The sequence below is a fragment of the Erpetoichthys calabaricus genome, chromosome 3, assembly GCF_900747795.2.
Source record: "Erpetoichthys calabaricus chromosome 3, fErpCal1.3, whole genome shotgun sequence".
Lineage (NCBI taxonomy): Eukaryota > Metazoa > Chordata > Cladistia > Polypteriformes > Polypteridae > Erpetoichthys > Erpetoichthys calabaricus.
The window spans coordinates 71812346-71956524 of record NC_041396.2 but is presented as its reverse complement, the minus strand read 5'-3'; the positions used below and the strand labels follow the sequence as shown (position 1 = coordinate 71956524).

The window sequence follows — 144179 nt, the reverse complement described above, 5'->3', positions numbered from 1 at the left end:
TTCTGGCTTGTCACTGATAGTAGCCACAAAAAAATCAGCTGGCTTGTCTTGACTGCATTTCAAAGGGGTCTTGAACTTGGATGTAGTCGCGAAGAGGACCTGAAGGCTGCCTTATGTCTGCAACACCTGGAAATGTAAGAAACACTGTGAAAATAAAAGTGGGTGTATTAAACACTCCCATAATTAATCACTTGCACTGTGATTGCAAGTGTCCTTGCAGCTCAGTTTCACTGTGCTACAAGAGTTGTTTGTTCAAAGATGGAGAGAGTGACATACCAGTACAAGAATAAAAGCAAGGTGAAAAGGTTTTAGAACTGGTATGCAATCCATTATAATAGGCAATATTTAATTGCTGTCAAATAAGATGCATGAACTTCCCCCTCTCATAGTGCATTATGGAGCATACAGGTACTGTGGCATTTTATGTTTTAGAGAGGACTGGCTTAAACTTGATATACCTGATGCTGTTTTAGTGCTGGAGGGATTTCTTCTTATTTTCCAGACAGAGGCCCAGTGTGGTGTGGGAAAAAATTCAGGAGTTTAATTGGTCATCTATGTGAATGAGGAATAGTGTAAAAGGGAGCATATTACAGTTAAAACTACAGTTTGTAATTCAGCCATTGAAATTCTGGCTGTTGGAATTTGTCCACATTATTTGCCCAGAGACAAAAATTACATCATTCTTATTAATGTTTATATTCCTTCCTCTGCAAATGGGAACTCATCAACGAAAATGATTAATTCTGTCATCAACACTTTAATGATGACTCATTCAAACCCTGCAGCAATAATATGCAGTTTTCCATCAGTTTGTGTTTTTTTTGCACTCAAGGAAATAACAAGATGGGCCTGCTCTATTCAAATTTTAAAGATGCCTTTATATGCACACGAATGATACCTTTGGGCAGATCTGACCATAAACTGGTTCAGCTCATTCCAAGTTAAAATCCTGTTTTTAGAAAGCAACCTGTTACCACCAGGTTAGTGAGGAAGTTGAGCCTGGAGGCTAAAATTGCTCTAGATGATTGCTCCCAAATGACAGACTGGCAAGTGATGTGCAAGTCACATGGGGGTGATATTGAGGGACCGCATCACAGACTATATTAATTTTTGTGTTGACGCTGTGGTACCCTCAAAGGCAGTGTGTTCCTTTCCAAACATCAAGCCCTCGATTACTATGAAGCTGAAAGGTCTCCTGAATGAGAAAAAGAGAACATTCAAATCTGGTGACAAGGAGGCTTTGAAGGGCGCGTAGTGCGTATTAAGACAACAATTGAGTGAAGGAAAGACAGCTTACAAAGCTAAAATAGAAAGCAAACTGACTCAGAATAACATTAAAGATGTCTGATAAGGATAGAGCATAATTTCTGGACTCAGTCAATCCAAGGCTCAGATGCTAGAAGTGATGTGGACAAAGCCAATGCCCTGGACCAAGTTTTTAATAGATATTCCCCACCACTGCCGCCGTCTTCCAATGACCAGTCTCCTCACACCATACCTACTACATCAACAACTCTTACCATGTTAACTGGAATGGCCAGTGATGAGTCCACCTCTGACCATTAGTGTGGGCTGTCCATAACTGAAAACCAGGTAAGGAGACAAATGAGGATACTACACACAGGAAAAACCACAGGACCAAATGGAGTCAGTCCTTGAGTTCTTAAGACCCGTGCTGAACAACTTTGTGGTGTTCTCTGCCACCTGTTCAGTCTGTCCCTAAGGCTCCAGAAAGTGCTGCTGCTGTAGAAAACATCCTGCATTGTTTCTGCTCCGCCTAATGACTACAGACGAGTAACACTTACATCTCACATCATGACTACCTTTGAGAGGCTGGTCCTAGACCAGGGGTGTCGAACTCCAGTCCTGGAGGGCCGCAGTGGCTGCATGTTTTCATTCTAACCATCTTCTTAATTAGTGACCAGTTTTTTGCTGCTAATTATTTCTTTTAATTAGCTTGACTCAGGCCCCTTAGTTGTTTCTTTTTCCTTAATTAGCGGCCAAACAATAATGAGACATGAAACAAGTGGCCACATGACCAGCTCACCTGTGCCCATCACACAGAATCTGAAAATAGAGAAAGGTGGAGGTCTCAGTAAGGCTGATCTCTCAGGTCATCAAAACATCTTGATGGTGTTCTTAGAAAAGAACATAAAATCATCAGTTTTGGAAATGTCTGCTGTGGCAGAATGAATAATTAAATAACGGGTTTAACTAACAGCAACCATTGGCTTCTCATTAAGAAACTGGTTGGAGTATGAAGCCCCAGGTTAAGCTGGTCATCTGTTGGCTCGTTTCACATCTCATTTCTGTTTGGCTGTCATCTAATGAGGAAACAAATCAATTTAGAGGACTGAATCCTTCTAGCAGGGCTATAAATGAAGGGAAAAAAGTGAAGTAGCAGTGAAAACTGGTCTTTGATTAGGAAAAGGGTTAGAATTAAAACCTGTAGCCACTGCAGCCCTCCAGACCTGGAGTTCGACACCCGTGTCCTAGACTATATGAGTCCTCTTCTGGTAGACCATCTGGACCCACTACAGTTTGCCTATTGGACAAGGATTAAAGGATGCAATTATCTATTTGCTGTATAAAAGTTATTCCTGAACAAAGATGGCAGCACTGTAAAAATTATATTTGGATTTCTCCAGTGCCTTCAATAATATTCAACCATAAGAGGTAAGCTTCGAGATATGTTGGGCAGACCACAGTTTGAAGTCTGAACAAACAGTACTGTCTCCTTTTCTCTTCAATCTGTATACCTCTGACTGTAAATATCACACCAGGTCATGTCACTTGCAGAAATTCTCTAAACTTATGGGGTGTATCGATACAATACAATACAATACAGTTTATTTTTGTATAGCCCAAAATCACACAGGAAGTGCCGAAATGGGCTTTAACAGGCCCTGCCTCTTGACAGCCCCCCAGCCTTGACTCTCTAAGAAGACAAGGAAAAACTCCCAAAAAAAAACCTAGTAGGGAAAAATGGAAGAAACCTTGGGAAAGGTAGTTCAAAGATAGACCCCTTTCTAGGTAGGTTGGGCGTGCAGTGGGTGTCAAAAGAAGGGGGTCAATATAATACAATACACAGAACAGAACAAATCCTCAATAAAAAATTAAAAATTTTTAGAAGTACGGAGCAGAATTTAACAGTAGATGATATCACATAATAAGATTTGGATAATTTTAGACTCCTGGAGACCTCATCCATCAAGCTGCCTCCCCCATTTGGCCATTCCACGGTTGAAACAGTGTTGGGCCAGCCAATCCGATGAAAGGACCCCTCTTTCTCACGATTCCTGCGATCCTCCATCAGGGATGACTTTACCTTAGGCAGGCAAAACAACTTGGCAGGTGGGCCGTGGCACCAAGTGCCACATTTGAGTACCGAGAAGAGAAACAGAATAGGTGAGGGTTAGTATCCAATTATAACTATCATGTTACTTATGTTTTAGTGCTAATGACTAACAACAGAGATGCAGTATGTACAGTTAATCAGCAGCTCTAGTCAGGATATGCTAAACTGAAGTAGTGAGTCTTCAGCCGGGATTTAAAAGCTGAGACTGAAGGGGCATCTCTTATAGTAGCAGGCAGACCATTCCACAGCTTAGGGGCCCTGTAACTAAAAGCTCGACCTCCCATTGTTATTTTATTAATCCTTGGAACCATAAGCAGACCAGCATCTTGAGATCTTAATGTGCGCTCTGGTTTGTAAGTCATGGTAAGTTCAGACAAGTAAGCCGGACCTCGGCCATTTAATGCTTTATATGTTAAAAGAAGGATTTTGAAATCTGCCCTAAATTTAACCGGGAGCCAGTGTAAGGATTTAAGAACTGGAGTTATGTGTTCATATTTTCTTGTTCTTGTAATAATTCTTGCAGCCGCATTTTGTATTAACTGGAGGCTGTATAAAGAACAGTTTGAACATTCAGTGAACACTGCATTGCAGTAGTCAATCCTACTAGAGATAAATGCATGAATTCATTTCTCAGAATCCTGTTTATTTAGAAAGCGTCTTAATTTCCTAACATTTTTAAGATGGAAGAAACATGTTTTGGACAACTTTGTAATATGTGCTTTAAATGACATGCTGGAGATAAGTCCTAGATTGCGGGCTGATTCAGTAAAATTAATTGGGATTCCAACTGAGTTAAATGATGACAAAATATTGTTATGATCAGCAACAATTAACATCTCTGTTTTATCTGTATTTAAAGACAAGTAGTTCTCATTCATCTACTCCTTTAATTCGCTAACACAACTAATTAAATACAACATCGGAGAAACTTCATCTGATTTAAATGAAAGGTATAACTGGGTGTCATCTGCATACGAGTGAAAATTAACATTATGTTTCCTAATGATAGATCCCAGTGGAAGCATGTAAAGTGAAAACAGTAAAGGTCCCAGTACTGAGCCCTGCAGGACAATAAAGGGGATGAGACAGAGTACACTAGTCAGGTGGAGAACTTTGTTTCTTGGTGCAAATTGAATTATCTGCAACTTAACAAGAGCAAAACCAAAGAATTGTTTATTGACTTTCACAGCACCAAAAAGCCTCTATGTCCAGTTCCTATTCAAGGAGTGGATGTAGAAGTGGTGCGTTCCTACAAGTACTTTAGGGTCCACATCAGTATCTACAATTTAAGAATGAGCAGACATTGCAGAGTTAAAACACTAACAAGTCATGATATTAAATAAGACCTGGTATTGGAAAGGATTGTATTCAAATTAAGCAACTGTGTTGAAGCAATAACCTGCAGCCGCAGTGGCCCTCTAGGACTGCCGCTGATCACCCTTGGCTTAAGTCATGGACAAACCCTATTGACTACCATTACAAAACTGCCTTACAATGTGACTTATGCCAGAATGAGTTTCAAAAGGGGAAGGAAAACCATCAAAAACCATAATCACAAAATTAAACTTAGTATTTTTTAACATATTAAGCAAATAAAGAAAAAAAAAATCAAAATTAAGAGTCAAAATATTAAAAACCTAGAAAAAAAAAGTACAAAAAGTATACATCAAAAATAGTGGAATAAAGCTGTAATTTATACCCAAAATTCAAATACAAAGCCAAAGACTTAAAAAAGAAAAGAAATACAAAAATTAATGAAATGATGAGCAGGATCACAAAACTCACAAAAACCAAAACAAGAGAACTAAAGGGAGCAGAAGAACATAGTTAATGCTAACTAATGCCACTGCAGGAGTTTAACCTTTTTCAGTTTTCTCATAGATTTCATATGTGTTGGTAGGGATATATTAGAGTTTAGCACCATTATTTGCAGCTCTTCTTAAAGGTATACTCCACCCAAAGAAAAGATATTTTAATATGTTACTTACCCCATGTGCTTTGCAGTGGTGGTTGAGAAAAAATCGTTAATCTCATGTTTTTATACAGCATGGGGAGAAAGAAGTTTATCACATTACAGAACTCAATTGTGGCCAGTGCAGCACAACAGCAAACAATTTAAAAAATACCCATGGAAAAATGTTTCAAACTCATGTTACTTATGTTTAATAGCCCAAATGTCTGTTATCCAGTCACTGGCTCAAAACATGCAAAACGAATACTTTTTTTCATAAACTATTGTTAATAAATTCTTCCGGAATTATCAGCGGGCACATAAACAGTAAACCCAAAGACTTATTAGAACATTAGAACACTCTAGACAAGAACAGACCATTCAGCCCAACAAAGCTCGCCAGTCCTATCCACTTATTTCTTCCAAAAAAACATCAAGTCGAGTTTTGAAAGTCCCTAAAGTCTTACTGTCTACCACACTACTTGGTAGCTTATTCCAAGTGTCTATCGTTCTTTGTGTAAAGAAAAACTTCCTAATGTTTGTGTGAAATTTACCCTTAACAAGTTTCCAACTGTGTCCCCTTATTCTTGATGAACTCATTTTAAAATAACAGTCTCGATCCACTGTACTAATTTCCTTCATAATTTTAAACACTTCAATCATGTCACCTCTTAATCTTCTTTTGCTTAAACTGTATAGGGTCAGCTCTTTTAATCTTTCCTCATAATTCATCCCCTGTAGCCCTGGAATCAGTCTAACCGCTCTTCTGTGGACCTTTTCTAGTGCTGCTATGTCCTTTTTATAGCTTGGAGACCAAAACTACACACAGTACTCAAAATGAGGCCTCACCAGTGCATTATAAAGCTTGAGCATAAACTCCTTGGACTTGTACTCCACACACTGTGCTATATAACCTAACATTCTGTTAGCCTTGTTAATGGCTTCTGAACACTGTTGGGCATGTTAGCTTCGAGTCGAAGTCGATAGCTTAGAGTCCACTATGACTCCTAAATCCTTCTCATAAGGTGTACTCTCGTTTTTCCGACCACCCATTGTGTATTCAAACCTAACATTTTTACTTCCTATGTGTAATACTTTACATTTACTGACATTAAATTTCATCTGCCACAAATCTGCCCAAGCCTGTATGCTATCCAAGTCCTTCTATAATGATATAATGGATTCCAACTTATCTGCTAATCCACCTATCTTGGTATCATCTGCAAACTTAACCAGCTTGTTACTTATATTCCTATCTAAATCATTTATATATATTAAAAATAGCAGTGGCCCTAGCACTGACCCCTGTGGCATACCACTCTTAACATCGGCCAGTTCTGATGAGATTCCTCGCACCATCACCCTCTGCTTTCTGTGTCCGAGCCATTTCTGCACCCATCTAAAAACATCACCCTGAACTCCCACTTCTTTTAATTTGATGCCCAACCTCTCATGTGGCACCTTATTAAATGCTTTCTGAAAGTCCAGATAAATAATATCATAAGCTCCACTTTGATCATATCTTTTTGTTGCCTCCTCATAGAATTCCAGCATGTTAGTAAAACACGACCTCCCTCTTCTGAACCCATGCTGACTGTTCAGAATAACTCCTGTCCTTGCCAGGTGTTGCTCAATCTTATCCTTAATAATTCCTTCCATTAATTTGCCTGTGATGCATGTTAAGCTTACTGGCCTATAGTTGTTTGGATCTGCCCTGTCACCCTTTATATATAATGGGATGATATTTGCCATTTTCCAGTCCTTCGGAATCTCTCCAGTGCGCAGTGACTTCCTAAAAATATCTGTCAAGGGTTTATATAAGTACTCACTAGCCTCCTTAACAACTCGAGGGTAAATGGGATTGATGTTTTGACTTCAAGATCTGCCCCTCCCTGTCATTAATCAGTCAGGAGTCCCGTCTTCAATTCAAAAAGTCCTTATGTATTTATGGCATTGTGGGTATTACTTGATGTTGTGGGCATTATGTGACTGATGCCTTAAGTATTGTGGGGTGCAGTTACAATCTGTTGAGACCTCTTGTGCCCTGTTTTAATACCCCAGGTCTGAAGGTTCCAGCTCCTGAACAGCCATCCCTAGAAAGCTCTGGAACAAATGGGGTGCTTCTAGAGAGTATGCTGTCAATCACATGGCCGGCTCCACTTTGTGTCTAAGCGCTATACCCCTGTAGTAATATTGCAGGTATTAGGCCCCAATGCGATTAATAAATACTTCTGTCTGCTGGCTGCTTCAATAATTTGCATATTTTATTATTTTAAAGCTAATTTTTTCATTTTTTCCAAAAAATATACAGTATATTATTTATTTTATTCGCTGTTACAAGGATACAATGTGTCACTGGTGTAATGTGTTGTGAAGTCTGTATCATAATATGTATTATATGTGAATTTAGTGTATTTAGTGAAGCATGTCTGCTTCAGGATGCAGGCAGAAAAACACGGTTTGCCTCAGCCAGCATTATTTCGCACACCAGCCCTGGATGTAGGAACACCAGAAGAATAGTCATGTCTGTCTGTAATGATGATATAGAATTTAGTGATCTAATGAAAAAAGAATTAAAGAAGAAGGATTAAATAATTCACAATTGTATTTGCTAGAATAGAAAAGCATTTAAAACACTAATCTGCATTATTTAGCACTATTCTGACAATAATTATAATTAGATTAGGGTTAAATATAACTTAGACAAGCCCTAAAAAAGGACAGTTGGGGACAAAATAGGTGGGAGGCTAAAATGTAAGTGTTTTATAATTACTTTAAAATTAACATAATTTAAGTGAGATATCAGTGAAACATTTTCTAGGATCTAACTGGTTTTCCAAAGTGTGTAAAACTCTCAAATGATTGTAGGTTCATGCACCCCCATGCCCTAATCATAGACTTTGGCTTACTAGTGTCATAAATGGTCGTGCCATTCTAATTTTCCTCGAATGTGTGTCAGAAAAGAACAAGAGTGTTTTTGTTGAATTTATCAGGACAAGAGAAAGCTAAAAACAAATCAAGTTGTTTTTCTCACATGGCAGCACAGCATGCTTGATCATTAATGATCAAGAGGATACAGTAAGTATTCCTGCAAGGAACAACGTTTCAAAGAGAGAAAATGGCCACAGAGATGAGCCTGTTAGTTCTTCATCGCTGTGGTGCATAGGAGAGCAGACGGCTATTAGGCTCTGTTCAGCTGTAACCCTAAATTGAGCCCCTTGGTCAGGATCATATGATAAAATATTTATATTCAGTACGCATGAACACAAGGATTATTAATTATTTGGGAGTTTAACTTTGCTTACAATAAATATTTAATCCCTCCCAACTTCAACTGCTCTGCAAATATAACTTTTTAAATAGTTGCCGTAAAAAATATTGAAAGTTATTTTTGGTTTGGTTTTGTTACATTTTTGTGATAAATCATGTTCACAGGGGCTGTTAATTCATTGATAAGCAGAATTTCGGTGGATCATAAAGCCAGGAAAGCTTTGAGTGGAGTCAGCACCCTTCAGACACACAAATGGAGGGTTTGACACTTTTCAAAGCCAAAGGTTTGGAGCTAATATAAGGCAAAAAATAGGGTTTCATTCCTGGCTGAAATATTTTTTCTTTTAATTTAAACTTTCTTTTATTTTTTTAAATATTATTTTGGGAATTTTGCTATTGATTACATTTTTGTTTTATTATAGTTCTTAATCAATATTTAGTATAAATTAGTGTTAATATTATTTGTCAGTTATAGTGCTTATAAAAAGTATCTCTTTGGAAGTTTTCATATTGTATCATTATACAACATTGAATCTCATTGGAATTAATTTGTCTTTTTTAACAAATATTAACAGAAAAAACTATTATGTCAAAGTACAAACAGATTAATACAAAGTGGTCTCAATTAATTACAAATATCCATCCATCCATCCATTTTCCAACCCGCTGAATCCGAACACAGGGTCACGGGGGTCTGCTGGAGCCAATCCCAGCCAACACAGGGCACAAGGCAGGAACCAATCCCGGGCAGGGTGCCAACCCACCGCAGAATTACAAATACAAAACACAAAATAATTGGTCACATATGTATTTGCTCCCTTCAAGTAAAACCTTTAGCAGGTATGACTGCCTTGGGTCTATGTGCACAGGTTTATGTTTGCTTTACACATCTGGACACTGCCATTTTCCCAATTCCTCTTTGCAAAACTACTCAATCTCTGACATGTTGTATGGGGATCTTGAGTGAACAGCCTTTTTCAAGTCCAGCCACAAATTCTCGATTGGGATGTGATATATACTCTGACTTGGCCACTCCAGGACATTAACATTGTTGTTTTTGTGCCATTCCTGTTTAGCTTTGGTTTATACTTGAGGTCATTGTCTTGCTGGAAAACAAATCTCCCAAGATGCAAGTTTCTTGCTGACTACATTTTTATTTCTGTAGCACATTTTCATACAAGGAATACAGTTCAAAGGGCTTTACACAATATAAAAGAAGAGTTACATGAGAAATTTTGCACATGAATTTGCACCAGTTTGCACATGAACTTGATGTTAGCACATTGTTCGAACTGCGACATTGCACTGAATGACTATGCACACATCTAACTCAAACGGTAATTAAAACACAAATCCAATCCAAATCTATTGTAACTTGTCTATAGACGGGCTGCACTCCCCTCCACAACAATGTGTGCATAATCTGATCACGCACTATATTACAATTCCAGGAAGTTTTTGACTGCCTCTTGTCAATAGTTAAATATAACTAAATAAATAATATAGTATATAAAAAATAGTTTATGAAGATATGTTTTTTAGAGCCGTTAAGATAAGTCCGATCATATGGTCAGATGGCCAGGAAGGAAAAAAAAACAAAAAACTCCAGGGGGTTCCTGCCTAAAAGACCGCCTAGACCCCACTGGGCATTCTACCTAACATAATGGTGCTAAAGTCAGTCTTACTATTTTTAATCTTCATTTTAGATATTTAGATGCAGTGGGTCTTGCAGACAGTTAAGAGTATCTGCTTTCATTCCATCATCACAAGCAGCTGGACAGTACTTTGATAAGGTGGTGATGGCATACGTGGTGGCAGCAACTCCACCATAGAGAGGCCGGAAAAGAAAACAGAACATCCATGAAGTACCTAATATTACAATGCATATATAATTTATTAGAAGTAGAGCAGAAATGCAATTAAGAAAAAGCCAAATTGAAAAAGTGGGTTTTTAATAGTTTTTTAAATTGATAAAGTGTATTACCTGGGATATCTCTATTAGTCAAGTATTTGCAATTTTTGGTACATAACAGCAAAAGGACATATCACCACTTCTTTTATGTTTAGCTCTTGGTATAATAACTAAACTAAACTAGCTAAACTAAAGTGTCAGACAATCTGAGGTCACTACTGGGAATGCAAGAGGACAGGCACTCCAAAGTATATGAGGGAGGAAGATTATTGAGAGCTTTAAATACCATTGGCAGTATTTTAAAATCAATTCTAAAGGACGTGGGTAACCAATGTAACAATGCTAAAACTGGTGAGATTTTCTTTTGCTGGTTATGATTCTTGCTGCTACATTTTGAACTGACTGCAACCAGTTAATGTCTTTCTTAGGGAGTCCTGTTAGGAGAGCATTACAGTAATCTAGTCAACTAAAAACAAAAGCATGAATTAATTTTGGCCTAATTTTTGCAATATTTCTAAAGTGAAAAAATGCAGTCCTAGTAATATAGTTAATGTGTGATTTAAAGTTTACACCAATGTCCATTATCACACTGAAGTTCTTAACTTCTGCCTTGATTTTGACTGCCAAGGGGTCAAATTTATTTCTAGGATCTTCACTATTTCCATGTTTTCCAACAACTAAAATTTCATTTTTTTCCTTATTTAGCATGAGAAAATTACTATTGAACTATTTAGAAATACAAAACAGACATTGGATCAGAGGGCACAGACAGTCAGGGTTATCGGGTGCTATAGATAAGTAAATCTGTGTGTCATCTACATAACTGTGGTAGCTCACCTTGTGTTTTGAGATAATATGGCCTAACGGGAGCATGTAAATTAAAAATAATAGTGGGCCCTGAGTAGATCTTTGTGGTATCCCATATAATTTGCATATTTGAGCTACCACTGCCATAACTAACAAAAACATTTCATGTGTGCTAAATAAGACTGAAACCAATTGAGGACATTACCAGAGAGACCCACCCATTGGATAAGACAATTAATAAGAATGCTGTGGTCTATGGTGTTCAATGCTGCAGGTCATTAACTACTTTAAATATTACAATTTGTGTACTGTGATTTGGTCTAAAACCATTCTCAAATTTATCAAGAATGGCATGTTTTATTCAAGCAATTATTTAACTGATTATAAACTGCTTTTTCTAGGTTTGTACTTAAAAAAGGCAGGTTAGAAATAGGTCAAAAGTAGTTAAAGACAGAGGCATCAAGATTATTTTTCTTCAGCTTCTGTCTTTAGAGAATTTGGGAAGACCCCGGTATCTAATGCGGAGGTAACTATATAAATTACACTCTCAATGAACACATCAGAAACATCTTTAAAAAAGCATTTTGGCACTGGGTCAAGGGTACAAATGGAAGGTTTTGAGTAATTATCTATGAAGTTTAGGTAAACCCATTTTAGAGAAGGAATTTAGTTCAGTATGGTGAGCTTGATAAGGGTCAACAGTATTGGCCTTTGAGGGATGTAGTATATTATACAGTATCTAATATTGTTTATTTTATGATTAAAGAATGCTGTAAAAGCTTTGAATGTTTCACTTGGGGGTTTCAGGACGCAATCCGCTGATTGAGTTGGGTTTAGGAGATGATAGATGGAAGAAAATAAAACTCTTGGATTTCCTGTATCTTCATTTAAAATTTTAGAAACATAGGACTGCCTCTCTAGTCGGACTACTTTGTTGTATTCAGTAATATGCACCTTCAATATTTCATAGTGAACCATTTAGTTTTCTTGGGCAACAGTTGTCATTTACAGTCATATGAAAACGTTTGGGAACCCCTCTCAACCTGCATAATCATTTACTTTCAACAAAAAAGATAACAGTGGTACAGTATGTCTTTCATTTCCTAGGAACATCTGAGTATTGAAGTGTTTTCCGAACAAAGATTTTTAGTGAAGCAGTATTTAGTTGTATGAAATTAAATCAAATGTGAAAAACTGGCTGTGTAAAAATTTGGGTCCCCTTGTAATTTTGCTGATTTGAATACATGTCACTGCTCAATACTGATTACTTGCAACACCAAATTGGTTGGATTAGCTCATTAAGCCTTGAACGTCATAGACAGGTGTGTCCAATCATGAGAAAAGGTATTTAGGGTGGTCAATTGCAAGCTGTGCTTCCCATTGACTCTCCTCTGAAAAGTGAAAGCAACTCTCAAAAGATTTGAAAACAATAATTGTTCAGTATGGTGGTTTAGGGGAAGGCTACAAAAAGCTATCTCAGAGGTTTAAACTGTTGGTTTCAACTGTAAGGAATGTAATGGAAGGCCACAGGCACAGTTGCTGTTAAACCCAGGTCTGGCAGGCCAAGAAAAATACAGGAGCAGCATATGCGCAGGATTGTGAGAATGGTTACAGACAACCCACAGATCACCTCCAAAGACCTGCAAGAACATCTTGCTGCAGATGGTGTATCTGTACATCATTCTACAATTCAGCGCAATTTGCACAAAGAACATCTGTATGGCAGGGTGATGAGAAAGAAGCCCTTTCTGCACTCACGCCACAAACAGAGTCGCTTGTTGTATGCAAATGCTCATTTAGACAAGCCAGATTCATTATGGAACAAAGTGCTTTGGACTGATGAGACAAAAATTGAGTTATTTGGTCATAACAAAACGCGCTTTGCATGGCGGAAGAAGAACACCGCATTCCAAGAAAAACACCTGCTACCTACTGTCAAATATGGTGGAGGTTCCATCATGCTGTGGGACTGTGTGGCTAGTTCAGGGACTTGAATATCATCGAAAATCTATGGGATGATTTGAAGCAGGTTGTCCATGCTCAGCAGCCATCAAATTTAACTGAACTGGAGAGATTTTGTATGGAAGAATGGTCAAAAATACCTCAATCCAGAATCCAGACACTCATCAAAGGCTATAGGAGGTGTCTAGAGGTGGTTATATTTGCAAAAGGAGGCACAACTAAGTATTGATGTAATATCTCTGTTGGGGTGCCCAAATTTATGCACCTGTCTAATTTTGTTATGATGCATATTGCATATTTTCTGTTAATCCAATAAACGTAATGTCACTGCTGAAATACTACTGTTTCCATAAGGCATGACATGTATTAAAAGGAAGTTGCTGCTTTGAAAGCTCAGCCAATGATAAACAAAAATCCAAAGAATTAAGAGGGGTTCCCAAACTTTTTCATATGACTGTACACAGCCTGTCCAACTTCAGCCACTGCAGCTTAGAACTCCTTCAGGCTCATCATACGTTTATTGTGTCATTACGACCTCCCTCACTAGTCTTTTTCTTCCATGATAACTCAGTTTTTGTGGATGGCGTACTCTAGGCAGATATACAGCTGTGCCATACTCTTTCCACCACTTAATGATTAAGTTAACTTGACACCAAGGGATATTCAATGACTTGGATATTTTCTTGTCTCCATCCCCTGACTTGCGTTTTTCAGTCATCTTTTCAAAGAGTTGCTTTGAGTTTTCTTTTATCTTCATTGTGTAGGTTTTGCCATCATACTGACTAGTCACAAGTTGGCCCTTCCAGATAAGGTGTATTTATACTGCACCCAACTGAAACCACTTGACTACGGACCGGTGGTCTCCATTGAACTAATTATGTGATTTGGAAAACCAACTGACTGAACCAGTGGTGACTCAAGTGTGTCATATTAATGAATGCTTATGCAAACAATTATTTTGTGTTTTTTTTTTAACTAATTTAGACCACTTTGCAGAGATCCGTTTTCACCTTGACATTAAAAGGTCTTTTTCTGTTGGTGTGTGTCAAAAAGGCCAAATGAAATCCATTATGATAAATAAAATGTGAAAATCCCAGGAAGAGAATGAAACCTGTTTAGTCTCAAGCAGAGGAGGCTGCATGGGGGCCTAATCCAGGTATTTAAAATCCTCAAAGGCATTTATAAAGTAGATCCAGCAACATTCTTTCAGCTTAAGAGTGAATTACGCACTCGAGGACATCAGTGGAAGTTAAGGAATGTGCATTTAAAACTAAAGCCAGGAAGTACTTCTTTACGCAAAGAATTGTGGGACTCTGAAAGAAACTACCGAGACATGCAGTTGAAACAGAAACCTTGACAACCTTTAATAAGAATCTGGTGAGATAGTGGGACAGCTTAGCTATTAGCTAAACAAACAGGCTTGATGGACTGAATGGTCGCCTCTTGTTTTTCAAATTTCTTATGTTCTTGTGTTCTTTTGAGCACAACCCCCTTTTTTGATAGTGTTTTGCTTTTACTTGTTTATTGATTGTCCGTTTCCTAAAAAATAAGCACCTTAAAACTGTTTTGACTTTAGGACCAGGGGTTTTGTATGGTTCCTCTACTCTTATTTTGTAAGTTTATAAGTAAAGCCAGTTCAGAGTCCCCACAGAACTTAACCTGCAAATTTTTTGAAAGATGGGAGGAAGATCAGAGTAGGAAAACTCATACAGGCGGCGGAATTAAAATACTGTACAAACATCACACAGACAGTAACCAGGCTAGAATTTGAAATCATTCTTCTAGCCTTGTGAGACTGCAATGTTAACCACAGTGTCCTTGTCCTTGCCCCAATGCTTAAACAGATTTTCCATGCTGTAGGTCATGATGGGAAGGAGAGAAGTTTAACTGAAAATGAAACAGTCAGATAGTTGGTCATTTTCAATGCTGTTGATAGGAGCACTTCAGACAGCCAATGTTAGCTTCTCAGTTATTATCCCAGAGACTTTAAAGGTTCCACATGCATCAACATTTCTCAAAGACACCCTTACACTTGATGAAGCATAAGGGCTCATTCACACTTGTCTTAGGCAGCATGTTACATTTTTCAGTGTGTTCTTACATGGCGTTGTGAATGGTGACCATAGAATGCGATTAACTTTACTGGTGTGTTACGGATTACCTGCAGTATGTGTCTATGGAAAGAAAATACAAGAAACCACCTAGGTGTGAATGGTCACTGATATAACAGCATGAAGGCAGATGTTAGCATGAGTATAAGAGAAGTATCATTTCCACTTGAGCATGACTTTTGAATCTGACTATTGTGCTTGACAAATGAGGTCAGTATAGATAGATAGATAGATAGATAGATAGATAGATAGATAGATAGATAGATAGATAGATAGATAGATACTTTATTAATCCCAATGGGAAATTCACATTCTTCAGCAGCAGCATACTGATACAATAAATAATATTAAAGAATGATAATAATGCAGGTGAAAAACAGACAATAACTATGTATAATTAAATGTTAACGTTTACCCCCCCGGATGGAATTAAACAGTCGCATAGTTTGGGGGAGGAACGATCTCCTCAATCTGTCAGTGGAGCAGGACAGTGACAGCAGTCTGTCACTGAAGCTGCTCTTCTGTCTGGAGATGATACTATTAAGTGGATGCAGTGGATTCTCCATAATTGATAGGAGCCTGCTGAGCGCCCTTCGCTCTGCCACAGATGTTAAACTGTCCAGCTCCATGCCAACAATAGAGCTTGCCTTCCTCACCAGTTTGTCCAGACGTGAGGCGTCTTTCCTCTTAATGCTGCCTCCCCAGCACACCACTGCGTAGAAGAGGGCGCTCGCCACAACTGTTTGATAGAACATCTGCAGCATCTTATTGCAGATGTTGAAGGACGCCAGCCTTCTAAGGTAGTATAACCGGCTCTGTCCTTTCTTGCACAGCGCATCAGTATTGGCAGTCCAGTCTAATTTATCATCCAGCTGCACTCCCAGATATTTATAGGTCTGCACCATTTGCACACAGTCACCTTTGATGATCACTGGGTCTATGAGGGGTCTGGGCCTCCTAAAATCCACCACCAGCTCTTTGGTTTTGCTGGTGTTCAGGTGTAGGTGGTTTGAGTTGCACCATTTAACAAAGTCATTGATTAGGTCCCTATACTCCTCCTCCAGCCCATTCCTGGTGCAGACTTATATATATATATATATATATATATATATATATATATATATATATATATATATATATATGTATAGATAGCAGACTTCCTGCTGTACCACAGATGTGAACTCAAAGTCTGTGACCCTGTGGAATATATGTAGAAACCAAATGTTTTAGGCAACTGAGGTAAAAGGTTAACAATTTAGGTAAAACGTCTGTTCACTTTTGGCTCAGGTTGGGAACTGGATTTCTTTTACAGTTCATTTACTGCTAGATCTCTCATATTGTGGGGCTCTGCGTCATGGCTCACGCACGTCATAGCTCACGCACAAACCTAAAGCTGGCATTCAATATAATGGTATGGTAATTCACACCGTGACATGTGTCAACTATTTATAGTGAATTCAGATTTTTGTTAGCATTACTTTCTTTCTGGACGTCAAGGTTACATTCGTCATACTGATATACAAAGCAGCTAAATGAGATCTACCCTCAATTCAGAGTTTCTTGAAGTTGTTTTTTCTGAATTACATTTTCCCATGAAATTATTTTAATCACAGAGATTCAAACACCAGAGCACCAAGGGCAGACTGCATCGTGTAGAGAAACTGAAAGCTTTTGTTGGGGATCACCTTTTTGATTTCAACCTTTCATTCCTTTCAATTACTCTGCCTAACCATTCCAAGCAGGCAGTCATTATTTTTCGACAGGACGCTTGCTGTATATGTTTTGCTGAACTCATTTCACAAGCTTGAAGCATGAAACTTGTGACCTTGCATTTTCAATTTTGAAAGCAGGCTGTCATAGCAGGGGCTTAAGGATGTCCTCATGCAAGGCACGGCGTGACACTCACAATCACTCACAAATGGCTTATAGTGAAGCTCTCTCGAGTTGTCATTATGAAAAATTCTCATGACTTGCAAACAGGTACGGCAGATGTGTTTGGGGCTTTACACTTTTGAAGCATGGAGCAGCGGTACACATGTCTGAATGAAGCTGTGAGTTTTTCAAAGATGAAAAGCAGGTGCTGTTTCAGATATGACACAGTGGAGATCATAAAAGGAAGCTGATTGTCAAGCTAGTGGGTAGGTGATAGACTCTAAGCTGTTAACTTTGGAGGAGTGAAAATAAAGTTAGTTTATGGTAAAAAATAAACCTAGTGAAGAAAAGTATAAGTTAATTTTGCAAATTACTTAAGCAAATTACTTATAGGCACACAGATGTGTAGTGGTAAACAATGAACCATGAAAAAGTTTAGAAACATAATTCCACCAGGGTTTTATGTGAAGATGTGTTCCTGCTTTCAGTCTTCATTGGCCTTTCAATAATGTTAGACATTAAGCGCATGAATTCTGCTGGGTCATCTTTATCAATGACCTTAAGATAAGTATTGCAGACTAATTTAAGGGTATTTGCATACACATTTCAGGGAACCATAATGTTTGGGACAATTGGCGTCACAGGTGTTTGTGATTACATGGCTTCATTAGTACAGGCTTAAGATACCTACGATTACTTCTAGTCTTTGGAGTCTGTAGTTGCCATTGTTCAACATGAGGGCAAGATTTGTGCCAATTAAAGTCAAAGAAGCTGTTATGAGGCTGAATAACACAAATACAAATATTTGAGACATCAGTAAAACATTAGGGTTACCTAAATCAACTGTCTGGAATAATATTAAGAAGAAGGAAAGCACTGGTGATCTCAGTAAAGGCCAAGGAAGACCTCCACTATTGATAACAGAAGTATCCTCACTATGGTAAAGAAAAAGGCCCAAATACCTGCCTGGCAGATTACAAAAAGTCTTCAGGAGGCAGATATGTACGTGTCAGAGACAACTATCTGCAGAAGACTTCATGAACAAAAATACAGAAGCCACGCTGCAAGATGCAAACCACTAGTTAGCCAAAAAAAAAAAACAGGATGGCCAGATTACAGTTTGCGAAAAAGTACTTTAAAAAGCCTGCAGAATTCTGCAAAAAGGTCTTGTGGACAGTTGAGACAAAGATGAACCTGTACCAGAGTGAGGGCAAGAGCTACGTATGGAGACAAGAAGGAACTGCCCAAGATGCAAAGTATATCACATACAGTATAACATGGTGGTGGGGGTGATATGGCTTGTGCATGTATGGCACATTTATCTTCATTGATGACATAACTGCTGACAGCAGCTGCAGAATGAATTCTGAGGTGTACAGAAACATCTTATCTACTCAAGATCCAGTAAATGCCTCCAAACCCATTGAATGGTGCTTCATCTTACAAAAATATAATGACCTGAAACATACTGCTAAGGCAAAACAGGAGTTTATCAAAGCTAAGAAATTGAAAATTGTTGAATGGCCAAGCCAGTCACTCACTTTAAACCTAATTTATATGCAGAAGAGAAAACTTAAGGGGACAAGCCCCCGAAACAACCAGGAGCTGAAGATGGCTAAATTAGAGGCTTAGCAGAACAACACCAGAGAAAATACTCAGCACCTGGTGATGTCTATGCATTCCAGATTTCAAACAGTCATTGCACGCAAGGGATATATGCAATAAAGTATTAAATATGACTGCTTTAATATACCTGCCATTGCTATGTTCCAAACATCATGGTATCTTTAAATGGGAGGACCATGTACAAAAAGTGTTGTCATTTCCACACGGTGTGACTGAAATGTATGTAAATACCCTTAAATGAAAGTCTGCAATTTGCACTTTAATCATGTTGGAATTGTTTGATGTGTAATTTCAAACTGTGGAACAGAGGGGTAAAAAATGTGTCTTTGTCTCAAACACTATGGAGGAAACTGTACATTAGACTAAAAGACAACTCCAAGTTGAACCAGTGTGTCTAAGTGTGCTCTATGATGAACCGGTGGGTTCCCACATTGCACCCAGTGCTTCCCATGACACTGAACTGTTAAGATGTTTAGAAAATGGATTGATCTTTCCTAGCTACATGTCCAGGGTTCGTTTTTGCCTTTTGCCCAATAGATAGATAGATAGATAGATACTTTACTAATCCCCAAGGGGAAATTCACATTCTCCAGCAGCAGCATACTGATAAAAAAATAAATTAAGTTGAAGAGTGATAAAAAATGCAGGTATAACAGACAGCAACTTTGTATAATGGTAACATTTGAACCCCCAAAGCCCCCCCCCCCCCCCAATTGGGTGGAATTGAAGAGTCGCACAATGCATAGTGTGGGGGAGGAACGATCTCCTCAGTCTGTCAGTGGAGCAGGACAGTGATATTCCTGGGAGAAGCTGCGGCTCCTGTGCAACTCTGAACTGGATTAAGCAAGTTTAGTAATCACATTAAACACAATGTAGAAAATAACAGTGACTGAAACACAATACCAAAAGAATGGAAACACTGAACTATTGATTCATAGTGCACAGTATATAATCAAACAATGACATGTTGTTATATTATATAATACATATTTATATATATATATTTATAGTACATTTTACTGACAGATGTTGCACACAAGAAGATGGCAAAGCAGTTCCTAGCATTTATGGAAAAGGCAGACATACATTGTTTTAAACACTGAGCACCTGTCTACGAATGTCATGCTGATCTTTTTAAAGATTTTATATCTGAGGTGCACAATCAACAAATATTCTTTAATTAATGCTGAATTACTTAAGCCCTATGTGAAATCTGATGTGCCATGTAACTGCTTTAATTGTTACGTTTTTCCATTAATTCCCAAAAGACTGCTATTATCCCACTTTAATATTGCCCAAACTGCATGAGACTGGCTAGCTCAGAAGAAAGGCAGTTGGATGATAAAGTAAAGAATGCTGCCATCTACCAGACACTGAAGGAATTACAAAAACGTTTTAGTATCCTTTCTTTGTCTTTGCATATTCCAATTAATGTATTGCTATTGCAAATTCCTCAGAAATGGTACTGTAATTTCCTTAGCATTTCAGTTAGGTTTCTTAATTTTCTTTCAATTAAGGCATCTATCTGCCGATATATTATCTTTCAGTTTGCAATTCAAAACAAGTCATTTAACCTGAATATACTCTCATTAAAAAAAGATGTTTACATTGCCTGAATACATTCATATTAAGGGTACCAGTGGGGTATGTGCGCTTTCCACTCTGTTACCTCTTCTTTTTTTTTCCCCAGTTAGTGTTGTCATACTGGATGTTTTGTATTTGTGATGACAGTCTTGTGAATGGCATTATATAAAATGTAGGTCATGTGGTCTACTTTATAAAGATCTGAACTTTAAAGCACGAATAGAAATGTAATCATCAGAAGAACATTTAATTTATGACCTGAAGACGGCCATTTAAACTATGAGAGATCCAACTGCATAAACAAGGATGTGTTTGGAAGGGTTTTTGAGCAGCGTGCAAAATACCCTGCAGGAAAATGCTATCAGTTAGGAAATGCGTATCTTAAGTGGATGGATCACATCATACAGGGAAACACACAAAAGCCAACAATCAAAAGCGACACCACCTTGAAAGTCTGACCAGCATTCCACAAGACTGAGTCCAGTGTACAGAGAAGCTGTGGGTGTTTAATTGTTACTTCTACTTAAGATAACAGCATGCTGTGAACCCCCCCCCCCCCCCAATACAGACCAGCATTACATCTTTGTTTATTTAAAGCCATGGTAGTCAGAATCAAGTCATTTAAACGGTAAAGCACCATTCCCCTGTAACATGAACATAATTTCAGTATTATAATATTGACAGTCTCCACCCAACTCTTCAGCATCACGGAGGCCAAGGCAAGTTCTAACAGCTGTGTGGGGCTCCTTTTTATATTTTTCTCTGAAACTGCTTGCCTTCTTTCTTGAATCCTGCCAAGGCTTTTCAAAGGATAGATCTCCTTAATTTCCAGAAAGGCAGGCTGCTGTCATTCAACCATCTAGCTATGTATAGCCTGCTAGCAGCTCACAGATGACAGCTGCCTTCCCACCCAGACTGTGCAGGGCTTTCTGCTTGCAGCTATAATATTTTCCTGCACATCTAATAATTGGGCATTGAGTGACTTATAATACCTTTACATTTCCTGGGGTTCTAAGGGATAATCAGAGGGCCAAGACCACTGGGGACCCATACTTCATTCCTTGGTTTTGAGTAATGGAGACCACTTCTTTCTTCATGCTTCAGTGGTGGTTTCAAACAAAAATATACAGTATATAAATAATATAGCAATTGCAGATTATTTAGTATCTTAACACGGCCACTGGGGATGCACAAACCAGTGTGTTTCTTCGTGCCAGTCTCAAGCCCAGATAAATGGGGAGGGTGACGTCAGGAAGGCCAAAAATTCTGTAAAATTCTGCCAGATCAATATGCGGACAACAATACAGATTTCCATACCAGATCAGTCAAGGCCCGGGTTAACAACGGCCGCCACCAGTACTGTTAGCCAACAGGGTGCTGGTGGAATTTTGGCTACTGTTGGCTGAAGAAGATGGGGGAGACGTGTCTGGAGGAAGGTAGAGGGTGGAACTGAGGGTAGGAACTTTGAAGGTTGGCAGAATGACTGGTAAGGGAAGAGAGTTAGCTGATGTGATGGGGAGAAGGAAGGTTGATATATTGTATGTGCAAGAGACTAAATGGAAGGGGAGTAAAGTCAGGTGGAGCGAAGGTGGATTCTAATTGTTCTATCATTGTGTGGATGGGAGGAGAAATGGAGTAGGGGTTTATAATGAAGGAACAGTAATGTCAAGAGTGTTTTGGAGGTGAAAAGAGTGTCAACAGTGATGATTATGAAGCAGGAAACTAAAGGTGTGATGATGAATGTGATTAGTGCATATGCCCCGCAAGTTGGGTGTGCGATGGATGAGAAAGAAGATTTCTGGAGTGAGTTGGATGAAGTGATGGACAATGTACCCAAGGGACAGAAAGTGGTGATTGGAATGGATTTCAATGGACATGTTGGTGAAGGGAACACAGAGGGGATGAGGAGGTGATGGGGTTGCCACAGCAGATTATCTTCTTCCATATCTTTCTGTCCCCTGCATCTTGTTCTGTTACACCCATCACCTGCTGTCCTCTCTCACCACATCCATAAACCTTCGCTTAGGCCTTCCTCTTTTCCTCTTCCCTGGCAGCTCTATCCTTAGCATCCTCCTCCCAATATACCCAGCATCTCTCCTCTGCACATGTCCAAACCAACACAATCTTGCCTCTCTGACTTTGTCTCCCAACCGTCCAACTTGAGCTGACCCTCTAATGTCCTCATTTCTAATCCTGTCCATCCTCATCACACCAAATGCAAATCTTAGCATCTTTAACTCTGCTACCTCCACCTCTGTCTCCTGCTTTCTGGTCAGTGCCACAGTCTCCAACCCATATAACATAGCTGGTCTCACTACAGTCCTGTAGACCTTCCCTTTCACTCTTGCTGATACTAACTTCTAAGTTTCGAAAAAAAAAAATTCTTCTTTGAATATGTCATCAGAAAAAAACTGAATTACATCTTTATATATATTTACATTATCCATTTTACTGATTGCAGTTTTATTTTTTCAATATTTTATAATAGCAACAGGCAAACAATTTTAAACGTACAGCTCACCAATAGTAAACATTTTGTTTTTCACCTGCTAATTACATGGCAACTGTAAAGGATTTACAACTGGAAAGTCATGTTGAGTCATATTGAGGCTACAGCAGGATGTGTCTTGTTGATGTACTCAATATACTGCTTCCGACAGTCAAAGTCATCAGCTGGACGATTATATGCTGTCCAGACAGGTTCTCCGGCAAACAGCCTCATGGCTTTTGTATAGTTCTGAAGACATTGGGAAAAGAGAAACAAAAACTATCAGTGAGTTCAAGTATATACATTAAAAAGAAACAATTAAAAAAAAAAAAAAAAACAACAACAAAAAAATCATCAAATTCACAAGAGGATAGAACCTCTCTTATGCTGTACAGTATAGGATATCTCAGGTCACTGCATAGCATCCATGTCTTGCGACCATATATCAAGACCGGAAGCACCAGGACTCTAAAGACTTTGTCCTTTTGCATAGATACTGGAAGCACCACACAACTCTTTCCAGTGACCTCATGCCCCTCCATGCTCTCCCAATCCTACTGACTTCATAGGAAGAGTTGCCAGAGACATGAACGTCACTGCCAAAGTAACTAAACCTCTTGACGAGGTCGACACGCTTGCCGCAGACAGACACGCTGCTGATTGCTGTGCCCAAGAAGTCATTAAACTGCATCTGGCCCTCTAAGCGGTCCTCCAACTTGAAGGTAAATCATTGGGGGATGGTGGCAGAATCGGCACTCCAGCCTCCGTAAAAAACTTCACACAGCTCTGAGACAACATACAGGACTCCTTTCTGCTGTCCGTGGGAGTAGCTCTGCTGCAAATGCTCATAGGAATGCTGCTCACATTATGAAAGGGATAGGGGAAGGCTCTCAGGAGCCCCATCCCTGGGAGAGTCAAAACTGTCAGAGAGTCATTGGGGTCAGGCCTGTTGGAGATCAGAACTGGTGTGATGCGGAGGTGTTGCCCGATTCACGGCAGCATTTGGATCCCAATTTGAGGCGGCCCATCCAGTTAGGCACGTGTAATATCTTGTGAGATATTATTATTATTATCATCATCATGAGCTATATAACTCATCGAATGGCTATAGTTTCAAGAAATGTTATCAATATATAACACTTTGTTACATTTTAATTGAAGTGCAAGTTAGTAAGTGTAAAGATCAACTAAATCAACACTGATCAATAAATTCCCAGTTTTATTATATATATATACACACACACACAGTACTATGCAAAAGTTTTAGGAAGGTGTGGAAAAAATGCTGTAAACAAAGAATGCATTCAAAAATGGAAGTGTTAATCATTTATTTTCATCAATCAACAAAATGCAGTGAATGAACAAAAGAGAAATCTAAATCAAATCAATATTTGGTGTGACCACCCTTTGCCTTCAAAACAGCATCAATTCTTCTAGGTACACTTGCACACAGTTTTTGAAGGAACTCGGCTGGTAGATTGTTCCAAACATCTTGGAGAACTAACCACAGATCATCTGTGGATGTAGGCTTCCTCACATCCTTCTGTCTCTTCATGTAATCCCAGACACACTCTATGATGTTGAGATCAGGGCTCTGTGGGGGCCATACTATCACTTCCAGGACTTCTTGTTCTTCTTTACGCTGAAGATAGTTCTTAATGACTTTGGCTATATGTTTGGGGTCGTTGTCCTGCTGCAGAATAAATTTGGGGCCAATCATACGCCTCCCTGATGGTATTGCATGATGGTAAGTATCTGCCTGTATTTCTCAGCATTGAGACCACCATTAATCCTGACCAAATCTCCAACTCCATATGCAGAAATGCAGCCCCAAACGTTCAAGGAACCTCCACCATGCTTCACTGTTGCCTGCAGACACTCATTATTGTACCGCTCTCCAGCCCTTCAACGAACAAACTGCCTTCTGCTACAGCCAAATATTTCAAATTTTGACTCATCAGTCCAGAGCACCTGCTGCCATTTTTCTGCACTCCAATTCCTATGTTTTCGTGCATACTTGAGTCGCTTGGCCTTGTTTCCACGTCGGAGGTATGGCTTTTTGGCTGCAACACTTCCATGAAGACCACTTCTGGCCAGACTTCTCCGGGCAGTAGATGGGTGTACCTGGGTCCCACTGGTTTCTGTCAGTTCTGAGCTGATGGCACTGATGGACATCTTCCGATTTCGAAGGGTAATAAGCTTGATGTGTCTTTCATCTGCTGCACTAAGTTTCCTTGGCCGACCACTGCGTCTACGATCCTCAACGTTGCCTGTTTCTTTGTGCTTCTTCAAAAGAGCTTGAACAGCACATCTTGAAACCCCAGTCTGCTTTGAAATCTTTGTCTGGGAGAGACTTTGCTGATGCAGTATAACTACCTTGTGTCTTGTTGCTGTGCTCAATCTTGCCATGACATGAAACTGTCTTCCACAACCTCACCTTGGTAGCAGAGTTTGGCTGTTCCTCACCCAGTTTTAATCCTCCTACACAGCTGTTTCTGTTTCAGTTAATGACTGTGTTTCAACTTACATGTGACATTGATGACCATTAGCACCTGTTTGGTAGAATTGGTTGATCATACACCAGACTATAATCCTACAAAATCCCTGCCTTTGTGCAAGTGTACCTATAAGAATTAATAATGGTTTGAAGGCAAAAGGTAGTAACACCAAATATTGATTTGATTTAGATTTTTCTTTTGTTCGGTCACTTTGTTTATTGTTATCAATTTACAAAATGCAATCATTATTTATATTTCTGAAAACATTCTTTGTTTACAGCATTTTTTCACACCTGCCTAAAACTTTTGCACAGTACTGTATATATTGCCTTGCATGGAATTCACGCTAAAACATGGCATTTACACAAAAACATTCAGATGCATAAAAGTACATTAGCAAAGTTCTACGCACTTTCCCTTTATACACCCAATCAACATGAATTTTAATGCACATGCACAAGCCTCCATTCCAACTCCTACTCCTCCCAGAATTTTGCCTATTTGAATATGCAAATCAATATAAATAGGAGTAGGTAGAGGACAATACCTTAAAGTCTGCCTTTGTAAAGCCAGACCCAGATCAGCACACAGCTCCAATAGGATAGCTCTTGGAAATATAAATCAATGTAGAAGCCAGTCATCATCATGGAACAAGAAATCAGTCCGATCTCTAAATATGCACTCTCTTCTAATTCCTCCATTTGCGATGTGTTCTAACAACGTTAAAGCAGCCATTGAAGTTGGAATAGTTTTGGCCATTCTGTGCACCATTATATTTGTTAGAGTGATTACAATCAGGGGTTTTAAATTTGTAAATGATACGCATTTAATTTCAGTGGGTTTCATAAAGCCCACACCATGGATGAAAATCTAAAAAAAGAAAGGGAAACCATACAGAAACAGTAGCACTGGTTTGATGCTGGGTGCCACCTCTTTACAAAACCAAGCAGAGACATACATACGCATGGTCTGATGCTACAGTGAACATGTGAGTGGCATTATGCAAAGTTTAGTTTTATACATCTGAATGTGAGATTGGAAATGGGCGTAAACAACATTTTTGTGCATAGGCACAATTTATGCATGAGGCCCCAGGTGTTTTATTCTTGTTGTTAGCATATTTGTTAAGCATCACATAATCCAATATGTATGTTTAACTGAGGGCGGCACGGTGGCGCAGTGGGTAGCGCTGCTGCCTCGCAGTTGGGAGACCTGGGGACCTGGGTTCGCTTCCCGGGTCCTCCCTGCATGGAGTTTGCATGTTCTCCCCGTGTCTGCGTGGGTTTCCTCCAGGCGCTCCGGTTTCCTCCCACAGTCCAAAGACATGCAGGTTAGGTGGATTGGCGATTCTAAATTGGCCCTAGTGTGTGCTTGGTGTGTGGGTGTGTTTGTGTGTGTCCTGCGGTGGGTTGGCACCCTGCCCGGGATTGGTTCCTGCCTTGTGCCCTGTGTTGGCTGGGATTGGCTCCAGCAGACCCCCCGTGACCCTGTGTTTGGATTCAGCGGGTTGGAAAATGGATGGATGGATGTTTAAATGAGAATGTTGTTTTAATTGACCAAATTATACAAGAAATCCGTAAGTACTTTTAATTGGTAGTGAACACTAGCAATGTTTAATGAAGCACCCAGAACATCATTCTTAATATGTAATCATATGTCAGTACACTACACACTAGGACCAATTTAGTACCACCAAGTCACCAAAAGTGCATGTCTCTGGAGTGTGGGAGGACCCGGGACACAAACCCTGGTCTTCTTATTGTGAGGCAGCAGTGCTACCACTGCTCCACCATGCTGTCCTAAGTGACAAAGTCACACACTTTATTTGGATGCAAAGAAATGAACTATTAATACTACTGATGGATTTTTTTACTACGTGTCCTTACCTTCTGATCTACTGTGAAGCGATGATAAATACCAGCAGGCAATGTAATCATGTCCCCCTTTTCCATGGCAATGCGAATCCATCGCTCATCTTTGTCCCTAACATCAAAGTAGCCACTGCCATCCACAATATACCTAATTTCATCATCCAAATGAAGGTGTTCAGTAAAAAATATCTTTAGCTGTAGGTGAGAAAATGAAAAATTCTCAACAGAAAAATGTACTAAATATTGAGATTACATAGTTATTATTTGACAAAATGAAACTACTGCACTTTTTCTCCCTAAACTAGACCATAACAGAAAATAAGTACCTTTTCTTCATAATTTGGAAGTGTGTCCTTTCTAATTGTTATGATGTCACTGAAAGAATATCCTTTTTCATCACGAAGTTTTGCCAGCTTTGGGTCAGTCTCATAAATATCAGCATTTAACTAGAATAAGAGACAAACACTATGAGAATGCAAACACTCAGTGCTAAAATACTTCTGAAATCAATAGCTCACCTCAGACCTGTATTTTGTAGAACAGTAACAATTGAGGAGTGTGATAAACAATAGGTAAAAATGCAGTATAAAAAGTATTGCATGATACTGTACAAAAGTAAAACTTTAAAAAACAATTGAAATATTGAACAATTTTGTTAAAATACCAAGAGTGTCCAAATGTGACGATGCGGGTTCCACTCCATGCTCCCATCTTGCTTCTGGGAGCTCTGGAACCCAACACCGTCGGTAATGTCACCGATGAGCCAGGCAGTGAGGCACAAACAATGAAACAAGGGGATAATGCAAAAAGTGCAAAGTGCTTTTATTTAAAAAAAATAAATAAATAGTGCAGTGCATCACAGATCCGTCTTTAAATAAATAAATAAATAATCCATGTAATAGTTGAAAAGTGGAGGTTAAAAATCCAATAGTCAAAAATCTTTTAAAAACAACAACGAGGTTAAAACAATGGCTGGAAGCTGTCCTTCTAAAATCAGCCGAGTGCCTTTCTACTGGTGACTCCCCTGCTTCTCCTTGTCCAGGCTATGCACCAAGGGAGCCACCCTACCTGCAGCTGACCTTCTCTCTACCTTCTGATCTGGAGGCTTCCCAATCCCTGGCTTCGGTTCAGCGCTCTCCAGACCGAGACTTGGGTTCCCCCAACGGCCAGGATGCTCACGCTGGGGAATCCACCTCCCAAGCCTCCCGCGGCGAGCCATCCTTCTTCCCGTCACTCCTGCTCTTCAAAATGCTCAGCGGGAGCGACCACAATCAACTGCCCTAGGTGTCTGCCAAAAACCCCGCTAGCGCTCACTGTCCAGCTGCCTGCGAGCCTGCGCTCGCTCACTCTCTCTCTTGCAACGGCTATCCTCTCCCTGCCTTCTTCTCCTGCAACCTCAGTTTGTCTTTCTTTCTCTCTTTCTTCATTTTCCCCCCATGCCGCCTCACGCTTCTATTTATCATGGGGACGTGGATCAGCTGTGGCAATTAGCAGCTCCCGGGAACAATTACGGATGCGGACGACTCCTCACCTGTGCACTTAAGTGAGGACCGCCCGCATCACAAATTCCCCTGGGTACTGCTCGGCCACACACACCACGGCCCCATGTTAAGCTGCGAGTGCAGCGATTATTTATTTAAAAAGTGGCCCTGTTAACTTGAGCTGTGGACCCACTACACCACAGGGACATTAACAGGGAAGCTGTACTAACTGAATATAACAAATAATACACATTTTAAAAAAAAAAATGCAACTTTTTGAATAGCCATTATTCTTGTACCCTTTAAAAATACAATACACTGACTTGCAAGTCAAACTGCAAGCAACTACAAAGACGCAGTCACAACAGTCACATTTTGAAATCAGACAGTGAGTCAAGTACATTCTGTTCATAATTAAATGCTAGTAGATGGTTCTGCCAACACAATTCAATTGGTCTTGTCTGTTTCTGGAGATGGACATCTGAGGTAGAACTCCATTAGCAGCAGTGTTATTTTACCTTTTTTATACTATTATCCTGAGGTGTCCTGTATTTACTGAACCCGAGAGACTTTAATTAACGTAAACACAAGTATATACAAGCATGAGTACCAGAAAAAGGGCTCAGAAATAAACAGAAGAGACAGCTGAAGCTTCATCCAAGTCTAAACAGGCCTCAAGTTCAAGTTCAAAATATGGCTAGCCAGGCACTGACCTGGAACAGATAGGAGAAAAAATAGATCTCTGAGGACTTGACGCTGGAGCATCGTCTCTAGCCGAGAGCGAAAGTGGAGGTGAAACTGCAAGTGAGTCAGACAACTAACCCCGCGAGGCAGTGGCACCAACTCCAACCGGGTTTGCTGCCCTGACCGCGGAGCAGACCAAAACAAACAGTCCAAACTGAAGGTAACAATTGCCGCAATAACTACTACTGTTGTGGGGGAATAAAGGATATAAGGAAATATATAAAGGACATAATCAAGACAAATGAGACGCTGGTTCAGGATATTAAAGACAATGTGAAAAGTTTAAGTAATCGCTTTGAGGCAACCTTTAAAGGCATGCTAGGAAAAAATTGAGGAAAAAATACAGGAAAGAGTAGGTTTGAGAATAAATTTAGAGCACTTGGTGCTCAGCTTGAAGACGTTAAGCAATCATTCACAATAATAACAACATTTATTTATAGAGAATGTTTTCATAGAAATGATGTAGCTCAAAATGCTTTACATGATGAAGAAAGAAAAGTTTTTAAAAAAAAATATAAAAATAAGATTAGATAATACAAAGTAACAAAGAATAAAGTAAGGTCTGATGGCCAGGAGGACAGAAAAAACAAAACAAAAAAACTTCGGAGGGCTGGAGAAAAAAAAAAAAAAAAAAATCTGCAGGGGTTCCAGGACACGAGGCTGCCCAGCCCCCACTGGGCATTCTACCCAACATCAATGATCCTAATCAGTCCTCATGGTTTTCAGACTTCACATGAAAGAATTAGATGATGATGTTCATGTGGACATCTGGCCTTCAATCCATCAGTGAATCAGACTGAATGGTGCCTTGATCAGGTGGTGGTGACACAGATCGCTGCCACAGAAAACCGGTAAAATAACAGCAGAGAAAGTAGGGGTTAGTATGGAATTCGGAGCCATGATAAAAACAATAGTTAAATGCATATACAGAATATCAGGTTTACATTAAAATGAAGCTATGAGAAAGCCATATTAAAATAATGGGTTTTTAGCAGTTTTTTTAAAGTGCTCCATCATATTAGCCTGGCGAACTTTTATTGGTAAGCTATTCCAGACTTTAGGTGCATAACAGCAGAAGGATGCCTCACCACTTCTTTTAAGCTTAGCTATTGGTATTGTAAGCAGGCACTCATTTAAAGCTCTAAGGTTACAATTTGGAGTGTAAGGTGAAAGGCATTCCAAAATATAGGATTAAGCAAGATTATTTATGGCTTTGCAATCCATAAACAGTATTTTAAAGTCAATTCCAAATGGCATAGGTAACCAATGTAGTGACATCATATCGATATATCATATATCACAGCTCATATTGAAAAAGTTCTGAGCCTTTTTTCTTGCCAGTCATGCTTATATATACTTAAATATACTGTAATTGAAGCCCCTCGGGTTTAGTAAATACAGGATACCTCAGGAGGACAAAAAAAAAAAAAGAACAACATAACAACACTGCTAATGGAGTTTCGTCTCAAGACATCCATCTCCTAAAACAGACGAGACCAAAAAACAAACAAACAGTCTTTAGGTAAATTATTATAGTTTTATTTGATATTTGTCTCCTTCCAGAAAATATATACAAATGTAAACCACCAGAGTAGTTAAAATCTGCTTATAATGAAATACAACGTATCATTTTTCAGATCAGTTTTATATCATACTCCCTGAGTGAATCATTGTTTAAGAAAAATGCCACATTATGTTTTTCACCAAATTGTATTTTTTTTATTCAGTTTGTTTTTATTATATGCAACACACACATTAAAATGAATATACATGTAAAAAACAATTTTTAAGAATTCATTTTGGGGGAGGCAAATGTGTCAGAAGGGGAGATAGGGGTTGGTTCCTGAAGACCCCCCATGGTGCCAGATGTGGATCATTATTGTATTACAATGAATATAAAAAACAAACTGATGAGTGGAGCGCATCTACAGGAAATTGGCTTTCTTCTGATAGTGAAGTTATTGAACATGCATTAAACATTTTAAAAAGACAATGTAACTTTCAATATACTAGTAGCTTTAGAGGGTGAAAAAGCCAAAAACTATGAACCTCAATGCTATGGAAGTAAAGTCAAGTTTAGTTTTTTATTTGCTATAGTTCAAAATAACCATTTTTCTCCGATTTTTGAAGGACTGAAATGATGTTTTTATTAATTTCATTGAATTTATTAAAAGCAAGTAACATTCCATACAAACAAGTCAAACCTAACAAAACTAAATTCAGTTCAACCCCCACCTGAGAGAAAGAGAGGAAGGCCAACAGCCAGAGAATCCTTTTCCCCAATATAAAACCTTATTCTAAAATGTTATTGATTAGATCCTGTCAGATTTTTAAAATGTTTTGAACAGATCTACTAAGTGAGAATTTGATTTTTCAAATTTCAAATAGTATATAACATCAGTTATCCACTGATGTAAAAAAGGTGGTCTGGGATTCTTCCAGTTGAGCAAGATAAGTCCAAGTACTAGTAGTGTAATAAGGGAAATTACAGTTAGTTTGTCCTTCTCCACTTTAAGCCCATCTGGCAGTGCACCAAACACAGCTGTTAATGGATTAGGAGGGATTGTGACACCAAGGCTGTCTGACAGGCATTTAAAAAATTTGGTTCAGAATGATGTTAATTTGGTGCATGCCCAAAACATATGGCCCAGTGAGGCTGGAACTTAATTGCAGCATTTGCAGGATGGATCTTGCCCTGGAAACATTTGGACAATTTTAAATGAGATATGTGGATGTGCTCAATAAAATATTTTAACTTGAATAATTATATGCTTTGTGCATATGGAGATAGAGTGAATTATGTGCATGGATGCCTTCCACTCCTTTTCTGAAATGTTGAGTAAAAGATCCTTTTCCCATTGTATTCTGGGATCTTTGAAAGAAAGGGACGTTAAAATGTTTTTATATATTACAGAAAGACTGAAGACTGATCAGTATTTCTTCTGGAATAGAAGTAGGTGGGAGGTGAGGAAAATTGGTTAGATCTTGTTCAGTAAAGTTTCTTTTGGAGATAGCTTCCCATCAACACAATTTTTCCACTAAGTTTGGAGTGTACTTGTTCAAAGGATGCAAAGACATTATCTATGTACAAATCTAAGTGATTTAATACTATACGTTTACCAAACATTAAAAACTCTAAGTTTCAGAGGTTTGAAAAAGGGGTTCTCATATGGAGGTGCCACAGCAAAAAGCTAATCTATCTCGAAGTGCTTCCTACATTTGATTCCATATTCTGAGTGAATGAAGGACAACTAGTTTGTTAGTATATTGCCGATAACTTGTATTTACTGGGGTACAAATAAAGGTATGTAAAGAAGTGCATCAGGATTTCATTTCTATTGCGGACCAAGCCTTGTGTGTTCATCTATTTGTGTCAATGTCCAGGTCTTTATAGTTTTTATATTTGCTGCTCAATAATAAAATTGAAAGTTAAGTGGAACCATGCTTTATCATTGTAGGGTTGCCCTTTGGATATGTGGAGGTTTTGAATTCCAAATAAATGAGGTTATAATTTAATCTAATTTCTTAAAAAAATATGTTAATGTATATGGGGATGCTTTGAAATAGAAAATGCTTAGGAAGGATGTTCATCTTGACAGTGTTAATTCTTCATCCTAAAGTGAGATGGAGAGTAGACCATCTATGCATGTCTTGCTTAAGTTTTTCTCCATGCAGACAGAAACATTTTATTGAAAAAAAGAGCTTTAGGTTTACTCGTGATATTTACCTCTAGGTATTTAAAGTGATCTTGGATGATAAAAGGGAAGGTGTCCAATCTAATGTTTGCTAGAGAGTTCACTGGGAAAATCACACTTTTATTCAAATTAATTTTGAGTCCAGATATCTTTTGAGATTCTGCTAGTGCTATTAGGCCTGCAGGCACAGTATTTTGTGGATCTGAAATATGGGGTGTCCAAAAAGTCAGTGTGTAATTTAAAATAGTTGTAACTTTCTAAGTATATGTGATTGAAAGAATCTGTAAAAAGGATTAGAAAGAAGAAACACTCACATTTTTGTCCCCCATCATTACTAATACAAAGGGTAATACGATTCTGTAGTTCTCAGAAAACATTTTCAAGCTGATTTTCAGTAATACCGGCAATCACATCATTTATCCTAGCTTGCAAGTCTTCTAAAGATCGAGGTTTGGTTGAATAAACATTAGTTTTCACATGTCCCCATAAAAAGAAATCCAATGGAGTCAAATCTGGCGAACGTGGAGGCCAAAAAAATGGTCCACCTCTTCCAATCCATCTGTTAGGGAATTTCTCATGTAGACACTGTCTAACATGCAAAGCAAAGTGACAAGGAACACCATCTTGTTGAAACACTGTGTTCTCTATCAGTCCAAATTTCTCAAGTTGAGGAATAAAGTAATTTTGCAGTATTTCTAAATAGCTATCACCATTAACAACACGCCCTTCAAAAAAGAATGGAACTATGACTTGATTTTTTCCCAAAGCACACCACACATTAACTTTGGGGGAATCTCTTTCATGTTCAACAGACTCATGTGGATTTTCAGTTCCCCAAATACGGCAAAAATAAAACTTACAGATACATCAAGCTTTCTAATCCTTTTTAGGAATTATTTCTCTCTCATATATTTACATAGTTACAACTATTTTAAATTGCACACGGACTTTATGGACACCTTGTATATATAGTACCATATCATCTGCATAGTGATATTTTTTGTTCAAGTCCTTCTCTGATAATTCCCTTTATCTCAGAAGCATTTAGCATTGGCTCAATGGCAATTGCAAATAGCAGTGGTGACAGGGGGCATCCTTGTCTAGTACCACTTTCTAGTTTGAAGTAGTCTGAAATAATGTTGTTAATACAAACTGAAGCTTCTGGACTGCGCCAAAACCAAATTTGTGCAATGTAGTGAAAAGTACATCAACTATATTGAAAGCTTTTTCTACATCCAGAGATAATAAGATCTCAGGGGCGTTTAGACTTTATGGGTGAATATTTTACATTAAAAAGATGTTGAAGATTGGAAGCTACGATGTGTGCCTTTAATAAATCTGGTTTGGTCCTGTGATATTACTGAATGAAGCACTTTCTAAAGTCTACTAGCTAGAACTTTGAAAAGTATCCTAACATCATTATTTAGAAGTGAGATTGGTCCTTACTTTTCTTAGGGAAGACAGTAATTTTATTGTCTCTGGCTTCTATAAATGTTGCTAATAAAAGGGGAGCTACCTTAACTGAAAATTCTTTTATAAAATACGGCAGGATAGCCACAAGGGCCTGCTGCCCTCCCACTCTGAAGTGAGTGTATAGCATCTAGTAATTCGGAGAGTGTCAGAGGGTTACCCAATTCCTCTGCACTAAGTATCTAGTTGTGGCATCTGCAATGCATCAAAAAATGCATTAGATTGTGTCTAAAATATGGAATTTTAAGCAGCTTATTTTTTTAATTTAAAAGTTACAGTCACCTCCCATGTATAATATTGACATTATTACACTAGGGCTGCAACTAATGATTATTTTGGTAGTCGACTAATCGTTCAATTTTTTTTTCGCTTAGTCAAGATTATTTCATGCCTGACTATTTTGATGCCTGCGACCAGTGGTTGCACATCCTGTTCTGGGCTCCAGTGCATGTCTTACCTCATCTGCTCACGTCTGTCCACCTGTGAATGTCACCCTGATGTCTCTGCATTAACATGATTAAAATTAATAATAATCAAATTAAAATAACAACCAGTGAAACATATGAATTTGAAAATAATGTTTTATATTAGTGTGACCATCACAATAAAAAAGAATTACATTAAACAATACAAACTACAGTGCATAGTATTTAAACAAAAAAAGTGCATTTAACTTAACCAAAATTGCCACTGGTGTGTCTTAAAGTCCAAAAGTTTAAATAAAGCTTCAATACAAATAAAATAAAACAATAATGTACAGTTTATAAAAGATTCAATTCATATATTCCTGATTGCAGTGCAGGAACTAGGGAATCCATTCCCGGATGGGTTTATCCATTCCTGGGAATTCGGGAATCCCACATTTCATTCCCGGGAATCCCGGGCTCCCAGGTATGACAGTGCACGGGCATCTCACATGTGAACGGTTTTAGAACGACAGACACTTATTTCTAATAAAACTACTGCAATATGTTGACACCAATAAAAGACTAACCTTATCTACAAGCAGTTCATGCTGTCATACAAGTACATGTATCTTTAGTTGTGGTAATAAGAGCGTAGAAAGCACAATGTCCTCACAGGTGGTGCAGTGGTAGTGCCGCTGCTTTGCAATAAGGAGACTGTGAAAGATTGTGGGTTCACTTCCCGGTTCCTCCCTGTGTGGATAGCGCTTTAAATACTGAGAAAAGCGCTATATAAATGTAATGAATTATTATTATTAACGTCCAGCGTGCGGTCGTCCATGCGAGAGCGCACCTTCGTGCAGAAGTACACCAGCTGCTGAGAAAGCACGCTCTGCCTCCACTGAAGTAGGGGGCACAATCATCAGATACTGATACACTTGTTCTAAACAATGCCTGCGCTTGCCGTTGCGCTGAAACACCACCATTTCAGTTTTTACTGATGCATCCAGTTTCTTGTCATCATTCTGTAATGGCAAGTTTCTTGGCACAGATAATGTGGATGCAACAGACTGACGCATTGCAATTTCAAGTTGCTGTTCAAAGCTGTTGTCTGATGAAGTGCAAGCTGCAGCAATGGCGCCACCTTAATTATTTTCAACTATAACTCTGTTATTTCTTGATCGATTTTTATACGCTATATATGCAAGCTTGGCCGTTCCTGTCTCCCCGGGAATTACAGCAGAAATGGATTCCCTAGCAGGAACATGAGCATTTCGACATTCTCTGGTGCGAGGCTGGCTCTCTTCTTTGTGATAATGTTCCCAGCTGCTGGGATGAGACGCTCAGAGGGAGTAGAGGTAGAAGGAACACACAAGAATGATTTTGTAGTCAGAGAACGATGTTTTAATCATCACACTCTGAAGGAAAAGTGTTTATCACATGTACTATATTATGCCAAAATAAGAAAAATAACGGACTAAAATATGTAACAAGCTAATTAATGCCAGCACGTCGGAGCGGAGTTTATTCGGAAAAGTACATTTGTTGAACGCTGCAACCGGCTAGAGTTGGTTTCCAGTGCAATTTGGAAGCACGCCGAAGCCACGTATATGTGGCAACATATATTCGGTGACGTACATTCATTGAATTCCGCAACCGGCTAAAGTTGTTTCTCAGTGCAATTTGCCAGCATGCCAGACCCGAGTATATTCGGCGATGTATATTCATTGAATACTGCAACCGGCTAAGTCGTGTCTCCATTAAAATTTCACATTTTCTTTGTGAATTGTGACGTTTACTTAAAAAGTGCAGCTAAAAAGTATTTGGCGTCCAGGGGTGCATTAGCCCCCAAGTATGTGTCGGTTTAAGGGTTAACTATCATTGTCGAAACCTTGATATACACATTATAGTACAAATATCAACGTTAACACGTGACACTAACTTTACTCGCTAATACTTACCTCTCGAGAGACGGTGGCATCACAGCTCCAGGATGCTTAACTCGCGAATACTTACCTCTCGAGAGACGGCAGCATCACAGCTCCAGGATGCTTGTGTTGGTAGGACTGTGTTCAGTCTTGACAAACAATAACAAACAATAATGCCCCCAGATGTTCATGTAGTGCATTGCAGTTACAAAAACCAATGTGGTTCTTTGTGACTGGAGCCTCTATTGAAGGTTCTGTTTATGACACGTCGACAATAAAAATCTGCGTCAACGATTTTTTGTAGTTGACGTTGTCGATTACGTCGACTAATCGTTGCAGCCCTATATTACACACACATAAATTTATGACAAAGCTTGCAAACTGTCCAGAATTGGGGGTGGGGACACTCTAGGACACTAAATGTGCACCTCAAGCCACGTTTGATCTTTATTAAATTACCTAGTAAACCAAACTTGGGTTCTGTTAGTTTTCCCATTTGATGATCTCATTCATATAAAAATATAATTTAACTGTTTGCTTTCTTGGTGTTTAGTGACTCTGCACTTGTGCTTCATTTGCATGGGAAAATTGGTGCAGAAAAAAAGACTCATGTAGATAGTGTCATATTTTTTCACCAAGAACAGATAACAAATACTTCTTTACTAAAGTGTAGCATAAAGAATAATGTTTGATATAAAAAAAACAACTTTGCAGCTTTCAAGGAATACAACATTAGCAGAATGTTTAAGCAAGCATTTGAAATAGGATAGCAATATCTCTTCTCAGGAATAGGCAAAATACACAGCTTGTTTTGGAGTAAACTTAATGTTAATGAAAGTATTTTCAACAAACTGTCTTGCCTTCAATATGCATTCCTGATCCAAAGTTATATACAGGTTGCCATTCAAAAATCCGGCAACCTCTGGACCTGAGGAGTGCCGGATTTTCGAAAATGCTGGATTTTGGATGGTTATATATGCTGTATATATTTAACAGAAAATGACTACCTGTACAGTCCTTTAAAGAAAGAAAATTAAACACTAAATGAAAAGCAAATGAAATTTTAAAGTTCACCAACTAAATAAAACAGTTCTACAGAATTTTAGTTAGCCCTAGCTTCAGGAACAAAACATTTTTGAAACCAATCCAATGTAATATCAGGGGTAACACACCCCTTCTTGTTGGCACAGTAATGGACAGGAAACTGTGTCATACTCTTGACGGTCCTTGGATGTAAACTTATCCCAATAACGAGGAACTTACATCTATGGGTACCCGCGGCATTAGAGCAGCACATTACCGTGATGCAGTCCTTCGAAGCTTTAAACCCCAATGGCGATTCTGCATCCTCAGTTGTTAAGAGTTCTTTTTGGCGTACATCTTCAAAACAAGGCAGTCTCGTCAGCATTGTACACTTGCTCAGGACTTAAATGGTCATTACTAACGAACTTTGCAAATTCATCCACATATGCACTAGCCGCATCTTTGTCTGCTGAACGTTTATCCCCCACACACCGCACAAAACTGTAAGCCATGTTGCGACTTGAAACGATGCAGCCAACCTTCTGAATATTCACACTTGTGTTGCAATCCCAGCTCTTCGTGAACCACTTTGGCTTGTTCCTTTAATAAATCATCAGAAATTTCCACACCTTCACTTACACGAAGATTAAACCAGGTTATGAGAACTTGGTCCAGTTACGAACTTTTTCTCTCTGTTACTGACTTCCTTACAAACATTTGCTTTTTTGATCCACTGTCAGAAAAGAACTTTAACAGTTTTTCTTTCTATTTTTTAATATCATACACTGTTGAAAAGCCAATGTTGTATGTTTCACAAATGGTTCGCACAGACACGCCGCTATGAAGTTTTTTTTAGCACTTCCACTTTCTCTGCAATTGACAAACGCACAATGTTTACATTTTACGCCACCTCTTTTCTTTGCTGAATCCATAATGGGGCTATACAGCAGCAAATAAATGATAAAATGAGAAGGAAAGAGCAGAAATGCCTGTTAGCAGGTACAACTGATTATCAACTACAGCGCCATCAAAATATAAACGGCGCTTCCAGAAAACAGTGCTGCGCCAATGCGGTAAATTTGAAAATGCGCTCCGAAATCCATGCCGGAAATCTGAAGGAACCAGATTATCGATGGCCAGATTTTTGAATGTCAACCTGTATTGGCAAATAAAACTTACAAGCTGAGTAATCCTTTCATGGAAAGGACATTTTTAAAGACTATGCTGGAAATTGCTAGAACAATGTGCCTGTGGTGTAGTGGGTCCACAGCTCAGATTGAAAAGGCCAGTTTTAAATAGATAATTGCCGTTTAAAGAGTGGGCATGGTAGTGTGGCCGGAGCGGTTCCTGGGAGCTTCATGATGCGGGCGTCCCTCGCTTAAGTGCACAGGTGAGGAGTCGTCCGCATCCGTAATTGATGCTGGGAGCTGCTAATCACCACACCTGATCCACATCCCCGTTATATATAATAGGAGCGTGAGTGTGGTGGAGGAGAAAAAGAAAAAGGGAACAGAGGTTAAGGATGAAGGCAGCTGGAAGCAAGGGAGCTGATGAGAGCGAGAGAGCACAGACTCGCGGATGTTTGCAGGCAGCTGGGAGAGGTGAGCCCTAGCGGGGTGTTTGGCCAGCACCCGGGGGCTGACGGCAGTGGTCGCTCCTGCTGAGCGCTTGTGTGGAGCAGGTGTGACCAGGAGAAGGTTGGCTCGCTGCAGCAAAGGCAGCGGGAGGTGGAGATTTGGAGTGGAACCCCAGCGTGAGTATCCTGACTGTTGTGGAAAGCCAAGTCTTGGTCTGGCGAGGGCTAAACGAAGCCAGGGATTAGGAGACCGCCAGACCAGCCAAGTGGAGAAGGTCAGCTGTAGGTAGGGTGACTCCCCTGGTGCACAGCCTGGATGGGAGAAGCAGGGGAGTTGCCAGCAAAAAGAAGGCACCGGGCTTTGTTTTTAAAAGGTCTGCTTCCAGCCATTGTTTTAACCTTTTTAAAAAAAAAAAAAAAAAAATATTTATTGTATTTTTAACCTTCACCCTTTCACTGGTTTTATTGGATTATTTACTTGAATGCATTATTTATTTGAACACTTTGTTTTGACTGTTTTTTAATAAAAGCACTTTGCACATTTTTACACCCTCCCCTTGTTTCGTAATGTCCTCACTGATCAGCTCATCCGGTTACATTACCAATGGTGTCGGATTCAAGCGCTCCCCAGAAGCCAGATGGGAGCATGGAGCAGAACCCACCATCATCACAGTTAGTTGGAGACCATTAGCTTATCACACTTCTCAATAAATAGGTGATCGTAGGCAACTGTAATGGAAGTAAAATCAAGTCACAGCTCACCTTTTAATTTTTGACTGAGCAAACTGAAACAATGCTGTCAATGATATGTGATAATGGATAAAGCAACAGGGTCAGACTTGTACAAAAGGGTAGGAGAAAATTTACGGCAGGTGGACATTATGCGATTTTAGCCCAGCTAGCAAGCTCCCAGTGTTTTATGAAATCGGCACTAAAAATTAAGATCATGCAGTCACTACTCACAAGGGCAGACATATGTTCTGACATGATCTGAGGAGCTTAAACTTTCATATCAAAAAACATTTGGCCACTGTCAGCTTCAGTTTGTCAGGTGTGAAAGGCACTATGAGCCAACTCTGAGTGTCATTTTAAATTGACCAATCAAGGAAGCAACTCCTTGTTTACACTTTTGTAAGCATTGCTGTGAAACATTTGCAGGTGCACAGTAATGAGGACAGCCTTTTTGAGTTGAGACAAGAAAACATCCATTTCTTTTAAGAAATGTCATCATCAGATATTTAAGGGAGAAACATTGAAGAACATTCCCAATAACTATAAATTCATGATGGGACTGAATGTTTGTGTGCTTAACAGATTAGCGCAAGTAAATGGGAGTACTCTGGAATACCCACACTTGCACAGGGCTAATTTAGCATTGTCGGTTAACCTTGAGGATAAGGAAGGACAACAACTAAGTGCAGGATTGGATGCTGAACCCAAGAGGTAGCAATGCTAACCACTTTGCTACCATGATACAACAAATATTATTTTTGAATCTACATCTATTTACAGTAGGCCAGTTTTTGCACTTTGTGTCTTCACATCTGTTTGTAGCAACTGTTTCTGCAATATCAGCAGAACATGTGCTATACTATTGTGGTGCTACAACAATATGGTAGTATTTGTATTGTAGTTTTATTTAAAAGTACTCTCAAGAAAGGTTTTTGATTCAAATATCACTCAGACAGTCAGATTTCAAAAACCAAAATAAACCTGAGAAAGTAAAGCATCTCTCTGTGTCATACCCTTAAACTGAAATATGAAAAGTGAAGATATGCACAGCAAAGTAGTTTGTACTCCAAAATTTTTACTTAATGCAACTGAGTGTTTTTTTTTTTTTATTTATTTTTTTTTAAAAACAGTCATGTAGCATGCACCAGTGATAAATAAAAGAAAAAAGGTGAAGGAGAGATAGACACGCCACAGAGGACCTTGGTTTGAACCGAGTTGTAAGTTGCTCAGAGAGGAGCTAGGCTTAGTGGGTGGAGGGAAAGCTTCATAAAAGGCAAAATGAGGAAGATAACTCATCAGAGAAAGGAAAATGTCGATACAAAAAAGAAACAAACAACCCTTGAAGGCAAAATAATTCAGTTAGGAAACAGACAGAGATCAAAGTAGTTCACATTTGGCCAGCAGCAAGATCAGACTATTTTTCTGCTTCAGTCTTAACTAAAATGTTTCCAAAAAAAAAAAAAAAAACAGCTATATTGCTAAACATGTCTGTTGCTTCCCGAGTCATCAAATTATATATATATATATATATATATATATATATATATATATATATATATAAATAAATAAATAAATAAATCGCAGATACCTTATAAGGAAAATACATCTAGGTAGGAAATGTTATCACCAGACACAGTAAAAAGGCAGCATGCTGGTACAGTGATTATGGAGTTACCTGACAGCTCCAAGAACACAGTCTTAATTTCCAATCTTACCAATGTCAGCATGGACTTTACACATTCTCTGTGTAGTCCTATTTTACTTAAAAACTTCACTCTAAACTGGCAATAAGCAGTATGCTCTGGTGCATGGTAATAATTAATATACCATATCATTGTGGTTTATGCTTTAAATGCTTATATAGATTTACACGGCCTATTTTGCTGTATTTACATATTGCTCATAGATTTAGCTTAACTTTACACCATCCATCCATCCATCCATCCATCCTCTTCCGCTTATCCGAGATCGGGTTGCGGGGGCAGTAGCTTGAGCAGAGATGCCCAGACTTCCCTCTCCCCGGCCACTTCTTCTAGCTCTTCCGGGAGAATCCCGAGGCATTCCCAGGCCAGCCAGGAGACATAGTCCCTCCATTGTGTCCTGGGTCTTCCCCGGGGCCTCCTCCCGGTTAGACGTGCCCGGAACACCTCACCAGGGAGGCGTCCAGGAGACATCCTGATCAGATGCCCTTTAACTTTACACATTCATATTAATATATTTAGCTTAAACTAATGCAGGCACAACATATAAATGATCTTCAAGTTGTAAGACAAGACGCTTAAATGTTAATTTCGAGAAGAAAAAAAAATCAACAAAACGAGATAAAGATCAAGTACAAGGTCTATTATACAATTAAGGTGTCGCTATAAATTTGAGTTAAAACAGATAAGGAAAAAAGAAAAAACTCTTCTAATCAACATTTAAACAAACAGCCTTGCACATTGGAAAGGTGCTTTATAAATAAAATGTATTATTAATTATTATTATTATTAAGAAAAAAAAAAGAGCACCCTACTGCCTACTGCCTGTTTTGCCTTGGGACATCTGTTGTCTAAACCACGCTATCTGGACACTAATCAAGAACCAAGAACTTAGTAAGAAGAAATCTGTTCATGCTTCTGTTTTCACTGTTGGACATAAGAGTCTTCATGATGGTACTCCCTTCCAACAACTCAATAGGTTTATTTTAAAAAGTCAAAACTTGCATTCAAGGTCAAGGCCTATACCATTTTTCTCTATTGTTTGAGTGTTTTCTCCTTCCACCTCTAATTTTCAGGTACATACTGAACAGGTATAGAAGGATTAGCCAATTAATTAGCTTAAGTGATAAAATGAAAAAATGCTATTTGGATCTGCATAACAGACAAGGAAGAAGTGTCAAATTTGCATAAAAAAAAAGGAGTATTATAAAAGCATGGTGTCCACAATTAATATTATTAGGTTTCAGGTGTTTCTTATCTTTTATTTAAAAACAGAAGGATGCAAGCGAGATGTATGCCAAATGATTATTTCTCATTACCACTGGAATGAATGAAAGAAAATGAATGATGACACTATTATGCATGCTACGTTTCTTTCCCCAAAAAAACAAAAACAAATCTGTTGTAAATTCCGGGATTATGTAGTCAAACATTACTTAACAAAAATGTCAGTCAGTCTGGCAGCACATTAAAAGCATAGTGCCTCACGCACATATTCTGAGATTTTTTAGGTAAAAAACACAGAAGTTTCAAGGTAATGAAGTTATACTCACTAACCAAGGTTCCAGAGAATGGTGATGTGCCGCATTAGCACATGAAAATGAGAATTTCCCTGTACTCTGTACATGTAACAACAATAACGCTATAATGCCTTAATTGTGTTTTAAAAATATTACTTATGAATACTATTAACACTGGACTTACCACAATGGAAGTAGCAAAATGTACCACTCAGGATAATGTGCATGTTCCAAAAAATATTACACAATTGCAGTGGACAATGCCACTTAAGGGCTTATGGAATCCATCGAAAGCATTTTACCCTTCGACTCAAAGAATCAAAATTGGAATGTGCTACGGCACATTCGGCACCACTACACATCTCTGCTGCATTTAAAAACTGCCAGTTAAGTTTTGAAGAACATTTGTTCAGGATTTGTTGATTCTCCTCCTCACCCAAGTTAAACACATCAGTAAAGTACGACTCCATAGGAAATATAAATAAATACAGTATACATAAATAAATAAGTTAATAACTACCTGCACTTGCCTAATAATTTTATTTGGGTTGGCTGAACAGCTCTCCCCGTGCCCATGTGGAAACATGATGTGCCTGTGGTCACAATGGTAAAGCTTCAGCCTTGATCAGTCTGCATCGGTATGCATGGCCACTCTGGTCTTCGTTTGCACAAAACAGCAGTGAGCAGTGATCTGCTTTTTATGGGCTGAAGGTGGACCAGGGCCAAATTCAATACAAAGGCTTTCTGCAAAATACATAGACAATGTTTTTACCAACCACAGTGAATTATTTACGAATGGATTGAGAATTTCAAAAATGGCTGTCAAGCTGTCATGAAGCACACCCACTACTGATGACAACATTGAGCAAGTCTGTACCATGATTCTGTAAAACCAGGAAGGATTTCAACCCCTTTTATGTCTTCTGTCGATAAAATGCGGATCACTGCACACTGCTCTTTTTGGTGCAAACAGGCAGTGGGGAGGCCACACTCACTCTTAGGAAACATTAGAAACTGGCTGATCAAGGCTGAAACTTTTCCACTGTGACCACAGACACACCATGCTTCCACATGTGCACAGGGAAAGTTGTACAGCCACCCCAGATAAAATGATCACAAACATGTGATTAATGACTTAATCTCACACATGTCTGCCCAGGTCACCATACCATATGTGAGAAATCACGTGGATGCATTTTTGTTTTTATTTGACTAGTGCTATAATATTAACCATAAAGCAATATCTACATATACTGTACTGCTTTATATGTATTATATTATAAAATTAACTTTTTAAAAATTGAATTACGGTATATCTTTAATAAAATGCTGTTACTTGATGGATTAAAGTCAAATTATGTTAATCCTGATGCCATTACCTTGGAGTAAAGTTTGGAGTTTTTGGTTGACAAGATATCAAAACACAATTTCTCTGTGATACTTAATCAGATTATCATTTATCTGGCCCTCAAAGAGCTTTTAGGAATAGTTTCAGAACAAAAAAATTAAGGAATCAGTTGTGCAGGTTGTGAAATCCCAACCTGCTGCTACTTTTTCATAAGACGGAGCTCTGTATTGCAGGCTTATCAAAACGAGTGGCATCGTGGTTAACGCTGGTGCCACAACCTTCAGGTAATGAATGATAAACTCTGGATTATAAACTGAGTATATATGGTATGTATGCTCTCCCATAGGATTTCCTATTGTATTCCAATTACGTGCATGTAACCTTAAAAGTTTTTCTTTGCCTATAAGAGTGACTGATTAGGTATGCGAGTTTTTTAAAAAAAAGTGTTCAGCAACCGGTCTGTCACAAACTCGAAAACATTACTGATGAACATTTTGCCACGTTAAAAAAATAATTCACCATAAGAAGCTCACATGCCAGTAATGAAACTTTATTTTACTGTTCGCATTTAATCACTGAGACAGTTTACAGTTGTCAGAGAAATCCTTACGAGGCTGATGTTAGTAGCCGGGTGTTCGAACGAAACACCCTACCCATCGAAATGATCTACTCACTGATACTACGCATGCGCAGACCAAAATTAAACAACTTTTCTCGAAGCTTACCAACTGTATTTCAGTAATATGTATGCTTTTCTTAGCCTTACTACATTAATGCATTTATTACAGTTTACTGCATAGGTATTTACTGTCAACATTTTATAGGTTGTATATTTTGCATGTGTGACTTTTAATCTTGTACAGGTCATTGTATCCATGCACAAGTAATGACCGTCTTGTGAAATCTTTGCATCAGGCTGTGTCTCTTTCGGTAGGATGTTTAGTTAGTGTTATTTATTATAACGATCGATAGATATATGTGTCGAAATAAACTACGGCACCGGCTGAATAGGGAGCTGCGAATAAGTAGCGAACTTCAGGCTCGTGAAATTCTTTACGTTCTTTGGTTAATCGTTTTATTGTTGAAAGTTTCAAATCATGCTGCACGCACATGCAGTGTCATGTGATAAAGATCTTCCCAGTAGCACTTCAACTTTTAAACTCTCAGCTGGCCAATTTAAAAAAAAAACGATGCTAACCAAATTTGTCGAAATGTAATTTCACATTGACTTCTAATGTCACTTCAGTATACTGTATAAAAGTACAAATAATAATATGTTTGGCCAGAAATACATTTGACGGTCGCGTTATATTTGGAGCGATGCCCATATAGTGAGCTTACTTTATTTTTACTTTCACAAAAACTTAGCTCGACTTTAACTGTGCTTTAACAGGACCGATCAACCAAATTGATGTTTTGTTCCTTCAGTAAAATTCTCAAGAACAAAACAAGACGTTGAAAATGTGATGTCACAGACGGTAATTTTTGTATGAAAATGTGCTATATAAATAAATGTTGTTGTTGTTGTAATTCCAATTGTTTCCCAAAGCACGTGCATACCGCAGATCACCCTCAAACCCCCTAATCCCCCCTCCGAAATGTCAAATGAACACAGACGATTACAACTTACTTTCCAATACAGGACTCCGAGGTTCTTCAACTGTTCCAAACTCAATGTCTGGTTCGGTTCTAGCTGGTGTGGATTTCGCTGATCATCATCAGAATCGTCCATGTACCAGGCCTGCACCATACCGAAACTTAAAAGCCTCACACACCGTGCAAAAAACGTCTTAGAATAAATGTGAAAGGCTAGAAACGCACAGGCAACCGGACACGCACATAGGTGTCCAACAAGAACCACGAGGTTGACTTTCAATCAGCCCTCAGTAAACTTTCTTCGGTTAGCATATTGCGCAAACAACTTTAAACTGTTTCAATCTATAGTTTTTAATTATAAGTGATGCCTGTGGAGAAACACCAAGTCCTTTCTGATTGGGTAGAAGTGGAGAGGGCGGTCCTTCCGCACGTTTTAGAATAGTGATTGGGTAATGTCAAGAACTGGCCCGTAACGCCTCGCTGTCAAAATCCACTGAGTTGATTCGTACCCGAAAAAAAACTCATCATATGGGTTGCTGCACAAGGCTGAAGTCGAAGCAAAAATTCTAGGGTGTTTCAGCCCATATCCCAGCGCTTGTTTATTTTTTCTACTTTGGCGTACACAACTTCGTGTAAGTAGCCCTGAAATACACCATAATATTGTGAAGTGCAGAAAATCACTTGCTCACCATTGCGTAAGGGAATGATATGGGGGAATGAGAGGAAAAGTATCAAATTGTAAGAGGCGGACACACGTTCCAGTGCATATAAAAGAGAGGGGTAAGGTTGGAGGTTGATTAGGAGTGAGGAGGCTAAGGCTACGTCTTCAGTACCACGTCTTCATTTAAAACAACAGATTTTAAACGAGCACAATCTCTGTCTACACTGGCGTTTTCACCACGTTTACAAAAGTATCCCCGTCCATACTTAAACGCGTTGATGGGATTTCTTTAGTTTTAAGGCAAGTTCGCCAGTTCCTCAATGTATTATGTCTTCTGCTCTTCTTTTTGTTTCTTGATATGATTTGCCATCTTTCAGGTAATACTGTATAATGTGCCCTAGCCTTTCTCTTGATTTGTTTCCCTCCAGTTCCTTACAGCACTATTTTCAAAAATCCGTGACCTCATAGTTCATGTACCATCCAGTTTTGTTGCCTTCTTCTTACTGTTTCAAGCATGCTCTTTTCTTCGCTAGTCCTTTCCAGCACTTTTTTATTAGATAATTTATCCATCCAACTGATCTTTTTCATCTTTTCCATAGTCACAGTTCAAAGGCTTCCAGTCTATTTACAGTATATCCTCCTTCTTCACTGCCCATGTCTCTGCTCCTTACAACAGTCCAGATTACTGTTTCTATTATTTTTCTTCAGTGTTATGTCCATTCAATTTTTTTAGCAATTGTCATTTTGCATTGAAGGCTGCTGTTCCCATTGCTCCACTTATTTTTATTTCTTTTTCACTTCTTCCTTCCATGACAGCATACTTCCCAAACATTTAAAACTGTATAGTTCTTCCAAGATGTGTTCTCCAATTTTTATTATTACTAATTTCATTGTTCTTACTTTTAATGTACATATCACTTTTGTTTTCTTTATATTGATCTTCATTCCATACATCTTACATGTGATGCTAATGATGTTAAACAGGATTGGTGAGAGTGAGCATTCCTGTCTACGATCTCTTCTTATTTGGAATGCCTCTCTTAGTCCATATATGGTTCTTACTTTTGCTGACACGTTCATGTATAGATTCTTAATAAGTCTTTTGTACCACATATCCACTTCTATGTCCATCAATATTCTAAGCAGTTTGTCCCAGTTTACTTGGTCAAATGCTCTCCCCAGGTCAACCAAACAGACACACTCTGTTCTTTATTATACTGTAGACTTCGTTATTTTACTGTAAACTTCTTTCACTCAGTATCCTCAGTGCTCTGATAGCATCTCTTGTTCCCTCCCTTTCCTGAATCTAAATTGATATTCTTCCATTATAGCTTTCTGTCTTTGTTTCTACTCTTTTTGCTGTCCACTTTACCATTACCTTTGACACATGTGATAGCAAGCTTACTGTCCTACAATCTTCAAAGTTTGTTGCATTTGCCTTTTTTGGTATTGGTATTAACACCGCTTCTCTTAAGTCATCTAGCCATTCTCCTTCTTCATAAATGTTTTTGTATTGTCTTTTTAGTTCTCGTTTCCCCTTTGTCACCAAGATTTAAAATGATTTCTGCTGGTATGTTTTACAATTTTGCAGTTATTTTATCCCATGTTTTATTTCTTTCCCTATCAATTTTGTCAGTTTTCTTCTTTATAAACGTATTCTACCTCTTCCAGCACCATCTCTTCTTTTCTTGGTTTGCTTTTAGCATCATACAGTTCCTCTATATATTCATTCCATCTTACCTTCACTTTGTCTGGTTCTGTAAATTGTTCTTGATTTTTACTCTTTATTGTTGTACTATTATATTTTTCCTATTGCTATAGGTTTTTGTAATGTCTCTCACTTTTGCATACATCAAATCACTTTTTCCCCTGTTCCTCCAGGGATTCAAGTTCTTTGCACTCTTCATTCCACCATTTGATTTTTGCTTCATCTGTGATTCTTCTATTTATTTTTTGCTCACTTACTGTATAATTCCTCACTCCAACTTCTGTTCCACAGTTCTTCCATCTTCTTCTTTCATCCATCCAGAGCTGAAAATGGGTCAATGGGTCTTGGGTGAAATGGGTCAACAATATTGGATGGATCATGTGAGTCATGGGTCAGAACCCATAACAGTTAAAAATTTTAATATAATGCTGAAAATACTAAGTTTTATTCAGCATATTCAATGCTCAACACAATTATGTCACAACGCAGTAGCTTCCTTAAACTGCTGAAGTTATTTTGAGCATGCTTGAGGGATACAACAATAAGCTGTTCAACTGATTTTGGAATAGAAATTGGCACTGGCTCAGGCTGACACTACTGTATTTGTTTTTGCAGTCGCAGTCACACGACTCACACGTAGTAATACTATGACCGTTACAGTTGCAATGTGTGTTTTTCTGCCATTTATGAATAAATGGTAATTGCATTAAGCTTATAGGTATGTAATGAACTAGCAACATTTTACGGACAATAGAATATGATTGCAGTTATCCATTAAAATGCTGAGGTTCAATTTAACAATTGAAAATTCATTTTATTGCACACGTATTTCTGATGGAATGCAGAATTGCAGCGAGCATATAAAGTAAACATACAGTTGTATATACAGTTATCATAAAAAATGAATCTCTCTATTATATAAAAACATCCTGGAACAAGATGAGACTTTTTATCCTGGGACGAAACAAGACTTTTTCAGAGAGATCATTTCAAATCCTGCAAGATGAGACTTTGTGCCAAGAGATTTAACCACGCCCGGGGCCAGAAAAAAAAGACAAAGAGTAGAAGACAAAGTAGAACGTCGTAAAGAGGTTCAAAAATGTTGGCGTGATACACATGCAGAGCAGGTTAGAGATAATGAAAGTACTAAAATTTCAAAGTCTCAAAAAACAGATAGCAAAGATTTCATTAGTGCAAACAAACGGAAATTATTACTCGGTGAAATAACAGAACAGCGAACAGAGATAGTATATATGGACATAGATGATATGACAGAAGTATGTAGATATTGTTCGATTTTAAAGTTTAAGTCTGAGACTTGAAGATCATCTAGTTCATGTTGCCATCAGGGAAAAGTAGTGTTTCTTCTCAATGAAGATGCGTATCCACAAGAAATAAAAGATTTGTCATTTGGTGAAAGTGAAATCCACAAACACTACAGGCAAAATATCCAAATCTACAATAATCTGTTCGCATCATTCAATGCACAAAACGTAGATTCTCACAATTCACGACCATACGCTATTAGAATCTGTGGTCCCGCAACAATTAATGCTACTACAAGTTTAATTTCAAAGAAACCACAATTCGGTTAGGTTTATATTTATGATCACGGTGAAGCGATGTAACATACAGTCACGGTGAAGCGATGTAACATACAGTCATGGCCCGAAAGTATCGGCACCCCTGGAATTTTCCTTGAAAATGAACCATTTCTCCCAGAAAATTGTTGCAATTACAAATGTTTTGGTATACACATGTTTATTTCCTTTATGTGCATTGGAACAACACAAAAATACGGAAAAAAAAGCCAAATCTGACATCATTTCACACAAAACTCAAAAACCAGGCTGAACAAAATTATTGGCACCCTCTACTTAATATTTGGTTGCACGCCCTTTGGAAAAAATAACTGAAATCAAGCGCTTCCTATAACCATCAACAAGCTTGTTACACCTCTCATCTGGAATTTCCGACCACTCTTCTTTTGCAAACTGCTCAAGGTTTCTCAGATTTGAAGGGCGCCTTCTCCCAACAGCAATTTTGAGATCTCTCCATAAGTGTTCAATCAGATTTAGATCCGGACTCATTGCTGGCCACTTCAGAACTCTCCAGCACTTTGTCTTCAACCATTTCTGTGTGTGTTTAGAGGTATGTTTGGGGTCATTGTCCTGCTGGAACACCCATGACCTCTGACACAGACCCAGCTTTCTGACACTGGGCCCTACATTGCACCCCAATATCTTTTGGTAGTCTTCAGATTTCATGATGCCTTGCACACAGTCAAGGCATCCAGTGCCATAGGCAGCAAAACATCCCAAAACATCTTAGAACCTCCACCTTGTTTGACTGTAGGTACTGTGTTCTTTTCTTCGTAGGCCTCATTCCGTTTTCTGTAAACAGTAGAATGATGAGCTTTACCAAAAAGCTCTACTTTGGTCTCATCTGTCCACAAGATGTTCGCCCAGAAGGATTTTGGCTTCCTCAATTACATTTTGGCAAACTCCAGTCTGGCTTTATGTTTCTATGTCAGCAGTGGGGTCCTCCTGGCTCTCCTGCCATAGCGTTTCATTTCGTTCAGATGTCGACGGATAGTTCGAGCTGACACTGTTCCACCCTGAGTCTGCAGAACAGCTTGAATATGTTTTGAAGTTGATTGGGGTTGTTTATCCACCATTCGGACTATCCTTCGTTGCAGTCTTTTTATCAATTTTTCTCTTCCGTCCACGTCCAGGTAGATTAGCTACAGTGCCATGTGTTGTGAACTTCTTGATTATGTTGCGCACAGTGGACAAAGGAACATGAAGATCTCTGGAGATGGAGTTGTAGCCTTGAGATTGTTGATATTTTTCCACAAGTTTTGTTCTCAAGTCCTCAGACTATTCTCTGCTCTTCTTTCTGTTCTCCATACTTAGTGTGGCACACTCAGACACACAACAGAAAGGTTGAGTCAACTTTTCTCCATTTTAACTGGCTTCAGGTGTGATTGCTACATTGCCAGCACCTGTTTCTTGCCACAGGTGAGTTCAAACAAGCATCATATGCTTGAAATAAAACGATTTACCCACAATTTTGAAAGGGTGCCAATAATTTTGTTCGGCCCATTTTTGGAATTCTGTGTGACATGCTGTCAGATTTGGCTTTTTTTCTCTGTTTTTTTGTGTTGTTCCAATGCACATAATGGAAATACACATGTATATACAAAAACATTTGTAATTGCAATAATTTTTTGGGAGAAATGGTGCATTTTCTGGGAAAATTCCAAGGGTGCCAATAATTTCGGCCATGACTGTAGAATCGAAAGAGTTAAACGATCGGACGTATTAGATATTCTAAAACCAACAATGGATACAAATCCATACTTCCAAAAGTATCTCACTTTACACAAAATTTATCTGAAAAACACGGACAAAGAAGTTTTCTTGGATTTCTATATGAATCCGAAAGATCACGTTCGCATATATAAGAAACCAACATGTGATGAATTGTCAGCGATAAAAGTTTCGAAAGACAGAGATATCAAAGACAGAGTTGATATTCGTGTTTATCCAAAAGCACCGCTGTGGCTGCCCCATGACCCAGCCCTGTATAAGCGGGTTTGGAAAGTGGATGGATTGATTAATTCATTACAAGCATATTTTTATCGTAAGGAAAATAAACATCCTAGAATAATCATGTGTAAATCTTTTTACCTCAATAAATACACTTACATAAGCCTTATGTTACATAACCTAATTTTAATATAATGTAAATGTTTCTTATATGGTGTGCATTAATCATAGACATTGATTATAGACCATGCATGAACATTACCAGTCATAATTGAATTTTTCTGTTAAATTATATTACTAATGATTATCATATTTAAGTAGATTATGACAAATGTGTTCTGAGAATTTTTAGGTATGGGAAATGGAGGTTTCCAGGTAAGGAGTGCCCTATCCAGGTGGTGTTTCTGCCTTACCAACAAGAAACTGTTATTTGAGGACACAATTTGCCAACCGTTTTTGCATTCAAGTTGTCGGTAGCCCCTTTACTTCATCCTGTGATCATATATATATTTATGTATGTGTGTGTGTATCTTTATATATAAAACTGTACGTTGAGTGCCTGACCAACAGATCAATGCATAGCCTAAACTGCTGGAGCTAGAAATGTGAAATTTGGATAGTAGATACCTTTTGTGAAGTAGCCACCCACTAAGAAGGGATTTTTCAAAATCCAACCCCTGAGGGGGTGAAAAGGGGGTTGTCACAAAAATAGCCAAGAGACATTGGGAAGGTTTGGGGCACCCACCCGTATAATATTTCCCGGCTGCAAAATCTGTCAAAAGATAAAGACATGTTCATACAACTGAGTCCAAAACAGAATTGAGTATCTTCTTTAAGATGGTGGCTTTTAAACCCTCACGGGGGAAGTGATGTCATCGGGACCAGAACCAGAAGTGACATCATTGACTACCCCAAAACAGGGTGGGATTTCCCGAGAATGGTCTGCACGGAATTAAGGGAGAGAATTAGCGCACTTCGCCACCCCCTGGTCTGGTGTGGAACTGCATTTATTCAGGCCCTTTGGTTGTCCCCTAAACACATGTGTGTGACAGGACACCCCCACCCCCCCAGCCCAGACCCGCCGGGTCGGGCGTCCTGCACAGAGAGGTCATGAACGCGAGAGATAGAGCATCTGTGTTGGTGTGGAAAGAGCCCTTCCGATGGATGAGCGAGAACTTATAAGGCTGCAGATCAAGGAACCACCTAGTGACCCGAGGGTTGGACTCCTTGTGTAGAGCCATCCACTGTAGAGGGGCATGGTCCATAACAAGTGTAAACTCCCGACCCAGGAGGTAGTACCTCAACTGTGTAATCACCCAATTGATCGCCAGAGCCTCTCTTTCCACTGCCGCATAACTGGTCTCCCGATCCAGCAGTTTCCGACTCAGGAACATGACGGGGTGTTCATCAAATCAAAATTAATACAGTATTTTGTTTCATATTTCAACTATGAATAAGCCGGGTAATATGGCTAGTGTATATATATATATATATACAGTATATATACACATATACTCTTAAGCAACAAGTAAACAATTTGTAACTATGTATGTACAATTACGTCCAAACCTTTACTTTCAAAATTATTTTTCATGCCAGTCCTTGAAAAAATTCCATTTACTACTAGTCTCTGAGAAAACATTTTTTACACTAGATTAGGGATTTTGTGCTGAAATTCACAAAAGTTTCTCCTGCATTCTATTACAGTTGCCTCACAGAGGTTCAGTGCATTTTTATGTACTTATGAGATATTGCTGTTGCGGCTTGAACATCTTGTTGGGCTTAAAGGGGCTGCTCTTAACTGGTTCAGGTCATATTTAATTGGTAGACACTTTTCAGTGACTTTAAATTCCTCTTTTTCGTCTACTGCTCCTCTTAAATGTGGTGTTCCTCAGGGTTCCATTTTGGGTCCTATTTTATTCTCTATATACCTTCACCCTATTGGAGCTATTTTTAGGAAATGTAACATTTTTCACTGCTATGCTGATGATACACAGGTTTATATTCTGCAACTCTGCAATAAATCAACTGCACACCTGTCCTTCTGATCTAAGATCCTGGATGGTTAATAATTTTCTTGATCCGAATCAAAATAAAACAGAGGTACAGTACTTATAGTTGGTCCATTAGCTAAAGCCCAAATTGGTCTTGGACTTCTCGGCTCTTTCTCAGTCTTTTGCAAACCTCAAGTCCGCAATCTTGGTGTTATCTTTGACAGTAACCTCTCTTTTGAGAAACAGATTAATTCTGTAGTCAAGAGTTTCTTTTTCCAGCTTTGTCTATTAGGTAAGATCAAGCTTTTTTTATCTTCTAGAGATCTTGAGAATACGAAAGCTACTCATGCTTTTATCTTTTCTCGCCTTGATTACTGCAATTCGCTGTATTCTGGGATTAGCGAATCCCTGATACGCAGGTTACAGTTGGTCCAGAATGCTGCCGCTCGCTTTCTGGTTGGGGCAAGAAAGTCTGAATCTGTTTCTCCAAAATTAGCTTCTTTACACTGGCTGCCTATCAGTTTTCGAATTGATTTTAAAATCTTGCTGCTAGTTTTTAAATCTTTACATGGGCTTGCTCCTGCCTATTTATCTGAATTGTGTGTTTTACACCAGCCATCCAGAGTGCTTAGATCTTCTGGTCAGTTGTCTCTTGTTGTCCCTCGTACCGAGTGTAAAACTAAGGGGGACAGGGCTTTTGCAGCTGCTGCTCCTCACCTGTTGAACTCTTTACCTCATTACATTAAGGAGTCGTATACAATTGAACTGTTCAAAATGAGATTAAAAACTCATTTCAATTCACGGGCGGCACGGTGGCGCAGTGGGTAGCGCTGCTGCCTCGCAGTTGGGAGATCTAGGGGCCTGGGTTCGATTCCCGGGCCCTCCCTGTGTGGAGTTTGCATGTTCTCCCCGTGTCTGTGTGGGTTTCCTCCGGGCGCTCCGGTTTCCTCCCACATTCCAAAGACATGCAGGTTGGTGGATTGGCGATTCTAAATTGGCCCTAGTGTGTGCTTGGTGTGTGAGTGTGTTTGTGTGTGTCCTGCGGTGGGTTGGCACCCTGCCCAGGATTGTTTCCTGCCTTGTGCCCTGTGTTGGCTGGGATTGGCTCCGGCAGACCCCCGTGACCCTGTGTTCGGATTCAGCGGGTTGGAAAATGGATGGATGGATTTCTATTCACTTGCTTTCCATGACCTTCAGTTATATTGATGGTTTCCTCATTGTGATTATGTAATCTTACTTCTATTTATTATTTATTTTATTTATGTTAATTTATTTTATTTCTATTTATGTTATTTATGTTAATTGTATGTTTTTTTCTTCTTTTATTGTAAAGCACTTTGGCCACAGCATTCCTATGTTGTTTTAAATGTGCTATATAAATAAATTGACATTGACATTATTGTCGTTGTTATTGTTGCTTTTATCTTGCATTTCACATCTTGAATAAACTAAGTACATATATTTTCACACCAGCTTCTCCTACCTTTCCTGGAAGCCCTGGACACAGGGCAGGAAACAGGCAGCCTTGAATGTAGAGCTAGTTATACACACACATACACCTAAACCACTGTTTCTCACCCAATTTTGAGTCACATGTGGCTGTCACTGGGTTGTGTGCACCTGAGACTTGTTCACAGTATAATCCGCCCCACTCCTGCCACCGCCACCACCATCACCACCAAAGAAATCAGCAGAGTTCTGGGAGATTTTTTTATCCTGTTTCTAATCACGCTCACTTCACCAGGTGCTCACTTCATAATCACCCCCAAGCTGCATTTCAATTTTATTTTCCATTTGTAATTGCCCTCATTTCTGACTCGGTTCGGTGAGGGATTCAGGGTAGGCATGATCAAAAACAGGATTAAAAGTATCACACGCCACAGTTTATCAATTTAGGGGGGTGGTGGTATTATACCAAGAACACACCAAACTAGCTGAAACACCTTTAGTTTTCTCTCATGTGCTCACGGCACAATGATGAGCGGTGTGATACAGTGGTATTCAATTGAAGGGATGGGGGGGGGGGGGTCATCACATGAAAGAGAAATGGCAAGAAACACTGTGTGTACTCTAGTTCAAACTTAAAGAACACTGCTTAGTTAACTAACAGAGACAGAATGTGTAGCGGGTAGTGCCCATGTATGGTAATTGAACCCATGATGCTTAAACTGTAAATTTGCATGCACAATGCTGCAAAGTTATACTAGAATTAGCACTTACAAATCAAGCATAACAAGGAGTCCTTCAGCAAATACATCTTTCTCAACAGAATCAAAACTGTGATCAGAATCTGACTCAAGCTTTCTGTGAAACAATGCGTAAAGATGAGCTATCACAGAAGCCATTTATTTCCTGTCTTTTGCGTAAAGCTGTGACATGTAATATGATCTGCCAATCATAGACAACTATTGATCATTAGAATGGGAAAAAGCTCAACTATCCAAAGGTAAGGATTCTTTAACTGTATGTGGCTTGAAGTAGGTAAATCTTTGATAAAAGAAGACTCACTCATTTGTGACGCGGTGCCTGCCTGAAGGTATACACGTGCAAATCATATATTTTGAAAATGAAAGAGAGCAGACAACACAGAAACACGGGATTCGTTTAAAAGAAGACACCCTTGGGTATATAAAAATACAATTATTTCTTTGGATTGACTTGTGGGTTTACTGCAACATACATAAACAACTTTGAAGTATGGATGTATCCCACTGGCGGGGTATTTCGTGCATAAGTATTGAAATGTTTCTAGATTGCCTGAGTACTGAAATTTGAGTAGAAATGGATCATTGACTCCGATTTTATCTTCTTTCTACAGGATCTTCCATAACTCATCCTCAACAATTAGCACAGCGACCAGCAGCTGCACTTTCCTACTGTCTTTCAGCCATTTCACAGCCACATGCTTTTTGGTGGGTGATCATCCTGGGCTCCTTCATAACATACAGCAGCGGAAAGGGCAAAATAGGGTAACTTAGGAGGAGAAAGTCAGAAGAGCGTTTTTATTATCTACTTTTATCATAATTTAATTATTTTGAGATATTATTGGTTGCATGTATGACATTTCAGCATCTGGCTTTCTGAGGGAAACCCAAAACATACTGCTAAAGGGATAACAATTAAATATATTTATTACTAAGAATTATGAGATGCAAAAAATAAAGATCAAAATAACTGATTATTCATTAAACTTTGCTGCTAGTAACATAAACTTTGGGATACATGGAGTTTTCCCAACACATATTCAATATTCTCTCTTCGGTGTATCATGGTTAGTCTTAAAGTAACCACTTTTTATTGATAATAATTTGCTACCCTCCATCCAGTCTTGCAGTGATGAAGTTATTGCAATTTTAGATCATATTCCACTTATCAAGGAACTTGCAATGCTATTTCAACTCAAAATTGGCAAGTTAATATAATAGTGTTAGCAGATGGAAGATTTTATTCAATTTATATCAAAATTAATTGTTGAAACTGATGCATCACCAAAGATATTTACCACAGTTCTCTGGAAAACACTTAAAATGCACAGAGGTTACATAATATTTCATAATTTTTACGTAAACATAATGTGCAAACCAAGATGCCATGATTAATTAGTTAATCACATTTCCAAAATCAACAATTAATATGCATTTGCAAGATTGCCCTCCACTGATATCCACAAAAAATACATTGCAAAAGGCTTTGCCAACGTAATTTAGTTTTTTGACCCAAAAGACCAAAATCGTATCTTTTTTATTATAAACATGGAGAAAAGGCTAATAAAATGTTTGCCCATCAAATGCTTAAGTAAGAAGCTCAAAATGCTATTGCAGAAATAAACAGTGTACTCGGAATTGAAGTTAATGAACATTAAGAAATTAATAACACATTTAAGAAGAACTTCAAGATGCTTTACTCATTAGAATATAATTAAATACACTTAATAAAGATTTTTGTAATAAAATAAAAGTACAACTACTCCTGGTACAGTGGAACCTCGGTTCACAGACGCCTCGGTACATGTGCAACTCGGTTTACAACCAAAAAGTTTGCCAAACTTTTGCCTCGGTTCACGACCACACACTCGGTATACGAACAAGCCAGTTTCCCTTTCGGTTTGTGCTCGCCGATGATTTCCGCACATGTTGCATTGTTCTCGGTCAGACGTGAACTGCTGAATTGCTGAAATGTAAGAGAGAGAGCGAGAGAGAGAGACAGCAGGCAGGCTAGTGTGCTGATGAGAGAGAGAGAGAGCAGGCAGGCTCGCGTGCTAGAGAGAGAGCGCGTGCAGCTGAGAGTGAGCCTGTACGTGCAGCTGAGCAGGGAGCCTGGGTGTTTGTCAGTGTTATTCAATGTTTTTACATTAGTTTATTATTACACTGTGCATTCTATGGTGTAATTAACTATATTTGTGCTTAAAAATATTTTTAAAAATATATTTACATACAGTTCGTACGGTCTGGAACGGATTAATTGTATTTACATACAATCCTAGGGGGGAAATTGCTTCGGTTCACGACCAATTCGGTTTGGAACGAATTATGGTCGTGAACCGAGGTTCCACTGTATATAGGTGAGCTGGATAGGTTTTTAACACACTGTACCTTTCTGAATGGTGTTAAATCTCAGCAAACAGGAATTAATAAATTGAATTAGGTCCAATAATGCTAGGTTTGTAAATGGAAGGTAGAGAAAAAAGCTTGTGCCTACAACACTATACTGTGCTTCAACAAAATAAAAACATTTTACAATATTGGAAAAATATGATGGTTGGAGAGACACTGAAATGGATTTAACACTGTGGGCAATGCTGGTGATAAGAGGCTTACTGTATATCTGAAGCTGACGGAAATTAGCAGTATGGAGACACGTAAGATGTGCACTTCCAGTGCTGTATTCTGGTTACCCAAAGAATATACAGTACAGACACAGGGCACTACAAAATATTCCCAGTAGACTTTCTCGTCCTAAATGAACAGATTCAACCTTACCAAAGATGAACTTTAGGCACCCCAGACACTGTTGTCAATATTATATTGTCTTTGTCAGACTGAAGGGTGTGTAGTGGCAGTCTGGGAGAATAACTTTTATGTTGTGGAGGCTTCTAAACAACTTTCCAATGCAGCCACCTATCTTCACCTCATGCAGGACCTTACAGATGACTACTAGCTGGAGATAAGTTCTGCCATTTTTCATCTCATCATGCCAACCACCTCATTATTGAAATCACCAAGATATCCCAATTCTACCTTCTTCTCAAGATCCTTAAACCAGACAATCTTGGATGTCCAATTGTTTCTGAATACAGCTGTCTAACACCTCACATTTCTTCCTTTCTTGACAATCTAATGAGACCAATTGAAGGTCTCCCTCTATGTAAAAGATAACAATATTCTCCATTTGTATGACAGCTTCTGGTTTCATGGTGCTTATTGCTTCATCCTTACCATGGACATCACATCATTTTGCAAAGTAATTTCTTACAATAAAAGACTCATAGACTATAGACATATGTGAATTCTATGTCCTGTCCAGCACCCACACATGCACACCCTCATTAGACTGGCAGTTTTAGTTCTTAATCTTACAGCTTTCTCTTTTGATAACAGCTTTTTTCACCAGGTCAGTGTAGTACAATATGCATGTAAATACAGTGCACATAAGTCAAATGGTTCATAAAGTGGCCCAGGTTGTGCAACATTACAGTTGTGGTGCAAGTTTACAGTGAGGTAATTGTAATTCTAGGTACAAACAGTTCTACCGAGAGTACATTTGCAGCTCTTGGGATGAAACTGTTTCCGAGTCTCGAGGTTCATGCCAGAAAGTCTCTGAAGTGTTTGACAAATGGGAGAAGTTCAAAAAGACTGTGCACATGGCTGAGACAGCGTGTGCTAAAGGTGTTCTCCAGGGTAGATGCTGTATCCCGATAATCCTCAGCGCTCTTGAGACAACCTGCCATAGAGGTTTCTGCTGTATAGCTGCGATTCCACCTTCAGATACAGTGGGTTAAAACTCTGAGTGGTGCATTGAGAGTAACAACTGCTAAAGCAGCTATGGTTATTTGGAATAGTTTGGCTATTCCATGGACCATTATATTGTTACAGGTTGATTACAATCAGATGCCTTAAAATTTATAAACGATATGCGGTTAATTTCAGTGTATTTAATAAAGCCGCGTCAGGGGCACAAATCTAAAAAATAAAGGGAAACCACGCAGGAACAGTAGCACTGCTTTGACGCTGGGTGCCATCAGTTTGCAAAACCAAGCCGAAAGCATATGCACCATTTATACATGAGGCCCCAGGAGACCGAGAGTGTATTCCATTACTGAGCCTTCTTCTTAGTCAGCTTGTTCATTTGGTGGGCCTATCCTGGCCTGATGTTACAAGCTCAGCACCCCACAGTGTTCAAAAATCACACTGGCCTTTACAGAGCTGTAGCACATGTAAACTTGCTTCCATTTCTACTACAAGATTGTATTTTTAAGTATTAGTAGCTTATGTAAGGTTTTAGAAAGGATGAAACTATTGTCATCTTGGTTAGCCAAAGGGTCTCATTGACTTTGAATCTTCATTATGTACTTTCTCCACTAAGCACGAGATTAAATTGTTTCTTGGCCACTATCACAAACTACTTGGGGTAAGTAACTTATTTATTTTTTGATGGTGTATTCCATTAAGACTTCAGTACCAATGTGGGAGATTATACTATCTCGGCCTTAAAATATCAAATGTAGCCTAATAGGAGTTATGTTTCCTTCATCCCCAAAGTACATAGCATTTAAAACCAATACAACTCATACTGCTATTGAATTCCAACTGTTACATCTAGGAAATAAAACTCCAGTTAATGATAAAGATGAGGTTGTGCATAAAGTACTTTTGTTCTGACAAATGCTTTAGATAATCTTTATCCTATGAACCTTATCAAAAGTGTATGCACATATGAATTTACCACCAGCTATTGACAAAACTCCATTTGCTCCACCAGTAACAAATATAGTTTATTAAATAAGAGACCGAGCTGTTGGTGCATGTTAAAAGAATAAATTTAATGCCCCTCAGTCCCCCACATAATGCTGTCCTAAATTTGTAGAAGTGTGTTATTTATTGGATATTTTTCTTCTGACAACCATTCTCTTTAGTTGTAAGCATGCATTTCTTCCCTACATACTGTACATTTCTAAAACAAAAAAAAACAACATACCACACTTGTGTCAGTGCTGTAGGGACATACCGATTAGCCTCCTTAATATAATGTGAAAAGCAGGAAAATTTACTTTGGACTGACAAATGTTGGAAATGACACTTAGAAGAAATAATGAGGGTTTATCCATACTTGGCACGGTGTACCAGTTTTTTGTTCTTGAGAGCTCTGTCAGAACTACAAGTCAATTTATGACGAAGTAGCTGGAATTATTTTATTGGAGATGGTACAGGCATCTACGTTTATATAGCTGTATATGCATGTAAAGCTAATTTTACAGAGAATGTGATGAGTTTTTGATAGATAATCAATAACCAGTAAACTGATTTACTTATTTTTTTCATGAAAACTGCCTCCAATACTATGATATAAGCTGGTTGGATGTGCAAGGTTACCATCTTTGTTATTTGTAGACGATTTTTTTTGGCTTCACCTTCCAGGGATGTCTTTTGCAAACTGTAGTAGTTCAGTAAAGTCATGAATACTTTCTACAAAACTATGGCTTGCTATATGTATGACAGCAGAAGTACAGCTTGAAGTATCTCCATGTCGTATCCAGAAGTGACAAAGATTGGTGCAGTAGTGGCAGTATTGTACTGTACATGATGGAGCTTTTAAATTTGTACATACAAATAGATTCCCAAGTAGAACGTCCTGAATACAATCTGCCTTTAGATTTGAGAATTCTTCAGGAGCAGGTGGAACATGGAAAGGCTGCTCAGCTATGCTCAGATTGTTAGCAATGTGATATTCACTATGACTATTCATCCTGGCATTTTCTGAACACACTCTTGTCAGCATCTGGTAAAAAGCAGAAAATCAACCAAGAATTTGGTGCTAATTTTTCAAAGGGCAAAACCAAAATCATTTATTAAAAGATAACTCAAGAGCTGCTAAATAACTTAAAATTCACACTTTTTGGCTGTCAGAGGAAATTCACATTGATGGAAAATAAAGTGAGATACCACTGTAGAGAAACAGAACTTTGTGCTTGTAATTACAGCAGCCCAAGTCTGATTCAAGGTCTCAGACTACATGTGTGGCTGGATGAGTGGGAGCAACTCCCTGAGCATATTTCTCAGAAGAAACAAGTGTTTTATACTTGTGATACAGTATTAGCTTTAAAATTAACTTTTCTAAAGTGTTTTAGGAGATTGCACGCGCACACACACACACTAATTAATAAGAATATATAATTGCCATTTTGATAGAACCAACACTGTATTAAAAACAGTTTAAAATTTAATGACCAAAGCTTGAATCAATTTATCCACGTTGCACACTGCACTGCCAAAAAAGTTGACAAGAAAAAACTAAACCTGTCCATTTTTAATTATAGTTTAATAGCAGCAGATAAAAGCTATTTACATTCATACAATGAAATTATGTAGTATGCATTGATATCCTGAACAACTAAATGAAAAAGCTGGATAAACATGGGAGAAGGCAACGAATTATACTTATAAAAAAAAAAGTCTTAAAAATAAATAACATTTATGGTACCCCCTCCCCTTAAAAAAAACTAAATTAAAAATCTGACATACACACGGCCACTTATTTTAGTCTGTTTACTTGATAGTCTTGGCTGCTTAATTCAATGGCTTTTTGGCTCCCTCTCTGGCCAGTCGATCTGCTTCCTCATTACCTTGATAGCCTGCATGACCAGGAATATGCATCTGTTCACAAAAGAGGAAAAGTTTAAATTTGACTTTTTTTTTTTTTTTTTTACCTTAGTCTTAAACCTTAAAAGGATAAGTCCAGTATTTTTATGATCAAAATTAATTCTTCACAATCATTGCATATACAGTATTTGCCACATAAAGTTGTCTTTCAAAGTTAAACTTTTTTTTAATTTTAAAAATGCCTTGTCTGTTCTTGCAGCTTACAATGGGGAAACCAAACACAACACTTAGAACAAAGGGTCCGAGTCAGTAAATTCACCGACATTATCATTACATTCAATCTACAAATACATGGAGAGGACATGTAAAAACTCATGCAGACCTGCAAGAATTACAGCTTTGTTGTACCTGGAGAAGCAGCTTAAAAGATGCTCTTTGGACAGTGGCGGGCAGGAGGAGGCTATAGAGCACTTTGGACAATTCTCCCCACTGCTAGAGTCAACTGGTGCTAATGCATACCTGCTAGCAAGTCTCAGATGTGGAATCTGACTTTGGTCAGCTCACAAAACCAGGGGGGAAACCATGAGGATACGAACAAGGTGCAAATCAGTGTAAAGTCATTTGTCAACAAATAAAGTTCCAAAACAAACATGCAGTGTATTCTTTCAAATAATCCACAATAAACAATCCCAGGTAAAATTCAGTCATTGGTCACAAAAAAATAAATATACTCCAAATTGTTAAAATCAGAAGGTTAAAAGCATTTTGTCAGGATCTGTCCTTTATCATTCCTGAGCCGAGCCTCTGTGCCTTCTCCAAAAACTGATGTCTCCTCAGCAAGATGAGATATCCTTAGACAGGTGCAGTCAATTCTTTTTATCCAGCTCATGTCCTCGCCACCATCTTTCAACATCTGTGGGGACCCCATCAGCCCTGTTCCCTTTTCCTGCTGCTATCCCTTTGCATCTGCAGGAATCTCACAGGGCATTTGGTTGCTCCTGCTACTCTCAATGCATAGCAGGAGTGATTCTACCTCAGAGCACCACTGCTCCACTTGAGGCAACATTTCCAATAGCCCTCCTCCTTAGTGTTAAAGTACTGGCTCAGCCGTGGACCCAACTCTTCCGTCCTCTCTTTCAAACTACTTTTCATTTCTTGTTTCTTTGTTGATCTACAGGCCTGTCCTGCTCAGGCTCCTGTTGGCATAGGTTCTTCAATTATGATCTTCAGAGTGCTAATGCTGAACTAACCGCTTCTGCACGTGAATGCATTATCAGCCAATTTGATCAACACCACCCTGGGGATGCGCTTATACCCCCCCCCCCCCCCCCGAGCACACTGTTTTTAAAATTAAAACACACATTGCCACAGACTCCAGTACCTTTCATCACCATTGGAAAAGGAAAGAGCAGGTATTTTATTTTAAAAATATGCTTCACTTTAGAACACAAATTTTACGTAGCAAATTAATATATACCATGATTATGAAGAAATTACTGATGAAAAATATCCAACTTACCCTTTAATTAAAACCTTAAAATGCCAAGACACCAGCCAATTACTTTGATATTTTCATTTGAAAACAAATACTACACATTAAAGTCATTTGGGAGTATTGACCAAGATGACTGGATATGTATACGAGTACAAACAACAATTGACTGGTGTCCAACCTTGTGTTGATTTCCAACTTTTCACCTACAGGGGACAAAAATAAGTCTAGAAAAATGCAAGGACCAATAGATTTAAAAATAGACATTTTTCTGTCCACTTTGGAAAAAGAATGAAGTTGATCGTAATTTAAGAAATCAAAATTTTAAAAATATCTTTTTATGAAGTAGAAGCTTCTACTGTATGCTTTTCATTATAAAATTTACACTTCACAAGTGTTAGCAGACACTTGCTCATTCAACTGCAGTCAAATTATAAATTACAAAGTAGTTCAAGTTAAGACTACACTTTGACAAATGAATACATTGTATTACAGTCAAAAACAATATTACAAGATGTAGGAAAAAAAACAAAAAAAACACAAACTACACACAACCGTAATGGCATATTTCAGTTATATTTCCATAATCCTTCAATAAATTATTTTGTTTCTTAAAACAAGTGTGCTTCAGATACTTTAAATCTAACAGCCAGAAACCTCTCCAACAGATAAAAGTATGTGGGAGTCTTACCACACTCTTTAATTACTGGAACTGCCCAAGGCAAAAACTGATAATTAACTGATTAAACAACATCTATCAATTCTCATATCCATACACCTTTCCTACATAAATATGGCATCCCTGAGTGGGCATTTAAAATCCTAAGTGTTTTAATTTTAAATATACACACACACAAAAACCTTAGAAATTAGTATTGCAATTGTATAACCAACCTTGTATCCTTCTCCAGTGCGTAACACTAAAAAGCAACTATAGAACAACGTTGTCCTGGCAGTTAGTGAACTTCATGGTTGTAAAAGCTATGCATGTGTGTAAATAATAAGTTATATAAGAGAAGAGAAACAAAAACTTGAAAGCATGAAAAACATTTTACCACACAACTTTCATAAGTATACAGATTCCTCCAAATGCAACAGTTTGAAAATGGCGTGACAGGTCAGGGTATTACTATGAAGTTGAAACATCTACAGTGAATGACACGGATACATGTTTATAAAAGACTGAAGAGACATAAGCCAATAATAAGATTTGTTAAACCATAAAAAAAAGTTTGAAAACTATTTTAAGTGAGACTGCAAGTGTGGCAAAGACACTGAAGGCAAGAAAATGCTTTGGTTCAAATGCAAAAATCTCAAAGTTGATATAATTATTGCTATTTTACTGTCAAGCATGGTGACACTGAGTATGTTAGGAGGTCATGTTGTGTCAACCAATAAACACTTTGACAACTGTACACTTTTGGAAATAATGTGAACTCACCCAAGTAATTTGCATTCCTTCTGTTGCCTTGTCAAGCTTCTGAAAATCATCCTTATTTGTTATACTACCACCAGAAGTAGGCTTCCATCCATTTGTTTTCCATTTCTTTATCCACTTTGTAATACCTTAATAGAGAAAAAGAAACACATAACACTATTGTTTTCCAAAATGGATAGGTACAGAATTTAAAGGTTGAAACAACAATTTTAAATGCATCAGGGTTCATGCACTAAAGTACATTTCAAATTTCAGGACTTTAACTTTTCCAGTACCATCCAGCACAAGAATCAATTAATACTTTATACTCCAGTTCTGATACAGCAAAGTTACATAAACCTAATAACTCAAAACATGTGGCCTATTTTAAATTGCTAACTGCTTATAAAAACTGACACTGAAGATCATGCCTTTTTGGTAGAGTAATAACTGAGTAACACACTATTTATGCAATTTTGCGTAGGGACATTACATTTTAAAAACAGATATACAACAAATCTGCTGTTGTATATGTAGTGTGCACAGAGCTGGTTCATGCCAATGTTTCAGTGTGTGTAAGCAAAAGATACAACAAAATCCTGTTTGGGTTGTAGATTTTATTTGAGAGTGGTTTAAAAACTTAACACTTTAGAAGTAAAGGTTTTGTATTTTCACAAATGCTTTAGTCACCCAATACCTATTAGGCAAATGATCATAAAAAATAATTTTGGCATAGTTTAGGTAGTTAATTGTTGTGGATGAAAAGTACAATATACATCCTGGGAACGGTGTCCATTTACACTGTAGGCCTATTACTTTCTATAATCTCTCACATTTCTTGAGAAAAATTGCCACTCTTCACCAGGACTTATATGAATACTTCTCCATCACATTTAACACCCAGAGGATTTCAATCACTCACGTTTAGTCACATATAAAAAGACAAAGATGGCGATATAGCAGAAGTACTGCTAGAGCTTTCACTAGCACTACTGCTGGCTAACCTGCTGGCATAGCTATCAGATGTGTCGATATCCCTGCAGTGGTCCAAAAATAAATAAATAAAACAAACCCACACACTTTACACACACAGACTCGCCATATTCCCAATGTCAATTTTTTTCATAGAGTAATGGTACACAGCCACAGGTTTCTTCAATTTGTCTTGCTGAAGGCAATATTTTTAGTCCACATTTTTCAGCCACTTCAAGTTAAACATGCCCCTTACTGGCATTTTGACTGCTCAATATATCACAGTGAAATGTTTAATATACGCAATGTAATTTACCTTGCTAACTATTTACCAATTAACACTAAACACTTGTAATTTTACATGTAGGCTAATGACTACTACAGATCTATACCAGTTTGCACACAGAACACAATGCAATGTGAAATTTTGGTGGGAGGTCGTTATACATTATATTAATGCAAGAACTGGGTGTTTTGTAGGACAAATACTGGATGTTTTATCTCATGATATACAATTATTGGAATTCACTTTTATATATATTTTACATGACTTTTTTTTTTTTTTAGTACTGGACTTTGTTACATTTTTCTATTGCTTTAGTGGTTTTCCAGGACCTATACAACCCCTGCTGTATTAACTTTAACAAGGAAATTAAAAAATTAAGGAAAACAGACTGAACAGGAGTATCATTTTTTATATATAAATAAACATTATGCAAATCATCAACATCAATTATTATCACTTAAGGGGGCCAGCGGCAAGTGGCTAGAAGATTTACACCAATAAACTATCAAAATTGAAAATTATAAATTATGTTGAGAACTTCTTAAATTCAGTGTTAGCAAACATACCATTAATTGTGAACATGCTATCAGTGTAGAGTACAATTTTTGTTATATCCATGCTTTTAGCTTGCTCAATTGCCCGACAGGCAGCCTGAAAAAAAGAAAATGTAATAGATTTTACTGGAACACTGGCTAATATCTCGACAAACTAAGCATAAGAAAACTATTGTGTGTTGTGCCACTCCAAATTGTTTTAATTCCACTGTTAGTGTAATAATTTAAGTGTTCAACATATAAACTTGTTATAGTGAAGGGACACCAAAGCTGCACTAGACAACAGGCAAGGTTGCTGACAAGTTTGGGAAATGCCAAGGACACCAAAACATGAAAATAAGGTTTTTGTTTTTTTCCTCTTTACAATGAACTGTAGTTTTCAATTCAATTTATTTCCTTTTTTATTGGACTGAAGATAAAGTTCCACCTAATCAGAAAGAAAAACTCAATCCACTCCACGTGTATCTGAATTGTGAAATAGTATCTTAGAAGTCTCCCCATTAGGATGGAGACAATACATCTGAATTTTGCAGTAATTAGATCAATCAAAAACTAAGGTTATAATGCTTCACATGTAAAATCTATTGGTAAAATACAGTATATCTGAATATGCTTTTAAAATTCTGGGAGTTATGTAGGTTTTAATGACCAAAATTTTGAAAATGTACATATCATATACAAGTTTTAAAGGAGGTTCTATATTGGAGTTTCTTCCGGCAATGTTTGCAAGTGTATTATTTTATATGACACTATCTTTACAGTGACATCATTAAAGCATAATAAACCTAAACACTGAAAATTTTGGTCAGAGCATTTTGTAATCAAATTACAGAAACACAACTACAGATGACATGAACATTAACTATTGACCATCAATGCACCTCTATAGTGGAGATCCTTCTATGGGAAATTAGAGCACTAAGTAATATGGAGTACTCAAATTCCCCAAAAAGGTGAAGAAAAATACAATAGCTGCTAGGGCTACTCAACAAAAAACACACTTCTCTCAAGCCATAATGTGAATATGTATAACCTCTCATTTTGTCACAGACAACGGTCATATTAACAGCACCATACAATTGAATATTCTGGAAATTAAATTTATGCTCTGTCTTAACCTCTGCCACAATATGCAAATTCTGCCACCGACATATAGTACTTTAAATACAAAAGTATTATAATTGTAATAATGTAGGAATCAGACTAGATTAGTTTGCTATATATTGGATAAACAAAAAACACAAAAAATGTGCTTGTAGACTAATCTATAGGCTATTAACATATAAATATAAAACATGCCCTTTACGTTACAGATTCATTTGGTTTCTCTAATTGACCAACATTCTAGTGTTACTATTATAACAAAAAAGGGAAAAACATGATTATTTTACAGACAAACAGCTTAAGAAAATTTAATTCTGTCAATATAAGAACCTCAGTTTTGTAATTTACATAGTTTTCAGTTTTTAAAAAGGACTATTAACCTAACTAGATAGATGCTCATTTGTTGTGCCCTCTAGTTTCATAAAGAAAAACATTACTTCTTTCCGGCACAAAAATTTAGATGAAGTTTCCTTCTTGAAGTATTCGTTGCTTCACAGTCTTTAGACTGGACTTCGTTACTGGCACAAATTTTGGCTTGGCAAAGTGGATCTCAGCTTTCAGGTCCACAAAGAAGAGATTGTCAGCTTTTCAGTAGCAGGATTTGAACCCATAACCTCTGGTCCTTAGGTCCGAAACCTAAACCATTACATCCAACAACAATAACAGCCCAAAGCTTTTAAAAACATTACAAATATTGTATACAGAAAAGCATTTACTTAGTTATAAAGTATGTTACACACCCGATTAACTGAAGGTACCGATACCCATTGTCTTACAAGAGATGTTCTATCACATTTACGACAACAGTAATGGTTTTTATTTCAAAGTGATTGTACAACATTTTACCCATTCAATTTTGTTTGGCTGTACTTTTAAAACAGGGACAGTTCACTACATGTTAATGACATGAGTGTTTCTGCTTAGCACTGGAGTTACAGATCTATCTGTGCACCACCACCACCACCCTGTATTATTTAACAAACTGGAGCAATAATTAAAATAAACTTTACTTACCAGTATTTCAGCTCTTTGATTAGTTTGCCTGCCTGTTAATCTTTCAGCCACATTCCTACAAAAAAATATGAATAAATGTAATTTGAAAGAAAAACATCGTGATTTAAAGGGGGGGGTAATATATTTATTATATACACACACACAAACACAAACATAGTATATAACAGGAAAAGGCAACAAGTGTCTGTATTTTGAGATTATTTCAAGTTTTACAAATCTAAATTATACAATATCTATATTAGATCAATAAATCAGAAATTGCGAAGTGCAGGTTCATTTGGGTTGAAGTCTGGTGACTGGCTCGACCACTGAAGAATATTCCAATTGTTCTCAGAGAAATGCACTTGGGTTGCTTTTGTAATATTTTACATAACCGTTAATCTGCACTGTGGAGGCTTATCCAATCAGTTTTGAAGCATTTTAATCTATGTAGATAGTATAGCTTTATACACTTTAGAATTTATCCTGGTGCTTCAGTCAGCAGTTATATCATCAATAAACACTAATGATCCACTTCCACTGGCAGCTATACATGCCCATACCATGACATTGTCTCACCCGATGATGTGATTCACATCATGAAGCCATTTCCTCCCCTCTTTACACTCTTCTCTTTCCATCACTCTGGAACATGTTGATCTTTGGGCAGGCTTTTTAATTTATTTATTTTTAAAAACGTTTTCTGTTAAAGTCTAATTTGACCTATTTTTTGATGCTTACCTGTGGTTTGCACCTTGTGGTAATCCCTCTATATATTTGCTTTCATTAAGTGTTCTCTTGATTGTAGATTTTGACAATGATTCACCAGTCTCGTGGACAGTGTTCTTGATATGGTGACAAAAAAATTCTTCAATATCTAGCCAAGGAAAGAATTTTGCAATCACCCAGAATAGCTGCCTTTCATGGTCATCCAGGCCTTTTGGAGTCACTGACCCCATCAGTGTGATCCTTCTTTATACGGAGGTACCAAATTGTTGATCTGGCAACTTCTAATGTTTTTGCTCTCTCTCTAATTTAGAGTTTTTATTTTTTTCTTTCAGCCTAAATGCTTTACTTGCATTGACAGCTTTGAAGTAGCTATGTAGCATAGTCAGAACTTAAAACACGGCGGATTTTGTCAACAGCGGAAAAACTTAAAGATCTATACAATAATACTCAAATCAATTTTATAAACATTCCATATGCCATCCTGATAAATAAATGATCAATAAAAATGCACAATGGGTAGCTTTATAAAAATTTCATACAAAACACTTTCACTCTTCAAAAAAAGACTTCTTCATATCACAAAGAAGCATATATCATATGAATAAAATGTGATAAATTATATACACTGATGCATGGCAACTAAATAAAAATATTCAGAAATTTAATAAAAAAAATATAGATAAACATCTGCTCTTACATATGATGTTCTGGTCCCCAGTACACTCCTATTCCAGCTCTGGCCATCTTATAGCCATTAGAAGAACAACACCCATCAGTGTACACTACTACTGCATTTCCTAAAACAGAAAATAAAAAAATAAAGATTTTTCCAGTGCCTTTCTGGGTAGCTGTTGAACTCTCAGTAGCTGTACTAACAAGTCTTTTTACTTGGAGGCGGTGCTTTGATAAGATACATTGTTAATCAGTTTCTGGACTGTGTGAGCAGTGTTCAATTTCTTGACTGACAGATGTCCAAACACTTAGACATAGCTATGTTCAGTTATTAATTTACATATATTTGAATGTCTTTATTTTTTACTTCTTTAGAATGTTGTTTAGTCTTCATTTTCAAATAGGACTTCAGATTTACTATATAACCTAGAGTTCCAAAAAAAAAGAAAAATGATTTTTTTCTCCAGAATACAGGGACTTCAGTAATGCACAGGCCAATCATCATACAGTTTCATCCTTGTAGCTATTAGGGCAATTTCTGTCATATTTCAAAACAAACTTACTAACAATACAATTTTCAGCAATTTACTTGTGTATTTCAGTATGCAAAACACAATTACAATTCCAAGAATATATTATTTGTAATGTAATAATGTTTTAGTGCTTGAAAAAGCAGGAGTGTTATGCAGGGCATTGTAGAAAGAGGATCATATTAAAAGTTTTGCAAACTAAACAATTCACAGCACATGAATATTCACTTGTGGTTATAATGGGCACATTATTTTCTGAGCTTGCAAATGGTTCCATTTCACAAATCTATATTTTTCAGTAGGAACACTAATTCTGCACCCTCCTATACAATAACTGTTGTAAGGAGAAATCCCAACGCTAAAACTGAAATGCAAGCCTTGAAAAGGTGCAATGCAAGAGACTATCAAGTCAAGTCAAGTCAAGTTGGGGAGCATGCACTGGTACAGTGCATTGCCGCACCCACTATACGATGAAACAAATCAGGATCACGGTTGGCAACCCCTCAGGCAGACACACGGTCTAGTCCCACCTTCCGGAAATGAACCTCTATCTGCTGCAGCCAGGTGTTACATGGGCGACCCCTTGGTCTGGTCCAGCCACTTGGATCCCCAACAATAAGGATCCTACAAGCTGGATCACCCTCGGGGAAATGCACCACATGGCCGTAACTGACGCTCTCTCACAATGCAGGAAATGTGCCTCATTCAGGACTCCATGAGCAAACGCTCATTCGACACAAAGTCGAACCAACGGTACCCAAGGATTTCCCGGAGAGACACAGTACCAAAGGAGTCCAGTCTTCGCCTCAGGTCACTTGATAGCGTCCATGTCTCTCAACCATATACAGTAGCAAGACAGAAAGCACCAGGACTCTATAAATGATTTAGATATGAATATAAGTAACAAGATGGTTAAGTTTGCAGATGATATCAAGATAGGTGGATTAGCAGATAATTCGTTATCCATTATATCATTATAGAAGGACTTGGATTGCGTAGAGGCTTGGGCAGATTTGTGGCAGATGAAATTTAATGTTAGTAAATGTAAAGTATTACACATAGGAAGTAAAAATGTTAGGTTTGAACACACAATGGGCGGTCGGAAAATCGAGAGCACACCTTATGATAAGGATTTAGGAGTCATAGTGGACTCTAAGCTATCGACTTCCTGACAGTGTTCAGAAGCCATTAAGAAGGCTAACAGAATGTTAGGTTATATAGCACGATGTGTGGACTACAAGTCCAAAGGAGGTTATGCTCAGCCTTTATAATGCACTGGTGAGGCTTCATCTTGAGTACTGTGTGCAGTTTTGGTCTCCAGGCTACAAAAAGGACATAGCAACACTAGAAAAGGTCCAGAGAAGAGAGACTAGGCTGATTCCAGTGCTACAGGGGTTGAATTATGAGGAAAGATTAAAAGAGCTGTGCCTATACAGTTTAAGCAAAAGAAGATTAAGAGGTGACGTGATTGAAGTGTTTAAAATTATGAAGGGAATTAGTACAGTGGATCGAGACTGTTATTTTAAAAAGGAGTTCATCAAGAACACGGGGTCACAGTTGGAAACTTGTTAAGGGTAAATTTTGCACAAACATTAGAAAGTTTTTCTTTACACAAAGAACAATAAGACACTTGGAATAAGTTACCAAGTAGTGTGGTAGACAGTAAGACGTTGGGGACTTTCAAAACTCGACTTGATGTTTTTTTGGAAGAAATATGTGGATAGCACTGGCGAGCTTTGTTTGGCTGAATGGCCTGTTCTCGTCTAGAGTGTTCTAATGTTCTAAAGACTTGGACCTTCGTCCTTTTGCATAGATATCAGGAGAGCCACACACCCCTTTCCAGTGACCTCATGACCCACCCATGCTCTCCCAATCCATCTACTGACTTCATAGGAAGTCACCAGAGACATGACTGTCACTGCCAAGGCAAGTAAACCTCTCAACATGGTCAACACTCTCTCCGCAAACAGACACACTGCTGATGGCTGTGCCCAAGAGATCATTAAAGGCCTGGATCTTGGTTTTTATCCAGGACACTCGCAAGCCACTCACAAGCCCAGACACTCAGATTCCTCACTCAGTCTCTCGAGCGCCCCGATCACAGCCTCCACCGACTCCGCGAAGATCACAGCATCATCAGCAAAGTCAAGATCCATAACTCTTTCTTCACCAACAGATGCCCCACAGCCGCTGGAGTCCACGACCTTGCCCAACACCCAGTCCATACAAGCACTGAACAGAGTAGGAGCAAGAACATACTCCTGAATCAACTGGGAAAAACAGAGGTTCTGCCTTCACTCTGCACACCACTCACAGTACCAGTGTACAGGCCAGCCATGATATCCAGCAACCTCGAGGGGATCCCGCAAACCCTCAGGATGTCCCACAGGGTAGCTTGATCAATTGAGTCAAATGCTTTACAAAAAAAAAAAATAAAAAATAAAAAAAAATAAAAAAATCGATAAAGGCTGCAAAGAAACTCTGCCGATATTCGCGTTTGTGCTCCATGAGAACCCTCAGTGCCAGGATGCGGTCGATGGTAGAGTTCTTAGGCGTAAAACCAGACTGTTCCGGTCGCTGGTAGGTGAGCAAGTGATAATGGATCCTATTGAGCAGGCATGTCAAACACGTGGCATGCAACAGAAATCTGTGCGGCCCACATGACAGATCCTAGTTAGCACTAAACTTGTACAAAATGATTACTATCGTTTGTGATTAAATCATTCTGCATCTTCGGCGTTACTGACTTTTCTTACTTCCGCCTTCTAACAAAAGTGCGTTTTCCCATGGCATTACGGTACCGGAAACATCATCTGCTAGTATAGTTGCAGCTGCGCCGTCAGCTCCTTGATACCCTAGGCATGACAATACCACGAGCCTTGACCAAAGTTAATGAGCTGAGACGTCGCAACTGAAGTGCTAGGCTGCAGCAGCTTGGCAGGCTACACTACTGGCTGGGCTGCCGAGACTGGCCACTGGGCAGAACTGACCATCACGAGTAGTAATAGCTCGCATATTTTCACGTTTTTTTGCTCTAGTTTTATGTAATTTTGTGCTAGTATTGTAACGAACAGTTAGTGCAGACAACAGCTGAAGATATGAAATGGACGCGAGAAGTTGGCGAGTTGTTTATTAACAAATTTTTGCGATTTTGAGTTTGTAAAATTGGTGTAGGTCTGGGGGCTTTTTGCATATCAGCTTATTTTACAATATAAACTTTGAAGTAAAATTTTGAGCTGCACAATGCCACACATGCGTAATTTGATAGGCTTATGTCATTTAATTTAAAATGAAATATTTGCATTGCAGTATGAAGGGTACAATGACTTCGACCAAGGTGAAAAGAAAGCTAAAAGATGAGCATTGTATCTTTCAAGAGAAATGGGAACTGCTATATTTTTGTATGAAAAGAAATGACAAAATTCATTGTCTGATTTGCAATAATGTCATTGCTGTACCAAAAGAATACAGTATTAAATGGCACTACGAAACCCACCGTGAAACTCATAACAAATACACGGGAAAATTGCGAGAAGATAAACTGCGAGAAAAGAAAAGTAATTAAACAGCAGACACTTTTCTTCAAGGTGCATAAAGAAGGCGTGGCTTGTGTAAAAGCTAGTAATACACAGGCTGAACTTATTGTGAGCAATGCTAAACCGTAAATTGAATGAGATTTCATTAAGCAGTGCATTGTGAGAGCAGCAGAGATCGTATGTCCTGAAAAAGCAAGGGCTTTCAAAGATATATCACTAACAAGGAATACACTTGCTGATAGAATTGATGACATGGCCAGCAACTTGATGAAACAGTTTTGAAATAAATCAATTGAATTAGAGTGCTTTTCGATTGCCATTGATGAGTTGATGGATGTAACGGACATTGCACAGCTTGCTATATTTATAAGAGCTTGTGACACAAACTTAGAAATTACAGGAGGAGTTGTTGGAACTTGTTCCCTTGTATGAAACGACTACCAGCGAGGTCATTTTCAACAAGGTTGAAGAAGTTCTTTCTCACTACACTCTGCCTATGGAAAAGCTTGTTTGTTTGGCAACAGATGGGGCTGCTAAAATGGTGGGACACAACAACAGTGTTGGTGTGAGGCTGTTGCCAAAAAATATGTGAGAAAGAACCGGACTGCAAGTTTGCTCACTTCCACTGCATTATCCAACAATCGTTGTGTTCGAAGGTTTTGAAACTAGACAGTCTTTAAACCAGTTACACAAACAGTCAACTTCATTCGTGCACGTGGACTAAATCAATCATCGACAGTTCACTTCATTACTGGAGGATGTAGGAAGTGAATTTGACACCGTTCCTTATTATACGTAGGTACGTTGGTTATCTTGTCACAAAGTACTGAAGAGGTTCTTCCTGCTGCGAGTTTTCTGAATGACAACATGTGGGTGCAGGACTTGGCATTTGCTGTGGATTTGACTGGACATTTGTATGACTTGAATCTGAAGTTACAAGGAAAACATTGACTTGTAACTACAATGTATAATGATGTGAAAAGCTTCCAAGGCAAGATTCGTCTTTGGACACATCAATTAAAAAATGAGAATCTTGTCTATTTCCCTACATGTCAGGGTCTTAAGCATTCAAATGACAATTTGATTTTTGGAGGATTTGTTTTCCAACTTGAATTACTGAGCAATGAATTCAGTGAGCGTTTTCGTGATTTCAGTTCACAAGAACAGGACTTTGCACTGTTTACGTCACCATACTCTTACGGTGTTGAGAATGCACCTGAGAATATCCAAATGGAATTGATTGAACTGCAGTCAGATGCTATTCTGAAGGCAAAATACAACGAAGTTAGTGTGCCAGGCTTGTATGCTTACCTGCCACCCTCATATGTGCAGATCCGTAAGTTGGCATCGAGAGTACGGTCTATGTTATGTAGCACTTAACTTTGTGAGCAATTGTTTTCGTTAATGAAAGCTATCAAAACCCCACATCGCTCAAGACTTACTGTCGAGCACCTTTCATCCCTCATAAAAGTTGCAGCTGCACAAGATTTCAAGCCTGATATTGACGAACTGGTTACTAACAAGAGATCCAAAGTGTCAGACCAAAGAAATAGATCTCACACTGTAAGACTCCTATATAAGGACCTAGCTAAGAGGCTAAGACTAATTGTATGCTGTTGTACAGAGATTGTATGGAAATAAATTGCTTTTCTTTAAACTTTAAGTGTTACATTTTTTAAAGTTTTCAGTATTGGAAAGAAACTTACAGTAACTTTGTATAATAGTATTTGTTACAGTGGGGCCTACTAACGCACGAATGGCAGTCAAAGCGGCCTACCAATGGTAGTGAGTTTGACATGCTGTGGTGTTGCGGGTCCACAGCTCCCATCAGGAAGGCAACTTTTAAATATAAATAATCACCGCACATGCGGCTTAACGAGGGGGCGTGATGGTTGTGGCTGAAGTGGTTTCCCAGGGCGATTCGTGATATGGGCGATTCTCACCTAAGTGCATAGGAGAGAAGCAGTTTGCATCCGTGATTGTTCTGGGACTGCTGATTTGCCACAGCTGCCACGTCTTCTTCATAAATAGAAGCACGAGGCGGCTAAAAGGGAAGAGGGAAAAGGAAAAAAAGACGGAGGTTGCGGGAGAACAGAAAACAGTGTGGCAAGAGAGCCGGTGTGAGAGCGAGCGCGCCGGCAGGCAGCTGGACAGTGAGCCCTAGCAGGGGTGTTTGGCCAACACTTAAGGCAGTTGGAAGTGGTTGTTCCCACAGAGCATTTTATGAAGGAACGGGAGTGACCAGTAGATGGGCGGCTGGCCGCGTAAGGCTGAGGAGGCAGCGGGAGTTGGCAGACTTGGAAGTAGAAGCCCCAACGTGAGCATCCTGGCCGCTGGGTGAAAAGCCAAGTCTCGATCTGGGGGAGCGCACCCGAAGCCAGGGATCAGGAATCCACCAGACCAGTTGAGTGAGTGAGAAGGTCAGCTGCTGAGAGGGTGACTCTCCTGTTGCGGGGCCCGTATGGGAGAAGGAGAGCTGCCAGGTAAACCGAAGACACCAGGCTTATTTGAAAGGACTGCTTCCAGCGTTGTTTTAACTTTGCTGTTTTAAAGGATTTATTTATTGTTTTAACCTGCAGCTTTAACATGTTTTTATGGATTATTTATTTAATGAAGATTTTTGAGACACTGCATTTAATTGGGACACTGTTTTGATTTGCTGTGTTTAATAAAAGCACTTGACATTTTTACACCATCCCCTTGCTCCATTGTTGTGCCTCACTGCCAAGCTTGGTGAAGGGTTCAAGGGGTCCCAGAAGCTGAAAGGGAGCGTGGAGAGAACATGCATCGTCATACATGCCTGCTATTGAGGAAAACCCTAGCAAGGACCTTACCCAGCACCGAGAGCAGTGTTATCCCCCTGTAGTTGCTGCAATCTAGGCGATCACCCTTCCCTTTCCAGATAGGACAACAAGTCCTGTTTTCCAGTCAGTTGGGATGATGCCAGTCTCCACATTTAACATGGATTTTAGAAGCACACTCCATCTCAATTAAAAAAATGGGGGAGGTGGATGGAGGGATCATGCAAGGGGAAATATTTAAAATGGCGGCATTTCAGCTAGAAATCAAATTAAATTTTAAGCTATAGGACCATGGTCTCGGATTTGGAGGTGCTGATCCCCATCCCAGCCGCTTCACACTCGGCTGCGAACCGATCCAAAGAGAGCTGAAGATCATGGCCTGATGAAGCAAACAGAACAACATCATCTGCATAAAGCAGTGACCCAATCCTGAGTCCACCAAACCGGACCCCCTCAACGCCCTGGCTGCGCCTAGAAATTCTGTCCATAAAAGTTATGAACAGAATCGGTGACAAAGGGAAGCCCTGGCGGAGTCCAACTCTCACTGGAAACGGATTCGACTTACTGCCGGCAATGCGGACCAAGCTCTGGCACAGATCGTACAGGGACCGAACAGCCCTTATCAGGGGGTCCGGTACCCCATACTCTTGGAGTACCCCCCACAGGATTCCTCGAGGGACACGGTCGAATGCCTTTTCCAAGTCCACAAAACACATGTAGACTGGTTGGGCAAACTCCCACGCACCCTCCAGGACCCTGCTAAGGGTGTAGAACTGGTCCACTGTTCCGCGACCAGGATGAAAACCACACTGTTCCTCCTGAATCCGAGGCTCGACTATCCGATGGACCCTCCTCTCCAGGACTGCTGAATAGACTTTTCCAGGGAGGCGGAGGAGTGTGATCCCTCTGTAGTTGGAACACAACTACAGTCCTCAGCCGGAAAAGGGTGGAGTGCCCTCTCAGGGTTGGTAGCGAGATCCTGCCCCAAGTGGAGGAGTTCAAGTATCTCGGGGTCTTGTTCACGAGTGAGGGAAGAATGGAGCGGGAGATTGACAGGCGGATCGGTGCGCCGTCCGCAGTGATGCGGGCTCTGCATAGGTCTGTCGTGGTGAAAAAGGAGCTGAGCCGTAAGGCAAAGCTCTCCATTTACCAGTCGATCTATGCTCCTACCCTCATCTATGGTCAGGAGGTATGGGTAGTGACCGAAAGAACGAGATCGCGAATACAAGCGGCTGAAATGAGTTTCCTCCACAGGGTATCTGGGCTTTCCCTTAAATATAGGGCGAGAAGCTCAGTCATTCGGGAGGGGCTCAGAGTAGAGCCGCTGCTCCTCCGCATCGAGAGGAGTCAGATGAGGTGGCTTGGGCATCTGATCAGGATGCCTCCTGGACACCTCCCTGGTGAGGTGTTCCGGGCACGTCTAACTGGGGGGAGGAGGCCCCGGGGAAGACCCAGGACACGCTGGAGGGACTATGTCTCTCGGCTGGCCTGGGAATGCCTTGTGATTCTCCCAGAAGAGCTAGAAGAAGTGGCCGGGGAGAGGGAAGTCTGGGCATCTCTGCTCAAGCTGCTGCCCCCGCGACCCGACCTCGGATAAGCGGAAGAGGATGGATGGATGGATTTAAGCTATATAATGTATTATCAGTAACCATTGAGTCTCTGCAATTCACTGCTTAAAAGTGAGTAAATAAAAAGCATTTAAAGCATGCCTTATCACTTTGAAATATTTACCCATGTAAGTAAAACCGTCTCTTTGGACTGGGATTTCAGCAGGACTGACTGCTGTAGTTTCCAAGTTTTTTTTTCGTTTGGCTGAAGGCTCTTCCTCTTCTGAAAGTTTGCTATAAATCCTCTTCATTCCAGTAGAGCATTCGATAGGTATTTCACTTTCCATGTCTTCCTTAAACACTTCCTCTAAAAAATCTATGCGAGTGGAAAAAATGAATGATGTGCACTGCTATATTAAACACAGCTCAATAATAAATGACAATTAAATGATAATTTGTTGTTACAGGTTTAAATAAACATTACCTAATGAATCTGCAGCAGGCTCTGAAGCATTGCTACCTACAAATGTCCATGCTTCCTTTTCTGAATCAAACTTCTTAAATGTTGCAGAAGGAAACTTGTCAACTTGTTTCTTGCATTCCTCCCTGCATCATTAATGTAAATGAGATATTTCTGGCTTTTTAGAAAATGTTACGGTGTGTACATTAGCAATAAGCTTAAAGAAGACTTTACAAACCATTACACAAATACATTTAAAATCATGAAGGTGTGAATATTAAGGAAGAGCCTCTCTAGCTGATTAACAAGCATGGGTTAATCTTGTGTCCCGACATGGACTGGCTACCCATGTTGCCCATTTAAGAGTATTTGAATAAAGAGGTTTAGAAAAACAGTAAAGCATCTATTACAAGGCGTTAGAAGAAATAACACACATCCCAAGACAAAAAATAAGTGTAATCACTGACACTTGGCACATTGAAAATCGGTATCACTTGATAATGATGTTACTGTCATAAAGAGCTTCACACACACTTTAAGACTTAATTAGTGTATGTACTTTTGTCCATTATTGCAATAAATGCAATTCCAATCAAGATACGATCTTGAAATGTGAGCAGGTTACGCTACAAGAGGTTCAGTGACTTATACGAACTAATTTAGAACCTTCATATCCCTAGGCTTTTAGACTTGGGTATCATTCTATAAAGATTAAGCAGACTTTAACAAAACAAGAGTAGCGATCCCGACCGAATCTTTACTAATTGGCAACTTAAGTGAACATTTACAAATTTGTCCCAAATAGTGCAGCATCAGCAAGTCAAATTAAATAATTTGAAGCACCAAGAAAACGAGAAAAAAAATCCCAGTTCTGTATTTCAGCAAGCAGATGCGGGCAGAACATCGACGGGTAGTTTAGCTTTACAGCTGCTTGTAGAAAATAAAAATGCAATGCACTTCACGAGTACCTCATACAATATTCGAGTACACACAATAAAAGCTTACCACGAACCGTAAACCCCTGGTACCTTGCCAGTCTTCACAGCATAGAAATATTTGCCTTTAGCCATTTTCGCGAGCCCAATTGGTAAACCTCTCCGAATACTATTTAAAAAACTAGACGCACTGAACATCCCCCTAACTTTTAAAGGGCCGCCTCCTCAGGTGAGCCTTGCATTACGTAGCAACGTAAAGCGAAACATGCTGAATGAATGCAATTAAGCCATCTGGCGGCTTAACAGTTTCCAAAGAAAACACAAAACTCCGTTACAGGATTAAAACAAAAATATCTTTGTGGTACATGTAGTAACCCACGATAGACCCGCCTCCCACTGTATTACTTCCAGGACAAGAAACAGAAACCCGGAACAAATTACTCTTTGTAGCGCATGTAATTAAAATGATCAATTTGTAATAGTTGGCCGCACATTCCGACTTATTTCATCAAAGATCCCACAATTCTAATACTGTTTTAAACAGCGCCTCAGGTTAACTGCGTTGCACATAGCACGTGACACCTCTCCAGCCCTATAAATAGCGCGTCCGCTCACTGTACTATAGGGTTATAATGGGTGTCGAGCAACATCGGCAACATGCGCGCTGAAAAGCACGTATTATAAAATTGTATCACAAAATTGTTTAGAATAATCGTACATATGAATTGCCGATTTCATAAACAATCCACTTCCGGCACGCGAGGCGTGCGATTAAGTCGGGAATTTGAAAACCATTTCCTGTTTATGAACCTTAAAGCTTGACCTCTAATTTTTTTCCAATTTAAAAATGTAAAAGAAACAGTCATAAATCTTGTAATCTGAGTATCACTGTTGTTATTTTGATTATATCACTGCACGAAGCGGGTTGAGAATATTATTTATCTCCTTTTTTAGCTCATCTTTTTTAGAGCTTTGTCATCTGGCATATCATGTTTATGTGTGGCGACCTAATTTTATCTTCTCTGCTGATTAATTTGCATGTTCTTAATACATTCAGCTTCTCTTTTATGTCTATAACTTCAGATTCCTTGTAGTGCCATTGTTTCTCTATATATTGGATTTTATTTTTGTTTTCTTTAATGTTTGTCCTTAAAGTCCTAATTTGTTATTTTTCTTAACTGTACTAATTTAGTTTATTTTTTGCTACATGTCTTTTAGCACTTGAATTATTTCTAATAGTTCCAGACACTCCTTTTCCGGAGTATTTTTTTTTTCAGCCAGGTTTTTTTTTATTGCTGTTGCTTGCAGTAATACTTATAATTATTTTAATATTGCACATATGTTTTAATTCAATTCAATTCTTTATTGTCATGTGTACAAGTACCATGTACAATGAAATGCTTGCTTGCATCTGCCCCTGCAGACAGTGAACATAGACAAAACAATTGTAATTAATTGTAATAAGTAAGTAAATTGTAATAAGTAATTCATTTTAATTACTTATAGTCCTATAGTTGGCATTTAATTCATGTAACTTCACTTGTAGTCTTTAAGCAGGCTACCAGTATTAATTACATTTGTATAACGTATTTATATTTATTATTTATTTGCTACTTATTATTTATGTTTATCTTTATACATTGGTTTGTTAACCATTGGCATTTGGTATGGACAGCAAAGAAAGAATTTCATTATACAGGGAAATGTGTTTCCTTACTGCGCACATGACAATAAAACTTTGAACTATTTCTAACCAACTCAAAGCACTTTATCATCCACATGGATGATCTGTGGTGGGCTGGCGCCCTGCCCGGGGATTTGTTCCTGCCTTGTGCCCTGTGTTGGCTGGGACTGGCTCCAACAGACCCTTGTGACCCTGTGTTAGGATATAGTGGGTTGAACAATGACTGACTGACTGACATGGATGATGCAACAGTGGGTATTCTTGTGCCAGTTTGCTCACCTTACGGTAGCTATTTGGTGGTGAAAGGGTGAGAAAGATACTTCGCGAGTCAGAGACTGGGTATAATTAGAGGGCCCGAATGGACAAGACATTAATGGGTAATTTAGCCAGGACATCAGGAAACACCGTACTCTTTGCAAAAGATCTTTTATGACCACAGAAAATCAAGACCATGGTTTTGTGTCTTATGAGAAGGATGATTGTTTTTGGATCCAAACTCAAACCAGAGTGCTTCGTGAAGGCCTGACCAACATCTCTCCTAGTAACTGCCCAAGCTTTTCCTAGATGGTCTCTAATCCAAGTACTGTTCCAGCCCAACCATGCTTAGCTTCTGGTAGATATTGTATTTGGAATAGTAGGTGATATCAGATGAAGCAGAAAGACTATCAAGTGTGAATAACACTGACTGCATGTAAAAGTCAGTCTTCTTTTCTCTCTTTAGCCTACACTTTAACATGTCGATGATTAATGTGTTGAGATCAGAAATTTCAGCAGTAAGTTATTATTGTGCTCATTTTGGCCTAATACTCAGTAAATGATCACCAGATATTTCTGGAACCTTTTGTCAGGTCAAAGGATGTGCTAACAAAATTGTCATTAATAAAATGACAGCCTCACACTGCATGCCAAAATTGTAAATCAATAATTTAGGAAATAGTATAAATCAGTACAACATTTTTCAAGCATATACCACCTCTAGCAATACTTCACTTGTGTTCTGACACTACTATGGCAAAAAAGTTTATTTGCGAGCAGGCACCAACTTAGCTATTAGTTCTAACTTTTTACATGCTATGTGATAGCTTACATTTTGGTCAGACATTGAAGTAAATGTTTCATTAAACACTGTTCATTTGACAATAGTTCTACTACTGCTACTATTATTATAATGATACTTTAATTTTTTAGTGGCTAGGCCTGACTATAGTGAGTGCCCTGGTGTAGCATGAGAGAGTGTGGATGTATATGTGACGGTAATGCCTTCACCCTACACCACTGTTGGTAGACTTCAGCCCATAAAACCCCAAACTGGGTTACACCCATAAAACAAATGATGGACAGATGGATTTAGTGGAAATTACTCCAGCTCTGTGGGCATTTGGATATAGGGATGGCACTAGTTTCCTATTATTATTATTAATAAATTATTTATAAATTGATAAATTATTATTTATGTGTTCTTTTATTTCTTCGCCTCTTTTCATACTCACTTACTTGTCAATTAACTAGGTTGTATTTTCACATACAGTGTCCCAGATGCCTTCCTTGTTCCAATTCCCTCTCCTCTTAATCTACCTTTTCTGTCTCCCCTTGATTTAATGTTTCTTCCTTGTGCTCCACAGTCTTTGCAACTCCTGTTTTTTCCTGCTCTCCTCTTTATAAAGTGCTTTTCTCCTCACTCTCTAGATTCTGTGAACACATCTGATAGAAAATTGAACAATACTACCTTTTCTCTTATATCCACAGACACATCTTTGTGACTTCAATACCATCCTTTACTGGATTTTCCATTTCAAAAGCTATGATCTTTATGTCACAAAACACTCTAATGAAACAACAACCCCAAAAAAGTAAGAACTAAGAAGGAAGAAGTTGTAAAGTCTTCATTGAGCTTAACACTGGAAATATAGATGCCTAGAATAATGACTCTTATCAGTTTCATCTCAACATTAAAAAAAGATTTACATTTGCATTTACTTATTTGGCTGACTCTTTTATCCAAAGCATCTTACAACATTGGAGGTACAATTGGTTACATGTCTTTTGTTTTTTCAATTGATTTGAACCCACAACCTCAGAGTAAATAGATCAATAAAGGAAGGAATCCTGGTAATATGACTCAGTCCACAAGATACTGTCATGACAGTCAATTTATGTAATACAGTTTGAGTGAAACCCAAAGAGTCAAAACATATTTTAAAGAAAAACCAAAGAAGAGAGTCTGCTTTCAGGTGTTCCATGTAATGAATATCTTTAGCAACAGTATGGCCAGCAGTACACTAAGGATTCTAAAGGCACAATCATGTCAAATCTAAGTAGAAAGCCAAGAAAACAAGACATTTTTACATTGAAGGAATTCAGTGTTATGGCATCATAAATAATCATATTAGTTACTGATCTATAGCCACGCAACAAATTACATAATGTATTAGATGAACTTTTCTAATCAATTCTTGCGTTCAGTAACAAAAGCTGATGCTATTTTCCTGATGCCAAGGATGAAGTTGAACATTTTCATGAATTTGATTAATATTTAGTAATTGAGAATGATGAAGCAAATTCAGTGCAAGGATTACATTTAAAATTGGCTGGTTTGTCACATCAGCAAATGACTCAGACCGTCTTCTGCTGTACAAATGATTTTGACTTCAGTTACACCTAAGATAACTTTGATACGAGGAAAGAAGCATAACGCTGACTTAGTAGTACTGTAGATATGTGGTTTTTTAAATAAAACAAATGCCACTTCCAGTGATTTTTAGTTGCATATGAATATCAGACAGATGACTCGAGGCAAGTTACTGGAAAAATGTTTTTGCTTTCATTTCATCTAGAGAGAGAGAGAGAGGTTAGGAGCACGCGCTGATACAGTGCATTGTCGTACCAATCACATGACAAACCAACTCAGGATCCCAGATTAGGACCCGAGTGCAGGCAAGCAGCGGGTGACAACGCAGCACCACACTAACTTCAGATGGAATGGAACCAGTGTGAGGATTTTTATGGTGGCTGGAGTGCCAATTCTGCAACCAACCCACAGGCTTTTCCCTATAGGGTGACACACAAACCTTACTTAAACAAGGTAGCAGTGCTAACCACTGTGTCAGCATTCTATCTCCATTACTATACACAATAGTTTTTAATTTAAGTTCAGCATGATATTATACTTGTAAGTACTGGAGTCACATAGTAATATGTAATTAGGTTTGGTCACCTTCTATGTGCACTTGTTCAAGGTGTATGGGTTTTTCCTGTACAATACTTTTACAACTACAGTTTTACTCCCATAACACAACAAGTTTCATATTATAAGTGGATTGACAACTGCAGTTCCCTACAACCTATTAATTGGTTTAATGAAATGGATGGATACGAATAACACGAATAACAAAGAGTCAACAGCTGGCTTGAGGACTTTTTATTATTTCTTTCCATTCATATAGTGGTTGAGATTTCGTATGCAAATCTTCCTGGATTCTCACAAGTGATCCATAATTTCCCCAAAATCAGTCTTGTCTTGTCACAAAAATTAACAACAAATGATTTAATTTTATAGGTTTTTCAGTTCCATGGGTTTTTTTCCATTAGGACCAAGCCACCCACCAAAATCAATGCAGTGGGGTATCAAATTAAATAGCTCTGATGTTTTACATGCTGAGAAATAAGGTTTTCAGACATGGGATGTCTTGACTTGGCATTCATGCTAGCTGTGACAGGCACAGCAGGGATGTATCAATCACCAATGATCTAGCTAAAGATGAAATTGTTACTCTGTCTGCATGTTAGTATAGTTAATTTCTGTAGAGAGAGGGGACCAGCTGGTGATTTTCCATCCCATACACTGAAAGAACGTTTATTTTTATTGGTTAAGCAATAAGCAAAACTGGCTGTTCATTTGATTTGTACTACTGATTTGTAAACACTTCTGCAATATTAACTTGCTTTGTATACTTTTAAGATTTTATTATTTATTCCCACTTTTGTATACATTTTATTAGTTTCTTAATATCTTATTTATTTTTAATTGCTTTATTTATATCTACCCCAAAATAAAATATACCCATAAACAATATAACAGATTACATGCAGTATAGTAAAGCAAGGGGTACTCTTTCTATGTTAGTGTAATATTAGCAGTGAAGTTTTGCACTTTATTTTATGGATGTGGTACTAAATATAAACTTTCACCTGCAGGCGTGGTGTAAAATTTTAAAATGGCAAAAAAGAGACATCTCGTACTGTCGGTGACGTCACATACTATCCCGTGAGCCTCTAGCCGAATAGCTTTTCTAAGATTCTCGCGAGACTTCGGTCTCTTCCTAGGCCGTCATTGATAGAGGTTGGTGGGAGATTTATTTCAGTCAGTACACTTTTGTTAATAATGTCCGTGCTTCGTTTTATATCCAATGTTTGGAACTTCTCCGGCCAAGTGAATAAGTCGATTGCTTAGATTAGCTTATTATTTTGCACGGATGGCTTTATTGGAAGGAATATTTTGGTGTTTTTTTTGGTTAGGGGAGGGCTGGAGCACAGACATCAGTAGGAAGGATGCCGAGGCTCAGGCCCATGTGTAAGTGTGGCGGCATAACGTGTGTTTTGTTATTCTGGGTAAAGTTGTTTTTTTTTTTTCCTAGTTAGCCTTCAGCCTTTTGAAATAAAAGGTAAAATAGCTAGAGTTAGATTTTTAAGGAAACGTCCAATGTATTATCTGAGCTCGTATTTCTTATTTGTTGTACAGTAAACACGCTAAAGATGTATGTAGGTAAATCTAAACGTTGTAGATTTTTAAATACTGCCTTAGTGATGTTTATGTGTTTATCTTAATCACAGATTACTGCTGCTTAATATGTGGACTGTGATTTTTTTTTTTTTAATAATTGTAATTCATTTTCACTTGTCTACACAGGCCATGTTCAGCACCAGCGCCAAAATAGTGAAGCCCAATGGGGAAAAGCCGGACGAATTTGAGTCCGGCATCTCTCAGGTAAGTGGACATCGCATAAATATAATTTAAGTTGTGGAGTGAGAGTTAATATATAGTGACAGTTCGTAGAAATTGCTGCATACAAATAGTGAAAGTCGTCAGAGCACCTTTGTCTGAAAAATCATTCATTTTCGTTCTAGGAAACAAATTGTTTGATTTTTATTGCAAGTCGGAAATATGATTTAAAATGTCGCACAAACAATTAGTGTATTATATAGGGAGCAACATAAAACTGAGGCACATGCTAACAATGACATTGAGTTAGCTGCTCGCTTGTAGGGCACTTGCAGGGTAATTTGCTTCTAAACTATAAAGCAAAGAAATGATTTAAGTGTTTGGTGTGTGGGTGGGGGGAATAAAATGCACGTGTTTGTATTCATAGTTTGTTCAGCTTTACTTGAATCTTTTTGAGTTAGTTGAGTGAAGCATACTTTTAAAAGTAGTTAAATTTCAGCATTGGAGAAAAAAGGAGACCTGGTAAATAAAATAAACGTTGCACACATTGTTTGAAATATAATCATATTTGATTTGTAGGCGCTCTTGGAGTTGGAAATGAACTCTGATCTTAAGGCTCAGCTGAGGGAGCTCAACATTACTGCTGCTAAGGTAAATTTTTTAAAAGTATATTTCTTCTACATCTTAACTGTGTACTGCTGTAGTTTTTTAAATGTAAATGTGATAGTGTAGGTAGTTTTTGTGATGGTGTTTGTTATTGAAAATCCCAATGTGGACACCCTCTGAGGTTGCTCTCATGAGGCTCTGTTCATGTGGCATATAGGAGCATAGCACATTTGTGCCATGATGTATAATCCCATTCCATGACATTGGAGAGTAAGCTTGTCCCCTGCCCTTTGGGCAGTTGTGGATAGCATCCTGTATATTCCTACATCTTCCCAGAGTCCTTGGACAATTACTGGGGAGGTAAACCATGCAGGTTACATGTTAAACTAAATGCATGCAAGTCATATTTTTCCTTTTAACTCAACAGCTTTGTACTAGGCAGTATTGTTTACTTAACTCAGATGTGAACTTTTTGTTAGGAAATTGAAGTAGGTGGTGGTAGGAAAGCGATCATCATCTTTGTGCCGGTGCCTCAACTGAAATCGTTCCAGAAGATCCAAGTTCGACTTGTCAGAGAGCTGGAAAAGAAATTCAGTGGCAAACATGTTGTTTTTATTGCACAGGTAATCAGTTCTTTTGTGTATCATATTGACATTATATAGCAGGGGTTTTTAGTCCTAGTCCTGTCCTGGTTATAGCGGCTTACATCCTACCAAAATCTAAACCATTTTTCCTTTGGTTTGGGGAATTTGCAGTTTAGTTTTTTTATAAAAAGGAAAAAAGTCAACCAAAGTAAAGTTTTGATCAAAGTAAAACCAATATTAAAATTAGCACTTCCTTGTTTGTAAAATTTTCAAGTTGAGAGTAAATTATCGGGTAGTAATAGCATAAGCCTGCTGCTTCTGTTGGCCTCGGGACAAGGAATGAGCACCCCTAACTTACAGTATTCAACTGAAATTCCAACGTGGACATCCTATGAGGTTGCTCTCATGTGGCTCTGTCTTTATGGTGTCAAGGAGCATAGTGCCTGTGTGTACAATGATGTATAATCCTGTTCCATAACGTTGGACAGCATACTTGTCCCCAGCCTTTGTGCTGGAGAGGGCAGGGGCCTGTATATTCCTACATCTATCCAGAGTCCTCTGTCTGGGTGGATAAACCATGCAGGTCACAAATACCTAGCTTTAATTTTTATACTATGAAATTCACTGTGTTTCGCTTTCTAAAGATTTGGTACACAAATAACATTTATAACCTGTTGTAAGTCGCTCTGGATAAGAGCGTCTGCTAAATGTTGTAAATGTAAATAACCTAGCAAGAAATGTTGTTTTTTTGGAATAAGGAGTAAAATTATGCTACACCTTTTTAACTTTTTTGAAGCTGTTTTGATAGACTGAAAGAGTTGTTTCATAGTAATCTTGAGGGTCTTTTTTTAAATATATATTTAGAGGAGAATTCTGCCGAAACCAACAAGGAAAAGCCGCACAAAAAATAAGCAGAAGCGCCCCAGGAGGTATGTACGTCTGCATCCTTTTATAGGTAACTATGTGAAGTTGATACTTCCACTAATGTTGTTGATGGCAGGGAAATCTTTATATTAAACAATATAAGAGCTGTTGGCTCATTCAGTTTACTCTTTGTGATTTAGACTGTTTGTTTTTACAAGTAATTTCAAAAAGTATGTTTTAAATTCTTGATAATAATTACTTATTTCTGTCCTCAATTTGGGGCATTTCTAGTGAAAGCTGGGTTTGCCAGTTGAAAGGACAAGTCAGATTTATGAAAATAAATAATTTAAGTGGTTTGAATTCCAACACAATGTTTGATTCAGATTTAATAGTCAAGTCCTCCCTGTTGGCTCTTATTTACTAGCAGTGGTAAATGGCATAAAATGTTATTAAACTCGCTTTATTCATAAGTACTAAGAGAATTGAGTATGCCTGTCAGACATGACAGAAAATCTTTAGTTGCAAGGGAGGAGAAAGGAGTTAGGGTGCAAATGTATAAATTCATTATTTTAATTGGTTAAAGATTGCCATGGTAGACAATGGTAAACCAACGTGAACATCCTGTGAGGTTGCTCTCATGTGGCTCTGTTCATATGGCTTTAGGGAGCATAGTACTGTTTGGTGCAGTGACTGTATAATCCCATTCCATGACGTTGGACAGCAAGCTTTTTCCCCTGACCATTTTGGTTGGTGAGGATAGCGGCCTGTATATTCCTACATCTTCCCAGAGTCCTTGTACAGTTACTGGGGAGACAAACCATGCAGGTCACACTATGCTTCATTTTAGATGCTCATTTTAAAATGTATTGTGAAGGTTTTTTTGGATGTTTTGAGTGAAAAGTGACGTGATTGTAATGGGTTTAAATACGTGAATCACAAATTGAGTTACGTTTTACTTACAGCCGCACACTAACTGCTGTACATGATGCTATCCTTGAAGACCTTGTGTTCCCTAGTGAAATTGTTGGCAAAAGAATTCGCGTAAAGCTTGACAGCAGCAGGCTTATTAAGGTCCATCTTGACAAAGCACAGCAAAACAATGTTGAACACAAGGTAAGTTTTTTTTTTTTTTTTTTTTTTTTTTTATACTTGGTTTAAACTTTATACCCAACGTGGACATCCTGTGAGGTTGCTCTCATTTGGCTCTGTCCGTGCAGCATAAGGGAGCGCAGCACTTCAGTGCAATGACGTATAATCCCATTCTGCGACGTTGGAAAGCAATCAGGTCCCCAGCCCTTTGGCTGGTGTGGACTGGGCACTGCATATTCCTACATCTTTCCAGAGCCATCTGGCAATTACTGGGGAGAAAAACCATGCAGGGCACATCTGTACTAGAATCAAATAATCTGGAGTAGTTCCAAGATTTCAGTTCTGTTTTTTGTTTTTTAGGTGGAAACATTTTCTGGCGTCTACAAAAAACTCACAGGCAAAGATGTTGTGTTTGAATTCCCAGAGTTCCAGCTGTAAAGTTCAAAATGAGTAAATAAACCTATTTGCTGTAAAAAAATTTGCAGCTTGTTTACATTTTTGATACACAGTCCTTAAATTTCCTTAAGCAGTGTCCTTATTTACCAATATTCTCCAATATTTCTGTCGAGCCTCAATCACTGAGCAATTTAGTTTTGACACATGGGTACCATTTGTTTACCTTATAGGTAGGTGATCTCAATTTTCTGTCATACATTTGCTGCTTTGAAAGTTATTTTCTATGAGTTTGATACACACACACCCCTCCTCCCATTTAAAATAGTGAAATGGTATAAAACTGAGTTGGAGTTTTCATAGAACTTGCTTGTTTTTGAGGATTTTCCTAAATGCCCTTTTCTTGCGTAGTCCAAAGACATTATGAACTTCAAAATGGGATGCTCTATATGAGGTTGTCTTGAAGTGGACTGATATTCGTGAAAATTGAGTTTTGTTTTGAAGCGTGCAGTGTTAAAAGTGAAGTAATATTACTTCAGTCAGTTTGTGATATTAAGTTCAACCAAGCTGTTAGGCCTGCGCTGCTTCACTGAAAGAGCTGAACTGCAAATGTGGTCAGTATCTGCCATCTGCATGTGACACATGCCTTGCCAAAGTGTTCAGACTACTGTTAAGTGTGGATATTGGGTATGACTTGGACAGAGTTCTCCTGTGTAAAGCTTTTTCCCCCCTAGAATTGTAATGGATGGGCTAACCTTTCAGTGTGTGTGTTTTTTTTTTGTTTTTTTTTCCTCTTTTCCACTAATAGTTTTAGGTCGTTGTTGATTACATACCAGTAGATGTGGTTGTAAGGCAGACAAGTTACAGTGTATCCGGAAAGTGTTCACAGCGCATCACTTTTTCCACATTTTATGTTACAGCTTTATTCCAAAATGGATTAAACATTTTTTTCCTCAGAATTCTACACACAACACCCCATAATGACAACGTGAAAAGTTTTACTTGAGGTTTTTGCAAATTTATTAAAAATAACTGAGAAATCCCATGTACATAAGTATTCATAGCCTTTGCTTAATACTTTGTCGATGCACCTTTGGCAGCAGTTACAGCCTCAAGTCTTTTTGAATATGATGCCACAAGCTTGGCACACCTATCCTTGGCCAGTTTGGCCCATTCCTCTTTGCAGCACCTCTCAAGCTCCATCAGGTTGGATGGGAAGCGTCGGTGCACAGCCATTTTAAGATCTCTCCAGAGATGTTCAATCGGATTCAAGTCTGGGCTCTGGCTGGGCCACTCAAGGACATTCACAGAGTTGTCCTGAAGCCACTCCTTTGATATCTTGGCTGTGTGCTTAGGGTCGTTGTCCTGCTGAAAGATGAACCGTCGCCCCAGTCCGAGGTCAAGAGTGCTCTGGAGCAGGTTTTCACCCAGGATGTCTCTGTACATTGCTGCAGTCATCTTTTCCTTTATCCTGACTAGTCTCCCAGTTCCTGCTGCTGAAAAACATCCCAACAGCATAATGCTGCCACCACCATGCTTCACTGTAGGGATGGTGCCTGGTTTTCCCCAAATATGACACTTGGCATTCACACCAAAGAGTTCAATCTTTGTCTCATCAGACCAGAGAATTTTCTTTCTCATGGTCTGAGAGTCCTTCAGGTGCCTTTTGGCAAACTCCAGGCGGGCTGCCATGTGCCTTTTACTAAGGAGTGGCTTCCATCTGGCCACTCTACCATACAGGCCTGATTGGTGGATTGCTGCAGAGATGGTTGTCCTTCTAGAAGGTTCTCCTCTCTCTACAGAGGACCTCTGGAGCTCTGACAGAGTGACCATCGGGTTCTTGGTCACCTCCCTGACTAAGGCCCTTCTCCCCCGATCGCTCAGTTTAGATGGCCGGCCAGCTTTAGGAAGAGTCCTGGTGGTTTCAAACTTCTTCCACTTACAGATGATGGAGGCCACTTTGCTCTTTGGGACCTTCAAAGCAGCAGAAATTGTTCTGTAACCTTCCCCAGATTTGTGCCTCGAGACAATCCTGTCTCGGAGGTCTACAGACAATTCCTTTGATTTTATGCTTGGTTTGAACTGTCAACTGTGGGACCTTTATATAGACAGGTGTGTCCCTTTCCAAATCCTGTCCGGTCAACTGAATTTACCACAGGTGGACTCCAATTAAGCTGCAGAAGCATCTCAAGGATGATCAGGGGAAACAGGATGCACCTGAGCTCAGTTTTGAGCTTCATGGGAAAGGCGCTGAATACTTATGTACATGTGCTTTCTCAATTTTTTTATTTTTAATAAATTTGCAAAAATCTCAAACTGTTTATTTTCACGTTGTCATTATTGGGTGTTGTGTAGACAGTATACATGTATTCCCAATTTTAAAGTCTTGTATAATATTGTGGGATTTTTATTTCCGGAAGCCTATTTGGGTTTTACGGAAAGTTAGCTCCTGTTGTCTGTGAAATGTATCTTATCGAAAGAGGGATTTATAATCTTCAAATGTAGAGTTCTCCCCAGAGCTGTTCTTTTTTTAATTGGATGAACTACATGAATATCTAGTATTAAAGCTCCTTCTGATAACTTCTGCTGAGTGTAATGGGACTCTTGGAATTTTTCTCAAGTAGTGATAGGTCAAAGCTGTATAAGGGTTGCATCCTCCTTAGTGCTCCCTGGGGCTGGAATGCTATCCAATTGAGTCCATCCACCATTGAACTTGCTTAAGCTACCTTAACAGTGGGTACAAGGGTGCCACTGATTTTATGATTAGAGTTGTTGAGGCACTCATAAATAACTCAGTATATTATACTTGGCCAACAGCCTTGTTAAATTACATAAACTCTATTTTGATCAGCACTGTGCAAACATGCAGACTACTTGTGCATTACTTAAAATTTATCTGCCATTGTTTAACATGTACCCCCTACATGCAGTACTTTCGTAATGGTTATATCTGAAGTACAGTGAAACCTGAATGGAGGACGCCCTTTTAAAAAAGGCAACGCACCATAGTTTGACCTTATGGCAAAATTTTGAAGCGTGTATCTCTGAGAGAACAGATGGCATTTGTAAAAATATGTTTTCAATAAAGGTTGGAGGAGAGGTAGCCTTAGGTTAGAAAAATGACCTTGCAGTCGACAGATTTTCAAGTGAGGCATTTATTAAACTTAGAGACATTTGTTGAGGTTACTGTTGGGATTGGTGACATGTTAACCAGACAGGTGAATAAAGATTTTGCTGTACTACTAGCCTTGTTTGGCAGTAATTGCATCGTCGGGGGATATCTGTTTGGATAAAGCTGGGAAAGATTTTTCTATAGAGGCTGGAGCAGTTTTGTCTGATTCTCCAGACTTTGAAGCTGGTGTGCTGAATGTACTGAAATGATGCTGCTTACGAGTACTGCCAGCCATATAGGTGCCATTTGTTTATTTCAGATGTAATCCAAAAGATGGAACAATTGCTACCATTCAGGTAACTTCTTTCCTTCCTAAATTGGTCAGACAAATATGCCAACTGTTGCAGTTAGAAATGAAGCACAAGTGTATACTCAATGAACATGCATAGCCTCCCTTGATTTCACAAGAAAAGACTGCAAAGGTAATTAGAACAGCATGATGCAATCCTGACTTTTGATATATGAAGTAATGAAATTTTCTCAAACATCAAAAAAAAAAATTTGAGATCCTGCTTATCGGGATTAATAAAGTATCTATCTATCTATCTATCTATCTAAACATAAAATAGGTAGTGAGATAAATGAAAAAAAGACTAGTTTTTCAAGCAAATGCGTGAGTCCCTGGATTTACCTTGTATGAATATTTTAAAGGAAGATTGAAATGGTAACCATTAGTATTTGGAAGATCAGTTTACAGAAAAGGCTGTTGCAGTTAAAGTTACTGAAAGTATGAAGCAATGAGCAATAAGGAAATGTAAAACAAAGTTGTAAAGGGGGATAATGTTCTGGTACACTTTCACATTACAGAACTTGCAGCTGAGCATGTCAAACTTGATGACCGTGTTTGCTTATCTTGTCCCATTAGCATGTCATATTACCCAATTGGCAATCTTTGGAAACTATACTGGAAAGTCACACAGTTGTCTAAACCCAAAGTACTGGAACCTTGCCCATCTTTATAACTGCCAATAATGTGGTAACTGGCAGAGCTGATATCTGAGGCTTTAAATATGTAGCGAGTTCAGACTCGATCTCATCCATTTTTTCAATTGTTTTACATAAAACGCACATCAGACAGACAAGTCTCACTTCTGTTCAACAGGTCACATTCCTTATTCATAGCTGCATTATATGCATTTGTACAGTGGCTGATGCCTCTTGCATGCAGACAAATCCGCCCACCCCAGTGACTTCAGACTAAATTAGACCTATTTGATTTTGTTGGGGAAGTCTCAAGACTGGTAGGACTGAGTCTGGGTTAGTCGCACTACACAGCTGAAATTCATGGGACAACTCCACGATTGCCTCCATTTTGCCATTATTTCCTCAACTCTCTGGCCTATTGGCAGCACTCTACTACAGGTAAGTGACCGAGCCTTGGAAACTGCAGTATGTTGTATATATGTGAATCTATTAAAGAAGAAAATAATCCATTAATAACTTCAGTATCAATATAGGAAGCGACTGTCTCATTCTTGAGCTGGAAAAGGTGTGGCATCGTCACCCTTGGTGATATATTTGATTGGTGACTAAGAATGTTTCAGTTGCTGAGGTCTGCATTTTCAATTTTATCATCTGCAACTCTAGTCGGTTATTAGGTCTTGTGGAATTTTTCTTTCCCAGGCCCAAGCTGTCTCTGCTACTTGTATCTTTTTACATAAGGCTACCTCAGAGTCTTTGCCCACTCAGTCAGTCTGGAATGTGTTTTATCACTGTCTGCACCTCTTGACTGGGACCTGATTTTTCAGAACATAATTTTTGCCTTTTGTAATCCCAATCACTGACACACACAATTTAAATTTGTGCATTGTAGAGTCCTCTGTTTGCTTATGTGCCTTTCTAATGGTCTATTTTGTTCTTTGTTCTTCTAAACCCCTGTATAATTGAAACTCCTGAAGTTCTGGCCTTTTGGTGAGCTGTGTCACATTTTCTTTCTTCTGTCCTCTCCTGTAATATACCATTTACTCCTGTTTTGGATCTTGATGCTCTTTTGAGTGGAGAATGCTATGTTTTGGTACCATTGATGCAAAATTAGCCCTTACTGTAAGCTGGAACTGACTTGATTCTGTTCTATAACTTCAGAAATTCCTTTCTACAACCAATGTTTCTTGAGCTATCTGCTGCTTGAATTAATGGTGCTGCTGTCTGAAATATTTGTAAATGGCAATCGTATATACAGTGTATTCTGACTTGCCTGGATGGAAGCTTTACTTAATGACCACTTACTTTTTCCTGTGTGCATCTGAGCCGTCTCTCCACCATGATTAATTTGGGTTGTTTGAGACTGTGGGTTGGGAGGAGGTAGGGTGGTGTTATGGTTGCCATGGGATATTTTATTTTGTGTGGACTTTTTCATGATTTTGTTTCATTTACATTTAATTTTTATTTTCAATCTACGTGGTAAAAATTTGGTAACCAAAAAAAAAAGCAGCAGCATTACCATTCATAGACCCAGCTTCTTATTTTGTATTTCTGTAAAGTGGAGGTTTTGATGTGGTCTTGAATTGACTAGACCCAGGCTAGGTACTAGTTGGCTATTTTCCATACTGCCTTATCAAATTCAGGGGCCACAAAGGTTATTTCCACAACTTGCTACAAATTTAAAAGCTTCTCTAGATAATATGCTAGTCCAGTGTTTCTCAAGCACTTCTGACTCGCTGGCTACCACCATAAGGTGCGGGAATGGATCATGAGTAGGTAGCTTAAACTACAGACAATGTTACATGATATCATTACTATTTATATCTGCATATGGTTCTTACATATGTGCGTGATTCATCTAGGAGGCACAGTCCCCGCTCCTACATTCACACTCATAACCTCTCTTTGAAGGTTGAAATTACAATTGAGACTGAAGGGAAGACCATTTGCTAACATTAACATGGAAGAAATCCAGGAAAAAATCTGAAGGAGTCTCCAGACATGGTAGTAAAAGTTGAGTACAGGAAATGTTTTCAGGATTGGGTGAAGCACTAGAACCGGTGTATTGCATCTCAAATTGAGTATTTTGACTGTCACTAAAATGGAATTGCTGTAAGTTGTATAATTTTTTTAAAACAATTCTGGGAATATGTTGGTGCCCTCTTGTTTGTGTATATATATTATGAGATGTAAGTCGCTGTCCAGCACCCCAAAACATGAGGCTGAATCTCAGTACTTTAGCAAAACCAGGTTTATTCAACTTGAAACAGGAACAGCAAGGTTATTTATTGCAGCAGGAGTTACCACTCTCCTATATACACACACAGCAAATGGGCATAGTCTGGGCCAAGTCAGTAGCCAAGTTATACTGTTCCCTGCATTTATAATGTTCCTTGCATCACCCATCAGCGACATGCGCTTATAGTGTGATCTTGATCGTCTTGTAGTTCTTTGCGTGGCACTATGCTGCTGCACTGTGAACCTGCAGTTGCCTCGGTGACGGACAAGCAGACTTCCACAGATGTGGCAGTCATGCTTCAGCATGTCATCCCTTTGGGAGGGGTCCTACAAGAGTTCAGAAACCTCACAGTATACAGTTAGGTCCATAAATATTTGGACAGACAACTTTTTTTTCTAATTTTGGTTCTGTACATTATCACAATGAATTTTAAATGAAGCAACACAGATGCAGTTGAAGTGCAGACTTTCAGCTTTAATTCAGTAGGGTGAACAAAACGATTGCATAAAAATGTGAGGCAACTAAAGCATTTTTTTAACACAATCCCTTCATTTCAGGGGATCAAAATTAATTGGACAAATTAAATAACTGAAAATAAAATGTTCATTTCTAATATTTGGTTGAAAACCCTTTCCTGGCAATGACAGCCTGAAGTCTTGAACTCATGGACATCACCAGATGCTGGGTTTCCTCCTTTTTAATGCTCTGCCAGGCTTTTACTGCAGCGGCTTTCAGTTGCTGTTTGCTTGTGGGCCTTTCTATCCAAAGTTTAGTCTTCAACATGTGAAATGCATGCTCAATTGGGTTAAGATCAGGTGACTGACTTGGCCATTCAAGAATTTTCCACTTCTTTGCTTTAATAAACTCCTGGGTTGCTTTGGCTGTATGTTTTGGGTCATTGGGTGGCGTTTCATGATACAGATGGACAATCAATTTGACTGCATTTAGCTGGATTTGAGCAGACAGTATGTCTCTGAACACGTCAGAATTCATTCGGTTGCTTCTGTCCTGTGTCACATCATCAATAAACACTAGTGTCCTAGTGCCACTGGCAGCCATGCACGCCCAAGCCATCACACTGCCTCCACCGTGTTTTACAGATGATGTGGTATGCTTTGGATAATGAGCTGTTCCACGCCTTCTGCATACTTTTTTCTTGCCATCATTCTGGCAGAGGTTGATCTTGGTTTCATCTGTCCAAAGAATGTTTTTCCAGAACTGTGCTGGCTTTTTTAGATGTTCTTTAGCAAAGTCCAATCTAGCCTTTCTATTCTTGAGGCTTATGAGTGGCTTGCACCTTGCAGTGCACCCTCTGTATTTACTTTCATGCGGTCTTCTGTTTATGGTAGACTTGGATATCGATATGCCTACCCCCTGGAGAGTGTTGTTCACTTGGTTGGCTGTTGTGAAGGGGTTTCTCTTCACCATGGAAATGATTCTGCGATAATCCATCATTGTGTCTTCCATGGACGTCCAGGTCTTTTTGCGTTGCTGAGTTCACCAGTGCTTGCTTTCGTCCTCAGGATGTACCAAACTGTAGATTTTGCCACTTGTAATATTGTAGCAATTTCTTGGATGGGTTTTTTCTGTTTTTGCAGCTTAAGGATGGCTTCTTTCAACTGCATGGAGAGCTCCTTTGACCGCATGTTGTATGTTCACAGCAAAATCTTCCACATGCAAGCACCACACCTCAAATCAACTCCAGGCCTTTTATCTGCTTAATTGATAATGACATAATGACGGACTTGCCTACACCTGCCCATGAAATAGCCTTTGAGTCAATTGTCCAATTATTTTTGAGCCCCTGAAATGAAGGGATTGTTTTAAAAAATGCTTTAGTTGCAAGCTGAAAGTGTGCACTTCAACTGCATCCGAGTTGTTTCATTTAAAATTCATTGTGGTAATGTACAGAACCAAAATTAGAAAAAAGTTGTCTGTCCAAATATTTATGGACCTAACTGTATATCAGGTATATATATATATATATATATATATATATATATACACACACACACACACACAAATACACATTTACATATAATGCATAGCACTAAAATACTAGTCCGGTAGTTAAACCTGTCCTCTGCATTGAGTCAAAGATTTTCATCCACATCACATCTTCGGACCAGTTCCATCCCTGGCAGTCTTCTGCAGTTATTTTCCCAGGCACACAACATTCATCATGTGTGGGTGGTTGTCTTAGACTTTCCACCTCCAGGAGGCAAAGAACTTCTCCATGGGATTGAGGAAATGTTGAGTAATTTGGAAATCTTGGCATCATCCTACCATGGACTTCAAACCACTCCATCATGGCAGCAGAATGGTGGAATGCCAAATCGCCCCATATGAAAAACAAAACTTTATGGATTCCTTTGCCCTGTTTGGTCAGCTGGGTCAAGCATAGCATAGAGGTCATCCAGGAATGAATGAGCTGTTCAGTGTTGCATGGACCATTTTCTTGGTTTGTGTATCAGTTGTCCTGCAGAAGATACTGCTGCACACATTGTTATAGTGTCTCCCTTCTGACCAGGAACATTCATTGTTGATATTTTGCCAATTACATTCCTCTCTTGGTGACTTGAACCCAGTCTCCTCAACTAAGACAAATATATGAGATATTTTCCAGCCTTCAAGTTCCATAACTCTTTAAAATATAGAAAAAATATACAGTAACACATTAAAATAATTATGTGAAACTCGGCACTGGGCATGCTGTGTCATTTACTGTTGTTCAAAATAAGTACTGTTATATGTAGACATCTTACCTAAACATATTAATATCTCAGTTCCTTCACATTACTTTGACTTTGTTTCAAAGGAGACTGTGTATACTTGTTTCATCATTATATTTGGTACTATTTCAAAACTCTGGAAATTGTTATGATTACATGTTGGAAATCATTAAAGTCAATGTTGTCTGCCAATACTCTCATGAATTTGTCATAGTTTTATGGCATAATTGGCAATCACCATACCAAGAGTGGCAATTTCCTTAATCGGCAGTGAAAATGTTTCCTTCCCCTCCAGTTGGAGGTAGTCATTGTATTCTACAAGTGAATCAGAAATGCAAAAACATTCTTCTGTAGGTGGTGCCATTTTACAGTTGTTTTAATAAATGATATTCAGTTATCTGCTCTTTCAGAATAAACATCTTGGTATACCGCAATGGATGCCACTGTAGTGCATGGAAGATTTGTTGCCCTAATTTCATCAGAGACTGTGGCTTTTGACCTTCTTCTCTGCCTTGCACCATCCATGTGTGCACCTCTCCCTCTTCCACAAGACTGTTTCTGGACATAGGTGGTCTAGACAAGTGGATATGGCACCCTCTTGTGGTCATAGCGAATTAGTGCAGCCCAATTTGGAGATTCTTATCTTTACTGTTTTTTAGTAAAATTTGGACTGACCGGAACTAAAAGAAATGTTTCTGTTGTGCGCCTCAGCAGTGCCTGCACTGTCTGCACTATGCACAGCACACTCTGTAGCCCAGAAACAGCACTGGGCAATGCAACATTTTTTTTAAACAATACAGACCTACAAACACTCAGACTCAAAGCAAATGTCCAATTATATTGTTTTATATTATTTCCACTATACTAGTGATGTTCGGTTTTAACATTTGATGACCTAAACAGTCCAACAATAACACAAACAACAACAATAAAGATGATGCCAATAATAATAACCCTCAAACTGTAGCATCGGGCGGAGTGGTGGCTCTGAGGTTAAGGATCTGCGCTGGTATCCCGAAGGTTGCCGGTTCGAATCCCCGTCACTGCTCTGCTGGGCCCTTGAGCAAGGCCCTTAACCTGTAATTGCTCCAGGGGCGCTGTACAATGGCTGACCCTGCGCTCTGAACCCAAGGGGTATGCGAAAACTACCAAATTCCTAATACAAGAAATTGTATAAGGCGAAATAAAGAACAAAAAAAAAAAAAAATATAAGAGATAGACATGACGAAATAAAATTAAATGATCAAAACGGCCACAGGACTGTAGTTCTTGAGTGAACTGATAAAAGCTGATTTAGCCCAAACTATGATCGTCTATCAAATGAACATACATTAAAGCTTGTGTTAAAGCTTAACAAATATCATCCTCTATTGCTCACCATTGTTTGCGAGATTCGCTCTGGGAGCGCTAAAACAGGATAGGTAGATTGCATTATTTGCATAAACGTGCATACGGTAAACAGGAATTGTACCCAAAGGTTCCTTTTTAAAGGTAATCACTGTTGTCAATATGCTAAATTTTCAATTTATTTTAGTAATTTAAACAACATATATATTACAGTAATGTCTTAGTTAAAAAAATTAATAAATAAATTATATGCAGAATATCACCATCATCAAAAGGCACACTTTAGGCTGGTGGTTTAAATAGATAACTATATAAACTACACCATACTGTTTCTTTCTTAATTTTCTTTAGAGAAAAGTTAAAAGCAATAAATAAAGACTGCTAATACAGCCCGAGTCCTACTTATTTTCTAAAATGGCACCCTTCACGAGTGTATTTGTCTGAGACAGTCTTGTAAACAGACATTGCTATAACTGAACATTCTCAAATTGTAAATCTGAGGTCCAAAGGACTGTCCTCAGTCCTGTCTCCAGGTCTCAATGTACAGGTCTGGCAGTAATAATTCCTCTCAAAGCAAAGAGGGGTGGCGGGGCACCATTTGCAACTTCGCCAGGGGTGCTGGGGTGTCACTCGCTCCATGGCTGCACTCTGGTCCTAATCTGGGATCCTGAGGTGGTCTGTCATTTGATGGGTGTGGCAGTGCATGCTCTGCTCTTCCTCTCTTTCTTTCTGTGTCTCCCTCTTGTCTTTCTCTGGCAGAGTTCCTGTTTGTGGATAAAATCAACGGAACAATTCTCACTTTTGTAAAGATGGCAATGAAAGCTAAAATAACACACCTAGCTAGGATGGTCAAAGGATAAAATTGATATCAACTGGGGTTTCACATTTTACTTTGGTGGTATTGTTTTGTAGAAGTGGTGTATTCTGCAAAATGATGTTGATCTCAATTGTGTCCTAAGTTTTCAAACTAAATATCACAGTTTTGAAAACAGTGTGCTGATATTTGCACAAGGTGGTGTGGACATGCAGTGTTTTGCTTGTGGTAGAATCTGAATGAGAATAGTAGGTATTTTAGAAGTTTTGATCATTGACTACATTTTGTGGAGAAGGAATGAATAGTGATCCTTGGTTTGGTGCACATAGAGTTTGGAAAAGAGGAACCCTGTGGAGAGTAATGTGTGTGTGACCAATTGTAAAACACTGTAATCCCTAATTAGGCTCAACATGCAGAGAGTAAGATAGATAGCATAAAACACTTAACCATCATATCAATTAAAAATCAAAGTACATAAATACAAAGACAAAACGCAGCCAAAAACAGAATCACATAATATGAAAAATTATTTTTAAACTAGCTGTTCTACCTGGCCTTACCTGGAAGAATGATAAAATGAACCATTCATGTGTAGAATAAAAGACCTCATCATCAGGCAGAAAGAGGTGTACGTTTTTAGTATTATTTAGCAGCTAGTGCTTCTGAGCTTATTAAGCCCTTGCTTGAACTGTGAAATTAGGTGTATGAGTAAAAGAAGTAGAATTGATTTTACAGCAAACAAATGATTCATAGAACAGTAATAATAATTATCTCAGTTGTCCTGTAATAATGTTGAAATGGTACATAGTGATCCCTGAGAGACAAATGAGGGTCGAGCAGCACACACCACCTTCTTCTCTCTGAGCAGTGTGACTGCTGGATCCCCACAAAGTGTCTTTCCCCCCTTTCACTGCTGGTGTCTCAAAAGACTTCTGTTGCTCCAGCTCAAGCATAGACCTCATCACAAAGGAGTCATTTGCTTGCTTATATTTGCCCTAGACAAAAGCTGAATATGACATTTTATGTTTGTCATAAAGAAAAAAGGGAACAGATTTTTAACACGGTCAGCCATTAGAGTTGTTAAGCAGCAAATGTCAAAATCTTGTTCTTTTTCAACATGCCAAAATATTTTAAACTTCTCAATAATTATTGTGGTCAAAGTAAATACCTGAAATTGGTGCTGTTTAGTTGCAGAAGATGTAATAGTCACATTGATAAGACATTGAGCTCTGGAGATATTGAGGTTAAAAGGCACACAGATTTTATTTTTTATGTAAATACCAGGGGGACCTTTGGTGCCCAACCCCCCCCGGCTCCTTCGGTGCCCAACCCCCAGTTGCGGCCAGAATATTAATAAAATCTGTAAATGTACAAAAGAAAAAAATATTATTTATTGGAGTCAAAATCACGAAATTCTATAAATATGTAAAAGAAAAATTAATTATTATTTAATGCAGTAAAAATCATGAAATGAGAATAAAACATTCACTCTCTTACACATTGGAGTATTCCCATTAAACTGAGGTCCATTATGCTCGATGAGTATTTATAAGAGACTAAATAAACGATCCATTCATTTTAACTGACATTCTTATAGATAAAAAAACCTTTTTGTAAAAAATGACTCATTTAAATAACAGGAAAAATCACATGAAAACTAAAGTGGTATGCAATGGGTCATCGTAACTCAACCTGCAGCTAACTAAATCACCTAAACACACACATTGGTGTTATGAATAGATCATTTTTTTAATAGTTTGTTCCTGTGAAAGAAAGTTTATTCGATTAAAAAATAAAAACCACGACTTTCTTGACAGTTTATAATTTAAAAACAGAATAAGAATCTGAAAATCTAACAACATAAATTCTGAAAAGAATGATACCAAACATATATATGTAGGTTTTAAAATAAGCCAGATTTAAAGTATGACAAATAAGTTACATAAAATCGTTGCACAAAATCGTTGCACTTTTAGGCTTAGGATTTTATTTATAGAGTAGATTTATACAGTGAAAATCTAAAACTTTATTAGCTTATATTTAAAGTTGGACTATATGGGAAACAACTGAAATGTTTTGTAGAAACAAATGTAAGGTTATTTTTGTGATGATGAATATACTAGCTGTGTAAGCCAGCACAGGGTCCTAGAAACTATTGAAATTGTCAGAACAAAAAATGAAATGTTGAGTTGTCAGGTAATTGAAAGTTTCTTCAGAGGTTTCATTTTGCCAGCGTGCTCGCCTTGCTTGTGTATTAACGGCGGGAGGAAAAGTAAAAGGAATACCGTTTGTCGATGTGCTCGCCTCACTCCTATATTAGCCACTAAGCAAGTGACTCTTTCTTCGGAGGTTTTGCTTTGCCGACGTGCTCGCCTCGCTTGCGTATCCTCGGAGGTGGAGCCCTTACCCCGATTCCACCTTTCACTTCCGGGTCGGACAGACACACTTCCACGCGTAGACGTTAAACAGAACAGAGACCCGGCTAAATGACAATGGTGGGGATGAGTGTAACATAGAGGGATACATATTTTTTGGGAAGGATAGACAGAACAGAAAAGGAGGTGGGTTGCCGTTTATGTCAAACAGAATTTAAACGCAAGTCCTCTTCAGTTGGATGATGAGCCCCAGCTTAGTGAGGACATGTGGCTTTGCCTGGAAAATATTATGGAAAGAGGTCTTATTTTAGAAAAGTGACCATCCGATGCATACAGTAATTTCAACACACTTCTTTTCTGTAATATTAAAAAGATAAGTTTATAGGGGAATGTTATAGTCATAAGGGATTTTCACTGTCTGAATGTTAACTGGGATAACTTGGCAAACAGAAGAGCGTAAGTGCAGGAGTTTTCAGAAGTAATCAGTGACTTTTTTTTAATACAGTATGTTAAAGCAACTGCGGTGGGTTGGCACCCTGCCCAGGATTGGTTCCTGCCTTGTGCCCTGTGTTGGCTGGGATTGGCTCCAGCAGACCCCCGTGACCCTGTGTTTGGATTCAGCGGGTTGGAAAATGGATGGATGGATGTTAAAGCAAAAAAAAAAACTCCGCAGTGGGTTAATAAAGAGTTAAAAAAGAAGCCGCAAAGGAAAAAAAAACAGCTGTACAAGGCATATAAAGACTAATAACTCCAATGTGAATCTTATGGCATATGAGAACATGAAAGCAACCATTGAGAAGGATATTTGAGAGGATAAATGACAGTTACAGAAGAATATGGCAGTTAAGGTGAAAGACTACCGAAAGAGATTCTTTCAGTATTTTAGTAGTAAGAGGACAGTCAAGGAGAGGTGAAGTGCATCAAGAATAGTAAAGGGGAATTAAAAGATACAAACAGTGAAATAGCAGATGCTCTAAACTCACATTATTCTGTGGGCTTCATATTTGAGGAAGTGGTTAACCTCCTTACAGTTAAAAGGACTAATGTGGAGGTGCTGTATGGTGTAGTGGTTAAGGCTTTGGACTTCAAATACTGAGCTTGTGGGTTTAAATCCTGCTGCGGACACTGTGTGACTATGAGCAAGTCACTTGACCTGCCTGTGCTCCATCTGGAAAACCAAAACAAGTGTAACCAATTGTATCATAAATGTTGTAACGTCTTGGATAAAAGGTGTCAGCCAAATAAGTAAATGTAAATTTGGAAATTGTAGAGGGAGAAGTACTGCTTAGATTAAATAGGCTGAAATCAAATAAGATGACCAGATAATATTGACCCTTGAGTTCTTAAGGAGGTTAGCGAAAACATATATAAACCTTTGTCACATATTTTTAGGAAGTCACTGTGCACCTGGGAAATTCTGAAGGACTGGAAAATGGTAAATATTCCTTTATATGAAAATGTTCATCGGGCAGATCCAAACAACTACAGGCCAGTAAGCTTAATGTGCATCACACATAAATTAATTGAAGGAATTATTAAGGGTAACATTGAGCAACACATGGCAAGAACAGGAGGTTTCCTGAATAGTCAGCATGGGCTCAGAAGAGGGATGTCGTGTTTTTCTTACATGCTGTAATTCTATGAGGAAGCAACAAAAGGATACGATCAAAGTGGAGCATATGATATTATTTATTTTGACTTTCAGAAAGCATTTGATAAGGTGCCACATGAGAGGGTGGGCATCAAACTAAAAGAAGTGGGAGTTCAGGGTGTTTTTGTAGATGAATGCAAAATTGGCACAGACACAGGAAGGAGAGGGTGAAGGTGCAAGGAACCCTATAAGAATTGGCCAATGTTAATAGCAGTGTTTCACGGGGGTCAGTGCTAGGTCCGCTGCGGTTTTTAATTTATAGAAAAGTATATTATTTGGATAGGAATATAAATAACAAGGTGGTTAAGTTTGCAGATGATACCAAATTTGGTGGATTGGCAGATAATTTAAAATCCGTTACATCATTACAGAAGGACTTGGACAGCATACAGGTTTGGCCATATTTGTGGCAGATGAAATTTAATGCAAGTAAATGTAAAGTATTACATGCAGAAAGTAAAAAAGATTGATGTGAATGCATAAGGAGAGGTCTGAAAATCGAAAGTACACCTTATAAGAATAATTTAAGAGTCATAGTATGGAAAGATGTTCTTTTTCTCATTAGATGGCAACCTATTGTTTTGGAAAGGAGCAAATTATAGCTGTTTAGCATAGACAGTAATCCCTGGGGTGTGTTAAAGGAAGCATTCTGATGTATGTAAATGTAAACTGCATCTGTTGAGAAATGCAACAGGCTATGACCCGAGCAGAGATTTTGTTCTGCTGCTAAGGACAATACAAAGATGGAATGTTAATGCAGTCTTAGGAAATCAGATATTTTTTATTTTTAATTTGACTTTTGTGGCAATCTCTACCGAAGATGCCAGTTTGGAATGCGATTTGTAATTCAAACTTCACTTTAATAATATCTTTGAATACTGTCCTAGGTACCTTTTAAAAGTAAATGAGACATCCCTGTTTGTCCTTTGTCTTTCAGTTGCAGATTATTTCTATATGTTACGTATCCAACCCTCACTATCTTCATATTTTGAGTTAGTTTAGCTTATACCGCTCTCAGATCCAGCACGATTATAATACACACTGCCCTCTTTGAGAGGCAGCAAAAGAAAAAAATAAATAATCCGGGGTGCAAGTGACCAACACTACTTTTCTACTACACCACTTCAAATTATGGAGACACACCAGTTAAAGCAGGGTCAAGTCAAAATGATTATTGAAAGACAATACACATTATCACCGTGACAACAACAACAACAACAAAAAACCTTATATGCATAATATTGCGCTGCAGCGCTTCCCATCCCCACACAAATCGCAACACAAACACTAGAAAACATACATTACTAATAAGAATTTGAGCAAATGGAAACACAAAAAAAAGAAACAATGGATTTATAATTTTTTGAGTCTTATCTGTACGGTAGCATTGAGCTCAGTCTATCGTGGGGAATGAGACGCCAACCATATCTCTTATTCCGGGAAATGTATTGATTAACTGTTCCTAGTGCTGGTTCGTCAAGTCCTCTCCCGTATGCCTTCCTCCCGAAAGTAAAAATTATTTGACTGGCAATGAACTCGAGTTCACCTGACGATATCCAAGAGGTGTTAATCCTTTCCCTTGTGCCTTTTCTTGTTATGGCCTCCTCCTCTCTCCTCGCTCTTCTTCTTTTTTCCCGTCACCTATTTACATACGGATAGCTCCTCCCCGTACAGTCTGTTGGCCCTCCAAACCAGGTGCTCCCCTCCGACTGTATAAAGGGCCGGCCCTACACATAAAGGCATACCACTAAAACAGGTATGGGAAAAGGTACAGACTTACAGGTACATACACATATTCCGGTCGACCGTTACAAGCTTTGCATCTAAAGGTGTTTTGGCATTACCTCACGCTCTCCGTGACTCTGTAATGGATAAAGCAAGTTCAGAAAATACACTGTCAAAATTGTGCTTCCCTGATTATGACCACAGTGAGCTGGAGCTTATCCTGGCTCAAAATACAGACCAGCCATCGACTAGACACCAGTCTGGGGTATCCCTACACAACGATAGTCGGGCCACTTCACTGTTATGCAGGAAACCGCCAGAATATGTTTAATAAATAAATCCTTAGAAATGGGAGACGAATGTAAAGTTGCCATATAAAATATTCCCAACCATGAACTGAAAAAGGGTTAATGGACTGTGCCAGGGCCAACTGATGAGGTGAGGCGACGAGCAGAATGCCTCAGAGAGCAGTTTAGTCAGGATGGCATTTTCATAGAAGAGTACAGTACTTTGTAACATTATGAAATAATAATACAAAAAAATGAGAGGTAATTATAAACCTTAAGAATTATATACACATTTGGTTCCTTATATATACTACCTTTAAAAAACTAATATATTTTTTTGTTTAAAAATTTACAGATTTCTATTAATGCATTTCACACATTCTTACCACACTGCATTTTGAGCCTACATGCCACTGCTTGATATTGCCAATCATTTTCCTTATTTTCACTTATTCTATTGTGTATATAATAATTATGTAATTTTGTAAAATGCTGTTAATTTCTGGAATGTTATTAATGCCAGTCACATGTAAAATGTAAGTTAAATGGGTCTTATGTTTGCAACGTGCGTCTTCAGTTAAACAGGATAAGACAGGTAGAGAAGTGTGCAGGATGAGTGAAAAAGCCAAGCTAATCTCTTTTTTTTCCCAAAAATTATTAGCTTGTCTTTTATTATGAGGATGCAGTTTATCATGAGAGTATAGTACAGTGGCCCTGAAGTCCAAAGCGCAAATAAATAAATGATAACAAAAAACATATAAAACAAATTAACAAAAGTATTATGAAGGGTGTATTTCATTACCTATATTGTGTGTGGATTAAGTGTAACGTCAAATGGTATGTATGGGGTTTGCAGCAAAAATGTACCTTGGCTCAGGAGGCATTATTTAAACCGCCGGCCCTGCACTGTGTACTAGTAACATTACTGGTTCCCAGACTTTGTTATATTTTCCACCCACCTACCTAATTCTGAAAATGTTTCATCTATAGCAGAATGATGGGTTACAGGAGCCTTTTCTTTTAGCTGTTAACATAAAGCAGTAGTCAGCCTCCGCTCAGACACCAGCCCATCACAGAGCACACTCCCTCACACTGGGAACAATTTACAGTCCGCAGTTAAGGTGCACTACTTCAGGCCAGGGAATGTGGTAGAAATGTCAGATTTCAAGAGTGGTTAGCAGTGCCTATTCAACTTCTAGAAGTCGGCGTTCACATGCCATGTTCTTTTCTCCCATGCTTGTGTTTACCTGCTGTGTTTGAAAGTCATACATGTTAGGTTGTGAAAAGGCTCTGATATATGTAAGTAAGTGGGTTCTCTTTGAACAAAAGTACTATAAATCTGAGCTCTGATCTACGTATATAGAACTGTGACGTTAATATCAGGAAAGTGAAAAAGACTGACTCTGTAAATGTATGATGATAATTATTACACTGCTGTTTGTCCATTAGAGGGCATTCCAGCTAATCTAGGGATGGAAAATCTATTGAGCACATCTGTTTTCTGCGGTCAAATGGATGGAAGGTGTACTTTATGCAACTAGTTAATGTCTGAAGTGTTTTGTTTTCTTAATCTCACTTGGTCTTCTCCGTTTTTGATGATTGAAATCAATGATAAAAATATAATTCAGGCACCTGAAAAGTCAATCAGACTTTTCACTTATGATTTGATATTCATTTAAATGATGCCTAGATATCTCGTGTGAGGGATTGCCGGCCATATATTCCGGCCAACACCTCCAAGCCGCCAGATGGAGCCCTCCTTGCAGCATGGAGGTGCCCCGAATGCCAGCAGGGAATCATGGACCTTGGAGTTTTTCTTCACAGCCCTGCTGAATACCATGGGGGCCACCAGGAGTCGCTGCAGGGAGGAGGCCCAGGGATTTATGCTTTCCGTATAGGCCGGAAGTATTTCCAAGTCACGGGAACGGAAGAAATGACATACTTCCAGGAGAAGTTTTTAGCTGACCCGGAAGTGATAGAAAGTCACATGGACTGAGGGACAGAACCACTTCTGGGTCAAGGACTATAAGAGGATTGTGGGAAGTCCCAGACGTGGGGCTGAGCTGGGTGGAAGGGTGTCAACGCGTCTGGGAGTGAAGGATTGTGATTAGTGATTATTGATTTATTAAGTATTGTGGAGTGGAGGGTGCTTTGTGCACATTTATTATTATAATAACATTTTGGATTTTTATCTGGTGTCTGACGTTTGGTCTGAGGGTTCAAGGGGTCATGGGGACCCTTACACTGTCACACTCGACTTTATAGGAAATGAAATAAATTCCATGAAAAGTTTCAATGTTTTAGGGGAAAGCAGGAGCTAATTAATAATGGTTCTGTTGCAAATAATCTTAACTTTCCCACAGAATTATCTCCATAAGAGGGCCAGCTGCCATTACTCATTTGAGCATTGTTTACAGATAAGATTTCATGCAGGCCTCCACAGTTAGTCTTGTATCTGTTTAAAAAGGAAACTACAGTACATCACCCTCCAAACTCCATACTGTCAGGCAGTGTAACGCAGAGATGAGGTTCATTTGCACAGGATTGCAAAAGGCAGAGGATGCACTTTGGCTGCTCCAGACCCTTCATTGCTTTCAAGGTATGTGATCTTATACTTTTAATAATAGCTGAAAAATGGGGCTCAACTTTGTTATGAAGAATACATTTCATGTTTTAAATTAAAACAATTTCTATAGACTCTTCCTAGATATAAGAATAGTTGCTGAATTGTGCTTTGTATTTGTCTTGGGATTAATAATGACTCATTGACCATTTCATTATAGTAGCATTTTTCAGTTTTATGTATGAAGATAACTCAGAAAATGTGTGCAGTGTGCATATGGTGCATGCATACATCCATTTTCAAACAGACTTTATCTGATACATTTTTTCAAGGTCCGCAAATGCACCATTTTTAAAAATTTGCTTTATTTTCCTTCAGGCTTTGTCCAATATAGTACAAGCTTTTTTTATAATTTGAGAGCAGAATGTTTGTAGGAAGATGTCAAGTCACATATGCATTACTGTCATGCAAGGAAACTGTGGCTAATCTGTAGCTGAGTTGACTCTTCATTAGCAATGACTTTCAGCTAGTGAGAATCGGCACATGGATTCATCCCAAGCTCCCTCCAGCATTACAATTTGGTGAGAGACTCCATTGTTCTGTCAGTGAACTGATTTGTATTTATGAACAGTCCCATTTATTTGTAATTGCTTTTATAATGCAAAACCTTGCTATTGTAAGCCATTATTGATCCTCCCAAATTAACTTCTTCATTCTACAATTTTACTTCACAAAAATTAAACATGTGCAAGTTTATCATTTTTAATGTTTCTTGTAAAAGGAGCATCCGGGCTGATCCAGCTACTGATGTAAGATATCTGAATTGACAAACACAAATGCATTACTACAGTATATACAGTAAGTGCCAGGCTCTGAGTGTTGCATTTAGAAAAAACCTCTGCAGATACCTTATGACCTAACATTACAAATATATAAAATGTTAATTTTGAGAAAATCTATCTATCTATCTATCTATCTATCTATCTATCTATCTATCTATCTATCTATCTATCTATCTATCTATCTATCTATCTATCTATCTATCTATCTATCTATCTATCTATCTATCTATCATTAAATATTGTGGTGGTTGTGTCCATATTTCAAACATATTCTCTAGACTAGAACATTTATCTACAGATGCATCACGAGAAGACTTGTCGCTTATGATTGGATAGTTTTGGGGGTCGATCACAGAACACCTTCTTCTGGCTTACTCAAGACCCTTATCGTGCTATTGGTTTACAAGTCCAATATGCAGCTCATGAATATTTTTGTGTGTCTCCTGTTTTCAGTTTTCGCATCAGGTTGCTATCATTCTCTTTTGTTTTGTCAAAAATGCATATTTTAGTAACACTGTGAGGCAACAAGGCAGGTTTTTAGAGTACTTGACATACTGCAAATATAACTTTTTATGTAATTCACCATGACTGATTATTATTAAGGATATGTATGTTTAATATGAACCATTCCCTGTAGTACAAAAAATTAAATCCAAAGATTCGTGGGGTAGAGGGTTCCTTTCATCAGATTGGCTGGCCCAGTGCTGTTTCAGCTGTGGAATGGCCAAATGGGGGAGGCAGCTTGATGGCTGAGGTCTCCAGGACTCTAAACAAATCCATATCATATTATGGGATATCATCTACTGTTAAATTCTGGTCCATGCTTGTAAAATTTTAATTTTTATACTGTATTGAGGATATGTTCTGCTCTGTGTATTGTATTGACCCCCTTCTTTCTGACACCCACTGCACGCCCAACCTACCTAGAAAGGGGTCTCTCTTTGAACTGCCTTTCCCAAGGTTTCTTCCATTTTTTCCCTACAAGGGTTTTTTTGTAAGTTTTTCCTTGTCTTCTTAGAGAGTCAAGGCTGGGGGGCTGTCAAGAGGCAGGGCCTTTTAAAGCCCATTGCAGCACTTCTTGTGTGATTTTGGGCTATACAAAAATAAATTGTATTGTAAAATAAATTGTATTGCTGAGCTTATATATTGATTTCTCTATCCATTTTCTGCCATCATTAAGTAAATGGGAATGAGAAGTACTAGTTGATTGTAAATGGTGTTGTAAATGTTACAGATGCTACAGTAGTTAGCATTTGATTTGAAAAGTGATTTCAAACCATTCAGCTTGCCATGTACCTCACGTCAATGACGTAATATAGGTTTCAGTTTCTTGCACGCAGCACTACCACTAGAAGACAACTTTGTTAAGTACTTTTCCACAGCTGTAAATCCACATTCTAAGCATTCCTTACATATTCCAGATCTCTGTCTTTTGTCAGCTTCCTGGAGAAATGGCCAGCAGTATTTGGCCTGCAGATCCCTTCTCATCAGAAATTATAAAAACTGGCAATTCTCTCTTTAAAATGGAAGATCCTACATTTTCTCATTCGTGCGTAAAAAGATATACAGTAACTCTTGATTGTCTTTATATAGACAAGTTTGTATGTGACCACAGAGACCAGTTTGTGACAAAATGGTAATTATGTAAGTTTTTTTGTTGATCATTCATCTATTGAGTCGTTGTTTTTTGCTTAAACCGCTTCCATCATCAGATGCTGGTTTCTTCATTTAATTTTTTTTTCTAACCACTATATTGTTTATTAAGATTTTGTAAGGAAATTATTAACTTCTTTATTTTTTTTATTTTAACACAGTTTCATTTAAAGTGGTTGCTTAATGATGAGTACATTTGTGCAAATTAAACTTTTCAGAACGTTTTGCAATTTTGTTCCACTGTTGTATTTTGCTAATTGTTTATTTTCAGTTCTATAACTTTTAAAAAAAAGTGGTAGGTACTCTTAGGGAAAACCACTTAATTCAAAGAAGGGGGCAAATAAAGAGTAGCAGCAGTCGATTTGGTTACCATAATGAGATAGATGATATTTTTTTTAATTATCTTGACTTTTCTGATTAATGTACTATGGAGTTTTCTTCCAGAGAGGAGGAAACCACCAAAAGGAAATAGGAAAGTATTGAACAAATCAAGAAGAAGAAAAAATAATACCTGCAAAAGTAAAGGAAATACATGCATGACAACATAGAGGACGGAGGCAAAGATTGGACAAACCCATTCTATACCAGAAGACATAATTTAGAAGAAAAAAGAAGGAATACCAAGCTTTCATTTATTTGAAGGACTTGAAAAATGTATATTATAGGCTCATTATAGGGTCACTAATGTCACATGTACAAGTTATACTGAAATTCTTACTTGCTTGTGCTACTCAACATGCAACACATTGCCACTCCTCAGCACCATGATTACTGAGCATAACTACTGTAAGACAGAGAGACAGATAGAGGCATGTAATGTTTTGGTGCCCACAGGTAAACCCCATATAATGAAGGCAAAAAACGTTCAAACAGGTTTAAGCTGAAAATGTTTTTTTCAGATGTAAGTCTAATTATTGACTGAGAATGATGGTGGTGTTTTCGTATTTAAGAACTTCCGGTAGGAAGAGGCAGGTCCAAGTAGACGAACACTGGAGGTGATGTCATCGATGTTAAAGCCATCAATCTTCAGTTCTGCAGAGGAGGACAAGAAAAGCCGTTAGTACACAGCTGTCCCCAATGCACCCGTGCGTGACACTACCTTACTATGAAAAATGATGTCTTCCTTAACTCAAAACTTCTATCTTGCTTACTTTAACACATTTGTCAAACCTGGCAGTAAAACAAAAAGCAGGCTCTAAATTACATGGGCATGATGCTGCCTACCTTTACATTCTACTATGTGTAAACACAATATACCTACTGTGAGACTATGGATAGAATCAGACCAAAATTAACTTGTAAGTTGTACTGTCTCTCCATCAATGCTTTGCGAATTCAGTATTTCCCATTGATGGGTCGGATTAAGTGAGGATCTCTTTATGATTGAACAACAGTGAACGAAAGTCTATAGTAGTAATATGTAAGCACAATAATGTGGTCTTTATAACAGAAATAGTGTAGATATACACAGCAAACCTTCTTGCCACGTCACTTATGAAGGTACCATCATGAAGGAGCTAGACTACCTGTGCAATCTAAATTGGCTGAATTGGCCGCCTCATGCTACCAGAAGTGACAAAGACACTAGCCAAATGTAAAACTAGAGAAGAATCAATCAGAGCAGAGCAAATGTCTTTGGCCACCAATGCAAAACCATTCCCTTTTTGGGGTTGTCTTGCTGTTGCCTCTCCAGTGCACCTCTTGTCATTTTCATTTAGGTAGGTGAAGTTGATTCACAATCGCTTATGCTTCCTAACTAGATAGATTGATATCCCTGAAGCTTAATTGCCCTGGTATTAGTCTGTGATGATTAAGTGTCCCCTTACTTTTTTTGAGCAGTGTAGTACATTTATTCACGATGGTGTGGCACTTTTATTTATTTTATACTAGCTGTGGTACTTGTCAAAGATAGGTAATAGAATTTTTTTTTTAAATTTGCCATCTCTTACCCTACTTTCAGCAACTATCCTCTGTGTGAACGTCTCTTCACCAAAGCTCCTTCTCTCAAGCGCGTTACAATAAAGTCTACTTCTCAGACTCTGTCATTGATTTCAAGACACCTTTTTTGCTTCCTGTCCATTTTTATTCTTTCATCTTTGAAGACGCCTCTCTCAGCATGCCTCATATTTTACTTCTCCTTGTATGTCTCACACTTGCATGTCCTCTTTAGTCGCTTCAACAAAGCCAGACTGACCAATCAGACTGTTCAGAGGGGCTAGACACACAGACCGTAGTGTTTTATTACATAGTAGATTATTTTATTTATTATAGAATTTATATTTTTATATTAGTTTGGGTGTTTCCCCAGAAACCTATATAAACCAGCCGCCACTGTTTTTAAAGTGCATATTTTTAGTTTTATTATGGTAAAGCTTTGTTGATTTGTATAGTATATTTATTAAAGGAATATATGTTTGTGTTACTCAGGGATAACACTGTCATTATGCAACAAGATATGGTCATCACCATTACTGTCCTTATCTTCCTGTGGTTGCTGAGACCTGGCTATTCTCAACATTTAACGGAGGAGCCCTGCTCGGTTCAGATCCTAGTTCCTGGACTTAAAGGTACTGCAATGCAATCTTAGACTAAATTATCTTCATATGGCCTTCATATTATGTACATTCGTTAATATCCCAGCATAACACTAGATGAACATTTCATTGGGGTTCCTGTTTCAAGGAGTGTCACTGCTGTAAGGAATTAAGTAAAAAGTAATTTTGACTGTGTTACAATAACAGAAAAATTGACATTAAAATTAAAAAGAAAATATGAGAGCAGCTCAGTGGTGTAGTGTGTAGTCATTTGACCCCACAGCTCGAGGAATCTTTGCTTGACTCTCAATCTGTGGCTTTTGCATGCTTACCTGACATATACGTATCTTTAGTATGTTTTTTTTTTTTTTTTTTTTTTTTGTTTCAAAAACTGTTAATCTTCCTTTGATCAACAAACCTAAATTGTCCCTTAGTGAATGAGTGTGTGTATGTGTGTGAATGTGAGTAACATTTTCACTTGGCTGGCCTCCCTTCTAGTCAGGGCAGCTACTTTACACCACATGCTGCTGGGGTAACCTCTAATGTGGAAGTATAACATGCATAGACAAGCAGAGAATAAATAACAAGGTTAGGAATAATCCATAACATACTGTAAAGCACATGTCTGGACATTCAGTTCTCTTTCACCATTGTTCATAGGTCTGTCCGACTTATTAAGTTAGGAAAAAGGAACACTCATCTACTGAAACATACAATGACATTTTTAATGAAATGAAAACACAGAAAATAGATGATTGTGCATCAGGGACATGTTCAATAACACTGGACCAATCCAGATTCATCAATAAACTTAAAAGGGTCTGAAAAGATTAAGCTCATAATTGTTATAAAAAATACTATTTTACTAGGGCCGACTTTACCAGTTTGCTACCTGGAGTGGCAAATTCTGGTGGCATGGTGGCATTTTTTAAAAACATTGCAGACCATGACTTACAAACACTCGGACTCAAGATAACAGCTAGGGGGGACCTTCACCCCTGCTATTTGATATAATGCATGAATATATCTGCCAGGGTGACCTCCAGCTCTCATCTCTCTTTGAGGAATATATATATATTGTAGTATGCGGCCAGAGCCCTCGCCTGGCCAGAATGCCTCCACGCTAGGAGGACTGGCGGAGCAAACGTGGCCAGAGCGTTACACCCCCCCCCCCTCCAGGACGCTAGATGGCAATCCCCCTGGGCTGCGCTCTCGCTCCCTTGAACCCTCAGACCACATGTCAGACACCAGGTAAAAGTCCAAAGATGAATATTTATAATAATAATAAAGTGCACAAAGCACCACCACTCCACTATACTCAATAACAATAACCAATAATCAAATAAACAATCCTGCACTCCCAGACACTTAGCCACCCTGCCTCCCAACTCAGCTCATCCATCTGGGATTTCCCAGAGTCCTTTATAGTCCTTGACCCGGAAGTGTTTTTGTCCCTCAGTCCATGTGACTTTCTATCACTTCCTGGTCAGGTAAAACTCCTTTTCTTCATCCCGGAAGCACGTCATTTCTTCTGTCCATGTGACTGGGACGTACTTCCGGGGTGTAGGGAAAATAGTCCCTGGGCCTCCCTGCAGCGACTCCTGGCGACCCCCATGGTATCCAGCAGGGCTGTGCATTAAAAGTCCACTGTCCATAATTCCCTGCTGGCATTCGGGGCATCTCCATGCTGCAAGGAGGGCTCCATCTGCCGGCCTGGGGGTGTTGGCCGGAATGAATGGCCAGCCATATCTCACAATATATATATGTATACTGTATATATATTCATATTTAACCAATCAGGTTTGGAGGGACCATTTACAGCTTCACCTAGGGTAGCTAAAATGCTAGAGCCGACCTGGCTCTTTCCTTGGCATAATTTCAGTTTTCAAAAAGATTAGTGCTACAAATAGAAAGCCACAACTTCTTTTCGGTGGCCAAACAATCATTTTTCTGTTAGAGACCTAACCTGAACAATATATGACATGAATAGAGATCTTCCGACTTGCTGAATCCAATTCAGGGTAGTGACAGACCAGAGCAGGAATGTGACCACAACTGATTGGCGTGCCAATTCATCACATCACCCAGCAATGCATACATTTTGCTGGTTCAGAATCAGTGATCAGCCTAAAGCGCATTATCTTTACCCAGAGGAAAATCCACATAAACATGGTGAAGACATGCAAATTAAGTGAGGGATCTGAACCCAGGATGCAGTTTAGGGCAGTAAGAACTGCACCACTGTGCCATATATGAGTCTTAATAGAATCATTTTGGTTTAATTTTAACCTTAATTTTATCCTGCTTTGTAATGTGATTACAGTGTTGAAGAACAAGTACATTTAAAGTTGTAGCACTCTTATGGTTTAATATGGAATAATCACAACTTCATTTATTTAATTTTTTTTTTGCAGGTGATGCTGGTGAAAAAGGGGAGAAAGGCACACCTGGGAGACCTGGCAGAGCAGGACCTCCTGGTGAAATTGGTAGTGGTTTACATATTTAGCACTACAGTGAACAGCTGGTATCACTTGACGCATCTTGATTTGCTGCAAACAACTGTCTCTATTTTAAACAGCACCTGTTGTGACAAAAGGAGAGATGATTAGAAATAAAAATAATTGGGTGATTTTATTATTAACATGCACTTCAATCATTTGTAGAATTCATTTGAAAATCACCTACATATAGAATACAAAGCCAGCCATGTTATGTGCATTGGGGAGACACCACTGTTGCCATTCCTGCCTGTAAAATATTGTCATGGGTGGATTTGTTGATTGCAGACACCCATGACTGTTACAAAAGGTTCTTGTAAAGAATGTTAGTGTTACTGATACTGAGGTGATACCAAATCGAAACGACTGAGTTAACTTAGTAGTGAACATGTAGAATTATGTACGATTAACTGACCTCTGTACAGCAAGTGCAGCCTACTTGAAATACGGAAAGAGGTGTAACTCGTACAGAGGATGAGAGCGCCTGGAGTGGAAGTGAACATGCAGGATTTGAGGCGTCACCACAGGCACAAAACGTGGCCATTGATGAACAGTCTACTGTTCAAGTTTGTGATTTCCACAAATAACAATATACATATATCATTGAGCAGCTTTCTTTCACCTCATTTTCTTAACCCACATGGAATGGCATAAGTGGCAATTTTCAATGGCTCAGTACACCTGAAAATAATAATAAGTAATTAATACATACAGTAAGCGGCAACAGACAAATAATATAGATACCATCATGAAGGGTCTAGAACATGAAGCACCTGCAATGACACTGGTATCACCAATAAGACTCATCAATGCATGTCACTGTCCTGATGTAGGCCAACTGTTTTTGCTGTTTTTTAACAAGCCTGACTAATTTACAATATTTTTCACAGGGAATATGGGAACAAAGGGGCAGAAAGGTATAATGGGACGCCATGGCAAAATTGGCCCAGTTGGACTGAAAGGTAAGTTGAAGCAATTTTATTTATAGATTGGAAAAATGTGTAGAAATAACAGTACTTCTTTAGGTTCCAGAACTAGTAAATCAGTTTATTACTGTGAAGGGAATGACAGTCTGTCAGGCAATCATGATAAGGGCAATGGAAATTGATAATTATCTGAGTAACACTTTAGTTTAGGTACTGCAAAAATGCATCTATTACTCATTTACTTTTATGTAACAAGACCTTAACATACAGTAGGCTTCTTTTGGTCTTCAAAACACTTGAACTGGCTTAGATGACTCGGGCTCCTGCTAGATGTTATTGACCAAATAGATAGATAGATAGATAGATAGATAGATAGATAGATAGATAGATAGATAGATAGATAGATAGATAGATAGATAGAGAATTGTCTAACCACACACTAGAATGACTAAAAAGGAAGAAAACTAAAAAAGAAAGAAAATTTCTGACTTGGCTTGCGCCCTGCCTGGGGTTTGTTTCCTGCCTTGTGCCCTGTGTTGGCTGGGATTGGCTCCAGCAAACCCCAATGACCCGGTAGTTAGGATATAGCGGGTTGGATAATGGATGGATGGATTGGCTGTCCCCATCACAGTGAGGCAGTATGCTAGCATATTGCTGTTGGTATAAAGGAGCCCCAGTAGCTTTTCTTGACACACTTCTGTTAAATTGTTCATTGGCTGAAAGTATTCAGTGCTAGTGTGTCAGAGAGAGGATGTTTAGCATTGTTCATAATGGCACTCAGTTATGTTTTAATTCATCCCTTTGCTACTACCTCCACGAGCTCCAGAGTGTGTCCCATAATTGAGCTTACCCTTTTAATTTGTTTGTTGATTCGGTGGGTCTCTCCTAATATGACATTACCAGCCCAGTAATTCATAGTGTAAAAAATTGCACTGGCCATCACAGAGTTCTAGAAGATGTGAAGGATGTCAGTTCCCACATTAAAGGGACTCAGTCTCCTGCTCTGCCCTTTCTTATATAGCTCCTCTGAGTTAGCAGACCAGTCCAGCCTGTCATTGATGTGGACCCTCAAGTAGTTGAAGGAGTGGACCACCACTACATCCACTCCTTGAATAGTAACCAGACATAGAGGCTCTTTGATGCAGTGAAAGTCAATAACCAGTTCCGTGGTTTTGCTGATGACAATTCTTTCTGCAGCAAGAAGCAAAGTCCTCCATCTGACTCCCATTCTCTGTTGTAATTTTACATTCAGAGTTGTGTTTGAAAACATAGTATTAAGTCAGTGCCATTCAAGATCTCCATTAAGGGTACATAGTTTCTCCTTTATTGTTCCTGATTTTCAGGGACATGCACAGTTTACAGGATATCCAGTTTGAGAAGTAAAGGATTACAGTTTAACTGTTTGCAGATAATAATGTCCTTTTAGCTTCATCAGAACTGCAATTTACCGTGAACACTGGAACGGTTCAATACTGGGTGTGATGCGGTTAAGAGATGATCATGAGATTGTCCAATGAGCTGGTGCAGTGGCGGTTGTTTTGCAGACATTGTACCAGAGTGTGGTGGTGATGTGGGAATAAAGTTCTGGGACAAAGATTTCAATTTACCACTCAGCCTATATCCTCATTACTATTTTTGTCCATGCTTATGAGTTCTGATTAGTAACTAAAAGAATGAGATCACAGATACAAGGGACAGGATTATGTTTGTCAATACAGTGTTTGTCAATATAGGATAACCTTGAATTAGGACTTGACTGCTGCTTCTCCTGAGTGTCATTTGAATTGTTTGGAGCATTTATTTAGATTGTGTCTTGGACTCCACATTCAGGAGGCGTATCAGACAAAACCCACTGGGAGGACACCAGTGGCAGACCTAGTGTGTGCTTGAAGAATTCTATTTTCAAACCGTACTCATATCACCTGGGTATCCTCCAAGGGGAAGTTGTTGGGGATGGGAAGATGTGGTCAACCTAACTTAGCTTGTTGCTATCTTAACCCTTGTCAGGAAAATAAGAATGAAAATGATGAAGTAATGATGATAGCCAGCTTCTGGTCACTGACAATGCCACACATTAATATTTAGGTCAGGAAAGTCTGATGACAAACAGTGCTATTTAAGTCTCAAAGAAGTGATAGAATTTTTGTATGCTCATGTGGCTTTGAAAGTAGCCCTTCATTAAAGAATTGTCAAAATGTATTTTTAATTATTTTCATTAGGTGAGAAGGGGGATCAAGGTGACCCAGGACCTCGAGGACCTGATGGCGAGCCAGGTACTTAATCAAAAAATATTTCATTTAAATGATTTGGTGGTAAATATTCATTTCACCATTGTTAGCCAGGGTGGCATGGTGGCTCAGTGGTAGTGTTGTTGTTGTAAGGAGACCAGGATTCACAATCCGGGTCTTTCCTGTATGTACTTTTCATGTTCTCCTCATGTCTGCTTGGGTTTCCTCTGTGTGCTCTGGTTTCTTCTCACAGTCCAAACACATGCAGGCTAAGTAAACTGGTGACACTAAACTAGCCCTGGTGTGGCTGTATGTGTTTGCCCTGTGATGGACTGGCTTCCTGTCCAGGGTTTGCCTTGTGCCGCATGCTAGCTGGGATAGGCTTTGGCACCCCCTGTGACCCTGGTCTGGGTTAAGTGGGTTAGTAAATGACATGACATGATATTTTTAACTGTAAACCACACTGCAGTTACTGTACACTTGCATTTCTGTAAACCTGTTTAGGGATTATTATCTATATTTCTGGCCATTCTGTGCCTTATTGTTGTGATACGGTGATGTCACTTCATAAGGTGTCATTTTCCTTGCCGACATTGTCAAGGTTTTTAAGACTTTTCAAAATAATCAGTTAGAATTGAAATAATTTATACTTTATCAGGTGTATTAATTCAGTTCTTGTTTTCTCTAATATATGAAGGTGTACCATGTGAATGTGGTTCTCTGAGGGAGATGATTGGAGAAATGGACATCCTGGTTTCACATTTAACAAGTGAATTAAAATTCATAAAAAATGGTAAGTTTTTATGTGTTAACATCAGTACATTTTTTAACAAAATTAGAGAGTCATAGTTTTTTGTTAATCTTCTTCTTCTTTCGGCTGCTTCCGTTAGGATTTGCCACAGCGGATCATTTTGTTCCTTATCTTCCTGTATTTTACATTTTGCTCTGTCACACCCATCACCTGCATGTCTTTTCTCACCACATCCATAAACCTTCTCTTGGGCCTATGTCTTTTCCTCTTACCTGGCAGCTCTATCTTTAACATCCTTTTCCCAATATGCCCAGCATCTCTCCTCTGCACATGTCCAAACCAAAGCAATCTCATCTCTCTGACTTTGTCTCCCAACCATCCAACCTGAGTTGACTCTCTAATGTACTCATTCCTAATTCTATCCATCCTCGTCACACCCAATGCAAATCTTAACATCTTTAACTCTGCCACCTCCAGCTCTGTCTCCTGTTTTTTGGTGACTACCGTCCTGTAGACCTTCCCTTTCACTCTTGCTGATATCCTTCTGTCACAAATTACTCCTGACACTCTTCCCCACCCATTCCACCCTGACTGCACTCTCTTTTTCACCTCTCTTCCACAATCCCTGTTACTCTGTACTGTTGATCCCAAGTATTTAAACTCATCCACCTTCACCAACTCTACTCCTTGCATCCTCACCATTCCACTAACCTCCCTCTCATTTACACACATGTATTCTGTCTTGTTCCTACTGGCCTTCATTCCTCTCCTCTCTAGAGCATATCTCCACCTCTCCAGGGTCTCCTCAACCTGCTCCCTACTATCGCTACAGATCACAATGTCATCAGCAAACATCATAGTCCACGAGGTCTCCTGTCTAATCTCGTCTGTCAACCTGTCTATCAACATTGCAAATAAGAAAGGGCTCAGAGCCGATCCCTGATGTAATCCCACCTCCACCTTGAATGCATCCGTCACTCCTACCGCAGACCTCACCACGGTCACACTTCCCTCGTACATATCCTGTACAACTCTTATGTACTTCTCTGTCACTCCTGACTTCCTCATACAATACCACAACTCCTCTCGAGGCACCCTGTCATGTACTTTCTCCAGGTCCACAAAGACGCAATGCAACTCCATTTTTGGCCTTCTCTAAACTTCACCATCAAAACCCTCAGAGCAAACATCGCATCTGTGGTGCTCTTTTCTGGCATGAAACCATACTGCTGCTCACTAATCAACACTTCCCTTCTCAACCTAGTTTACGCTACTCTTTCCCATAACTCATCAATTTTATCCCCCTGTAGTTACTACAGTCCTACATATCCCCCTTATTCTTACATATCGGTACCAGTACACTTCTTCTCCACTCCTCAGGCATCCTCTCACTTTCCAAGATTCCATTAAAGAATCTGGTTAAAAACTCCACTGCCATCTCTCCTAAACACCTTCATGCTTCCACAGGTATGTCATCTGGACCAACGGCCTTCTCATTCGTCATCCTCTTCATAGCTGTCACTTACTTCCTCCTTGCTAATCGCTAATAGTTTTTGTTAAAAACTCTAATATTTGACCATCTGTAAGTAACCTAACTACAAAATGTGTTCAAAGGAAAAAAAACAAAAGAAATTTACAAATACAGTTTTAGATAGAATAGCAGGTTAGTGATAAAGTTAGGTAATAGTAATACTTGTTTAAAGACAACCATTAAATACATTGGCAGTGGTTTTAGATTCATTTTTAGCAGTATACAAACTCAAAATGAATTCTGTATGCTGAAATCAGGCAAGGATGACAGAACACAGAGGGGTAAAGGGTGCAACGGGAATCCACAAAAAATTGGCTGTTAATAGTCCTGAAATGCTGTTCTTCATACACACACACACACACACCCACCCACACCTACACACAGAAATACACACACACACACAACATATGCTTACTTAAAACTAGCAACATCAACTATACAAACCCATGTGTATCCTTTATTTCTTTTAAAGTGTATTGTAGCAGCTTTGCTTTGTATAAATTCAGATACCAGCAAAGGTATAGACAAATATTTTTGGCCAGAGATTACTCTCTATTTATGAGGATGGGACCCCAGAATTTGCATAGCACTCGCACTGCACCCTGTTGCTTGCTTGACAAGTGGTAATATGGCCGTGCTGCACTGCCTCTCTCAAAGCCCAGGTCTCTTAGGAATCTTGAATTACAAGCCAGTGCTTATCAAGACGTAGTTCGTGTCTATGACACTTTGCTTTGGTTTGTTTTGGTCGATGACTGTTTGACGTACGAAATTGGGGGTGTCAGGAAATAGATTTCATGATAGAAAAGTTCTAAAAGTTCATGTAAGATATGTTACAGTAATATTGATAGAAATATAAAATGCAAACTTGGAATTACTAGCTAGCAAGAAAAAAAGCAAAAATAAAATCATTAGCAGGCTAAATATTGCCTGTCTTAAAAATAAATAAATCTATTAAAGTTTATACATACACAGTAGCAAAATACAAATAATTAAAAATCATTGTTTAAAATAAAAAAGTAAAAAAAGAAAATAGCAAAAACCAGCCATACAAGATTAAATTAACAGTGCAAATCAAGAGCATAAATTTATCAAAAATGAATGTGTGAAATAAAATAATAAAGTCTGCCAAAATAACAAAAAAGTCAGTGCATAAAAATGTAAACTATTTGTTTTTCTCAGTTTCTGTAAGAATAGCTAAAGCTCTTTCAATACTTTAACAGTCACATCCAAACTTGCTTTCTTGACATTTTTGTAAAGTTGGATATTGACATTATTATTATTATTATTATTATTATTATTATTATTATTATTATTATTATTATTATTATTATTATTATTATTATTATTATCTACAGTACACAGAGCATATAAAAAGTTATCAAACCATTGGAAGTTTTCTTATTTTATTGTTATACAACATTGTATCACAGTGGATGACATGACACACCTAAATGCTTATTGGTCCAGTCAGCTGCTTTTACAAGTCCCATAATTTGTTCAGTGGAGATCAAGTGTTGGTGCTCAGGGGGCTTCAACTGATTTCATTATAAATGCACCTTATCTGGAAAGTCCAGCTGGTGATGATTGACTATGGTGGCCTTACATAAACAATGAAATCAAAAAGAAATTTCATGCAATTCAGTGATAAGGTGATTGAAAAGCACAAGTCAGGAAATGGAGACAGAAAATATCAAAGTCACTGAATATCCCTTGGAGTTCATTTAAATCAATCATTAAGAAGTGGAAAGAGCACAGCACAGCCGTAAAGCAGGCTGTTCTCAAAAACTGAGTGTCAAGAAGAAGAGTAGTGAGGGAGGCCAGCAAGAGACCTGTGATTGCTCTGTAGGAGTTACATGCTACAGTAACTGAGATTAGAGAGACTGTTCAGACAGCAACTGTTGTCCAGGTGCTTCACCAGTTGCTGATTTATGGGAAAGTGGCAAAAAAGAATAAAAATGCACATGACATCTCAGCTACTCTGAAGTCAACTAGAGGAAGGTGAATGGTCTGATGAGACCAACATTGAGGTTTTTGTCCATCAGACTAAATGCTATGTTTGGCATAAACATGGCATATTATCAAAAAGACACCATCCACAGTGTGAGGCATTGTGTTAGCAGCATCAAGCTGTGGAGATGCTTCTCTGCAGCAGGCCCCGGAAGGCTTGTAAGGATAGAGGGTAAAATGAATGTAGGAAAACATATACACAAATAATGGAGGGAAACCTAATACAGTCTACAAGAAACCTGCACCTTGGGAGAAGATTTGTTTTCCAGAAAGACAACAACCCCAAGCATAAAAACAAAACCTACACAGAAATGGCTTAATGACAACACTGATAACACCCTGGAATGACCAAGTCATCCAGATCTCATTCCAATTGAGAATTTTTGGCTGGACTTGAAAAAGGCCGTTTACTTGCAATCTCCATGTAAGCTGACAGAGCTTGAGCAGTTTCAAAGAGAGAAATGGGGAAAAATGGCAATGTCCAGATATGCAAAGCTGAAAGAGACCTGTGCACACTGACTCAAGGATGCCATGGCTGCTAAAAGTGCATCTGCTAAATACTGACTTGAAGGAGTGGATACTTACACAATCAATTATTTTGTGTTTTATATTTGTAATAAATTTAGACCACTCTGCAGAGACCTGTTTTCACTTGGATATTACATACAATTTTTAAATCTACAGTGAGTCAATGTTGAACAATAATAAAATGTGATCACTTCCAATGGGGTGAATGCTTTTTATAGGAGATGAAGATCACTATCCAAGGGGGTTTTAATTATTTTGGCAGCAAGAAAACAGGAAATGAATCACATTGAGAACGGTAAGGGAGAAGCACATTTTACAGAAAAGAAATAGTATAGTAAATGCTCTCAAAATTAATGTCTTTCTGAAGCTGTGAACAAGATGAAACCATCCCAATATCTACAACAGTACTACTACAGTTAAAAAGGCTGAATTCAAATAAGTAACTGGGACCAAATAACAATTTGATTTGAGCATTCAAAGACGGCAGCAATTATATATATATATATATATATAAGCATTTCATCAAATGGACTCATACACTATTATTTATCTTAATTTTGACTAAGCTGGAGATCACAGGTAACACATTGAGACACTCCAGTTACTGACAGAAAATTCTTCCCTTTAGCATCCTGGAGCAGCAGTCAGACAGATGGTTTGTGAAGCTTTTAGTAAATCAGACAATGTGTTTTGGCTGCAATGAAAAATGCAGATCCATTTAATTTTGGTTTTGCCAATCTAAAGGATTAGCTATATCTTTCCACATTTCTTATTAAACTTTATCAGTCCTAGAATGAATCAGGAGGAGCAAAATGCACACATTAAATCTTTGAATATGGAAATAATTCTGTTTAAACGTGGTGGCATTTTAATTATTTTATGCCATCCATCCATCATCCAACCTGCTATATCCTAACTACAGGGTCACGGGGGTCTGCTGGAGCCAATCCCAGCCAACACAAGGCGCAAGGCAGGAAACAAACCCTGGGCAGGGCGCCAGCCCACCTCAGGACACACACACACACCAAGTACACACTAGGGACAATTTAGAATTGGCAATGCACCTAACCTGCATGTCTTTGGACTGTGGGAGGAAACCGGAGTACCCGGAGGAAACCCACGCAGACACGGGGAGAACATGCAAACTCGACGCAGGAAGGACCCGGGAAGCGAACCCAGGTTTCCTTACTGTGAGGCAGCAGCTCTGCCACTGCGCCACCGTGCTGCCCCATTATTTTTAATTTGTTTAATTTTGAATATGTATGTAGAGGTGGAGTGCATAATGTACATGAAAATAGTTTCAGTGATAACCCCTCCTTCTTCTTTTTTAAACACTGTATTGAAATACTCCATTTTGCATGGCATCACACTTTCATAGGCATATAAGGAATGTAGCTCTTGTGTACTTTAGAAATAGATGAAAATAGATGAAAACAATGCATGCTGCATAATAAACGTTTTAAATTTATTGAGTGGCCTAAGTAAGAAAGATGGACCCAATTAGTGTCCTGCGCCTTTTCGTAAATCATTATGAGTCTGTCTCCCCTGTAAATCTGATACTTCATCATCCTATGAGTAGCCAGTAATCCTATATCACCTAAAGGTAACTCCAAAAAGAGGGCAGAGAGCACAGCTTGACACGTAGATTACTCTTACTGGTAAAAGAAAATGCACATTTTGGGTGTATGGATGAGCTGCTCACGCTACAGCGTCAAGAGGCCAGAAGAAGTAAAGAAAGGGAAGGGAAATCAAACTTTTAGAATGGATTTGAAAGGTAACCAGCAAAGAAGAGTATTTAGTGTCTGTTTGTCTTTTGATTATTATTAACTAGGCTGGGAGTCAATTAAAAAATGCAATTGATTAATCACATAATTTTATGGAATTAATCACGATTAATCTAATATTAAAACATGTAGTCACAAGGTAAATACATAAATCATAAAGTATGCACACTGAATCACAAAATTAATCTAGAATCCACGCAAAGGAGTTTTTAAAATTTAAAGGCATAGTTTAAACTTCAACAGTGGCCTGAACCCTGACCTTTTAACAAAATACTACTTGAGTACAACCTGAATTTGAATTAAAAGTTAATAAGAAGACAATATATTTGTTCTGAAATTGGTATGGAATATGAGATGGAATATGAGACTCAGACGTGTCAAAGTAAAATGAATCGATTGAAACAACTGTAGCCTTTGAATGCACTGCTAAAGGCTGCCTTAATTGAAATAAGCTTCTCTTAAATGAGCAAACATTAAAACTTGTGTTAAAACTCCACACATGTTCATCACCTTCAAAGACTTGATAATTATACTCTACACAAGTGTTTTTCAACTGGTGCGCAATGAGAGCTACCCAGGTGTGTTGTATGCAGGCAAAGGGACGATGCGGCTTGGGAAATGCGTCCAAAGCTCAATAAGTACCGTGTCTGTGAACGGCAACCTCCAAGCTGCTGTTTTTTTGCTGGCGTCTCTGATAGTCCTGTCCCTTCAGTCAGTTTAGCAAGTGCTTAGATTTAATAATTTTGTGGTTGGCAGAATAGTGGTGCACCTTGGATATTTTGGGTGACAAAAACTTTGCCACCACAGTATAATGGTTGGAAAAACTGCTCTACCTAAACCTTTGCTCCTGGGATGCTAAAAAACTTCTCTGTAGTAGCCATCTCACTTAAAAACTGACACCGTTCGTTACTTGGGTGGTTATGTTGTGTTCTTTGCATAAATTAGCAAAGATACTGCAGACTGGAATGATGGGTAGGGATAATCATTATGCTTCTGTTTCATAAAATTTTTTAATTATAGTAGTACAGTAAGCACTGTCTGCGGTGGGCTGGCGCCCTGCCCAGGGTTTGTTTCCTGCCTTGTGCCCTGTGTTGGCTGGGATTGGCTCCAGCAGACCCCCTTGACCCTGTAGTTAGATAATAGCGGGTTGGATGATGGATGGATGGATGGGTAAGCACTGTAAGTTACCTGGCAGACCAACAAGTTGAATACACAGGTACTAGAGAGTCATTTTGGTTTTAGTACCACCCAAAGATAACGCATTTCGCACATACGTGATATGACATTAATGTGATCTTCTCACAGAAACATGACGTGAAAAAACAAGAGAGAGTGTAATTTTTACCTTTGCAACTTTTCTTTAGTATTGCGTCAGGACGACCATAAACCCCCCCTCCTTCCCACTCCCCAGCAACTATGTCGGCATGTATAAATCAAGGAATTGAATACCAGTACCACACACTGACATGTGGCAAAGCATTGTGAAACATGTAATTTGTAAATTTTAATTCTCAAAATTTTAAAGGTAGCATAAATTCATTGCATTTATATTGCGCTTTTCTCACTACTCAAAGCGCTAAGCAATTGCAGGTTAAAAGCCTTGCTCAAGGGCCCAACAGAGCAGAGTCCCTATTGGCATTTATGGGATTCGAACCGGCAACCTTCCGATTTCCAGTGCAGATCCCTAGTAAGTATGGTACTGGAAGTGTATGTAATTCTTTAGGTTCACACTGAACTTTTTTGCATTATGTTTTCCTAATGTAAAAAAAAAAATTTACATGACAATACCTTCAGGACCAAAACAGTGCCTAACACGATCACCTCGTTGCCGGCCCCGGATGCGACAGTATTTTTTCACTCGTTAAACAGGCCACAGTAATCACAAAAACTAACTTTCCCAGGCCAGCTATTAACGTTTTAGGTTGGCTACCCTGTAGAGAAATGGTTTGTGAAAAATTAAACCACTGGACATGCACAAGGAGCAACGAAAAATTTGGACTGTTGTTGCCATCTTTGCGCAGACTAACCTGAACTGCAGATGAATACGTTTTGCATGCTTTGTGGTTGGTTTATTCAGATTGCTTTTTTTATCATTTCATCTGACCAAAGACACTATTACTTTACATTTAATTATTCCATGAGTCAGCCTATACCTGTTTAAAAATAATGATTTACTTAGCTGTTCTGCACATGCATTAAGTTTCATTATAGAAATATAAGTGCTCACTTTCCAGCACTACCCTCCCCCGCAGTTGTCGCTGGTGTGAGAGAAACGGACAGTAAAATCTACATGCTGGTCAAAGAAGAGAAACGTTACATTGAGGCTGAGGCCTACTGTCAAGGGAGAGGAGGACACCTGTCCATGCCCAAGGATGAAGCTGCCAACGGGATTATTGCATCTTACATCAGCCAAGCAGGTCTCACCAGAGTGTTCATTGGCATCAATGATATGGACAGAGAGGGCCAATTTGCTTATGTGGATAAATCGCACATGACGACCTTCAACAAATGGCGTAGCAGTGAGCCTAACAATTCCTACGATGAAGAGGATTGTGCTGAAATGGTAGATTCCGGTGGCTGGAATGATGTATCTTGTGATATTACAATGTATTTTGTGTGTGAGTTTGACAAAGACACAGTGTAACTGGTGATGTATAGTCAGTCTTTCTGGTGGTTAGTGCATATCCCAGTTTGTAATATGGGACACAGTATAAAAGGTTGCAGGATTACCATGTGGTGATTTTACAAATAAAAATTGTAAAACTTTCCTATGTAACCCTTTATATTGTGTTAGTACTGCAAAAACTCAACTTGGGACAACCTACCACCATAGCAATGTATAAAATGTGTTTCATTTGTAGATTCACTTAAATTTATGTACATATACATATTTTAATATCAAGGTGTTACTACAGTTTAAACTAAAAGTCAGCACTTAAGGGATTATAAATGCTGTGATTATGTTGTAACATTTTATATATTGGTTGTAATATACTTTAGCAAAGGTGACTGGTTGATGCATTGCAGTTATTCAAGTATACATTAGCTGCATAGATTGTGAGCTCTAAACTTGCAGATGCAATGAACCAACCCCTCGGGATCATTTTGAAATTTGGCTCCTACAGAAAACATTTCTTGTCTTCATCTAAAACAATCTTAACTGGTTAGGAAAGCAAAATTACTGGTCTGTGTTTTTTATTTTATTTTTTGTCCTTTTGTGTCTCACCTTACTCAAGACAAGAATTGCAACAATAGCAGGATCCACCGCAAAGAAGATGGCTAACTTCTTAGTGGGTGTTCATGTGCCATTTTATATATGGGTGGTGCGAGGTCAGGGTAACATCATAAGTCTATCAAATCAGCTCAGAATTCTCCTTCTTGTTTATACCACTTGGAAGGGCATCTATGTGAAATTTTCCAAAAAGTAGCTCATATCTCCAACAGAATATGAAAGCATCATAAACTGCCTGTACAAAACATTTCCTCCATGTCTCTGATATATTGTGAAAGCAGCAAATTTGCTTTTATTTCCTTACAACTTGTTTAAAATTATATTTTCTGATATTTCTACATGTAAAATGCAAATTTGTCATATTTACTTTTCATAATAACTTTATCAATTGAACTGTGATGGAAGACAAATGAAGTTTTATTTGTGATTTTAAACCATTTTTTATTTTGAACACTTGAAGATTTTGACAGAGTTTAGTGACCAAGTTTTTCAAAACACGACCCATTATGCATTAAATTACTCAAATATATTTTAATATCAAACAAACAACATACTAGTTATCATTGGAAAGCCCAGTTTTTTAGAGATTTCAGAGACCGGTAATGGAACCCAAGATTCCTTTACGTTGTAAATAGACACTGCACATATACATACAATATCCAATATGGAAGCACAGGCATTTTTTTCAAAAAGTATTGAACCTAAGCCCAGATGTATAAAGGTTGTATCATGTTGAAATTTCAAAGAAGTGTCAGACAATATTGAAATGTGCAGTATTATAATTAGATGCTACATCTAACTTCAACAATTCATGGTGACCAAATTTCTTGTGATGACAACATAACTCTGATCATCACAAGTCGATTCTCTGATGTGTTGTTCATTTTTGTTTGTTTGCTCTTGTTAGCACAGTTTACAGGCAGCCACTATGGGATGGTTGGCAGTGTCTGTGTTCTTTTCTTTAAAGTTATTTACCCATCATTCTACCTTGCTAGAACCCATGCAGAAGTCTCAATATGTTCATGTAAGTCATAAGCAAATGTCAGCTGTGGGGATTTCCTCCTTGTTGAAACAACATGTCCTTAACTATGAAGGTGACATCATACAGGTGTGAGATATTTGAAACTAATTCTTATGATATTGAGTATTTTAAATGGATCAGACTTAAATGCTCATTACTTCTAAATACATTTTACTAAAAAAAATCTACAATATTTGTGTGTCTATGATGGAAGCAAAATGTAATGTTCTGGTAGTAGTGCGACATCATCATTACAAAGGGTATTCTGTTCTTTCTGCGTGTATCTGTACTGCTGTGGACAGCACCCCACACTGACGTACCACACTATGTAATTGAAATGATTCATTTTTTTAATGTAGAATAAAGATACATATTTTAGAAATGTTTACTATGTGATGTGCACAGATTTTACTGGAAATTATGCCATGTCTGTTATGTCAACAATAATATCCATGTCAGTCCTTCCATTTATATCTTGAACCCACTTATAGAGGGTGAGCCAAAATGAAGTACCACATTTGTCAAGGTCATTGTGTGAGGTAGAGGCAGCCAAATGAGTTGGGGCCCCCACCTCATCCTTTGATAGACGATCCCTTGTAGTTTTCAGTTGGCAACATGCCTTGGTCCGGTGTGCAGCATGCTTTTGCTGTTGAAGCGTTCTTCAAAAACAACAAATCCATCATCACTACACAACGCACCTTCCGAACGCACTTCAGCATTTCTCCTAATGGTGATGTCCCAAATTGGAAAACAATTCTTCAGTGGGTGGTGTGGCCCACCAGGCTGGTACCGGCAGCCAAACCCAACCCAGACAAGCGTGGGACACAAGTTCAAGGCACGCACGGTTAATTTTTTCCTCGTGGGAAACGAGGAACACGTTTCCCAGAGGCATAACACAGTCTTAGCACAATACAAGACAATACAAAAACTCTTCCTATACTCTTTTCCTTCTTTCTCCTCCACTCCTCCGGTCAAGCTTTGTCACTCCTGCTCCTGACTCTGGCTCCCCAAGTAGTGGCAGCTGGCTCCTTTTATAAGGCACCCGGAAGTGCTCTAGCTGCTTGATTACTCAATTCCAGCAGCACCTCCAGATGTGGCAGAAGAACTGCCCATAAGGGATCAGCAGCTCCTGCTGTACCACCCCCTGGCGGTGCCCGTGGATCCCAACAGAGCTGTACCAAACTCCAACTCCCATGAAGCCCTGCGGGAGTCCGAGGCACCACTGCAACCCAGGGGGGTTGCCATCTAGTATCTAGTTACCTCCCCCGGTCCTCGTCCCGGCCAGGCAAGAGCCCCAGCTGCATGCTACAGTGGTTAAATTTAGACAGAAAATCTCCAGGCATGCCTGAAAACATCAATTTTGTAGTCATCTAGATGTTCAGTGCACAAACATGATTCTACCTTAGGCATTTCCAGCACATCTTTCAGGAGGATTTTGCATAAGGACCATACTTCCCATCCATACAAAATGAGGGTAGTGCAGGAACTCACTGAGAGAGCTGTAGAGAGTTCTGCGTGAACATTCTGCAAACCCGCAGTGGTAGTGCTGCTGCTTTGCAGTAAGGAGACTGTGGAAGATTGTGGGTTCACTTCCCGGTTCCTCCCTGTGTGGATAGCGCTTTGAGTACTGAGAAAAGCGCTTTATAAATGTAATGAATTATTATTATTATTTTTATTAAACCATTCATCGAGATGTCATCGTCATGTGCAGCGACGAGGCACATTTCCATTTGAATGGTTGTGTAAATAAGCAAAATTTTTGCTATTGGGCTGAAACCAACTCTCGTGAACTTCACCAGAGATTCCTGCACAGTGAGCATGTTAGTTTGGTAAGCCGTTGCAGAATTTGGCATTGTAGGCCCCTACTTTTTTGAGGAGGGGGGAGCAATGGTCTCCGTCACTTCAGAATGTTACATTGAAATGCTAGAGAACTTTGTGTGACCCCAACTGGAAGAAATGGATGTGGTGGATGCCTGGTTTCAACAAAATGGAGCAACAGCTCATATAGCACGGAGATCCATGCAAGTTTTGTTTCCAGGGAAGCTGATCTTCCTGTGTGGCAATGTCGGGAGGCCTTCACATTCGCCTATCTCAAGTCGAAGATATACACATACTGACCTCAAAACTTTGAAGCCCTCAAAGACGCTATTCACCACAAAATGGACGAAGAGTGTATCACTAATGATGGCCACCACCTTGAATACATCATTTTTAAAACATAATGAAAAAAATCTATTTTGTATACCCTTTCTTGTGTTGTAATGAAATTTTTTTATTTTGTAGCAAGTTTGTAGAATAAACATTTGAAATGTGGTACTTCTTTTTGGCTCATGTAAGAGTTGAATTTGAATCCTGGTGCAATGTACACCTAGCATGTGTCTGAGTCTCATATCCTTCTAAGCTTATGCTTAAAAGCTGATGCTGTTATTTTATTATTCACTATGATAAATGTATTTCTTGTTATCTACTCTCTCTCTCTATATATATATATATATAAAATCCTAAGCCTAAAAGTGCAACGATTTTTATGCAACAATTTTATGAGACTTTTTATGTCACTTTTTTATCACACTTTAAATCGGGCTTATTTTAAAACCTACATGTATATGTTTGGTATCATTCTTTTCAGAATTTATCAAACTCTAATGTGATGTTGTTAGATTTTCAAATCCTTATTCCGTTTTTAATTTATAAACTAAAAAATATCAAGAACTCACATCCTGTGAGACGAGACTTTGTGCCAAGAGATTTAACCACGCCCGGGCCGGAAATAAAAGACAAAGAGTAGGAGAGCTGCTGTTCAGGCTTTTAAATGTTCGAAGTGCCGTGTGAGATGAAGATCTCTCGGCACTGCAGCAGCAAACCAGCAGCTGATCGAGCAAAGAGGAGGTGTATTTGTTTCCCATTGTATCACCGTATAAGAGGGGGTTTTGGAGAAGCGACTGTGTCTCCTTGGGGCATGTTCAGCAATGCGAGCAGCAGAGACACAAAGTGGCTGGCACATAGTGCAGGCTGTTGGTGAGTGAAGCGAGCAGGGGGTGAACCCCCTAGTTTTATATAACCCCTTAAGAGAAAATGTTATATTAATAGCATAACCATTATTCTATTGTACTATTTCCTGTTTTGAACCCAGCTGAATCATAAAAAAATTTGATCTGCTTCCTTTTTCTTTTAAAAAAAACACGATACATCTGGAAGGAACTCACACGTCTCCTAAAATAAGAATAAAAGTGATACATTTAAAATGTCACATACATCCTATGCTAACAGGACTAGCAATCAAATTGTGGTCATTTAAGGTATCAACTTTGTCATGTCCCGTTAGCAACTAGGTATAACCAATCATGTTAAAAGTTTTCTGATTATGTAATGAATTCCTTTTTTGAGTAGTGACCTAATCAATGGATTGTATAAATATAGCGTAGAGGATGCTTTTTTCTTTGCAAAAACACTAACATGAAAAGTTTTTGCCTCTTGCAAGACTTAGATAAAGAATAATGATTGATGCTTTCTCCTGCCTGTGTTTTGTTGCTTAAATCGGTGCTTTCCAGTGGGGGGTGTCTGTTTCAAATTTTTTTCTTCTACACTCACCCTGTATAATTCATTGTTATGCGGAGGCAAAGCCTATTTAGTAACTTTAGGTTTAACACAAAACCACATGCAAGCAGGGCATGCTGATAAACATGCTCACACTAGGCCAGTTTACATTCACTATCCAATTAAACTCACACATCTTTGGGATACTGCAAAGAGAAATTTAGTACTCAATAAGTTAGCCACATCCAGACCCAGTCACACAAGTTACTTTTGTCTAATATGCTGTATTGTCGTTACTTTTAACAACATGGCATACTGACAGCTTACATCATCTATGAGTGTCCTCAAGACATCGAATGGTTTGACTGCTAAAAGGTAATCTTTTAAAAAGGTAACTTTGGAGATCTTGGTAATTCATGTGAACATGAATAAGAGGGATTTGATGTTTGCTTCTTTCAGAATATAGTATTACCTGGAAAGGCAACAACATTAAGTGGATCTCCTTAATAAAGGTAAAAACAATGTGTGTACTACCTTAAAGATGATGAACTTAGAAAAGGAATTGACACAAAAGCCTTCAAGGTGCCAAGTGTGTATTTGAATGTTTTATTCCTAATGTAAATTGCAGCAATTAAAGTAAATTAAGCCTTGCAAGTTGAAGCAAACAATTTGCACAGGTGGCCCAACTTCTGTTGATTACTTAAAAACCCTCTATCTGTCTTAAAGCAGAGTTGGAACAGACTGTGTTACTATACCCTCTGAAGCACTACTTGGGCAATATTATACTGGCAGGGCTGTAGAGGGCTATTATACTAGAGGGCTCTTGCTGTTTGCTTCTTTCAGAATATAGTATTACCTGCAAATGCAACAACATTAAGATCTAATTTGTCTCTTTCATTAAATTTGTGTTGTATGATAAGAATATTCCTTTCCAAGTAAAAAATATTCTGAAGCACAACATACATCAGTAGCAACTCCACTTTGGGTCAGTTCTTGCCTTGCCTCCAATGATGCCGAGATAATCTAAAGGTTCAATGACCCTGAATTGGATTAAGTGGGCTTGAGTGCTTCATGTCATGTTATGTTAAGTAATATACTTATATACTTTAGAACTTCACACTAATTCTCTAGCTCTAGTTTCAGTGTCTGATGAAACAGATAATCATGATAAGTGCCAAATACTTCATCTTTTTATGACATGCAATCACCCTGCAGTGCTGTATGATACATTAATTTTCTTGTTCATCATTTAATTTGTAAATAAGGTTGAGGAGAAAATTTAATTATATTTAGATCACAGGCAATTCAGGAATGATTGCAGTAGCTGGAAGTAATGTAATTTAATTTCCTTGTCTGCCACATTGTTACTTTAATGGTTTAAGTTTTGTAGCCTGTGAAGCAATCTTGTGAAACTACTAAACTGATCATCACTGACTCCTCTGTTTAAAAAAAACACATTTTTCCACTAGTTTAGTCACTTCTTATACTGTATGTTGTGTACCGGCGTTCCACTAACAACCTAATAGTAAGGTCAGCAATAAGTAATACATTTAAGAAAATGAGACGTATGGCTAGGGCTGTTGCGCAGCTGGGATGCCTCCACACTGGAAAAACTGGGGGAGGGAGCGCATCCAAAGCATTACCTCCCCCGGATCACTAGGTGGCAGCCCCCCTGCGTTGCAGTGGTGACTCGGACTCCTGCAGGGCTCCATGGGAGTTGGAGTTGGATACAGCCCTATTGGGATCCATGGGCACCAACATGGGGTGTTGCAGCTGCTGCTGGGCCCTCATTTGCAACTCTTCTCCCACAATCAAAAGTGCTGCTGAAAGTGGGTCAATGAGCACCTGGAGCCCTTCCGGGTGCCATATAAGAGGAGCCAGCATCCACTACTTCGTGAGTCAGAGTCGGGTGGAAGTGAACAAAGCTTGCCAGGAGGAGTGGAGGCAGACAGAGAAGAGGAGTGTGTTTTGTGCTGTACTTGTGAATGTGTTGTTCACGTGGCAAACAGGGTTAGGCATTTCCCACAGGGAGAAGAAGAAAAAAATAAAAACGTGTGCCCTGAACTTGTGTCCCATGTCTGTCTGTGTTGGGCTTGGGTGGTGGTGTGCCACCTTTTGGTCCACAAAAGTACCATATATACTCAAGTAAAAGTTATGTCTTGAAACCCGAAAAATCAATCATAAAACCAGACCCCAATTTATAAGTCCGTTCAGAAATGCAGCACTTACATTTTTTTTTTTTTACATCTTCTTGCCTCCTCCAATCTCGCACCAGTTTCTCAGACAGTAAATTTTGTTCCAGCAGTGCAGTTACCAATTTCTTTCGCTACTTCAACGACTTTTAATTTAAAACCAGCTTCATATTTTCTTCTGATTGAATGCTCCATCGTAGATAAGGGATGCTCTTTTGATAAAGGTATATGAGGGTGTGAGATACAAAAAACACAAATCAGTGCAAACGTTGCTTCGGAATAGTTAGGGTATTACCGTGTGGTCTCGTGGGCACAATACATAGAAAAAAAAGGCAGTGTGCTCTTACTCTCTCAGGTGGGCTTTAGCATATCATAATCTCTTGGACCAATAGTGTGAGTTTTGAGTAATCGACTTATATAACCAACATTATAAAATACCAGAAAATATACGGTAAAATCAAGTCCAGACTTATCTGCTGGAGAACTTATCTGCGAGTATATACGGTTAAGTGCCAAATGGACTCTGTGATGCACTGGCACAACATCCATTGTTGGTCCCTGCTTTGAACTCAGTGCTACCAGGATGAGTTTCAGCCCTGCACCCCGAAATGTAATTAAGCAGGTTAGTTTGTTTTACTAAATATACTCAGTGGATATCTCATAGGAGACCCTTTTGACTCCAAACCAACCTGAATTCTTCATGACAGAGATTCAACAGAGTTAATGAAAAAATTTCTAATGGATTTTCGATACATTCAGACTCAAAAGCATCATGTCATTCTAGAAGATTTTTCAGCCTTAAATTTTTGCTGTAAACCTACCATTCCACCTCATCCCAAAGATGTTCTGATTCAACAAGATCTTTGGACTTTGTGGGCCATCACAGTAAACTTTTATGCATGTGGAACAAGCTTGAGGTTGATCCTTTTGGAAATATTGGTTTGAAAAGAGATGCACTTGGTCAGCAACATTTCATTGGTATTCTCTAGCATTCAAATAATGCTCAGCTGGTATTAAAAGACTTAATGTGTGCCAGGAAGACATTTCCCACACAATAACTCTACCACCACCAGCCTCTACCGTACACACAAGGCTGGATGAATCCATGATTTCATATTGTTTACTCTTAATCTTAAATACCATCTGTATTTCACACCAGAAATCGAGATTCATCAGACCAGATTTTTCAAATATTCAGTTGCCCAATGCAGTCTCATCTTCTGGTTCTTAGCTGGTAGGACTGGAACTGAGTGTGGACTCCTGCTGTTGTCATTATCCTGGTTCAAGGTAAGAGACAATATGCAGATTCTGAACACCACTGTTGCTTTTAAGTGTGTGCTTTCTTTTAACTTGAATGAGTCTCCTCCAAATTTCTTATATCAATGTGTCTTTGTCTCACTGGGTGATTTTTCTTTACACTGACATTCTCTGTAAACTCAGCTGTTTCTAAGATTCTGGAACCTCCACATCTGACGGCAACAATAATCCTACAGTGAATGTGACTTAGATCATGTATGTGTCTTGCCAATTTTAATATTTGGCTGGACAACAGCTTCACCTTTTGGTGATATCTACATGCTATATATACTCTATATAGAGCTACAGTTACATTGTTGAGTGTTTAGAGAATCAGGACTTTTGCATTAATGAGTAGATAAACCTTAAAATTTCTCATTGTGTGCAGGTGGCAAGTGATTTTCTGCCACATTCATACTTTGCCATTTGCTCTTCAGCTTGTGGTGATCCTTCCCACCAGTGATCATTTTTCCCACATACCTCCAGACAAGAGGCACATTGGCCAGCTGCAACTTTTCTTTTCAACCATTTTCTTAATCAGAAGTTGGTTCCTTCCTGAAGATGAACACATTATTCAATGAGGTGTAGTTGTTTTCCTTCTTGTAAATGAACCCACAGTTAATATATGATAATTGTGTGCATTCACTGTTACAAGAATGCTCCAATTAATTTCAGGGCAGCTTTTATAAAGCAGACATTTTGAAAAGATAATCTGAATGAATCAGTGAAATGCTAATGTGTTACATAGATTGCATTGCTTGTGATGGTTGGTCAGAGCTTTATAGACAATCAAAACAGATCTGTAAACAAAGAGCCTTGAACACAAGTCAAGGCTTTAGTAAAAGCAAAGCATGCAATGTGGGAAATTAGAGCCACACAGAACCTACGGAAAGAAATGATCTAAAGTGCAATAATTCTTAATAAAAGCCAATACTGACCTATAAGTCATATCCCAGTTGTAGGGTTATGCACTTTTACAAGTGCTTGAGACTAATAATCTGCCTCATGTACTGTATCTGCCTAAAATACTTTAATGTTCCCTAGAGAAGTAATCTGTCTTGGGCCTGCATCCCTCATAGTATTGTTTCAGACACCAGATAGCACCTTCTCGCTGACCCTTCAGTTGATTTTGTGGTGTCTTTCTGTATTCTAATTTCTTGTTGGATTCTAATGGCTTCCATGTCACATTACCAGGGATATGAGTTGTAGAATTGCAGTAACTGGCCTGTGCTTTCCCAAAAAAAACAATAAAGAGCTGTATTTTATTTGAAGTGTTCACAGCTGGATTGCCTCAGTATCTCATCCAATCAATTCTTCTAAGATCACAAATTATTGTCTAGAATGAGAAGGCTATTTGCCTCCTTTACCTTCTGCTTAAACAAGCCCTTCTTCATTCTTCATCCTGAATTCAAGTTTTTGTTTTCCCTGTCTACTCACATGCTTATTATTTAAAGAGATAGTCCTACATCAATCTGCAGTCAAACCTGTGGAAACCTCTGTAGAAGTGGAAAGCCAGAACCTATCCCAGAAGCACTGGGTATAAAGCATGAACAAGTCCTGAAAAGGGAGTCAGTCCAATACAGGAAAACAAATATCCATCCATCCATCCATCCATAATTAAATTGACATTATTCAAATTCTGGGTCATGAACGTGCACACCCATACTCATTCTCATCAGCCTAATTTAGATGCATGCTAAGAAGTGCACCTTTGGGATATGGCTGGAAAACAGGAGCCTTGGGAGATACAACAATGCAGACACTGGTACTCCACACCTTTTATATAGCTGATGGTATAAAGTTGTTCTTTTGTAGTCATCTTTGTTCAAAACTACACAGACTGCATTATTTTCAGGAAACAATGCCATTTGGGTTTTTGAGAGCCGTAACTTCAAGATGAAACCAAGACTGACAGTCTAGAAGAACATTTGTGCTACTGACCCTAAAACTCTTGAGTGATTGTATCAGTGCTGCCTCCAGGAGATTCTCTATCACCTGAGACGATTGCCATGTCAGTTCCGGCACCTTTACAAAGGGAAAGATAACTACCATTGAAGCTGTTATTCTGCAGAACTGTGATGAATCTGGGTTTTGATATCTTGATTGTCAGTTCAATTGAGTTCTGAAATGACTAAACTAGCTTTTGTGGTTGTTTATAATTTTCACTTTTATTCTGGTGATATTATTTTGTTGTTTGACTTTGATATAGCTGATGCCATTTTTGTAGATCCTTGCATGGTTTACTAGTGTTGTGCTGGTGGCAAGTCATGTGTTATTAAGGTCATGTAACATATTGTGTCATCGCAACTCATCTGTTGTGGCGGATGGCCAGGTCCCTTACCCTTCCGGGATACCTCAACAGTGGCAAGACCGGGGGATAAAACTTATTAAGGTAAATACCTTCCCTGGAGTGCTAGGTGGCAGGCCTCCTGGGTTGCAGCGGTGCCTTGGACTCCCACAGGGCTTCTTGGGAACTGAAGTTTGGAGCAGCCATGCAAGGTTCCGTGGGTGCCACCAGAAGGCAGTGGAGGAACTGCTGAGCCCTGTTTGGCAGCACTTCCACCACACCCAAAAGTGCTGCTGGAAGAAGGTCATTGGACACCTGGAGCTCTTCCGGGTGTCCTATAAAAGGAGCTAGCTGCCACTACTCTGGAAGCCAGAGTCAGGTGGAAGAGGATGAAGCTTGCTAGTTGGAGTGGAGGCGGACAGAGACAGAGACAGAGACAGAGACAGAGACAGAGACAGAGACAGAGAGAGAGAGAGAGAGAGAGAGAGAGAGAGAGAGAGAGAGAGAGAGAGAGAGAGAGAAAGAAAGAAAGAAGAAGAAGAAAAGGGTTTTGTGTTGGACAGGTGGGAAACGGGGGAAGGCATTTCCAATGGGGGGAAAAAAAGAGAAAAATAAAAGTGTGTGTGTGTGTTTAAGGTGGCTGAAAGCAACTTCAGGAATCCAAGTAGCGAGCATAGGAGAGGGGGACTGGGAAGGCACTCAACCTGACAACCTGATTACAAGCATGGAAAAGTGCCTCTTACAGCACATGAGCTGTACCATCCACAGGGGGAAGGAGAATGCTCTGAGGCACGTGGAGCTCTGAGTATGTCTTTGTAACCTGAATATTGCTGGTTCAGGCATGGTGCTAACAGAGAATCAGGGCCGGATTTATATGAAAAAAGGCCCTAGGCTATTCCACTTATGAGGCCCTTTCACCTTCCATTTTTAAGTTTGTAAATTACATGAGAGATAATAAAATACATCATTACTGTGATATATATCAATATGTTAAATGAAACATGTTGTGATTGGTACTAACCTGTGTGGAAAATTAACGCGTTGATCTTAACCAATACATTTTTATGTTTGTTTATTAGTCATATGCGTAGAATTTCTCCTTATTTTCGGTTCAGTGTTTTAGTGTTCACTGTTTTTAGAATAGTGTAATTTTAATTTTGCTAACAATTTGAATGTAGGCCCCTCTTGATCTTGAGGCCCTAGGCTGAAGCCTAGTTAGCCTATAGGAAAATCCGGCCCTGCAGAGAATGCCACTGTTTTTGTTAGAATAAGGGTTAAGTTTGATTTTGAGACTGAGTTAGGACTTTTTGCAACATATTTCCTGATGATTTTCTGGTTTTGTGTCCTGACTTTGATGATTGGCTTTATTTGTTTCCTTTAGTGTTTAGACCTCCACCTGTTCAAAGACAAATTTTTTTGCTTGGCTTCTTTTGTACTTGCCATCTCCAAGTAATTTCCTCCAGGACACCAACTTGCAAGATATTCATAACTAGAACCAGCTCCACTGGATGGCCAACTTTATCAGAATGAATTACCTCCCTACTCCAGACTCAAGGTCAGACAACATTGGGCGGTTAGACACCCTCCACATCTACGTGGCTGACGTGTGCTTTGCAAACGCTAGAGGCTGTTGAGAGTTTTTGGTCTGTTCTGTGGTGTGAGATTTAAATAAAAAATACATTTTGCTCTTAAAACTTGGGTTTTGGTTGCCGCTAAGGAACCGTGTGGGAATTTTTAAAGCTTTTTTCCCTTTAGAAGGGTTTTTTTTTGTTGCTTTTTTTTTCGCCCGCACAAGAGCAAAAGTATCTGGGTGTTTGGAGGTGCGCTTGAAAAGTTACTTGTACCTGTTTTTGTTTTTTGTTATCTGTATTGGAATTAGCATCGAGGAGGTAGGGTTGAAAGCAGCAGTAACTGATATCGGATTTGTAAGCAAATAACCGCGTCGTCGTAACAGCGATTCCTTAGTTTAAAGGTAAAGAAAAAAAGGCCGCGGCTGACTTCAAAGCAGTAAAAGGCTCAGCAGTGCGCAGGTAAGCGGCCAGCGTTAAGGCGCCGAGTTTGC

The 144179-nt window shown here is 38.7% G+C and overlaps 4 protein-coding genes and 4 non-coding genes across 11 annotated transcripts; 6 read left to right on the top strand and 2 right to left on the bottom strand.

Annotated features, from left to right (window-relative positions):
• Nucleotides 1-22891: 22891 nt before the first annotated feature.
• On the bottom strand, nt 22892-46910 carry adi1 (acireductone dioxygenase 1). The gene is made up of 4 exons (XM_028796915.2): nt 46562-46910; nt 27637-27756; nt 27326-27505; nt 22892-23190 (listed from the first exon to the last, which is right to left on the bottom strand). The coding sequence occupies exons 1-4, from the start codon at nt 46679-46681 to the stop codon at nt 23053-23055; spliced, it is 558 nt and encodes a 185-aa protein (XP_028652748.2). The 5' UTR covers nt 46682-46910; the 3' UTR covers nt 22892-23052.
• A 16047-nt stretch (nt 46911-62957) lies between these two features.
• rnaseh1 (ribonuclease H1) lies at nt 62958-81843 on the bottom strand. Its single transcript, XM_028796912.2, has 8 exons — nt 81356-81843; nt 80375-80496; nt 80075-80266; nt 71502-71601; nt 70097-70151; nt 67991-68075; nt 66191-66315; nt 62958-63311 (listed from the first exon to the last, which is right to left on the bottom strand). The coding sequence occupies exons 1-8, from the start codon at nt 81481-81483 to the stop codon at nt 63225-63227; spliced, it is 894 nt and encodes a 297-aa protein (XP_028652745.1). The 5' UTR covers nt 81484-81843; the 3' UTR covers nt 62958-63224.
• Nucleotides 81844-87250: 5407 nt separating this feature from the next.
• rps7 (ribosomal protein S7) lies at nt 87251-91529 on the top strand. The gene is made up of 7 exons (XM_028796911.2): nt 87251-87308; nt 87876-87953; nt 88488-88559; nt 88994-89137; nt 89963-90027; nt 90925-91075; nt 91412-91529. The coding sequence occupies exons 2-7, from the start codon at nt 87879-87881 to the stop codon at nt 91487-91489; spliced, it is 585 nt and encodes a 194-aa protein (XP_028652744.1). The 5' UTR covers nt 87251-87308; nt 87876-87878; the 3' UTR covers nt 91490-91529.
• On the top strand, nt 88675-88896 carry LOC114649747 (small nucleolar RNA SNORA73 family). Its single transcript, XR_003715894.1, has one exon. It is a non-coding gene; the product is annotated as a small nucleolar RNA SNORA73 family (small nucleolar RNA).
• Nucleotides 89474-89690, top strand: LOC114649750 (small nucleolar RNA SNORA73 family). The gene has a single exon (XR_003715897.2). It is a non-coding gene; the product is annotated as a small nucleolar RNA SNORA73 family (small nucleolar RNA).
• On the top strand, nt 90570-90796 carry LOC114649749 (small nucleolar RNA SNORA73 family). Its single transcript, XR_003715896.2, has one exon. It is a non-coding gene; the product is annotated as a small nucleolar RNA SNORA73 family (small nucleolar RNA).
• On the top strand, nt 91130-91350 carry LOC114649748 (small nucleolar RNA SNORA73 family). The gene has a single exon (XR_003715895.1). It is a non-coding gene; the product is annotated as a small nucleolar RNA SNORA73 family (small nucleolar RNA).
• A 19664-nt stretch (nt 91530-111193) lies between the features above and the next one.
• On the top strand, nt 111194-133191 carry colec11 (collectin sub-family member 11). Of its 4 annotated transcripts, none has more exons than XM_028796909.2 (7): nt 111194-111306; nt 116193-116332; nt 118714-118785; nt 119688-119759; nt 121943-121996; nt 122649-122744; nt 130787-133191. In XM_028796909.2, exons 2-7 carry the CDS (start codon nt 116209-116211, stop codon nt 131194-131196), a joined length of 828 nt encoding a protein of 275 aa, XP_028652742.1. In that variant the 5' UTR covers nt 111194-111306; nt 116193-116208; the 3' UTR covers nt 131197-133191. The 4 variants fall into 4 exon arrangements, with proteins under 4 accessions (XP_028652742.1, XP_051781490.1, XP_051781489.1 ...); XM_051925530.1 differs by lacking the exon at nt 111194-111306 and adding an exon at nt 111697-111851 and having other exon boundaries at nt 118714-118776; XM_051925529.1 differs by lacking the exon at nt 111194-111306 and adding an exon at nt 111703-111851.
• The last annotated feature ends 10988 nt before the right edge of the window (nt 133192-144179 follow it).

What these genes read in the sequence shown, in the direction of transcription:
- adi1 (XM_028796915.2), bottom strand. Translation starts at nt 46,681, where the DNA reads ATGGTGCAGGCCTGGTACATGGACGATTCTGATGATGATCAGCGAAAT. An exon ending in TTCCAAATTATGAAGAAAAG is followed by an intron (nt 27,506 to 27,636) that starts GTACTTATTTTC and finishes TCTCACCTACAG; the next exon opens with CTAAAGATATTTTTTACTGA. An exon ending in GCTTCACAGTAGATCAGAAG is followed by an intron (nt 23,191 to 27,325) that starts GTAAGGACACGT and finishes CAATGTCTTCAG; the next exon opens with AACTATACAAAAGCCATGAG.
- rnaseh1 (XM_028796912.2), bottom strand. Translation starts at nt 81,483, where the DNA reads ATGTTCAGTGCGTCTAGTTTTTTAAATAGTATTCGGAGAGGTTTACCA. An exon ending in TGGGGACCAGAACATCATAT is followed by an intron (nt 70,152 to 71,501) that starts GTAAGAGCAGAT and finishes ATTTTTTTGTAG; the next exon opens with GAATGTGGCTGAAAGATTAA. An exon ending in ATCAAAGAGCTGAAATACTG is followed by an intron (nt 68,076 to 70,096) that starts GTAAGTAAAGTT and finishes TCTTTTTTTCAG; the next exon opens with GCTGCCTGTCGGGCAATTGA.
- rps7 (XM_028796911.2), top strand. Translation starts at nt 87,879, where the DNA reads ATGTTCAGCACCAGCGCCAAAATAGTGAAGCCCAATGGGGAAAAGCCG. An exon ending in TTGAGTCCGGCATCTCTCAG is followed by an intron (nt 87,954 to 88,487) that starts GTAAGTGGACAT and finishes TTTGATTTGTAG; the next exon opens with GCGCTCTTGGAGTTGGAAAT. An exon ending in AAAACAATGTTGAACACAAG is followed by an intron (nt 91,076 to 91,411) that starts GTAAGTTTTTTT and finishes TTTGTTTTTTAG; the next exon opens with GTGGAAACATTTTCTGGCGT.
- colec11 (XM_051925529.1), top strand. Translation starts at nt 111,814, where the DNA reads ATGGATTCATCCCAAGCTCCCTCCAGCATTACAATTTG. An exon ending in CCTAGTTCCTGGACTTAAAG is followed by an intron (nt 116,333 to 118,713) that starts GTACTGCAATGC and finishes TTTTTTTTGCAG; the next exon opens with GTGATGCTGGTGAAAAAGGG. An exon ending in TGGCCCAGTTGGACTGAAAG is followed by an intron (nt 119,760 to 121,942) that starts GTAAGTTGAAGC and finishes TATTTTCATTAG; the next exon opens with GTGAGAAGGGGGATCAAGGT.